Source organism: Cygnus olor, chromosome 1, assembly GCF_009769625.2.
Source record: "Cygnus olor isolate bCygOlo1 chromosome 1, bCygOlo1.pri.v2, whole genome shotgun sequence".
Classification (NCBI taxonomy): Eukaryota; Metazoa; Chordata; class Aves; order Anseriformes; family Anatidae; genus Cygnus; species Cygnus olor.
The window spans coordinates 57,859,417-58,003,595 of NC_049169.1; the positions used below are offsets into that span (position 1 = coordinate 57,859,417).

General features: G+C 40.7%; 2 protein-coding genes across 5 annotated transcripts in view; both read right to left on the bottom strand.

The window, feature by feature from the left end:
- Nucleotides 1–3,855: 3,855 nt before the first annotated feature.
- RFX4 (regulatory factor X4) lies at nt 3,856–97,612 on the bottom strand. 4 transcript variants are annotated; one of them, XM_040559862.1, is made up of 18 exons: nt 97,434–97,612; nt 80,288–80,374; nt 72,464–72,524; nt 66,797–66,920; nt 54,847–54,908; nt 50,539–50,752; nt 49,581–49,658; nt 47,377–47,540; nt 44,880–44,980; nt 43,023–43,081; nt 41,619–41,763; nt 38,501–38,595; nt 36,959–37,076; nt 31,728–31,847; nt 30,598–30,759; nt 23,838–24,000; nt 18,175–18,313; nt 3,856–5,401 (listed from the first exon to the last, which is right to left on the bottom strand). In XM_040559862.1, the coding sequence occupies exons 1-18, from the start codon at nt 97,474–97,476 to the stop codon at nt 5,129–5,131; spliced, it is 2,208 nt and encodes a 735-aa protein (XP_040415796.1). In that variant the 5' UTR covers nt 97,477–97,612; the 3' UTR covers nt 3,856–5,128. The 4 variants fall into 4 exon arrangements, with proteins under 4 accessions (XP_040415796.1, XP_040415803.1, XP_040415811.1 ...); XM_040559869.1 differs by lacking the exons at nt 80,288–80,374; nt 97,434–97,612 and adding an exon at nt 74,173–75,258 and having other exon boundaries at nt 66,797–66,949; XM_040559877.1 differs by lacking the exons at nt 80,288–80,374; nt 97,434–97,612 and adding an exon at nt 74,173–74,324.
- Nucleotides 97,613–106,825: 9,213 nt separating this feature from the next.
- Nucleotides 106,826–144,179, bottom strand: part of POLR3B (RNA polymerase III subunit B) — a 74,801-nt gene continuing 37,447 nt past the window's right edge. Inside the window, exons 18-28 of the mRNA XM_040559892.1 lie at nt 143,663–143,761; nt 140,491–140,618; nt 133,476–133,685; nt 131,443–131,601; nt 130,931–131,048; nt 129,884–130,026; nt 121,415–121,518; nt 120,359–120,525; nt 118,233–118,346; nt 112,227–112,400; nt 106,826–107,397 (exon numbers count right to left, since the gene is read on the bottom strand). Of these exons, the coding sequence (XP_040415826.1) occupies nt 107,268–107,397; nt 112,227–112,400; nt 118,233–118,346; nt 120,359–120,525; nt 121,415–121,518; nt 129,884–130,026; nt 130,931–131,048; nt 131,443–131,601; nt 133,476–133,685; nt 140,491–140,618; nt 143,663–143,761 (1,546 nt within the window). The 3' untranslated portion in view covers nt 106,826–107,267. The remainder of the gene's footprint in view (nt 107,398–112,226; nt 112,401–118,232; nt 118,347–120,358; nt 120,526–121,414; nt 121,519–129,883; nt 130,027–130,930; nt 131,049–131,442; nt 131,602–133,475; nt 133,686–140,490; nt 140,619–143,662; nt 143,762–144,179) is intronic.

Here is a 144,179-nt window from a genome sequence, read left to right on the forward strand (position 1 = left end):
TGATTGGCTCCATGGCTGAAAATACCACAGGGGCAGGGAGGTTTCATCTGCAGATGGATGGGTGACTCCATGAAGCAGAAGCAGTGCCTGTGGATGCCTGTGTGTGTTTAAGATGCAGACCTGAACTAGGAATTCAGACCTGAACTAGGAATGCAGACCTGAACTTACGAATTTTCTGGTTAGGGTTTCTTTCTGCAATGGGTCAACCTGAGATGTGATAACAGATCAACAGAGTCTTTGGACTACAAAGAGTAATGAAATCCAACCTGAAGTGCATAACTGTTTCTTCTGAGTCAGGACCATGTGTCTACTAATGCAGCTTTTGAAAGAAACTCAGTAAAAATAATCCTTTGCTTATTTGATTTACAGTTGTATTAGGAACTATAAGCCTGTTTAGATTTACTTCACAGCACAGCAAAACATTCATTTTACTTATACGTGGTCAATTAAAATCTTTTTTATTAAAAAAATAAAAAAATAAAAAAATAAAGACTAGAAAACTGTTACTGCCTTTTAAAGGCACATTGTTATTCATCATCAGTGCGTTTTAGTTTCCACTTTAGGTAGCATATGAAGGATTAGGATTTCAATGAAAGAAGGGGACAGAATAAATTGCATCCTCTACCAAAGAACTGCCAGACCTTTTGAGATGGACGCATACCATGAGCCCTTCCCATGTTAGTCAGCTTTATCTAAACTTTCCAAAGCAATGTCTGCCCCTGAATTTCATGGGTTTCAGGGTCAGTCACAACAGAATTGTGGGACTGGGGAGGTCAGAGGCCATTTTTGTCAAAGGGTAGTGACCTTAGCAGCAAGAGGTAGCCTGACAAAAACAGGATTCATGCTAGTGAATGGAGTTCTCACTGCTCTTCCCCCGCTGAGTCTTTTTTCTACCTGGTAATGAAAAATCTTGAAGAATTGTAATGGATTTTTACACGCATACGTACAGATATGTTTCCGTGTGTATACACACATATATAAATATAAAATACGTTCGTTATGCTATATGTTGCATGTTGCATGTTATATTTACTATATATAATATATAATATATATTATATATAGTAATTATATATTTTTATATTATTTATATTTATATTTATATTATTTATATATTTATATTATTTATATTTATATTTATATAAATATAATTTATATATATTTATATTTATATTTATATATATTTTATATTTATATATTTATATATAAATATATATATATATATAATATATAATATAATAATATATATTATAATATAATATATAATATATAATAATATATATAAATATATAAATATATATTATATATTTATATATTTATATTATTTATATATTTATATTATTTATATTATATTATATATTATATATTATATGTTGTTATATACTATATGTTATATACGATATGTTATATATGATATATGTTGTTATATATTATATATTATATATGTTGTATGTTTTAGAACATGAAAAAATAAAACAATACATTAAAACATTAATGAAATGTTTATTTGTTGTGAGAAGAGAGAAAGCTAGTGAGAAAGAAAGAAAAAATAAAAATGAAAAGAAAGAGAGGAAAGAAGAAAGCTGGAGAAAGAGAAAACATGATTATTTTGGCATGTGGTATCACAAGATCTTCAGAAAGATTTGTACAGTCACATATCTGCTCAATGTACACATAAATACATGGCTAGGCAAGAAACAGCAGTTTCAGTTACCATGGTCAAGGGAAAAGCTCAATGAATAGTCTCCAGGCTCTGACTCAGGAGGTTTGGCAATTTCTACTACAATGATTTAAGAAATTCCTGCCCTTAACCAACATTTCTGCTCAGAGGTTATCATCTTCTCTTGAGCCACTGCACTTCACAGCCTGCTATACACCCCTGTGACCCGAAAGCTGTGGCAGTTTATATTAATATGGTGGGCTTTGACCTGCAGTGGTTGAGGAGCAGGCCCGCTTTCCCTTGTAGCACTGCTGATGCAGATAGTGATGATGACCTCTGTAGAGCTGTGTTCAGCAATCTATATATTGATACACATGAATGTCCAGTTTAAATTTCAAAGCCCTCATCAGGAAGTGGTTCAAAGTTAACTGGAAGTGCACGATCAGACTCCTGTGGCATCTACATAAATTTCTAATTTATTTATTTATTTTTTTAATCTAAAGAAAGACTGTGGGGGTTCTTTTGCAGAAGACTTTCAAAATCCAAGCTCTATCTGGCAGATGATGAAATTAACTGTTCTATGGCTCTTTTTATGAATATAGAGCTTTCAGGTGCTGCTGCTAGTCAAAATTCCTGTTCCCAGCACTTTTCACGTGGTGTTGCAGTTCTCATAATGCCTGTATCATTTCTGTTGCTGACATGCGTCCAGTATCCATCCACCTTCCTGAACAATTTTCCTGGGTTCTTCAAGTCAGGGTAAGTGAGTTGTCCCCAAATACGTTGAAGGATATGGCACATTTGCATACTAACATATTCTCTCTTTCTTCTCTTTCAGTCAGCGCAGATTAGGCTTTATTTGGTTTAACAAGTTCTTGTAAAAAAAATAAAATAAAGGAAGTTCTTGACTTTCCTTGACTGGTGCTGGGTTTCGCCTCCATCACGATCCTTCCAAAGACCCAGCTCTTGAGTCTGTGATCAGTTCTGCCCACAGATGTCTCACCAATACATCTGGTCCTTGGAGAGATGATGGCAGGTCGTGGTCAGCAGTCCATCAGGTAAATGGAGATTAATCAGTGTTCCAGCAATAGGAAATGAGTGAAGGGGTCACTGTGGGCTCTTGGCAGATGTGACGCAATACAGATATTTGGAATTCCTTGGGGGAAGTGAACATGGATTTTTCTATTGTAGTGACACTGCCTTTTCCATATTCATTTCTCACAGTCCTGATGAGGCAGATATGTCTATGCTTGGCCAGAATCAATGGCCAATTAATTAATTAAGATGCTTTAAGCATCTTCAATAACAAAATGCAAAGTAAGACTTTGGTCTCAAACACATTAAAACTCTAGCTTCTAAAGACAGGCCATTATAAACTTCCCCACATGACTTACCTTCTTCATGTGTGGACAGTTTTGCCTGAAGGTAACTTGAATAAAAATAAAATAAATAATTTAGCCTAAGCATCATCTCCCCTATCCTGCCATCACTTAATAAAAATGAAGAGTAATTGTATATTTTATAACAACAGCTGACACAAGTAAAATTTCAAAAGGTCTGCACACTAACCCAGGAAACAAGATTTTCATCAGGTACCTAAAGGTGGAGATAGGCTCCTGCTTTGTTTCTGAAAACCCCACCAGGACCTTGGCTGAACGCTTAAGAGCCTGAACACTTTTTAAACCTGGTCTGGAACACCGTTCCTCCCTCAGTTCTTGCAGATTTCCAGTTCATTCCTGTAGTTACTTTATGGCTCAAATGCTCACTAAGCCCAAACTAGTGAATTTACTCACCAGGTAAATATAGAAGGTCTGAGTATTTTGCCACTTGCTCACCTAAGGAAAAACAATTTTTCCATTTCCAGTATTCCAGTGGTGATACGTTTGTTACAAGGTACAGTAAAGAAAATAGTGTCTTACCTGCCTCCTTGAATACCATGGTTTGGATGAGCACCAGTAGCAGGACTTAAACCAAACAATATAAAGTCATCAGTCCAGATGTAGCCTTGAGCAGTTTGCAGCTGAAAGCATAGGTGTAGGACTACTCGTTTGCTGCCAGTTATATAGATTCTCAAGTCCTTTGTTGGATAAAAACATACATTGTCACATTTAGGATTTTTTTGAATGTTTACAGCTTGTGGAAGCTTCTGTATTTAAGTAAATTTAAATGGTATCTATTCAATTTCAAGAACTTTATTTGAATGTGAAATTCCCTCATATATCTTGCACAACTGTACAAATAACACTTATGTCCATCTTAGGCATAAACATTGTTATTGTCACACTGGGTGCTATCAAAGATTTTATTTACAAAACAATTACTAAAATGTCTGATGTCATATTTCCATTTATTTATTTCTTACCCATAGGGTAATAGGTCCACCATAGTTGCTTGGTGCATTTTATAATACAGAAGAAAAAGCTATGTTAATAAAATCTAACAAAAACTCACAAATAGCTACAAATCTGACAGAAAATGTCTAAGAAAAATTCTCTCCAAAATACAATACATTTTTCCACACATACACAGTACAGAATAAGTTCAAAGGCACAGCTTTGAATTTTGCTTTTGTAGAAGTGTATAGAATTATCACCACATGAAGGAATTGAGAGAACATTGTCATACCTGTCAATAGGTAATTAAATGAATAATTGTGTTTGCATTGTCTTTTTTTTTTTTTTTTACATAATTGCTTCATATCATCATATTTAACATATGTGGCTCTGAATCCAAAATCTTCCCAGTCCCCAAGTCCCTTCTTAACCTTGTCATTACTGACCAGAGAAGTTAGATTTTTCCGGATTGTGCAAACTTAACACAAATACATATACAATAAGGACAATAGTCAAATTAAGGCAGTGTATAATTCAATGCTACATGTCTTTTCTTCTCTTTTGTAAAGATCAAACTTACTGGATCAACAGAAAGGTGCATCAATATACAAAGTTAGGTGTAAACTGAAATCTACACAACACGTCTTTTAAGGAGCCAGATGGAGGAACTGATACGAACAAGTGGATGACATGGCAGAATGGTTTTTAAGAAATGCATTAAAAGCTTAAAAGAACAGATGCCAGAGTTTTGCTGAGAGTGGGCTTCCTGTCTTTAACACAAATTATAAATAGATTCCATTCCAGTACTTTTTTTGTAAGACTCATTAACATTTGTCAATAAGAGAGGGGGGAAAATGGCTCACTGACATTGACATCACACAGGGTTGGCCCACATGCCCAAATTAAAAAAGGCACAGATTGGCCTAAAAAGTTGTCTAGAATAGCACATCAATCTTTTTCGGCTACAGGAATGTTCAGTCATACTGGTCTGCAATCTGCCCACGTTATGAACTACATTTATCCGCCCAGGATCTTTTCCATCTTCCCCTCCCTTCAGGAACATCCATGTAAAGTCCCACATAACATCAAGTTTTTATAACTCTTTTAAGTATATGGGCTTAACTGATACCAGTCGTTTTCATTTAGCCCAACCTGTGGTGGCTTCCCCATTGATGTAGGCAAAGCCGGGAAAGTGTTGCATGTGCTCATATTCAGAATTTCTGCGCGTAGTCAAGGGGGTGTACATGTCACTAGAATTTCCGTATCTCGTGGAGTGCATGGATGGGCTCGTGTAGCAGGAGTTCGCGGCCGGCACCTCTGGCCAGCGAGGAGTCACTGGTGTGGGATGCAGCCTCGGAGTACTGCTCATCAAACAGGGCTCCATCCTTGATGTTGGGCTGTTGAAAGGGTACTACAATAAAAGAGAAAAACAAATTAAGGAATTACGTACCATATACTGAATTGTAAAGTAAGGGCTGGTGGTATCACATTTCCTTGTTTCATATAAACAAAATCAGATGAGTGAACAGCCTTCCAAACCCTAGGTAACGTATTGAAGGTGGAGTATCAGATAACCAGTGCCTGCAGTCTAATTAAAGTGTCAGGGGGAGTCCTGTAAAGGAGTCATGACATTTAAATATCAAATGAACTTATCGAAGAGCTAGCTACTGGCAGGTATATCTGGCAGCAGAAAAATAAATTGAATTTGTCTAATCTTTTTCTCACAGCTTTTACTGGGAATCTTGCTATTCAGTAAAAAACAGAGCATAAAATATTCCGACTCCTGCTCACTCAGCTAGGTTTTGAGGGAGGAGAGCAAAAGGATCTTTATTACTGGAAAGGTGCCTTCCCTTTTAAATGTTCACAAGCCATCCTGCCAGTTTCTGCAGAAAAATTCTATGGTCTGGCCTCAGAGTGGGCAGCTAATTGGAGAACTTATAAGAAGAGTCAGGCAGAAGAAGAATCTCTCTATTCCCCAGCTGTTCACAGTGACAGTTGGAAACTAGACACCAAGTAAGTTTGACAACGGCCTCCCACTAAGGAGAAGATGTACTGAAGATAGGACAGGCAGGAAAACAGAGAACAGCATTTGTCCCATTGTAGCCACAAGCTGCCCAGCCACAGGAAGTAAACTGTGCTTATGAGTATTTGCTTACCATGTATTTATTTATTTATCGCCTGTCTTGCAGGAATAGATCATCTGCGTGTTCTGCTTAAGAAACAGCTTTCCTTGTTTTGCCCTCATATCACCCATCTGCATCTCAGATGGTGAGGATCCCTATTCCCCTTGACCTGCTGTGTATCTTCACATCTACATTTTACACGTTTTTGGCAAGATGGTTTCTAGCCACCACAGATGGTCACGGTGAGCATGGCAGAACTGGGGTAAATGGATCCATACACACAGGGGTGTACCTTTTATAAGAAAAATGCCATAATTTTAAATTTCATTATCTTGGGTTGTTTGCAACTGTGATACTTCCTTAACTAGAAGCTGCCTCCAGAGTAGGATGGCCACCTCTCCTGGATCTGCCCCTTACAAACCTTGCAAGCTGCATGCTAGAACTTTGTTCAGCTGAGGATGGTAAAAACCCTGCCCCATATTTTGGGGGGAGCATGGAGAGAAGAGCTGCTGTAGTTGTAGTTGTTCACAGGAGGGAGATGGTGGTGATTCCCAAGGGGCCTCATTACATTACTCCACTGCCGGATGGGGTGGCATTAATGGGTTGCATAAGCGGGTCCCCAAGGCAATTACTGCAATGTCTCCATGAGGAGTTTCTGCCGACACCCTTCAGACCACAACCAGGAAGGCAGCCCTGCCTTGGAAAACGTTTTTGAACAGTTCACAAGCCTCAGGCAGCTCAAAAGCCACATGCTGGCCACTCCTAATTAGAGAGGAGAAAGAGAAGACTATTTTTGACCAGTACATTGTAGTTAGTGATTTAGCATATTCCACCATGTCCTGCGGAGACAGGCCAGTTAGCAGATGAGAGGGAAGAGATCAAAGTTGTACCATGCATTATTTAGCATATACTCCTCATCTGCACAGAGACTGTGGATTTACCTACGCAATCAGCTGCTGAAAAAGGCTGGTAAATGGCAGCACCATACCAAAATGTCAGCACTACAGCGGGGACTGCTAACCCAGCTATCAGAATTAGGTGTGTTGGCAATGCTGGACACGTGTCTGTACAAAATCATCTAAGTTCCACCCAGTGAACTTCCAACCTCTCAGCCCAGTGAGAGGCTTTTCAGTAGGAAAACTCTGCAGAGCTTAGGCACCGACCACGGAAAGGTTTATGTTCCCTTCTAGAAGAATCAGTTATCAGACTAGTTGGCTTTCCAGAAGCTTTTGCTGAAGATAAGAGCTGTTGGTACCCAGCAACCACAAAACTCAAACTTTGAGGTTTTATATGAGGTGATCTGAATTTAGGATCATGGTTTTCTCCATTAACTCATTAATTAAGGACAGGGCACCCTGTCAAGAAACAACCAACTTGCAAGTATTCTAAGCAAACATAAGAGGTTCCAGAAAAAGTTGAGTATTTTTCATATTTTAACTTCCAGAAGACTAGTTAATAGAATGCAGCTTTCCTGGTGTGCACAGGCAATACACTGAAGACATTTTCAGTCTCATGCCTGCTGACTGCCTTCACCTGAACATCTTGGAGAACAAAACTCCTGCCCTAATGGATTCAGAAAAAAACTTGTCATGTGCTTTGCTATAGCTTCAGAGTGGAATTAATCTCACCTAACTTTAGTTGTCAAAAAGTCAGGCATCTAATAAAAGAGAATTATCTGTGCTCTTTCTACAGCCATGAGAAGAATTAATCAAACCTCAAATTATCAAACCTAAGTATTTAGGACAGAAGATGAGTGATCCTCAGAAGGTGGCTCTTTCCTTCATACTGCTGCCCATTGGTTAAGTTTACTCAGGTTAAATGAAGGTCCCTTTTCCATAGTTGTCAAATCCATGGCTGATCTCAGATGTTGCAGAAATGTTCCACTGTGTACAAAATGTTTTGAGATGGTAGGAGCCAGGACCAGAATGTATCATTGGGAAAAAAAAAAACAACACAAAAAACAAACACATCACACAAACAATGCATTTTAAACTGACCCTTTTCTGTATGTCATCTGTGGAGCTGCAAGATGCGGACGAAGCTCAAAACATACTGCTTTGACTTTAGTAGTGTTTTACTTGATAACAATTATCATGGCAGTTATCTTTGCCTTTACTACCCATTGATCTATACCTTAAATCACTGTAGATTCCTGTATTAATATACTTAGAAATACATTAATCTAGAGTTTTGCTATAAAATACCAATGATTCTCTCGTCTCTTTCCAATGCAGTATTTGATCTGCTCTGTTGTTAAGCATAACAGAATGTTCCGCTATCCTGAGCTGGTGCAATTTTCCCTTGAGGTCGTGACTTAGAACAGGGCAATTACTTGCCTTCATATATCTTACACATGGCAAGAGAAAGCCCGAGCTTCAGCCATGATAATTTGCTACATTATAATTTGCAGACTGCAAAAATTTCATATATGAGCAAAAGAAACAAAATGAACTTGGGGGATATTGTGCTGGATCTCCTGGTTGTGCATGGCATTATGTGGAAAAGCCACATAATGTCTTCTAGGCAGGTTGGCTGTACAAAAACAGTGCCATTTTGGGATTGAAACCTTGGCTCCCAAAATGAACTTCAGGATGCACTGAAAGGAAAGATAATCCCCCTCCTATTTGCAGTCAGGAGGCCACGCTAAGGCTTCTAAGAAGGCAGAGCTAATGGCTATGCATAAGGGGACAGGATACAGTGTGCTGCTTTTCCCCCGCATCAAGTGCACCCGATGCAGCTGTGTTTATGAATGTGTCATGAATGTAAAAAGAGTAATTGCTTGAAAATAACATGGACTCTAAATATCTAGTATTTTACAATAAATTCTGTTATGACTGAATGCAAGATGGAAAGTTTTGTAATGGTAGGTCAGCTAATCGCAAATGAGTCAGTGACTTCTTTTTCCCTACAGTGAAGAGACTATTGAAAGACAATATTTTTAAAGTACTCATTGGCCCCTGCCTGACTATTAACTCACCCAATGAAGCATCTATTCAGCCTTGTTGGAGTGTCCAAAGCATCGCCATCTGGGCGGATGCCTGCCCATGCTGCCTGAATCACCTTTCACACTCTACATCCGGTTTAATGAAGAGTGCTTAAGCATGCTGAACTCAAAACACTGGGGCCTAGTGATCTTTGCCAGATATAAAAGCGACATTTGTTGGAGGGCTCTTGACAGGAAATTACCATTTTCTGGGTTAACTCACACTTGTTGCTACTGCTGCCGTTAGACCTAGACAAGAAGCTCTTTAAGTCTGGGAGACTTTAAGCAGATTATTGTTAAACCCCAAAAATGTAAAATTAATTCAATTTCTTTTATTATTATTTTAGAAAATACTACGTTAAATATGCCCTACCAAGAAGTGAAGATTGAATTCCTGCAGTGTGAGGATGGCAAATAATCTCCTTATTCTTACCCTCAGCTCCCTGACTGATTATGCAGGGAGGTGAAAGGTGTCTCTGTCCAAACAGCAAAATATTTTCCTTATGAATGTGCCTCTGACTTTACAGTGCGTTAGCTCACACTGCTGCAGAATGCTGTGAGTTACTATTTGGTGTTAGCCACTACTTTAAGATTTACAAATAACTCACACCAGAAATTAGAGCAATTGTGAAGAACTGGCTATAAAGTAACTTTATAAAAATACGCTCAAAATCTCAAAATTGGTGTCAAAAATTGGAACTATTGATTGATTTCATCTTTATAACCCTTTATTTGAACCTTTTCTGCACATAATGAAGCTTATTAAGTCTAATTAAATAGATTGGGTGAAATTTTCAAGTCACTCTAAGTGACCTTGGTACTTTGGGAGTGGCATTTGGAGCCTTATGAAAATCCTATTTGTAATTATTTAAAAAGAAGACATCTGTTTCCTGTTGCATTCAATACACAATTACTTGAACTACATTTTAATAACTCAAGTTTGTTATGAAGCCATACAGTTAGGAACAATAATTCCTGTTGCATGGGTGGGATTTGGACGGATTTTTTTTCTTTCTGTCATTACTAGCTGTTAGATGACAGAATGGTTATTGGGAAGAGTGTATTATTCTTACTGCATTGGTATAGTCATAAGCTTATACTGTGTATGGTCTCGGTGGACAAGAACTTTTCCCCTTCATTTCTTCTCTTATCTATGGAGTAGGTGGGACAGAACAACATGAATGGGTGCTAAAGCACTGGTTCTGATTGGGAGATTTCTTCAGCTACTCCACTGGAAGGGAAAGAAGTTAATGCTTACTTCCAGAACTGCCCCTCATGTAAATCCTGCTGTAGAGGCTTATGGAGGTGAAGACGTGGTTGGGTAGAACTGTGGCATGCAACACTGCCCAGAAAAAACAAGTAGTGCTGCAACTCATTGGGCACTTCAAGGAAGCTGGGTGAGACCACTGTGGTCCTCAGAGCACTTTAGGATAGGCAGTGTACAAACACTGCTGAAAGCTCCTTAAACTATGGCCCTGATGCTGTGCCTCTGAGAGGTGCAGACCCAACCTACCGCTTGACAGCAGGTTGTACTACTGCAACATTTTTCAGACTGTTTTGTACAGATCATTTAAGTAAACTATGGATTGCAGAAGGTTCATGGTTGTTTCTCAGTGAGGGGGATGCAAGAGAAGGTTAGCCTCTTTTTCTGAGGAAAAGAATCTTATGAGGTAGCCCTGTGAATTTTTCCTATTTCTGTCCGGCAACTTTAGAAACAGTCAATTTCAGCTAAATTTGATAGTTCTTTCAGCGGAGGAAGGAAGTTGCAGGGAGTATGAAATACAACAGGGATTAGTTTCTGGAAACTGCTTCCACTGTTTGTATTGCCCAGTAATTAAAGGGACTGAATCAGGCTTTGAGTTGTATTGTGGCTGACACAGATATACATATGTCATAAAATAAAACCTCTGACCCAGAGTGCTTATAATTTTAGGGTTAAGCTCTCACCCTAAGGACATATAAAACATGCACAGCCTGCACAATGGTGCATCTAGATTACTGTTCTCCCAGGAAACAGTAGGAGACATCACCCAGGGAGAGCACACCAGCTTGGCCATGCTCTTCTCAATTCCAGCATCACAGTTGCATGATTATGGATATGCATCCCTAATCTCTGTTGCCCGTTAACTTGTATAATCATTTTTTGATCTTCATTATATTGTCTGTCTCTACACCCTGCTCTAGCAGCAGAATCCAGAAGTTCACTATCCACCATGTTAAAATATACATACTTTTTCTGTTGTATACCCATCTCCACTAATTTCAGTGAGTGCTGGTGGCTTCAATACTGTAGTGCATCTGCAGTTTGCCTCCCAGACCAGCCCTGCTCTGGAGATTCGTGCCTGCTGCAACCCTGTAACTGGCTTAGATCAATATCTTTTCCTTCCCAAACACATGCAAAAGCACGTATCATCCCCAGGGGAAGTTGTTTCCCTCTTCATTTTGCTACCATGATGAACTATGAAATCACCTTTTACTCAGCCATGTACACAGGGGAAAATGGCAAAAGAGAGGCATGCCTTTAAGAGAAGAGAGAAATGAGACATGACTGGAAGGGTAAGTCAAGTGGCTTCTCTGAAATTAAACCTCCAGGGGTGAGAATTCAAATGTCGTTATTAACCATCTCAGTGTGCTACCTCATAGACCAATGTCACTTTGGCTGTGCGGTTTTCTTTTGCATCACTTTATCGTTACTTTTCTTGCATTGAAACATTCACAGAGAAGAGCTTAGTTTTTGTTTCTTTCTTACCAGCCAAATACGTGAGACTTTTTAAAAATAAAAAATGAAAAAAATATTATTTTAATTGTCCGTAAATCTCTTTGTTTCTTGTCTAGGAGAATTTTAGCAGCATATAGGTCAATTCAGTGGTACTGCACAGAGGGGGGAGCCTCTCATAAAAATGTATCATCTCACATTGTATCTCATAAAATACTCTCCATGCAGAGACAGGAATCTGTAATAAATTAACATTTTATTACAGAATCACAGAATGGTTGAGGTCAGAATGGACCTCTGGGGGCCACCTGGTCCAACCCCCCTGCTCAAGCAGGGTCACCCAAAGCTGGTTGCCCAGGACCATGTCCAGGTGGCTTTTGAAGATCTCTAAGGAGGAAGACTCCACAGCCTCTCTGGGCAACCTGGGCCAGCGCTCAGTCACCTGCACAGTAATTCTTTAGCCGGAAGCACAGTGTTTCCTGATGTTTAGATACAACCTCCGGTGTTCCAGTTTTCACCCATTGCCTCTTGTCCTGGCACTGGGCACCACCTAGAAGAGCCTGGCTCCATCCTCTCTGCACCCTCCCTTCAAGTATTTGCACACATGAATGAGACCCCCTGAGCCTCCTCTTCTCCAGGCTGACCAGTCCAAGCTCTCTGTGCCTGTCCTCACAGCAGAGGTGCTCCTGTCCCTTGATCATCTTCCTGGCCCTGCGTTGGGCTCTTTCTAATATGTCCATGTCTCTCTTGTACTGGGGGGCTGGACCCAGCACTCCAGGTGCAGCCTCACTGATGCTGACGAGAGGGGAAGAATCACTACACTTGACCTGCTGGTGATACTTTGCCTAATGCAGCCAAGAATACCATTAGCCTTCTTAGTGGCAAGGGGACATTGCTGATTCATGTTCAACTTGGTGCCCACCACATCCTTTTCTGCAAAGCTGCTTTCCAGACAGGTAACCCCCACCATGTACTGGTGCCTGGGGTTGTTCCTCTCAACCTTATGCTTTATGCCTTGTTATAAACCCACTCTGACAAAACAACACAGCAGCACAAGCACTTGTTGATACAAATGTGCTACTCCGAGTCCCAGAAGTTGTTTAGCACCTCTTGAGAACAGAGTGCCAGCTCGGGAACAGCTGACATTGGCTATGCTCCTGAGTGCAACAGGAGATGGCTTTTGAAAACAGAAAACAAGTGCTTGACTTCAAGGTGGGGACTGCATCTCAAACAACTTAAAGGAAACACTGCTATGCCATTTCTGTGGCTCCCTGTTAAGTACCTCCATCTGAGATACTCCATTTGGAGGTGGTTACTCCATCTTGGCAAAGGAAGAAAAAGTAAAAGGCTAAGAAGGGCCTGTGTGCAGTATGGGATCTAGGAGTGCTTCCCAGATCCATATGGCTGATGGTGTGGCTTCCTGGCTGAGTCCCTCCTACTTTCTCTGAGATCACGTTTGCACAGAAAGGCTGGAGAGGAGCTGCAAGTTGAGAGAACAGGACGTCCATGTGCCCCTCAGAGTACACCTGCCCTGCAGTGCACATGCAGTCCTTAGATAATTGCTGAGTGTAGAGCATCTGTCATGAGAGAGTCTATGCAGATGATAACCCTTAAGACTGGTAAAGAAGTGGAGGAAGGAGGTGGGAGGAATAGGAGAGATCTACAATGTCTTGAATGGTGAGAGTAAACAAATAGGTAATGAGTACTCCCTATTCCTCATCACCCTCCTCCCCTAAAATAGGCCATCCGATGCAATTATGAGATAGCAGGTTTAAAATCAACAAGAGAATACATGCTTCAAGCAAACCATTCTTAAGGAGTACAAAAAAGCTCAAAGAGAGTAATGGAGAGTGAATTGCTAGAAAATACAACAGCCCAGCTGCTGCTTCCTACTCAGGACACCCCTAGGTCAGCTCTTACCAAGCACAGTGTGGCTATGCTGGTGAAAGGACCGTGCTCTACCTACCCTATTATTAATACTTTTCCTCCACACATTCACTTCTGGCCATTGCTGGATAAATGGACCTACAATATGATACACTATAGCCATGCATTATACTTCTTACATATACCATATGCTTGCTGTATATTGCACTGCATGAACAGCGATGCACATTTGTATGACATGCATCTTTATGTGTTACCAGATACATTAAAATATCAAAACATATGCTGCTGCAGATTTCTCTAACTACTCTTCCTACTAAGAGTGTTACCCTTGTGATTTACACAGAAAAATGACTGCAGCATGAATTACTTTGTGTCTAAGGAAGAGGTGGAATGCTATTAATTGAAACATTTATGGATAGCCTGAAAGAGGATCAAGACCTGTTCAGCCAGGGTGAAATCTGCAGACAAAAGCTGTGATCAAAAGCCAGCCAAATGCAGATTGTGCAGGCAGATTAGATGGTGACAATGTGAAGGGGTTACCTTTGAAGGGTGTACCTCTCTGCTACACTTGACATAAGTTGCTAGGAACACTCAGAAGTTTTTAGACAGAATTGTTGTCTATTTTCTGCCCTGGCATCTGGCGCACCTAAAACTAGAGTCAGAAAACTTACAAAACTGATTTTTAGTCAGTATGGATCTGTTTCTGTAAATGCATTACACACCCTCCTAAATGACGATAGAATTAGCCTTATATGATTGTATATACTTCAGCACTGTTGGTTAGAGAACTAGGTAGTACCAAATCAAGCTGTAGATAATTTTTTTTTTTTATTTGTGTGCCAGGCTCTTGGCCAGTAAGCCAAGTCAAGAAATGAGCAATCAAGCCCGGAGTTACAAGGAAGCAACTGTTCTGAGAAATATTCACAGATGCTGATGAAAGAAAAAAAAAAATCGGATTAAGACCAAGGTTTGAACAGACTGTCCCTGTCAACAAAAAAGACTCTTAGCCATCAGTGGGAATTAGTCAGCCTGTATCACCAGAAGGAGACTGTTTTAGGCTCCTGCTGGGTTAGTAGCTGCAGAAATTACTTCATCAGAACATTTACTCTGCTATAAAGATTTTTACAACTCATCTCCTCCACTGTTTTGCCTTCTTGTCCACCTGAAAGTCATTGATCTTTCTGAAACTATGGGCTACTTATCAAAATCTCCATTTAGCCAAAAGTAACAAGACACATCACATTGCTCTGTGAGCCAACCTAAGCTCCATGACTTTCTCAGAGGTGAGAGATAATAACATCCTCATGGGCTCTCAATAGTCAATTATGGGACAGGGTGTGAGGGATCATGATGCCCGCCACTGTTTCACTTCCTCTAAGACTAAGGGATCCAAATTATCCAGGAGCCTCTCCCTAACACGGACCTGCTACTAGTCAGGTGAGATAGGCTTGTCTTAGGACTCCTGCCTGCACTCTTCAAGAGCTGGATGTAATATAAGAGCTACAGCTGTGTGACTTCTTCACCAGCACAGCCCCACTGTAAGGATTTCAATGATAAAACTACAGCAGGCACCTAAAATTAACACAATGTAATTATCATATAAGTCTGTGTGTGAAGTTGGGATCAACATTCTACCTGTTGGCAAATACAATTTAAAAGATTTCTCATTCCCTTCTTTCCCAGCTGTTCAGTCCTCCCCACTTCCACTAAATAAAGTTATTCCCTCCATCCCTTCTGCACTAATTCCACTTTTTTTTTTTTTGATTGATGGTCTGTAAATCGTATCTGTGAAAGGACCCATCTTAAAGCTGTACCAAAGAAACAAACGAAAAATCAAACACAACTCTTTTTCTTTAGGAATATTGCTCTGGGCTGGAAAATAGCCCTAAAATAACTGACCTGATAAAACCCGGAATATGATGCTCTCTTGCACAGAAAGAGGTTGGACTGACATGGTGTTCTTTCAGACCAAAATAGTAATTTATAGCTGCAGACTAAAAGCCACCTCTATTACATCCTGTCTGTTTCAACTCAGGCCCCTTTCTGGGACAAGGGCTCCCTCTGATTCCATGTTTGTAGAGGAGAACTTACCCCCCACACAGATTTTTTTTCTTTGAGTTAATCCCCAGACACTATCCTAAAGAGCTAAAGCTGATCCAGAGTTCTATATTTGTACTGAATGTAGTTTACAACAAAGAATTCTTTTGAAGAGAGATGGTCAATGCCTCCACTTCTCGACTGATTACATTACCACAGCAATACATTGCATCTCCTCTGGTTTCAGTACAGCGGCAGCTGTTTATATATTCATTGCAAATTTGGCTCCCTGTATTTTGATTTTGCAACGTCATGAATCCTACCGCAATCCCTTACACCATATTCCACTTAGAAAGTCCAGTAGAAAAAATGTAGTTCCCTAAAATCCTGTTAAGCTTTGCAGGCAACAGTACATTATGTACTTCTGTTGGTTAAAAATAGATAAGAAAGCATTTTTCATCAGGGCAAGCACTTTACAGAAACTTGTTTGGTTTTAAAAACAATGTCAGCAAGTTCCAGATTAGAATCATTTAAGATTTTTCTTAAAGTAGTGTTTCAGTTTCTAGCTCCTTTCAATATGGAAAAATCACATTGATATGCGTTTGTTAGCTGCGTTTTGCCATGAGATTACATCTCAGTTTACAAGCAGCGTGAGAAAAAACATGCTAAATACGGGTTGAAAAAATTTTGCTCTTACATGTCATCATTAAAGCATAGCTATTTTTCATGTGTATCCAGGGCAGCTCACAGGCTATCAAGAGAGGAAAAAGTTATCTGACATCTGCACTTGTAGAGACAGCCTATTACAGAAGGAAAAACATTTTCGTGATTTTAATGTATGTTACTATTTCTATATGGCATATTAACCAGGACATGAGTAAGCTACAAACGTATTATCTCACTTTGTTTTATTCATTTCTTGCTTAACTTGTGTTAATGTCAATGTGGCAGACAGGATATAAAAGAAACTCCTTCTATGGTTAATGATAACATTTCTAAACAGTAAAAGCCTGATTCTCCAGATTCATGGCCTTAGAGGTCATTTCAGAACTCATGGATTTTCTCTGGTAAAGAATAAGGGAGTAAAGAAAATTGGTGAGCCAATACTAAGTCAAAAATGGATGCATCCTGGAAAAACAAACAAACAAACAAACAAACAAACAAACAAACAAAAACCGCAAACTTGAGATAACAGGGTATGTCCTGTGGTGAAAAAACAGTATATACAAACCTACCATAGGACACTGTACTTAAACATATACTCATTGTTCCTATTGAAGATACAGCAGCTGCAACAACTAGTTAAATCCTCACATCTCATGTATTCTTTCTGCTGGACCAGGTGCCACACAAATGGATGAGATGTTGTAGACTTAAATTTTCCATAAGCTAGAGAGCCATTACTAAACTGGTCCAAATGAACACATTTGAAGATTGTCCTATACAAATGCAGTATAGGACAATCTTCCCAGCTGATGGCAAAAAGCTTTAAGAGGCCTAAAGAAAGAATAACTTCTTTGAGATTGCCTGGTAAACTGATGCCAAAGACCAGACTGAGGTGCAGGTTTCATGTGTTCTAGTCCAAAGCACTATCAAATTCATATCTTTGCATCTGGTATGAAACTGTTTCAGTCCAGTGACTAAAGTCAAGCATGGTGGTTCCTAATATGCTTGCATACATTTCCAGTAGATAAAGCATAAGAGGCACCATGTTATGGAATACCCCAATGTCATTACCTCCTGCCTGTATCTGTCCCTTGCAAATCTTCCAGCAGAGGCCCCAGAGCCCTCTACGCTGGGGAAGCACCAGCTGTGCGATGTGCTCAAGCCCTCCTAGAGTGGCACTATTTTTGAACTGTTGCCAAATTCCATCATTGTTCTTAATCTGTGCTTTTTCCTACTGGCTTGGTTTTGTGAACTGAAATAGTCCTGAAATAGTTACTGACATTACTCCTTACCATATGGTAGGAGTCTATAGCATACATTCTAAACAGTGAAATGGGGTCCCAGAGTTATTCAAACTACATGCAAAACTCACATTTTTGGCAAATTCCTAACCATACATATTCTCAAAAGCAGGGGCACCAGAATTCCCTGTGGTTCCTACATCTTCTTTCAACATAATAAAACACTTTTATTGGTGTTTATTGGTGGAGGAATCTCCTCCTGTTCCCGTCTCCTAAGAAACATACAACTAATTATATTCATCTTTGTTTCAGCTATTCCTTAACACAGAAACACGTTCATGATCCATATTGCTGGATTTTAGAGTTTAGTACTCTCCACTAGAATAGAAAGATATGAAGGTAATATTAGAAAATAAAAAAATAGGGACCATCAATGACTGGAGATTATTCGAACAGCTAACAAATTTACAAGTAAAACTTTATTTAAAATGTTGTAGCAAGCATTTTCAAGAAATAAATCCAACTTACCTGTGAAGAGCTTCTGTGGTAAGCCGAGTAATGAAGTGGTCCAGAAATAGCAGTATCATGCGGTAAAGATGGATATTGACTCTGCATTGGATGGGGATGCTGGTTGCTATAGCTACCATAGTTGTAACTTCCTGTGTACCTAAAATTCATTAAAAAAAACACTATTTAGTATGCATAGTAATTATATTCCCGCTAATAATTCTGTAAGTTTTATCAGACATGCAGTTGTACTTTTTTTGCACAGGAGAATGATATCTTAACCTTTTTTTAAAAGATATTTCCCAGCTCAGCTGGCAAGCAGATGCGCCACTTAGTGAAACGTCGTGTTCAACACAAAAACAAATACAGGGACTCAGGATGTTTCCGTGACTAGTTGTAAATTGCAGACTCATTTTTGCACTTTCTAAGAATATTTTTCACTTTTATTATTATTTTATTGCCATGTTCTTAGTAAATTGCTATCCATGCTGAGGAAGTATGGCAATATTTAACTTAACTGCACCGTGGAGTTCAGCTGTCTCCTTGCACTGTGATCAGATGTTCCTTTTTTGGGGGAGGGAGAGAGATGTATTCATTTACATCTGAAGCATACGACATACAGCTTTAGCACAGCTGACTTCAGAATAGAACGGGATTTGAGGTTGGAGAACCTGCCCACTTTCTTTTTTTAATTCCAAACCTTTGTCTTAGTACAGTCAGGGGTAAAGGAGGGAGCAGTTTCCTTAGCTATAGGATCAGTGCTTGTTGGCCACCGTTATGTAGGTCATTCGGTAGCAAAAGATGAATGGACACTTTCTGCATCCTCCCCATCTCTGTGTAGCCATGTGAATGTTCAATATTAATTCAGCACAGAAATTTAAAGACTCTTAAAATATATGCTAGATTGAAATGAAACACAAAACATAATAAACAAAAAATGCAGAAAACTCGTGAGAGAGGGAAGACAGTTATTTGTATGGATTTTACCTTTTTTCTTTCTTTTTTTTTTTCAAAGTTCAATGTCATTTTTACACTGGGTAGAGTTTAAACTGCTTTGTTATTCCTTTGAACTTATAATGGTATTCTAGAAATACCATGTCAAGTCTTACACCAGGCAAACCAGACAGCTTCAAAATAAGACCAGAGCGCCCCATCTAAAAACTTTTTCAGGACTTAAGATCCTATGTCCATCTTCACTGTTCAACATTTAGCTCTTACACTTACATTGATTTGTGTTTATCTGTATATGTAAGTGGTTTCCAAAATTACCTCAGACAAACTGGTGTTCACATGACATGACTTTGATAGGCTCTCTGTGGAGAGTGGGGGAGAGAGAAATGGCTATGCCATGGAGTTGTAGCACAAGCACACTGTGGTAGGCAGACATCTTGTGTTTTAATTCCTTCAACACAACAGACTGATAAGCACAATTTGTAACAGATGTTTTTGGCACTCACAAGCCTGACATTTCACAGAGCAGCCTTCTCTGGTTGAAGAGACTTGTCTATCTTGTCCCTCCTGTAGTCCAGGAGGCCCTTGGATTCCCAGCTAAAGCCAAGTCCTGTGAAGCAGTGTCTGCACTTCATGCTCTCTCTAGTCATCGAGGATGCTCTGTCCTAGTTTGGAAGATACCAATCTATCTCCTTCATTCAAAACCTCATTGCTTTTTGGCTAAAATGCACAGTTAATTCACTTGAGCATTGAGTTACAAACTTTCTTATTCTGGTTTTTGTCTGGTACTTTTGGTCCAGGAATTTCCCTCTTTCTCTATTCAGCTGCAGGAGAGAATACTGAAGGACATGAGAAGGAGATGACCATACTCCTTCAAGACTAGTATTTTCCTGCCTATCTGAAACTGCTTGGCTGGGGAACTCTAATTCTCTCTAAGATGAAAGTGCACCTGAAAAATCCCCCAAAAATATTTCTGCCGATTACCAGGTCTTACAGTGACTTTTGAACAACATCTGCAGTCATTGAGTAATGGGGATAATAAACTGATGGGGTTTCTTAGGGGAAGTCCAGATGGGAACTGGCAGTTACTCTAGAGTCTAGCAGACCTAGATATGATCCAGAAAAAAATGGTCAGTTGATCATTTGTACAGTACAGGGAATAATGCAAAGTCCTGCATCTGGGATGGCATAACTCCTGCAGTGGTACAGGGTGGGGCCATTTGGAGATAAAGCAGCTTTGCTGAAAATTGCCTGCAAGTTCTGATGGACAAAAAGTTGAATGTGCGTCACCAGTATGCCCTGGCAATGAAGAAGGCCAAGTACATACTGGGCTGTATTATCAGGACTGTAGACAGCAAGCCTAAAAAGTGATTATTCCCCTCTAGCGCTTGAGAAGCCTGAGTACTGTGTCTTGTTTGGGGCTCTCCACTGTGAAAAGGACATTGACATACTGGAGCAAGTCCAGTGGAGGCCATCAAGACAGATAGGGGACTGGAGCACATGGTCTACAAGAAGAGAACTGTGTTTATCCAGTCTTAAGAAGAGAGGCAAAGGGATGATCTACGACTATCTAACAGGAAGGAATATAGCAACTAGAGACAGGCTCTTCTCAGAGGTGCACAGTGTGATAGGATGAAATGCAACGGACACAAGATGGAACAAGGGAAATCCCAGTTAAAGGACTTCTTTTTCCTATTAATACTATAGATCTTCCATTTATTGTCCTGATTTCCCATACGTGTGGAGAGTACCATTGTGGATTTAGAAGATCTGGCGTAAGCTAGAGTAGGTTATGAACTCTGTGTTCTTCCCTAATTTCACAAATATACACTAGTATTGCTTCTTATAGGTCTTGTTTTAATAATGGAAAACAGATCACATAGCCCTTTCTTCATTTCTGTTAATATGTAATTGGTCTTAATCAATTTTATTTTATTTTTTAATTTTACAGGGAACAGTTTTTATCATTGAATTTACATTTTATCTTGTACAACTGGCCAGAAGTACAGATAAAATATTTGTACAAATCAGTCCAACAGTCTATATTTATCTGTCTTGGGAGCTTGGAGGGCTTTACATTGTTCCAAGGCCTCAGTTCTTAAAATATCTTTACATTGTGGAATACCATCATACAAAGTGCTCTGATCTTTTAGGTATTCTCTTTCTATCTCAAGATGCTCTGGAGGCTATATATTTTAAATAGGATCACCTTTAGTGTGCAAGACTGGTAGGAACCCCTGCAGAACTGCTGTTAGAATGCTTTCAGGTATGCTGGGTGGCCAAGAATCTGCATTTGGTGTGAAATTCACCTGCAGCAGGCATGGCTCACGGCCTGCACACTGCATATGCTCTCTGCCTGCTCATCTACATGGGAGTGAGGTTCAGTCTTTGTGGCTATGACAGCTGCTCACTCTATTTATCTCTTCTCAAGAAACCTTGACATCTTACTGCAGACTTTGATCTTCTTTCTCTGTTTCTTTCCAGGGCAGCCAACTGAATGTTGCATACACGGTCTCTTATTTTTTTTCCCTTCTGTTTGAATCTGTGACTGTATCTTCCAAAAGAACCGTGCAGTTTTGGGCTTCCAAACACTATGGGTGAAGTTACTGCATCTCTGTGCAGGCCTTTCTTCAGGAACATATCTCTATTAGCATATCACATCAGACTTGAATCTTATAAAAACTAATATACCAATGTGCTGTTTTTGCTGCAGATCCAAAATAAGTATGTGTTGTAATTATTCAGAAAAATGTTAATAGTACTGCTATAAATAGAGCAAATAATACCAGGAAATCTTTGTGGTAGCTGCCATGTACACATCCATTAACAGAGAGGTCCTATTGCTACATTTAAAAAGACAGTTCCAGGCAAGAAGGCAGATACCACCAAAATGTTTCGAAGCATCACCAATATGTTTCTACACGTATCCCATGTAAATCCAAACTGCGAAAGAAGTCACATTATAGAAGTCTTTGTTGCCTTTCAGAAACATTGATTCACTCACATAGTTTCCTCAAATCACCTTCCAGAGGCAAGAGATTCCATTAGTAACAATGTATAGTCATGTGTGCATATATATATGTATTTATAGATATATTCACTGCCTTACCATGGTTTGTTCTAGTTATTGCATCCTGTCAGCTCACAAAACTCCCTGCTACTCTATTTCTGACTCCATGAAGCAGTCATATTGCTGGATATCCAGGTTTTTCTGGGAAAGGCTTAACAGTAACATTCAGGCAGAAATCCAAACCTTCTCTCCTTCCAAGAGAGAAGGAGATGGAAGGTTCAAATTAATCTCTACTATCCTTCCAAAGAGTAAGCAATTTTCCAATCTGAGAAAGCACTTCTGCAAGGGTAATGAGTATCAAATGAGACTGAGGAAATCAGGAACATCTTTTGAATGTCTTGCTTCATGTCAGCATCTGGGCTCCTGCTAATCTTGTTATGTTCCTGGAGCCCTTGTCCAGTGATGATTTTGTGATTGTTTCTCTTTAGATATGGTTATCTGTGAGTTATACATTCACTGAAATGAGACAGCACAGAAGTGCTGTGTAGTGAAAAGAGCAGAGAGACTTTTGTCTGAGTGTCTGAAGTTTGCCAAGATCAAATAATGTTAAACAAATTTCGGCTTGTAATTATTTTAATTCAGTGCCTCAAGCAAATTTTGGTGATGGAGATGAGATTAGAATGCTGTAGTGAAAATGTGGCTATTTTTCCAAACTTTGGACATTTTTGATTTGCAGATCAAACAGTAGTCATAGAATCATAAAGGCTGCAAGGGCCCTCTGGAGATCATCTAGTGTAAGCCCCCTGCTCAAAGCAGGGTCTGCTAGATCAGGCTGCCAAGGATTAGGACCAGATGGGTTTTGCATATCAGCAAGGATGGACACTCCATAGCCTATCTGGGCAACCTATTCCAGTGTTTGATCACATTTACATTAAAACGAGTTGTTTGTTGCTTGCATGTTGTTGTGTTGATTTGTTTGTTTGTTTTAGTTTAAACAGAATTTCTGGTATTTCAATTTATACCCATGCCTTTTGTCCTGTCACTTGGATACCACTGAGAAGAAGCTGTCTCCATTTTCTTTACATCCTTCATGACATGTTTATACACCGTGATAAGACCCTCCCTGAGCCTTCTCTTCTTGAGGCTAAACAACCCCAGCTCTCTTAGTCTCTGCTTCTCTCCTAGCTGTTCCACTTCCTTAATCATGTTAGTGGCCCTTTTCTGGACTCCTTATGGCCCTGTCTTTCTTACAGAGGGGAACCCAGAACTGGATCTACTGCTCCAGATGTGGTCTCAGCTGCGCTGTGCAGAGGAAAACAATCACTTCTCCTGAGACATGGTATAGAAAGGCTGTTCTTTGGACACATCTAGCCTTTGGGATAAAACAAGGCATGGGAAAACAGAAATCAGAGATAGGAAGAAATCTGCCAAAGCCTTCTCTTTTATGAAGTATTATCCAGGCCTACTGTGTTTTGAAATAGAATTTAATAAGATTATAAAACTGAGACGTAATATAACCATACAGCAAAAACAACAGCCAAAGAATAATGACACCAGCATCTTTGCAATACAGACATACTACATCAAGAAACAGATTTCATTGCATTTCCTATAAAAACCAAGCAACCACCACCACCAACAACAACAACAAAACCAAAACCAGCTAAGCTTAGGTTCATCCAAAACACACACCAAACAAACAAGACACTGGGAACTGACTTACCCATGTTCTTCTCGGTGGGGATAAACAGGTATCCGGTGTGTGACAGATGACGATGGTACGTGTGGACTTCGCATGCAGGGCAGCTGTTGGGTGTTTTCAGCAGGCGACCCAGCAGCTGTTGTCACAGTGTAGGTTAGTGACCACGTATAGGATTGCATAGCCCCTATAGACAAACAAGCATTAAAGGAACACAGCTAAAATAGGCTGTCGTTCATAGAGGTATTATGCTTTGAGACAGTTATTGGAAAACAACCTACTAAGCACTGATAATGGAAACAGCATCCAGCAAAGTGAACAAAATGCTCATGTCTGAGGCATAAATAAAAGCAGAAATTATCAGCTGCAGTGCACAAAGATCCAGAGGTAAGAAACATATCTTGAGTATCTCAGACTGAAATTTCAGTGTGGCATTATAACTCAAGGCTATCATCTCTCAGAAAAAACTGGGATGGGACTTAGTAATGGAGGAACACCAATTCTAATACTTCTTAGGCATGATGCACCAACCCCTGAGGTCCCTCTCACATGGAGTGGGCTGCTGGCCTGTTTAGCTCACAGGCTGATCAGGCCTGGAGCAAAGCAGAAATTATGACCAGAACAATGAAGGACTGGAAAAAGATGGGTGTTATGCAAGAAAATTTCTTGGATCCTTTTGCAGTTTGCCTCTCTATTCCACCCAACTAGGTACCAGCTTTTGTAGTGGAAACACAGCAGTAGATCTCTAATTATAAAAAAATATATATGGATAGCAATAGTCTAGCCATTTTCTTCCTGTCAATAATGTTTCTTTCGTCTTTAGATGCGGCAGGGACTGAAATTATTTTTTATGTAGAGCATTTGCGGGAAAAGCAAAGCAAAGAAGTGGGTTTTCCATTTTGCTTGAAAGGTGCTGAGTTTTTTAATCATCCTGATCCCTTCCAGGCAGGAACTCCAGATTCATGAGCCAGCTGCTGAGAAACCTTTGTCCTTTGCACACACCCCTTTCACTCAGGAGGCTGACAGATCCATTGTTCCAGTATAACACAGCTCTTGCTGGAGGTCATGACCATACTGGCTGAGATTACCCTGCAAATGAGGACCAGAACACTGAATTTAACCCAATCCGAACAGTAGTTTGGGGTCTCTGGACACTCTTGACTCTTTTTCAGTAGCTAAAAGGAATTACAGGAGGTGACTCGGTTTTTCAGTGTGGATTCTAGGGACTTCCTGTAGTATGAAAGGGCCTAAATCCAAGAGGGAAATGACTGTATTACTAGGTCCATGTCCACTTCATGGCTTTGTAGAATGAAAAACTATCTCAGATATGCATAATTTTCTCTGTGTGTGTGTGATTTTTATTTAGCAACATGAGATAAATAATTTTTTTGAAATGGGAAATGCTTAATTCTGAGTCTGACCAAAGCCATTCTGAGCTTCACAAGGCAAGATGTGATCTGGGGCTCCTGTAGTAGAGACATCCTTGTATGCGTTATGGCCAAGGATATTTGTGGTAGGCCTGTTTTCACATCTGCATTTTCTGTCACTGACTTCTGAATCTTCAGACCTTCACCTCTCCCCTTTTGAGCATGATGGAGACCCCTGAGACCAAAGTGGATCCATAACCAATTGAGCTAGTGCATCACTGCTACTGTGGCCATAAGCAGTCATGGTTCCTTGACCTGCGGAAAAGTGTTTAAGAAAGTCTGCCTTCAATAGAAAATACAGTTTATGTGGAGGGGGCCAAAACTTATGCAGTCACCAAATAGTTTCATTTGAAAACAAAGGAAGAACTGATTTGAAAATTTCAACAACATGTTGCAGGAAGTTTTGGTGAAACATTTCAATTTCAAAAGGTCAGCATATTTTCCTAGTGTTATTTTTCAAAAGAAATTTTGAAACTTTGTTTCAAAACAGGCCAAAATTCAAACAGAAATTAAGAAAAAAAAGAGAGAGAAAAGAAAGAAGGAAAAAAGATTGTGAAAAAAAATCAAATATTTATTTTTAGTTAAAATTCTGTTTTTCCTCTCACTTTTTAAATTCACCATAAAACAAAAGTTTTGCTTTGAACAATAAAAAATTGCCCATTGAGACAAAAAAAAACAACAACAACTACTCATTACCTCCCTAGCTCTAATAAGAAGCAGTAACAGGGCTGAAATATCTTCTACATTTTACTATATATGGTTAATTTGTCCGTCCCCAGCCATTGTGGCAGCCTCTTTTTCTTTTATTGAAAAATAGTTGTGATCTTATCTCAGTCTGACGAAAATGAGTTAGTCCAGGACAGCAAGTTGTTTCTTGTACTCTCTGTGGAAAGTCAGGCTCCTTGGTTGAAAGGACCTGGCCACTCCTGACATTGAAGTCTAACTGGCAGCTACCTCTGTTCAATTTTAAAATAAACGTTTAGCTTGTAGCATACGTTGTGCCTGTCCAGACAACACAGAAATAAAGAATAGGTCTCGCACTATGTGAGTATCTGTGTTTAATTCTCCTAACCAAGGATCATTCCAGGTACTATCAGATAGTACCTCACATGGCTGCTCTAGGAAATAATCACTTTCTTTTGGATGTTGTGGATTAGAAACAAACGTGTTGGGCTTTACCCTGGATTTACAGAGTGACAGAATGCTGTTCAAACAGTTTTCTTAGGACAGTCTTAGGGATCTACAGTCACCTCACTTCTCTGTCTTCGGAAGGCAAATGGAAGGGATGCCATTGTTTTCAGAGTGACCTAGTCATAGAGAGGGAGTGGAAGGCCAGAAGATGACAATAGATTCAGCGACTTCATGTATAGGTATGTATAGGTCAGCCAGGATACTGCCAACATTATGGTGGGTGGAAAAAAAGAAATAAGGTAAGTCACAGATTTTCTTAGTTAGCTTTCTAATACCCATATATGTCCCAGGCCTATATGATTAATTTTCTCAGCTGGCTGCAGAACTGAACTCCAGGAGATGAAGTCTCTGTTAGATATAACTGAACCCAACTGAACTGCATTCTGAAATAAGCAAAAACAATAGCGGTTGAGCAACATTTTGTTCTGCTTTTTGTTTTGAACATGCAGGGTTTGATTAAAATAGGGAAGTTCATTTATTATCACTCCTTTCTCTTTTCTCTTTTAAAGATAAATTTGATTTTCAGGATACTAACCAAGAAGCCATGTGACCTGTAGTAGAGCCAAGTGAAAATGGAACAGTCCAACAAGAGAGCTGGTGTCATTGGTGCCATACCAAAGCAAAAAGAATCAAAAGTTACTTTGTGATGCTGCATTTTGTATCTGCTGTATGCTGGAGAAAATGACCACCCAGATCCAAGAAAGATACTCACACCACTGTGTATTACATCTGATAGTATGCACCACTGTCAACCTCAAGTAACCAAAAATCATGAGTCAGACCCCCATGCTGGTTCAGCTATCACATTTAGAAAAATCCCCAAACCTTCCACTGGGAAGGGGAGAACCACCTTTTGAAACTGGAAGCTGACTTTTATGAGCAGTTATGAGAATTAAACTCTTATTCTTGAACAAGAGCTGATATTCTCATATACTCGTATGAGTCCAGGAGCTGGAACTTCACAAAAATACAGAATGTCATCGTACTCACACACATAAATATGAGAGATGGTAGCTCTGTGCAAGTATCTCCTATGGCAGATTCTCAAATTTTATTACCTAGCTGAGACCTGGAGAAACAGTGACCTTAAATGACCTGAAAATTTATTTCAGACATGCATTTATTGAAACTAAACAGTAAACTGCATAGATTAGTTAACTATTGTATTAGGAACTACTTACAATTCAGAGTCCATTTCAGGTTGTCCAAAAACCATTGCATTAGCAAATAAGTAATCAGCTTCAAAAGGGGCTTTAAAGGAGAATAGTATAGTCTGCCATATAGCTTTCACTTTTATTACAATATTGTTCCAGTTTGAACAATCATTAATCTGGCCATTGTGATTTAGAAAGGATAAAGACTAATTATCCTTTTAAATGTCTAGTAACTTAACAGAAAGTTTTAAATAAAATGTTAGCTGAGCCATGCCAGATGTTCTAACGCAGAATGCTATAAATAGGATTTACCTCTCTTTTGCTTAGTATCATGTAATTGCAACAGTTTAGTTTGCTGGTTTTGTGCTGACCATTGAGTGAAGGCAAAAAGCCTAAAATACAAGTTTAATAGTTAACTTTTATTGCTAATACCACAAGCAAAAAAAAGCTAATGATGCCTTAGATTAGGGAACTGAGAGCTAGTGATAACCAATGGGACTAGTTCTCAAGATTTGCAAAGCATTTTCAGAGTTTTGTATTTACCTCATAAAAGATGTTTAAGAAAATCAGTAGAGTCCTTTAAATGTCTCTCCAGAACAGACGTTCCTGTTCCAAAATATTCTATATATGAATTCCACAAATCTGTACATGGAATAGTTTAGTTATATAAAATACATCTTCAGCACTCCCATTTTTAAATGTGGCAATTTCCTATAGCTGAAACGTGGTTGCATTACTTTATGTGAATGAACTCTGTGTTCCATAGTGTAACGGTTAGAAAACTGAAAAGGTGATCAGTTCATCTATGTGATAAACATGGGAAATTAAAGTATTGCTAATTGCCCAAATTAAGACCAGAGAATATCCACACACTTATATATAACCTTAACCAGACCACTTCTGGCATTGATAAATTTGGCTTGTGCTAGGCAAAGTTGACTTTCACGTTGGCAAAAATGAGACTGCACCAGCCCTTAAGAATAAAATCCAATACAAGCAAACAAAGGTTTTTAAAACAACCTAAAACTGAGAAGCTGGAAAAAACTGAGACCTAAATTAATCAGAAATAGCTTTCTTGCCTAAGAAGTTCTGCTATGGGAACAACTACGTCAAGTTCTACTGCCTGTAATGTGGGAGTAAGTCCTTCAACCATTGCACCCAAGTGATCCTGTTTCTGGCTTGAGACTTCACACCAGCAGACCTTGGCCTTGCCAGGACAAACAAAATGAGAGAGAGAGAGAGAAAGAGAGAATAAAATAGACTATAATAAAGTAAGATACAACATGAAAACAAAAAGGAATTATTTTTGTAATGTTTATGCGAGTCCATTCCCTTGGATTACTGGTGGGATTCACGGAGGATTCACCTAAGATTCACGCAGTTCCCAGGTCTGCCCTGATCTGAACTTAAGTCAAGAATGCAAGCTGGAAGCTCAGACATCTGACAAGTAGGCTATTACTTAAGTATGGAATAAGATTTGGGTTAATAGTTCTGATAGCCACATAGAGTTACAGTCTCTGCAGCCTGAACAGAAGTCCTTCAAATCTCCATTCCTGTCACTGTCACTGGAGAGCACACAATTTCCAACTTTTCAATCTTTTACTTCTGGGTAAAGTTCCGCATCATTGTAAGTCTTGGTTACAACATCATGATGATCCCATAGGGCCACAATGGCCACAGGGCAAGTTACTCACAAAGTCATCATTTCAAGACTCAAACATACACACCGCCTCCAGCATTGCCTGATCCAAAGCAGTGAGCTCACCTGCCATGTCTAGGAATCATATGGCTCTATTGTCTATCCGTTCTGGGGTTAATATCATCCTTTTTCCTTCCTAAATGTACTATAGTCTCCAACAGTGAGAAAACCTTAAGTTTCCATGTAGAGATAAATGTTCTTAAATCACTTTCCACCACAACTATGCATTGTGATTCCCATGGTGCCTTTTAAAACAGGACAAACATTTGTCAGAAAGATTTATTAGTCTTTTGGCAACTGCCAGATTCTCCAGCGTGGTAAATCATCACTTTCTGACATTCTTTCAAGAAGGTTTTGTAACTTTTCTAATACGTCACAAAAGTGATAGCTTCCACATTCTGATTATACACCCATTTCACTAAGGAGCAGCAAAGCTGGAATTTTACTGCCTGGAATGCCTTTTGAAAGTCATTCACATTTCTGCCTTCCTTAACTCATTTTAATGAATTAAGAAAATGCAGCCGTTTGATCATACAGATGGACTGGCTTGCCCACATCCAAAAGGTGGAGCTTTACATTAGTGTACAGAGGATTGTATGTACCCCATACATACAGACCAATCAACAAACCATGTGTGGGCATGCTTTTGCATTTAGTGTTTTCTGGTAATCCTACCCACAAGTTGAATATCTTTAAGTATGCATTTTTAAATCTGTGGGCCCACCAGAATGGAACTGAAAACAGGCTTCAGGCATCCAGTTCCTAATCTCTGATGTTGAAAGTTACCAACAATGTGTAAAACATTCCCAAGAGAAACTTGTGCAGATATTTAAGAAATGTTAGGGTCTCAAATATGTCGAAAGATATCCAATTCCCCATTTTACCCACTGGGAATTATGTGGTTCAGAGATTGATTGCCCTTAAAGTCATTGAAGATGCTCAAAAGTGCTATATTCATAAATATTTTTTGTCAGGGCATTACTAGAAATATGATCAATTGAACTGATTTTAAAAAACATTTAGAAATACAGAGACAGGCCTGTTCTGAAGGCCTCACTAACAGAACTGATTCTGATCTGCTGAGGTCTGGGATCTCCTGTTAGGCCTTTGGACTCCAAGCATCAGATCCTCTTCCTGTAAAACTGCACACGATATTTGGACACAGTGAGAAAGTATAACTGATACTTTAAACAGATTTCTGCTTGGGAAGGCTTCTTATCTCTTGAAAGCCAGCACATTGTGTTGACTTAATTTCAGGTGACTGAGTGCAAAACCCATCTTCAAGCAGATTCAGCTGCCATAAGCCCGCCTACCTGTTGTAGCTGCTATGCCACCATACTCTGGGGACTGATTGCTGACAGGCGAGGGGGCAGAGGGCACTTCCACAGAGGTGACAGATTTAGCTGGGGAGAACGGCACGGGGGAGGGAGTTGGAGGAGCTGGTTCACTCAGAATAATTTCTTCTCGTATTTCTGCTGCAGGGTGAGAGAAAAATCACCAAACAAACACTGTTAAAAGTGAAGTCAAAGAACACTGAGGAACTAAAAAATTACGTGAGCAGTTAGTTTTTTCTTTCTTTCTTTTTTTTTTTAATGCTATATTTCATGAAATTCATTGCAGGACTAACACAGATCTTTGAAAGAAGTACTTCTATAACATTTAGCATTACCATCGTCAGTTTACCATCATAAGACCTCTTATAGGAATGTACAGGTAGGAAATTTGTGCACAGGCAGCTTAAGGTTTATATCCCTGTGACAAAGAGATTTAACTTGCCAAAAATAAGGGAAATGCAAGGAAGGAAGATGACTGAAGACTTCTCATTATCAGGGGCATCCCTGAGCAGAGAGACTAGAGGCAGACTCTGTTCTGGCAAGTCAGTGTAGAGTAAATAGAGCAGGGCTGGGAGTTTGCCTCTGTACAGGCACTCAGAACTTAAATGTATGAGAAATCAGGGCTTCTTTTTTTTTTCCCCATTTGCTCACTTCTCCCATCTCTCCCTTTTAAGTTTAGATTGGTACAAATCCACTGATATGAGTGAATTTATTTAGTGTGAAACTAGGGTGAGAGGGAGAGAATCAAGACTGGGTGATCATCTCACTGATGCGTGATGGTGCATTTCCTCTGAAATGTAAAACAGATTAACTGACGTAAAAGGTTTGGTACAAAAATCCCGTACTGAAACACCAAGTTTGTACTTAGGAATAGCATTTCAGACATCCAGAGTTACATCAAGAAGCATGCAGGCCTCTTTTAGAATGTATTAACTAGGGAGGATCCCCTCATAAATGACTTATTTCAAATCACGATGGAACCAAAAAACAACACTTTGGTCCTAGACAGACCTCACTGGGTTATACGAGGATAGAGAAATAACCTTACATAGAAAACAGTGAATACAGTGGAATAAAACAACAAAAGATGAATAAAAGAACAAACTCACCTGTGCTTCCTTCTCCTTTCATTGCCCTCATTAGCTCATTAGCTCTCTCCTGACAATGGAGTGATTCTAGCAGGTACAATACGTAGTCATCAAACATCAAGTGAATAAGGTGAAAAGACCCTGGTAGTAAAGTGAACAAACAAAAAAGCCATTGACTGTCTCAATACACTCATTAAACCAATGATTACCCTATTCAACACAAAAGGCACTGAGTAGGACTGCCTCAACATAGTACTGCCACTGAAATATGTCTCTTACTCAAGGTAAGAGAGGTCAAAGCATACCTGGGCGCTAACAGATTCTGTTCACTCCTGCGCTTATACAGACAGGCTTGTATGACCAACTATTGTAGTTTAGGGTGCAAGGAGGCTGTCTAACTGAGAGCTGGCACTTGATGGGGTCTTCTTTTCCAGCGTACGCATTGAACAATTTAGATGGTTATACTGCAAGTGGAATTATCTCAAGTGGCTGTCCTAGTCACACATTCTGATAAAAATTTTCTGCACCACCTGTGTCATTGGACAAAGAAATGAGAGACTAATCAATAGGAAGGTATAAACATCCTTCCAGATCTCCTGGTGGTATATCCAATGCATTGGCTGTACTGGATGAGACGCCCATTAACTGTTAAACACAGAGGCAGTAGAAGCAATTGTGGATATCTTAAAGGCAAAGACTTGTGCCAAAGGTTTGCTCTGTCATACTTCTCCTACTACATTATCTTTTCCTATTTGCTAGTTTGGATCGTATCAGCAGCATAACATTTGTCCTGTTTCTCTGCTTACCTCTGAATATGCCACGGATATTATCTTTCTTAACTGCCACAACAGGAATTTGAAAAAAAGAGACTAAAAAGAAGTATGGCCAAAACGAAATGTCGGGGATGGAGTCAAAGAACATTTAGAAAATTAATAGTAAAAATTCACTATGTTGGTAGTTATCTGCCACAAATCCTCAAGTAAGACTTGAGCATAGATGGAGAACTTGCTAAAGTTATTAGGAGGAAGGTACGGACTAGAGTAATAGGAATAAATTTTAATAGCACACCCTAAGAAGTTCTGTCCTTTGAGATTTATAGAAAAACTTTCTTAAGTTTCTCAGTTACAAATGTTTAAGGACAGAAGAAGTAGTTTGAAAGGCCCTATATCCCTATACAATTCTAGCTGGCAATTCAGCTTTCAAAGCAACTCTGAGCACATTCTTTTTCTTTGTGACCTGGATGGTCTTTGTGTTTCATTCTCTCACTCCACGCCTGCATGGCTTCTGTCGTCACTGATACGAGCAGAACACACACACTGGGAGGAGAACATGAGCCTTTGTGTTCTTGGACAAGGCAGCACAGAAAAAGGACATTCATGATTGCAACACCTTCGCTAGGAGGAGGAAATCTTTGACTGTTGGTGAACCTGAAGCATTCATTTTTTCATTAGTTTCACATACCTATGCAAATCAAAATGGTAACACGTTTCCCCAGCCTTACACGGATAAATATTGGAGATCCTCTCCTAACTATTGCAGAGATTTAGTTTTGGAAATCTTTTTGGCTAAAAGACTTGTTAAATAAAATCCTCTTTAATCTAGCAGTCCTATAAAGACAGCAGACCTGTCTGATCACCCCTCTGCCCTAGGATTTCCCCAGTGGAAAACCAGGCTATCAAAAATCTCCACAAAAAGCCTTTTCTGCCTTCAGTTTTTCAGTGGGAGGTCTCTATTGGCTTTAGTGCAGTTACTACTGGTAAGCATTTCCAAGGTAAGAAAATAAGGCCTATAGGCTGCCAAACTTCACATGGCAAGGCTTGGTGTATTTGATGTTTCTCATCAAACTCCTTGCTCATCTTTCATTTAAAAATGAAAGTAAAAGAAAGTTGCTTGTAGTTTCATAAAAACATCAGTGTAAGCTCTGAACACTAAAATGCTAGCAGGCAAATGACAAGAATTCCATGTTTGCTATTAAAAAAAGTCTTTGTTTTGCAGGGGGGTCTAATCTTCAAAGTCTAATTTGAAGACTTGGGGTTGGCAATACTGAATGCAGTATTTAAAAACAATCCAGTGCCCTTGTCACTCTTTTGAATTTCTCTCTTCCTCTCCTATTATTTCTTCCACTGTGTATTTTTAAACTCTGTATAGAGTTTTTGAGCCCAGAATTTGTGTGAAAGACACTAGACAAACAAGTTGTTGGTACTGCATGAATGCAATATTTTTACATTTTTAAATGAGTCAAATGTAATGTAAGCTATAGACCGAAACCAATATCAGGGCATGCATTTCAGCTACGCAGTGAATAGCTATTCAGCACGATGTACAATAATTTATTCTGTGTTTGCAAGATACCGTTATTCACATGAAACTGTTTAGCTCTTTCAAGTATATCTTTAAGCACTGAAAAGGATCCAGCTGTGGCTGGTAAAGCTCACACTGCTTTAGGAAGAGGTAAGAAGTCATTCAAGAGACTGCAGTTACAATAATAATAAATAGTGTTTGGCTCTAATTTTCAGAAGGAGTTAACTGAAATCATGGCAATGATTACCCAGTTAATATACAGTAACTATCAACATCTATTAACAGATACAGCAATTACGTGTAAGCAGCAAAAGACCAGTGAGATTTCCAGATCTAGAGAAAATCGTGGAGCTTCTATTACTAATTAGTTACTTTTACACACTGGATGCATTACCCAAACATTGCCACCAACTGTGCCTTTGATATTCATAGAGAGGGAGGAGAGGGAGAGGGAGGAGCTTCTTTCTGACACGGCGTGTTTCAACCTGCCTGTATCACCACGCTTAAAAGCTCTGCAGAATTAAATCTCTGTGCTAGCCAGTCCAGTGCCAGATATTCCTCTAATCAAATTTCCCTATAATTCAAAGATAAAAATATAGCATCCTGCATATATAAAGATCACAGTATGTAACACATTATTTTATTATTATTATAAATAACACTGTTAGCATCTATTTATTGAGGTGAGCATCTATAGTCTACTTATTGCCTTAAGTGGAAAAAATTCGTAAAAATCAGTTCTCTGAAACTGTTACATAGTAAAATGGTAAAGGTAGTAAATTTACAATATAGTGAAAATGCAAAACTTTTTATCTAAGAACAAAGGTATGTAGATATATATCTAAAAGAGTTCACCTGTGTCTTTGTTTCTCTCTGCAGAACTCACCTAAATTCATATGTTATAGAATGCTACGAGGAACTGTGTTACAATAAGCACAGCAGAGCTACTCTAGCTCTGAGCTGTTTACCTTCAGGGGCTATTCTTTTGGAACTTGCTGGACTCTCATTCGGGAACAATGAGTCAAATGGCCTCACAGTGAAAGTATAGCAGCATTAGTACTAATAAGTATAGTTTTATGTCTGTGGTTAAATAACATTTGGTTCATTTCTGGGGAAATAAGGTAGGGATAGCCCAGGCTTCTTCCTGATAGGATGAGGACATGATACTGGTAACAATCTCCCCTCTGAAAACCTGAAGGGTCAGAGCTCCTTCTGCCTCCACTGGAGTTGGATCTGAGCAGGGGATACACCACTCTGCAGAAATAAGGGTTAGAACAGGGACTGAGCTTGTCATGTCCCGTCACCTCCCAGGAGAGAACCCACCTAGCATGCTGCAGACCACTGTGGCTCAACAAATGGTTAAGTGGTTTGTAGGAAGCTTGTAGGTTTGTAGGAGTTTCAACAGGAAAGATTACAAAATCCTCCCACTGGACAAATCCTCTAGCCCTTTGCTTAGAAATCTTGCACTGGCAGTGATTAGCTCAAGACTCTGCTGAGGCAGGTAACAGTGGCCCCAAGCACTACAATATGGCAGATGCAGAAGAGTTCTCTTTGACTTTATTTTAAAATAAAAAAATAAAGTTTTTTTTTTTTTAAATCAATTATTATTTTTTTAAACTCTTGCTTTGGCTACCAAATTAAAGAGCTGTTATTGGCCCAGTTCTAATTGTAACACCAAATACCCATGAAAAACACATCAGTTAGGACCAGTACACTTTTTCCCTCCTGTGGTGACATATAAATGTATCAAATTAATGTTCAAAGATGTGTGTCCATATAAGGGGAATTGTGCATTTGTACACACAGTTACACTCACTGAAGCAAAAAGCACTATCAGCTACTTTTATGCCCATGAGAAAAGAAAGCCGCAGCGATTCAAGGAGAAAATGAGTCCTAGAAGAGGTTCAGAATAGATATGACCAGGATACCAGTGCTGAAAACACAATCGAGCAGATGGAAACTGTGATCATCCTGGGGATGCTCGCTAACCTTATGTGTAACAGTGACTGACCAATACCTGCTTAACAAGTTCTTTACAATGGAGAAACTAATGAAAGTAGTTTCAGATTAAAATATAAATACGGATTCTACTGTGAGTTCCTATTTGTGATGATATCTGAATACCATCTAATGACATAAAGGACATCAAAACTCATCTGGCAGAAAAAAAAGCTTGCAATTGTTCGGTACAGTGCCTTTATAAGTTAATTGATTATTAATCTTCTACTAACATATCCTGACAAATATACATTTATAAAAAATATCCCGCATACAAAACCTGGTCGCACATGACTGTAAAAGTTTTCACTCATAACACAACAGCCCATTTTCAATCCCTTCTGCTTTTAGTAAATTTTAAACTGTTTTTTATTATTATTATTTTTAAATGATGCTGTTGGTATCCCAGGATTCAAGGCAAAGCTTTGAAACTATATAGAAAATAGCCTTCATTTTCATTACAAAAGAAAAGTCTATCATCTTTCCATCCTAACTGAAATCCAGTAGAATGGAAGGCAGTCTGTCCAGGGGAAAGAAACATGATCAGCTGGCAAAATCTAGTTTAAGAAGCTTTTCAGCCACTTCAGCGCAAAGTCTTAGCATAACATGGTCACAGTGGTTTGAGTAACCTGGCTGACTTTGCACTGAAGTGCATTAAGGAATGCCCCCATAATTGACTTCTCCAGCTGACCTGTGACTGATATCTCCAGCTACTGGCTAACAATAAACAGAAGGAAGTAGTAGTGTTTTCAGCTCCTCTGGCTAGATCTCGAAGAAAGACATCCATCTGAGTATTATTTCCAAATGTCAGTAGCCCCGCCTCTTTTCGAATAGGGCTCTGGACAAGTGAAAACTGGTATGTTTTCACTTAAACTGTACATTAGAAGCCAGGATTTAGGATTTTTTTTTTTTTTTGTCTGTGACATGTAATTATTACAACAAAATGAAAGTACCAAAGCTGGGTGCACTGTGCAAAGTCATGTCCCGAATCACTCGAGTGCCAAAACAGGACCACATCAGGAGGAACTGCTGAGCTACTTTCTTCAAAGAGCCTTGTCTCTTGGCAGCTACCTACAAGAAAACAGATATATCTAACATGGAGAAACTTACTTCCATTACCTGATACAGCTGAGTGATGTATCTGTCTTTTTTTAAACTGAAACACTACTTACCAATACCTTCGCATTAAAATAAACACCAAAAAATCAAAAAACCACACACAGAAAGACAACTTGCAACTGTATATAACCTTCAGAAAGAGGAAAATACAAAGAATTATCCAACACAAGACAGAATTTACTTTATAAAATGAGGCAAGGACTGCCAAAAAATTGCCCCAATCTTCATCTTAACCTAATTACTTACATGATCATTCATAGTCAAGGAAGCAATGTATAATCAAAGTGCTTGGTCTATGCTGAAAACATATATTAAAGTTTACTATTAAATTTTTTTTTTGTTCCTTCTTATTTTTATTTTTGTGAATACACATAATCATTTTACTAGCAAAAATAATTCCCAGAAAGCACACTTCAGGCATCAGCTCCTCAAAGTTTACTTCATAGAGTCACATGCAAGCTAAAGAATTAGTTTTATCCCGTGAGTTAATGAAATTCATGCCAAATTCTTCATGAAATTCAGAATTATAGTCAGAATTTCAAATTGCATTCCACTAATTAAAGAAAAATATTCCCAAACTATCAAAATATTTCAAGTAATCTGGGAAAGTGTCTGTTGTGTATAGTATGATATTTTTCAGCACGGGGAGAGGCAACACATTTAAACATGGATTTTTATTTATTAGTTCTAACAGCGAAATCTGGAATGAAGAGTGTAATTGTAATGGAACATGCTAATACAGACAATAGTTAGCGACAGAAGTTGAAATAGTTGGTAGTATAGTTACATACTCTATGAAACTCTATGATGATGCATGATCACTTTTGAAAATATTCTTAAAAGATTTGTTAGTAGTTTTTTTCATCCAGTTAAGTTAAAATGTATAGCCCAAATCAACTCAAAAAGCAATACAAATACGTTCTTGAATGATAATGTAGACATTCCTCTTTACTTTTGAGTGCACATAAATGAATTAGTTGGCCTAAATATTCTTTTCAGTAAGACCTTAAAAGGACAAGCTAGATTATCATTTCCATTTGTACCACGTAGTTAGAATGGCTCTGAACTCATCTCTCCCTACCCTTGAAATATTGATTTGATTGGAAAGCTTGGCCCTATTCCATTCTTGAATACCGTCTTTTGGGTTGGATAGACAAGCACAATGAACCAAAATCCTGAATGTGAAAAGTTCTCATATTCAGCATGAACACTGGTAAGATTTTATCCACTGCTGCTTTACTACTGCATATTACAGTGCTTGGCTTTCTCTTTTTCTTTTTTTTTTTTTTTTTTTTTTTTTTTTTTTTCTAATAATCTATGACCTGAATAGAGCTCATAAAGTACATCACTGACTCAGGTCCTTACTCCTTACCAACCTTTACAACACATCTGTCCACCATGGAATCCAGCCACTCAATGTACGACTCAATGGGGGACTGCTCCTCCAGAAGGTGATCAAACTCCTGATACACTGGCAGACAAAGAAAAAAACAGCCCACTTCAGTACTTGGATTCCATTTAGAACAAAAGAAAAACAAAATACAAAAAGCTGCCAATAACAACACTTTTTTAAATATATATATATATATATATATTTAATGGATTGCTTAGCTGTAACACATATATCTTCCTTGGTGCTGACCCAGTAATCTTTCTAGATCTCCATCTTGCTTCTGCTGAAAATGATAGTCATTAGAAGCGGTATTTAAGTGTGAGCAAATCAGGACCTATTGTTTAAAATTCTTCTTTTGATTTCAGCTTCAGCTGTCTGTGGTGCCCGGAAGTGAAACAGTTATGGTGTTTGCTATGAAGAGTGTGAAGCTAGGCCTTGACCCTGGTGATGAAAAAAGGTCATGCATGAAATTGATTTAGAAATGCATAAAGAATCTTCTAAGCATCAAGTGGATGAGTATTGTTGATAGTGCTCTCATCTGTATAAAGCTTTAGTTGCAAAAACATGATTTAACTGCTGCAAATCATCTATTTGCAATGCCAGACACACACACAAAGAAGTGCCATAAACTTCTACTTCTTCAAAACAAATTGCTACCAATGCACAAATGCTATCAAGAAGAGTTTAAAAAAGCAACCTGAATACTTTTTAACCTCTATCAAGTACACATATTCATATTTTAATACAGAAAGTGAAAAACAATCGAGTCATTCAACTGCAGCTCTTAAAACCGCAAGCCTCTAGTTTATTTATGAGAATCAATGACTAGAAGACAAAGAATCACGTGCTCTGACACCTTAAGAAACTTCTTCAACTCAGCTAAAATAAAAGGCCCAGTAAATCAAGAAGAAAGATACTTTCTACCTGCTGTGTCACAGGATGATCTCAATGTGCTATGCATTTCCATTTATGCTTAATTATAAATAACAGGAGGGAGGAATTTCCCACCATAGGAAGCAGATGGGGGGAGGTGGAGGAGACAAAGTTTAAAGGTGATAACTAGAGAACTGAGCCAGAGAGACTGAGATTAATGCAAAGAACAAGCTCCCTGGTCTAAAGGGAGAAATAGCATCCCAAGATGAATTAGCAAGATGAGCAGGAAAGCAGTTGCTTTTCAGCTGATTAAAAACTTTGTTTAACTTTGTGTTGCAAAGGCTGGATGGTCAGAAACGTTAGTCATGGAAGAAGGGAAACAGTGATGTTTGGGCCACCTTTATCTTGTTTTGTTGTTTTATTGAACAGGCAGCCTCTCTTTTTCAGGATAAGATCTCAGAGAAATTCAGATGTTGTCTTCTTACCTGAGTGTTTGCCTGGACAAAAACTGCCTGATACAACAGATGAAGTAATTCATATGCTGTGCAAAGAGGGGAGCAAGAGTGGAAAATGCGGGAGCATTGCAACCATGGAGCAATGCAACTGTGTACATTGACCTGTTTGAGAGAAGTAACTGTTTCAGCCTTTAGTGATTGTTAAAAATACTTCGTCAGGATCTGAGAAAGGGGGAAATAAAGGAGAAGCCATGTCAGAGACATCTACTGTAGCTGAGTAGGGAAGAGCTTATCTTCTACTCAATTATTTTTCTCTGTTTCTCTCTAACTTTACTTATAGGCTTATGAACATTTTTTTTCCAGTTGTAGTAGCTGGAAATTGTACTTTCTTGGTTATTAATACCATGAACATGAAAACAGGCCTTATTCCATGTCATCAGTCACATAAAGCGCAACCTTTGAGAAGATATTTGGCCAAGTAGAATATACATCAAAGATGGGGGGGAAATCAAGATTTAGAATAAGCTCTATACATATCTGCACATCCCAGTGGAATCCCAACTCATGTTGAACATGCATATTTAGGTTACCATTTCTGGGAGCTTCTTACTTTGCTTACTGGAATATGTGGACCTAAAATATGGAAAAACACATGTTCAAATCCATTTGCATTCTGGAAAATTCCATTTGATTTGATGACACAAGTTCATATTTAAATATTCAGCACATATATAAAAAGCTTTCCTAAACAATGAGGATTTTTTGAATGAGAGACAGGACTGTTGCTGCTACTAGGGATTATAACTTTGAGAATTTATTATTTTTTGGTCGGTGGGCAGATGTTGGGTAGATACTGAGCATATAACAGATGACAGAAGGATGCAGCAAGCTTCTGGACTCCGGTCTTGCTGTGTGTTACCTCCCCTGTTGCCATGTCAAGTTTCTGTCTGCTAAGAAGGGAAGAGGACCATGTGAGGAGGTGAATTGAGGGTTAAGAAGGACAGGTAAGAGTACCAAGCACATCTCACTAGAAAACTAGCAAAGAATGCAAGGCCAATCCCTAAACTGGAGAGAAGACTTTTAGTGATAGCATTGAAAGACGAGAGGGGTGTGGGAGAAGAGCCAATGTCAACCTTGCAGTGCCCAGTGTACAAAATAAGATCTTTGAAATCAATTTGCCAACATCTCCAAAGTCACTTTTCAGTTCATGCCCTTCACTATATTAAGCAGAATCTAAATTTGCCAATGAGCTTGCTCAATACAGGACTTCTATTTATTCATAAAAGTTCAGGAAGAAAGCTTCACCCCATTAAATTATCTTGTTTATGAAAATATTGTGTAAAATGGAGCTGTTTATAAATAAAAGTTTACGAGGGACCCAAATACACAGCCACTTTGGTGTCAAAGGCTTTCAAAAGACAACTCTCCCAAAATTTTACAGCAGGGAAGACTGACTTCATCAGATCCCATGGTTAATGCATAGAAATACTTTGCTCAAGTCCATGGGAAAAAAAACTGAATTTTTGTGCATGTCCTGTGTCACTGGTTGTTACAGATGGTAGAAAGAAACTTTGTAATGGAGGATTGCACAGATCTATGCCTTGAAATATAAGATCTTGACAGGGCTTTGCCTTATATTTTGTTAAATGCCTCCTTATTTATCCTAAGACTTCAAGCAAACCAATGGGTGCAGAAACAACATTACTTCCACTGAGCTTTTTTAGCAACAGGAAACTAAGTTCACCTGGCTTTATTTGAGGGTTTGGCTCTTACATTGTATGATGAGTTTTCTGTGTTCCTCCCGTGAGTCTTCCATAGTATAGAGGGTTTGTTTGGTAATGCTGTTCAGATCCACGTTCCTCCAGTCTTCCAGCATTTGAAACGTGATGTCTGCACTGTGGATCACTGTTCTTGATGCCTGTAATCCAATCCAATCTATTCATTATTTCATGGTTTATTAGATTAAAAAATAAGTGTTACCCCCTTTTACACCTCCTTGGCTAGGTTTGCTAAATTGATTCTCCTCGCAGACCCCCATCCACCAGATTGATATCTTATGGCTGTTACAGGGTCCTCTTACCACAGAGAACTCCCAAGTCATTCTGCCTGTTTTAATCAACTGCAACTATTTTGCTCTCATCCACCACAAACCCAAAAAAGCAACCCTCACCTGGACTCCTCAATCTACAACAGCTCTGTTGGTTTCTTAACCAGCTTCAGTTCAAAACCAACAGGAAAAATCAAGCCAAAACCAAACAAACCCCATACAGTTTTGCAACCTGCCCCCTCCCAGACTATGAAGACTCCCATTCTTCCCTCAGCCACAAGAAAAGGCTGAAGATCGTTTGCCCCTGCATCAGATCCACCTTTTGTCTGGTTGAGACAGGGTTCTGCTGCTGATAATGGGGAGGATGGGATGGATGATAGGAAAGGAAGTGACACAGAATGCAGAAGCATCTTCCTGTGGGCTTTTTGACTCTCAGAGTTAACTTGGGGTGTTGGATATACCTTTCAAATGTGGATCTTTAAATGTGATAGGGTAAGCAAACTGTCTGCTTCAATACATGTATGAAACCTCAACGAACTCAATGCATCCTCCACCCATTTTATACCACACAGAATTTGGCCTCAAGATTTTTTGACAGGTAATTGTAATCTAAACTGACTGGTGAAAAGCAAACACTTCAGGGTATTTTCTTATGTTCACGTGCTATGGTTGCAAGAATATTTCTGTTTAAAATTTCAGTGATTTATTTATTTATTTATTTATTTTACTACTTTCCATCAGATTTATATTATACAACTAGACTTTGAAGTTTTTGTCAGGCATATAGAAATTTTTTTGCTTTGTTAATAGGCCTAACCCAAGCCCTGATGAGACCAATGAAACATCTCTCATTTAATTCATGGTAATGAACCAACTCTTCAAACCAAATTCTAAATTTGTTTCTTAAGATTTTTCTGCTGAATTTAATGATCAGAGGTTGCCAGTTGTCTAGCAAAACATTTTTGCTGATTATATTTTGATTCTGTAGAGATGGTCATAATAAATGTTGGAGACAAACTGCTAACATGATCTCTCCCTCTTCGGGTAAAGTTCAGACTGTCAATTTATTAAATTATTTAAAAAGTCAGTAAAAATGTCATTCAGCAAACTCAACTAACTGAAATATTTACTTGGCAGAGATGATTTAGTGACGTCTGTCGCCGGAGTATTTGTGAGAATCTTCTGGACACTATGGGAAAGAAAATATACATATTTACATACTGTGCTAAATAAAGAAAAACATTTCTGAAAATACTGAATTAAAATCAGAACAAAAAAATATATCCAGTTTCTTACATACAATTGTGGCAGTATGTATCCAGTTTTAACTTAGCTTAAACCTTGACCTAAAACCTTAAATCTGGATACTAAATCAATTTTACAGAGGCATATTACAAGTGATGATTTATAGATGCTGTGAATAATGAGATGACAAGAGAAATGTAGAGGACAATGGAAGAGCTTCACTTGTTCAGCATAACAAATTTTCTCTTGAAACACAAAGGAACTGAAAACCAGAAAGACAGAACTATTTAACAGGAAGAAAAATGTTGGTGCAAGAATGAGTGGGCATAAGGTAACGATAGTGACATTATATTTGAAAATTGGAAAAGTTTAAGTCTTACTGCAAACAGGTTTTGGGGAAGTCTTCTGACTGGATCAGTAGGAGCTAAAATCTTTAAAAGTTTCAGGTAAAGTTTGATCAAAGCTTTTGAAAGAGATTACATGATGACTAACATGCTATGGCAAAAGAGGGCCCAGGAGGTACTTGCCAGTTCTCCACTCTTATTTTAGCCTTTTCCAAGGGGATATGGACCTTGTATTAAGATACTTCCACTACTTGGAAACTGGGCTTTTAAAATGTTTTATTGAGTATCTTTTGTCTAAAGCCTGTGACTTAAGAGCTGCAAATATGACCAAGGCTTGCAGTTACTTCTGTCAGTACTTCTATTGGCTATATACACTTTCACAGATTCTGATCAGGAGATTGAATTAGATGATCTGACTGCAGAAGTGACAAAGTCTCATGTATATACTAGGATGCACTCAGGTTTTTCCTAATGATACAATCACAGAAGGCCTGCAAATCTATCCAAACAGGCCTTAGATGTAGCGACAGAGTAGGTGCTCTTTCTGTACTGTACATAGATGCACTTAAAGAGTACAGTTCAAGAACGACTGGAAAATGTATCGTCTCTCTCTCTCCCTACAGGACTAGAAAAGATTTTTACTGTTGCAGATTCTTGATATTTTTGAACTAACAAAGATAAGATAAGGCATATTCGCAGCTCTGACTTTCTGTAACTTTTAAAATGAATTAATGAACAACACTCAACAAACTAGAATGAGTTATGCTAATTTACATTCTGAGTGTTCTCAGTAAAATATAATTCTAATTTTCCGTGCTGATCAAAATAGTTAATCCTTCTCCTAAATTAGTTTTTTTTTTTTTCCCTTTAACTTTGTGGTGTGGAATTTAGTGCTCATGAAAGGCAAAGAATTGAGAGCCGTGAAATAAAGCAGGCTTTATCAATAGGTGATGTGCACTGCAGGCATCTACAAAGCACATCTGAATAGGACTAGTGCCCTTTCCTGTGGTGACAGGGTAATTTGATCTCCTTCATTTTTAACTCTGGCACTTTTTTGAGCAAGGGCCTCAAGCTGTATTCAAATTGTGCTAGCCTAAAGGTTTGTTTAATAATTTTCTTTGCCTAATATCATCCCTAATGTTTGCTTACTATCAACAAAATTAATTTCTTATCGAAACCCACAAGAAAGGAAAAGCAATTCTTCTCACTTTGAGCAGTGCCTCATTTCACTAAATGAAACTGGTTTTCAGGACCAAGTGATGATTGTAAGTGAATGCAAGATTTTTACGCTGTCAGTTTTTAATTCTTAAAAGAACACTAGTTGTACTTCCAATTAATTTGTCATCAATAAACATTACATATTTCTCAGATTAACAGGAGAGATTTGTCAATACATACATTCAAATTTGATATTTCGTAGGTTTTCTGGCAAGTCATGAAGAGCTACTTTCAGCCACTCATCCAGTTGCTTTGCAAACTTTCGGATCACCTGCGTCAAACTGAAAAGAGAAATCACTACATCAAAGCACTTACTCTGTGCTTTATACTATAAAATCTGAAAACATGTAAAGACTATGGGTCAGTTATTGACACCTCACTCTTTTGCAGAGTTGCTGAACATATTGTTGTCTGTAGGCATGAAGAAAGGCTTCTGAAAATATTTCAAGGAAAAGTTAAACATAACAGCACATTGAAAAGCTCACAAAGCATCAAAGTCTCTGTACTGCACTATATTGGTACTTATAAATGGTATTTTTAGCTTGAAATAAAAAATAATTCCCACTGTACAAACAAAACCATAAAATCACAATTCTTTAAAGAAGACAATAGAACAAGCTTTGGATTTCAGGTCAGCTGTGCCCATATTTATAAGAATGGACACAGGGACACGTAAGTGAAGCTGTAACCAGCTATGCTGCAGGCTGAAGGCAGTGAGTGGGTGGCAGTGATGGGCAGGAATTTCTAGACCAAGCATGGGGGTGATGCAGGACCTGCCTGCTTAGCTCTACAGAGGACAGAAAATTTCCCAGACAGATGAGATTTCCGTCTTCTTCTTTATAACTTTTTTCCTGGATGGCCCCATCGTTTCCTTCTAAACTTGGAGGCAAGTTCATTCTGCCCTTCTTCTTGTAAATTGATCAGTATAAAATGACAGTTTCCAGAAAAAGTTCAGGGTATGATGGAGGGGAACCCAACAGTTGTTTCTGCCAGTCTGAGCAGCACTGCGTCTAGCAATGCTCAAGATACATAAACAACGGAAAGATGCAAGGAGCTTTCCTTCTTTCTGCCAGGTAGCTTTTTCTGTTTGTACTCCTAACACGTTGCACTGAAGACATAGGTGGTAAAATAACTGTGGCCATAGGCCTTGTCGGCTCCATACAGACACCTAACAGGACAGGGGATGGATGACAACTGCTGCACCCACTAAAAAGTGTTGTGTTTTTTTTTTTTTTGTACAGCCAACATTCATTCCCAGGAAGTCCCTCAGGATTCTGGCTGAGTCAGCAAGATTTCCTTCAGGAGCTTCCATTGCAATGAGACCCTTCTTCACCCCCTCCAGTGCAGGCTATGGCTTAATAGCCACAATCTGGCCCTTTATATGCATTACAAAAGTCTATATTCACACTCAAGTCTCTCCTTATTTGCTATGAAAGAACTAAGCAGCTTGAGAAAAGGACTGCTGTTCTGTTTAATCCTTCCAATGAAATAGATTTTTAGGGGGGTGAGGGGCAAAGCCTGTAAAAACGTACATGTCTTATCAAGGAAAGCCCATGCTTATAACAGGTTTCTCATGGAAAAAATACTTTGCCAGTACTTTAGCAGTCATAGAGTATGAATGAAGCTCACCAGTTTAGGAGAGCAGAATGATATCTTAAATATATTTGCTGTAACTAGAGCTGTGTCAAAATCTTGAAGGCCAAATATACAACACCAATAATAAACTCTTAGAGCAATAAACTTAACAAATTACTCAACCTCTAAAAATCATCAGTCAAACAACGCTAAAGGTGAATAGAGACATTTAGAAAAAGAAAGTTTCCTGATGCTTATATTAGGAAAATCAAAGAGGTGAACATGTCTGCACTCAGTGCAGCTGCACTTTGCAGTGATTACACTTTTTGCTGTGAAATGTTGATCTTTGTTCTGCTTTATCTATATAATTAAGACTTCCTGGACTCAGGTGAGCTCCTGGTAGGGAGAGAACAGATGAGATCTACCATGCGGATTTGAAAAGAAAAGTGAGTTTTGAAACAAAGGGCTCAAATACTTGTTAATATTAATAAAGTGATCCTAAAATAAGCATGCAACTGTTCATCATAGCATAGCATTTAAATTAATCGAGGATGTCTGAGACTTCACAAGTACGATCTTCATATTTTCTGCTCTTGGCAAGCAGAGTAACAATTGGGTTCCAGGAGTGTAAACAGAGACAAATGCTTAGGTTGCAGTGCTGGAATATGCATGGGAGTATTTACAAACAGAGCAGCCAGGCCAGCTCCTCTTGTCACTATTATTCAGCGTCCTGTTATGTTGCTATACCAGACTAGCAGAAAAGAGTCTGAAACTTTCAGAAAACAGGAATGTGGCATTCTGCAGCCTGCAGGCTTCTGATATTCCCTGAAAGTTGGGACATGACTATCATCTTGATGTTAATAAACAAAGAAAGTGTTATCCTTCATCACACAAAATGTCACACTTTTCGCAATACAAGTGTTGGTAAAATATAAACATTTCTTCACAAATGTGCCAGCTGTTCAGCTCTGTTGAATTGACACTGTGATTTAAACAGGAAACAGGTGGCAACAAGCAGCTTTCTGAGAACTGGTGTCATTTGTAAGGAAAAGACATAAAGACAGCTGAGCTGGAAGTGGTCGGTGTTGCCAATTATACTGACCTGTCGGGTAATGCTTGCAGTACCGTTGGCATCAAAACCCCAGAAATTGCTTTGTACAGAATCGAGTCACAAACTCCCACTATATTCACTACAGTTGAAGAACCCAATACAGGCAGCATATGAGGAGGCATCCCTTGCCAAAAGTGCAGAAGAAAACTTTGAACCTGCAATCATGAGAAGAAGCAGGGACGTTTAAGTGAAAACAACAAAAGGCCACAAATACACTTCTTAAATGACCCTGTTTATATAGAGCTTGTTTCAGCCCCACAGCTAGACTGATGGTATACAACACAGGCAAGGCATGTTCCTTAACTAGATAGGTGTATAGTATAACCTGGCACAGAATGGAATAATGAGCCAAAGGGCAAGGAGGCATTCGGAGTTGGTAAGGGGGTACCTTTTGGTTACTACAGTTGAGAGGCCCACAGGTACCATATTTTTACATTCCATCAATGACTAGTGAATGTAACTGTTTGCTTCCACATATCAAGCCTTTTTCTCTCTTTGCTCTCCACTCCTTTATACTAAGGAATGTCATCTAGGGCTTAGTGTGAGGAGGGAGAGGAGGATAGCACGTGGCTTACAGGGATTAATATACCATATCCTGCCTTAATTTTGGAAAGAAACGCTATACTTTGGAGTTCTTAAAAACTGTTGTTGTGCTGACTAAAGAAAAGCCATAACGATTTCTTATTTCTCTCTTCTGCTATGAAGAAAAGTGGAGAAAAAATGGAGAAAGGCAAAAAAAGAAAATGAGATTTCAGAAACAGCAAAATATGCCTCTGAAAATTTTAATTTAGGAAATAAAGGCATTACTCAGTGAATGATATAGTCAGTTCTACAGGGGTCAGAACACCAGCATTCATAAGTTAAAACCTTTCGCACACAATCTGTCTTGAAATACATAACTGCACTACGTGCGGTAAGAAATATTTGCCATTTACATATTTTTGCTTCTCAGCCCCTTCCCCATCGTTGATCTTGACAAACGGATTCCCTAGCAAAATATAATATCCTACTCTTAAGAAAGTGTTCAGAGACTGATCTAGTAAAACTTCCTGTATATGTGAATGAATCAATTGGCTTGGAGTGAAGGGAAGGGAGATTTGTTTGGTTTTCCCTAAGCCGTATGTCAGATTTAATTATTATATTAAAGTTCTGGGTTCCCATTTAAACATGGCTAGGACCAAATCTGGGAGACACATTAGAAAATGTGAAAAGATGTAAAATAATACTAAAAAAAAATAGTTCTCTCGAATGGAAACACCTAGCCTGGGTGCAATGACTTAAAAGAGCTGCAGATTTAAATCCAAATAGTGTGAAAATTAAGCAGTGAGATGGGGAAAAGGAGGGAATTCCTTGCCATTGTTTAGAAGGCAGTCAAAAGACCCATTTCCTTTGACTTTTTCCAGAAGCTGAGTGTTATATTTGAATCAGGCCCTCAGCACCTCTACAGTCAGATTTGCTTTCCCAAAAAAGAGGCCTTCTGCACATGTGATACAAAACTTCTTGCATTCCAGTAATGTTTGATGTTCGTAGCCATTCTGCTCTAATTACATGGCTGTATGCATGCACTGCCGGAAAACCCTCAGATTCAGTCAGGTACCCAGCAGGAACAAATCTTATCCATCTCTAATGGATCGTATCAACTGCTGAGCAGTGTGTGTTCCTAGCTGTACTACATTACAACTGAGGAATTGGAAATTTAAGCTACAGGCTTACTGGGGTGTCCAGGGAGCTTTAGGTCCCCCAACTCCTTTCCCATTGTTAAAAGACCAGTAGAGACCTTTTGCTACCATTTTGGCTGCGGCACCTGCCCTGGGTTTGTGCTGAACACTCGGAAGAATTTCTTCAGACAGAGCTCAGTTCAAACACAAAGCTTAGAAAAGTGGTGATGGACACACTTTTTGAGTTGTAAGAATTGGATTGTCCAACATCTTGTAAAGCGATATTGCTACCTTAATCCTGATGGAGAGACAAAAACATTCCCACTGCTTTCATTCCTCTAACTCGCACAGTGTTATAAGTGAGATTTAATGCTATCACTGACATATTATGTACTCAAGTATAGCTATTGTTCATTATTCATGAAAAGGATTAGCCACCATAAAACCATAAGGTTGTAATATCATATTCAAAATAAGCTCTCAGATCCATTAATACCTCATGTATCATTAAACTACAACTGCAGTTTCTAACCATACCTCATCAAAGTTTGCTCTTATTACAGTGTCTAGTATCCTCTGACAGTGAGTTCTATACATCATAATAAAGGTAGAAACCTGAAAAAGAATGAGAGGGAGACACACAAAAGATCATTCTACTTTAAGAAATCCGCTTTTAAAACTATAAGAATATAGAACACAAAAAAGTAAGATTTTTCTTATCTTACCTAAGCACAATTGCAAAAATAATGAAATCAGAGTATAGTTAGATTAGCTTTAAGATGAGTTTTCTTCTTAAAAGTAAATTCTCCCTTTGAATTCATGGATTTTTCTATGTCAATGGGGATTCTTCAAATGTAAGAGGAGCAAAAAGCCTCAGTGAGATCAAAGACGAGAATGTGGCCCTAATTAGGACATAAAGAACTATAAAACCCTATTCTTTTGTCCACTTTACATTGATACTACACATGTGAATAGCATCAGAAAACTAGCAAGCTCAGCCAAGAGCAGTCAGAGCACTTTTGTCATATGTGCAGATAGGATTCTCTTAATTTCCAGCCTAGAAGGATACAAAATGCATTAAGTCCCTCTCCCCTCAAGAAAGCATCAGAAATCTTTCTCAGTTTGCCAACAAATGGGTTCAGAAATTAAGGAACTATAACATACTGCAAAAACAGAAATCTGGGGTCTAGTAATTAGTGATTTATCCGGTTACCCTCAGACCTTTCCAGCTGAATGCAATATAACTTTAAAAGAAGACTGTGCGTAGGCTTTAGACGTTGTACAGCTGATAGAGTCAGCTGCCTATGCTAAGGAAAATATTTCTTACTATTATAAGAAGCAATTAAGCCCCTCATAAATAAAGTCAGAGCGTTATTAAACTCAATCTAATTTAAAGTCTTTATATATTAGATAAAGCTTTCATCCAGAGCAGAGGGAAAAATCCAACAACAACAAAAAAACAAGACAGGCCGAGAAAATATTTCCAAAGTGTTACCTTCTCCTCTGGCAGACTGGCTGGCAGATTTAGATCTTTGACATTTGGAAACTCTGGCAGTAATGTTCCCAGTTTGGATCGTGGTGAATACGCCACTGTCTGTTTGGTCACTTCTTTTTTTCCCGTTTCGTTGACCCAGGCTGCTCCTTTTTTAGAATACATCACATCATAATACTGGGAGTTTTCTTTCACTGCAATTCCATAATAGTGGTACCTGATACATAGAGATGTACATTTTAAAAAGTGGATTGTTTGAAAGTACAAAAAAATAAAAAGATACGGGGGTAAGAGAAACTGACAATGCTAATAATTTCTACAGCAAAACGGACTTTGTGATAGTTTATTATTCACAAGCATTGATTCAGTAGCAGAACATTGTGGTAATACATTAATTGGGTTTTCAAATTTATTTTCTTGTGGTAAGAGGAGCTTTCTTCAGAGTCAATAAAGCTGACTGTTGCAGGGCAGGACAATAACAGACTTCTATTTTTTTCTTATTATTAAAAAAAGCATCCTAAAGCTACTTGTTGGCAGGGCTGTGCTGTGCAGCTGCTCTTTTAGTTTAGCAATAAGCAGAGGTACAGACCCTCTGGACAAGCCCTTCTGTTGTTTCAGCTCCCTGATTCTCAGACTGTTTTGATCCCTGAGTAGCACAAGTCTTCACTGCAAATGAGCTTATCAGAAATGTTTGAAAAATTGAAAACACGTTGGGGTGGGGGAAGCTTGTGCTTGAAAGCAATGAACACTAGGAAATGTACAGTTTGAAATTATTTGCTTAATAACTTAGCATCATCATTGGTCTTAGATCAGCAGAGGATACTACACAGCACTGTAACTCTGCCTGAGCAGAGCACAGTGGGAGTCGCATGGTGTGGCTGTGCTACAAGAATGGATTGGTGGCCTTATGGCACAAGTTTGTGCTATGGCTTAGCTTTATTATGGGTGTTAATGAGAGCACTGATTATCCTGTCTAACCCTTGCATCGAAGCAGCAAATATAATCTTATTCACTCCATAATTTTGCTAATATTTACTTCATTTTCTCAGCTGTAAGTACGACCAACACAACAGTTAAATTTTTAATTGTTAGAAAAGGCATCATAAAACTGTCTCGCTCTTGTACCTTTGATTGACCCTACTTTCCTAAAGGGGGTTTTCAATGACCTCCCAGTTCTCTCCTTACAGCCTATCAGACCACAGTGAAACTCTCACTTCTGGACCCAGCTATGATGGTAGGAGAGGTTACCATCTCCAGGTGTTTGTCATCCTCTCCAGACAGTTGCTGGGGAGTGATTTCAGAGTGCCACCAGCACATCAGTTCACTTGAATGGGCCCTAGTTTGCTTTAGGTAAAATCATCCAGCTTTAATAAAGTCATTAATTAAAACAGTGAAAGAGCAGTATCTAAATGATGGCAGCTTAAACTAAGGTGATTTTTTTTTTCCTATAGCAGATTCACTCAGTCATTCACCCGCAAATCAGCACATGCCATTATCTCCAACCGAAAGTAGTGGCAAATAGCTGGAAGCCCTAATCTTGTCTACCAGCACAGATGGGCTGAGAGGCGGCCTGGGGAGTTGCAGGAACCTTCCTGTATGTTGCTCCCTTACCATGCCCGCTTGGGATGTTCCTTATCATCCATTAAAAATAAAAGCTATCTTAAGCTCAATATTGAATAATCCAGGTGAGATTTATTTAAAAAAAATAAAAAAAAGCTGACACGATATGAATGGGATTTCCTATCTTTAGTACCTCAGAAAGCCACACTATCTGCTCCAAATCTGCCTGTCAGGGCTTAGACCAAAATGCATATTCCACACCAGAAGCCAGGCTCCAGATCAGTCCTACCCTGTTACAGGTAGACGACAAGACTCTCTTTCTGCCAAGCTACATGGAATATAAAAGGCTATAACACCAGATGTAGAAGTTTGGCCTTTTAGCTTGACTAGTAACAAGTCCAGGTTGCAGCTCAAGTCCCCACTTTGGTCTCTAGCAGCTGTCATACACGCACTGTGTGTAACAGCCATAAAGCCTACCTACATCTGCCCTGCGAGCCTCAGCAGTATGTCTAGGGCTGGGGAAGAGGAAAGGAAATGCTACTGGGAGCTACCACCACAAGTTACTGAGGGAAAGGGAAGAAGGAAAAGGTCACAGCAGGCAGGACAGCAGAAGTTCTAGGGAGACCAAGACGTTTGTGCAACTTCAACAGGGGTCAGTCTCTTACATCAAGTTTCCCCCTAAATCAATTCAAGAAAGAAAAATAAGACTGAAAGACTCAGAAACGTAATAGAATGTCACTATGCATTATTCCCTGTCCAGTATATTTCACTTGGTAGTACACTACATAAAATAGTTTTCCAGTTAGTTTTGAAATCATGCAGACAGCAACAGCTAAATTAACACAGAATTTTTTCCAGACTGCTTCCTCCTTAAGTAATTGTAACATCCTAAAAGGCAAAAATTCATTAGTGCAGTTCACAAAGATTATTTCTTGAACACGTCTCTGTATTCCTAACAGAAAACAAACAAACAAACAAAAACCACCACAACAACAAGAAAACACCCCTTAATACAATAAGCAGGGCTTGAAAGTTTGATCTGTAAGAGAGCAACACACAAGCCATGCAATCATTCTTTTAGTAAACAGCTGAATAGTTTTTCGTTTCATGGATCCAGTACCTGCAGCACTCCTTTAAAGAAAGAATAAAATTCCCTTCACACCATATAGTTTCCATCAGCTTAAGTAACTTCTTGTGTATGTATAATTGGAGACTTTCAAGCTGCAGGACAGAAAGAAATCAACTTTTATGTTTAGATGCTTTCTCATGCTCACCTGTGGTGGAACTGTTTTTAAGCTCAGTGTGATAGAGACCATCTGCATGCTTACAGCAATAAACCCAGCTGCAAAAGAGAAAGCCTCACAACTGATGACCAAGAGTATAGTGCCACTGGAGCTCTGAACTTTGCAATGTTACAAGGCAGCAGTGCTATAAAAAGACTGAAGGCAGAACAGTATGAAATCAGATGATCTTAACCACTTCTATGGCCAAATTTCCTTGGCAGTAGAAATGAAGGGGAATGAAAATCTTTGACTGGCAGCAATTGGTCAGCACAGTTGGTGATAAAGGGACTGAAGTGTTAAAGCATAAAGTAATAATGTTTAACTGGAATGCATCAGATGTTTATGAAAACAAAACCAGAGCTCAGTTGTAGCTGTGCTGGGTCTAGCAAGGAGTGTATTTATTGTAAAGAAGTACACTATGCAGGTAATGCTGTGGATGTGTTTATACCTCTCCTCTTCAATGGATCAAATGATTCCTTTGTATGCCATAATAATTGGAGTGTTAACTACTGATGTAGTTATCATCTTTTGGACCAGAAGAATTCAATTTTATACCTACTGAGGCTGTGAAATATGAATGACTATGTATGATCTCCCTCACAGGGGCGAGCAGGGACTATCAGGGACCAAGGATTTTGCAGAGCAGTTCACAGAAACTCCTTACTTGCTAGATAGGAATCAGAACTACTGCAAAGATGGCATGAGAAGAGTATGTGACCTGAAAGCCCCTCTGATAGGCATGCAGGTTAGGGGAAAAAATGCACGAGCTGTTAAGTCTCACTGATTTTTAGCCTCATTGAGAGCAAAGAGACGTTGCTTTTACAGACACAAGTCACCTTCTGTCAGTTGATCAAAGGTATCTTGCCCCTCTGAGAGACTCCTAGAGCTGCAGGAGGAGTGAATCTGAATCTATTTCTCCTTCTGGAATTACGATGAACTGTTTTCAGAGGTATCATCTTTTGGATAAGGTAATAAACTTATTCTTTGATCACTTAAAGATACTTTGGATTTCATTACACAGCAAAAAATGGTCATTAAATCCAGGTTTATGGTCAATTTCAGTTTAGAACAATGTATAAGTCTACCTAAAACCCACATAGCATTCTGCCACTTATCCACTAAACTGAAACATTATGTTAACCAGCTGTCATTTCCCAGCCTCCAACAGTAGCTCTACTAGTGCTAGGTGTGAATGCCCTTTATGTTGTGTAAAGTGAGTTGAGAAGAAGAATTATAGAAACAACATGGAAAATATTGGCAATGAAATCAGTAAAAGATCTCCATTAGACTACCTACACAGGACTATCACTGCTGAATCAATAAGACAATGTAAAAACTGCAATGGAACCTCCATCAAAGTTAGTTTTTAATTCCCCAATTGGACAAATCATTCCCTGATGTTCAGTAGAGTAAAGCCAGGGCCAGATGGGGCCCTGTACAAGATGATAGTATACCATACACTGCTTACTTTGATTGGCCTCTGGTTCCAAGTCTCCTTGTCGTTAGCTGTGGAAACTGTTGCCTTATTATCTGCAAATGAATAGAACTGATATTAGAAAAAATTGAAAAGCACATTTGGTAAGAATTTATTACAGACTGTAAAGACAAAAAAAAAAAAAAGTACTATGTCACCAAAATACATGGAAGGGGAAATCAGAAGAAAGCTTTTCATTTTTTTCATTACTGAAAAAAAGAGAAATAAGCTTTTAAATTCAGTATAATTCTATTAACTACCACCAGTTTAAATAAAGACTTTCTGAAATTACTGGAGCAGAACATAGTTCCTTAAAATCTAAGATCAGTTCTACCTCTAAAATTACAAGGATTGTACTTAGAATTGGCTGGGTATTTATTTATGTCAGTTGCAGGATCAATAAACTTGTTTTTGCTGCAACTAGAGGAAACTTTCCTTTTGAGAGTTTTGGAGGCAACAGTTCTTTAAAGTCCTTCCCTGCCATTAAAGACTCCCTTTTCTAAAAGATGATTCTGTGAAAAGATTTTGCTATTTGACAGGGGCACTACTTACACCAGCAAAGACTCACTGTTGCATTTGTAAAGATAGCTCATAATCAATTTATTCTCTATGGAAAACAAGTGCATCTCAGAAACAGCAGGATATTGTCAAGAATCTGGACTCTACTCTGTCAGCTGAGATTAAAAGAACACTGCTACCGTAAAACAAAACTTCTTTAGCACCAGATACATTTAAGGAAATAGATTGACTCATGTAGATCGTGCCTTCAGTAGCCAGATCCTACGTCAACCAGGCTACTGCTGATGAAAATGCTCTGCTCGAGTTGCTGGGAAGGTAGCTCTCAGCACCTTGCAGGATTGAACCTGATTCTCAGTGTGGTCTGCAGCAGTAGCAAATTCATCTGGCGGAACAGTCATGCAAAAAAGACCACAGTAAGCCTTGAAGATTCACTTATGAGAGAAATTTCTTCCTTTTCTAATTTGTAACCTATTTTAATTGTGTTTGCATGATATAAATTGCTAAATGTTTCCTATTTTGGGGGGAAAAACAAGTAGCATTAAAAGAAAGCAGACATACGAGATGGAATACAACTGTTCAACCAGAAGAAAATGTCAATTAAGTTTGATTAAATGATATAGATTTTTTCCCCGTGAGCCATTTTGCCACAGTGGTAAATATTTAATCCTGATTGATGACTGAAAGCTCTAGAACGTGTATTTGGATCAAAAGGTACTATATAAATAAAGACATTACAATGTCACATATTTGACTGTTCCTTTGGTAATATTTTTTATCAAACATACAATCAGCTTTCTTTCATATCATGTAAAAATTGACCTGCATTGGTTTCCAAGAGCTTTGCACAACATGGCTTCTGTCAAAAACACAGCATAGACTCGGACTCACTAGGTTGTTCAGCTTTAATTTCTGGAGCAAAACTTCAGCAAACAGTAAAACACTTTTGTGGAGCTGTGAAAGTTCAGCCTAGCTGTTTGATAAATGAGCAGACAGGCAAGCAGCCCTTCTTTCTTTTTTTGTATGGATTCAATGAAGCCTGCCTAAAGAACACCACATGCTGTTCCAGCTACTGATCTAACATTCCGCAACATCTCAGCCTTCCAAATTCCCTTTAATTACACATTAATCCCACCCCTCTCTCTTTCATTTTCTGCAGACAGGGTTGGGGGCTCCACAAGGCTGTGGGAAAAAAGGCAGTGTTGAAGAACTACTTTCTGAGGATGGCTTTTTGGGTTAGGGGATTTTTTTTTTTTTTGGTAGCAGTTGTCATTCAGAAAATTCCATTCCTCTCCTAAAGTCGATTTTACTGCAGTAGACTCACAAGTAAATCTTAATATTAGATTTACTTTTACCTTAATTTTTCTTTTTGGAACAATATGAACACGTATTACTTTCAAAGTGTGTCTAGTAGTGATGAAGTGTTACAATGCACACTGTAAATGCTACTTTATGAACCATATGCCGTGGGAGTTCCTGGGATTTAAATAAATCAGCCAATTTCTACATACCAGGGCAGAGGTGATCAGGAAAGGAGAATAACAGAGCAGTCGATCAGATGATCCTTCTTCTTTTCTTTTGTTTCTTTTTTAAATCCAACATGTTTAAACAATGAGGTACACCTTTCGGGATACAGCCAAAATTCTGCGTCTCTTAAAATATTCTTTACCAGTAATTTACAAAAGAAAATCTAGCAAACCTCTGAAAGAAAACATCAGGATTCTTTGATCTAATGCAGCATGCATAAGCTATGTATAGCACGGCGTACTCATGCTTGGGTGCCTGTACATATGAGCATCAGTGTTTGTGTTTGTGTTTGGAATGAAACAAGTCAAGTAAGGAATGAACTAGCTGTTAAATATAAATGTTTATATTTGTCTACACTTACGTGAATCCCTATGCAATGATATTGCCAAAGGCAATGAGATTTCCCTGAAAGGAAAGAGGAAGTCGGAGCAGGAAGGACAAAGTGGAGTTCATTGTACACTGAAATAAGTGGGAAAAGAAGAGTCCAAAAAGTTGATTTTACATCGTGTTTTCTGCCTGAAAAGTCTCCCTGTAAAAAACACCATATTTTGGTTGTGTCTTTATTGACTACAGAGAAAATGAGTTAATTTTACATCTGAAAGGAGATGGGAGGAGAGCATTCCTAGATATCAGACATAAAAATTCAGGTTAGATCTGAAAACCAAGTTGGATTCTTTTCCTTTCATCACTGCAGTGGGGTTGCATAAGCAGAAATGAAGCAAGGCCTGACCATGCAGTTCAGACCTCCCTCTGAATGGAGTCCTGTCCCTGTTCTCACAGCAGTGCTGGCTTCTCAACAGAAGCAGCGGTAAAAAGATCTCATGGGTGGTGTCCAAGGGAATTTTGGAGTGGACGGGACTTTTATGATTGTCCCTCAATGGAACTGAAATTTCATCCCACTCTTCTCCAAATTTACCACTAATCCAGCTGCCTATGAAATATGCTGAGTAAAGGGATGCAGGCTTTATATTTTCCAAGTAATATTCCATCAAAATTATGTGGCAATTTTGACTTCTATGCACTACTTTATGCTACTTCGCTTTTTGTTTTTGAGACAGATGCAGACCAGGAGTTTCACATGCAAATATTTCTGCCCCTACTATATTAGCCTCAGCAACCAATGCTCCTTCAATTTCTTTCTCAGTTACTAAACTTCAGTTCTTTTCTCCCTTTCTTTCCTCTGTGCCCTGCTTAAGACCCTTTCTCACCTTCTGCCTATAGAAGATCTTGCATGATTTTCTTGGTTAAATATATATACATATATATTAAGAACTGCTTTATCTTCTTTCAACTCCATGGTTCTCTTGGCGATTGCCTGCCATATAGATAAGAGCCAGACAGAACTCATTACATTATAAAACACCGCATGTATAGTTTTCACCTTTCCAGTGGACTCGTAGGTCCAGGTCTGCATTTGTTTAACCCTTTTGCAGATAATCCTGATGCATGGCACAGGAAGAACACAAGGGATCCTTTTTTTCTGACAGGCAGTACCTGTTCCACTCTGAATGTATGTGGCAGCCAAAGTGAATGCAGGGAAGAGTCGCCTCATATCCTTCTCTCACACTGAGATTACAGTGCTGGTAGTACAACATTCAACATATATTGCACTGAACTCGGAGCTAACAGGATTTTTACCCCATTTTGGCCTTTGAAACATAGGTGTCTAAATAAACTTGAATGAAATATCTATTTCCTTGTATTTTTGGTCATTCTTAAAATAGTGGAATAAAAGTGAAATAAATTACTTAAGCACCCACGTGAAACAGAGAGAATGCTTTATCAGTAACAACTAGAAAAATGCACTTCCTCTGTAAAGGTCTATATCGTAGCCCACACAACCTATGAACCCTAGCCATGGCTAAATGCAGGAGCTGTCCTGTTACCAGCAAACGGCTGCACAGGCGCATTCCTTCATCCTGGTTACTGCCAGCTGTAATTTCTGCCATCGCACCTATCCTCATAACTCTAGCACTGGGATTCAAACACAAGTAGACAGCCTCAGCTTTAAAATGAGAAGTGCATTGTCTATTACACCTTCATTCCTAAATTATGACCCATCATTCCTTATTCGATTCACTACCAAACTGTGAACTTTGTTTTCTATTTTTTTTTTATTACTATTGTTTTTATTTTTCATGAGATGACATCCCAAAACAAAACAGAGGGGGAAAAAAAAGCATCTCATGCATTTGTCTTCATGCTAACAAATAAGTATGTAAGAGACCAGCGATATCAGGAAACTTTTGAAATCTTTTTTTTCCTCTTTCCCTATGTCAAAATGTTAAATTTTCCTCTGGGGGCAATAGACAGAGGAAGACTTTATGCTCATTTTGTTTGTGCATCTGATCTAGAGGGACATTATTCTTCATGACTCTTGTCCCTTTCTGTTTGAAATAATTCTAGCCATGCTTCTAGAACTTCCCAGGGTAATGAAATAAAATCAAATTAAGTTGCATCACAGCATTTGAACACTGCCAGAATGAGAAACTGATTCCAGGCTCCAGGACCTGGAACTCTGAGAAGTTCTAGAGAGATTCCAAATACAGCAAAATAATTTATCTTTCCTCTGATAACAACTCCTTATAACAAGGCCTGGCTCTATTTACCTCAACACAGGTTTCCAATCCCACATCTAGAGGGCATGCATTGCTTCTGTGAAGTCAGGGACAGAAGATCTGGGTTTATTTATCCACATTTATTGTAGTTTTTCAGACTTAAACTTCTTTGCCATGGCAGGACGAAAGTAAGAAGTGATGACAAATGTAATTATACTCCCACACAGCTACGCTTTCCTTATTTTCAGCGCTGTCAAACAAAAACAACCCTGATGTCCTCAATCTTATATAATAAATGTAAAATTTTCAGGGTCATTCATCTCTGACCTGTTACTGCTCTGGCCCGGATCTTTCTGGGGTTTCCCCATCTGCTCCAGTGCTTTTAAAAACCCTGTCCTGAGATATCTGCTATTATTAAGACTTGTGCTAACAGGCACCTTTTGGATCAAAGGGCTTGGTGCTGGCTTGACAGCACACTATCTTGCGTAAAAGGTCAGGTAAGGTTTTGTCCCTCTGATAGGAAAGTGCACGATCAAACCAGTCCATTACAAAATATCATTCCTGTTCCCCAAATCCACCAAACTGTGTGAAGAAAAGGGGAAGCAGCATGACTGTGTCTATACCCTACTCCTTTCTCACTTACTTGCATAACCCCTAGAAGGAAGAGCATAGTGTACAGATTTAGTATGCTTCACCCTGCATCTCTGGTCGGTTTAGATTCAATAACCTTCCCATTTCTTTACACTCGCTTTCATCATTTTATGGAATGAATCATGGCCTAGCTGTAGGATAAGATCTTACTTTAGCACTGATACATCTCAACTGATATTGCAACGCAAGTCAGGCAAGCCTGTTGGCACTTTCTTTAATGCCCATGCCCAATTCTGCCTGCTGTGGAGATTAGACTCCACGAGGAACTCCATCTGAACTGGATCCTTTAGCGAAGCTTGTGAGACCTCAGCTCAAATTCATCCACATCCAACAATATCCTCCTTCAGCATTTCCCCCAGCCAGATGGAATTCAGCCTAAGGCATGATCAAACGGCTTTCTGCATTCCAACAAAGCTGCGAACACCGAATGCTCTGACTCAGACGCCGAACTGAGCCACAGCCACTTTCTGTGCTGGTTTGCTGAAGCCAAGCAGACCTAAAACCCTGCACAACTCCCCCTGCTCTTTCCTGGTGCCAGCGTGCTTCCTGCCATCACACCCAGCGTATCTGTGGGAAAAGGCTGAGCGCCAGCATCCCTGCACTCTGGCAGACCCTGTGCTGTACGAACTGCCTCTGGGACGTGCTGACAAGGCATGAGGTAAAGCAGCCCAGAGGCCACTCTGCTTCATGCCCAAGGTCTGAGTGGAAGCCAGATGCTTCAAGTGGCAAAGCCTGTAAAAATGCCTTTGCTAGAGGGCAAATCTTCGCGAAAGAGAAAGTCTCTCTAGAGAAATGGAGGGGTCCTTGCTGGTTTTCTTACTCCCCAAACTCAAGGAGAAAAAGGCAATAGACAGCAAGCTGCAGGAATAACAAGGGATCTGTAAAGCAGAACCAGGGGGACAAAGCTTTCTGAGTACCCTGTAGGACCACCCTTCCCCATGCCAGTATGACCACTTGCTTCCGTGGTTATTATGGACTTCTCCGAGGAGGCTGACCTGGAAGATTCGGAATCAGGGAGAAATGTCATACTGGTATGAACTGTCCTTCAGTCAGCAACATTAGCTGTTAAGAAGAGATGAAGGAAAAGCAGAGACTGCTCAGATGGCGCTGACAGACTGATATGGTCCTTCAATGCAATAACAGAAACCACATCCTCAGCTTTAGATTGATTTTTACCAAGCTCCATTTTTCTTTTCTATATTAACTTGAAAAAGTCTAAAAATTCCATACGTAGTAATTGTCCATAATAAAGCACTTGCTATTTTAGACTAACAGAAGAGAGCACTAAAGTAAATTTGGCATTGCTATACACTTACCATTGAGGCTACTAGGAAGCAAATTGAGAGTACAGGGGAAATAATACGTCTGCAGGAGATTTATCTCCTCTGCACAGCAGGCAATTTCCAGGTGTGTGCAGTACAGAATGCAATCACATTGCAGTGTCATTATCAAAGAGGTTTCAATGATGCTAACTTGTCTGTCCTTTTTAAAAGTCAACGTATACTATGCTAGCATGAAACTGTAAATCCAATCTGTGTTAATCATGCTTTGAGGAACAGTCCTGCTGGCAAAACTTTTCGGCATAGAGACATAGTGATAAAAGAAGGCTCTGGCTGGTGCAGCTCAAAGCGCCCTGGAGCAAAGCAAACTATATTGGAATCGAACTTTTTTTCCTAGTATAACCATGTCTCCGACCATTTTATTTTTTTGGCAGCGTGGAAATATTATTCAAAAATGTAAAAGATCTTTCCTAGCCAATATCGCAGATCTTTTGTATGTCTTTCCCTTCTTTATTTATTGAAATAAATTTATTTTGAACCAATTTTCACTTAGAGCAAAGCCACTCAGGGAGCAATCAAGAGGCTCTGAAATTTGTGTAAGCATACAACTCATGTTAAATCTCTTTATGCTGCCATAGTTTTGTAAAGGGAACTCAGGCTGAGGAAGAACCAGCCTGCAAAGTGTCAACATTTTCTTTTTCCTTTTCAAATACTTCTTTACTACTGCTTGTCAAAAGACATGGCAAGAAAGCAAAAAAGAAAGCAAGAAAGCAAGCAAAGAAAGGAAAAGAAAGCAAGAAAGCGAGAGAGAAAGTGAGAGAGAAAGCGAGAGAAAGCGAGAAAGAAAGAAAGCGAGAAAGAAAGAAAGCGAGAAAGAAAGCGAGAAAGAAAGAAAGCGAGAAAGAAAGAAAGAAAGAAAGAAAGAAAGAAAGAAAGAAAGAAAGAAAAAGAAAGAAAGAAAGAAAGAAAAGAGGAAAGTATTTAACCTCCAGGGGGCATATGGGAGTTGTGGGAAGAACTCTATCAGGATGCAAAGAGTTTGCATCATGAGAAAACTAAGTGTTCCTAAGTGCTCTGTATGTTCTAAGTGCTCTGTATGAGAAATTAGCAGGGTACGGGAGGTACTGGAGATGACAGCACTACACAGTAAATGCAAATTGGTCAACTAAGGACTTAGAGGACAGGGGAAACAGGTGTGGAAGAGGCTTCAAAAGGCTCAACTGGAAAAAATAGGAGGGGGTCATACAGGGTCACAAAAGAAACAAAAACCATTGTTGGCTGAGGAGATAAAAGAGAAGCCTAAGGACCTACCAGCCCCGTGACTTGGTTCAGCTAGGACAGAACCACCAAGCCTTACTCAACCAATCCACATGCAACAGTTACTGGATAGCTCCTAGCCCAGTGTGTTAACTGTCACTAATATTTTATTAAAAACAAAACACACACCTGCTCAGCTCTCCCTGCTACAGGCAGTGGAGAACTTCCATTGGAAACATCCTAAGCTCCTCTCTCTGAGGCCACTGAGAGCAGAGCCGGAGGCATCTGTGGGATACGCCTGAAGGCTGCTGTCGTTTTTAAGCAGCATTAGGGCTTTCACTTCTTCTGCCTGAAGACTAATTCACAACGTAAATACATTCACTGTGGGAAAGCTTTTCTCGTATGCAACATTCTACTGTAAGAACTCCATGTCATGCCCGTCCTTCCTCCCTTTACTTCCCTGTCTTCTCACTGGCCTCATGGAGCAGTTTTACTTTACTTTACTCTGGGGTGAGGTCAAGGTCCTGTTGAATACATTTTGCCACTGCCTACAGTAACAGCAGAAGTTTAGCACTGGAGTCTTCACTAAGTGCCAAATTGTAATCAGCAAACTAGTACAGGGCCCTTCCTAGTCACTGTTCAGTTAAAGCATGTGGGTAAAAGTGTGCTTGGTCCTGTATTTTCCAGGCAATAAAAAGCTCTGCAATAATAAACTAGGTTACGTAGCTGTTAGCAGACTGGGAAATGGTAGTATATACAAAACTGCCTGTAATTTTCGCACATTATTTGGCTGAGTAAAGAACTAAAAACGTGGCTAATGTGCTAAAGCTACAGCTGCCTTTGCCATATAAGAATGTATCACATCAATAGCCATTACTCTTCCTTATTTTATATGTACTTTAAGGGACTTAGGAGCGTAGCTTGCTTTCTTAAAGGTGTTTATTTACAAAGTAATTCTGTTCTTTCGTTTTCTTATTACTTTTCTTGCTATTAGCCTGGTTTCCTCAGGAAACAGTCTGTGAGATATTGCTGTCTGTCTGCTAATCTTTCCACCGTGCCGTTCCCCAGGGCAATTTTTGTTTCACTAATCCAATACTACCAAACGCCTGTGGTCCAGTCCATGTCTTAGAGGTTTAACAGAAAACACTGGCCAGATAGCAGGGAGAGCATACTGATATGAAGGCTGAAGACAAGACAGGGAATAAAGCTGTGCCTTTAGGTGAGCCACTTGGCACTGCCTTACTGGACAGTCACGAGTATAAGGTAACAAGTCACCACTTCTATTGCTCTCAGCCAGCCACCCCATGTGCTGCTTTCTTGCCCAGCTGTCTGGGCATGGGGAGGAAAGACAGGAACACAGACAGGCTTGAGGGAATCTAAAAATAATGTAGAAAGAAGGTGCAGCACATACAGTGATTGGGACCTGGAAATAACTGAAAGCACTGTGGGGAAACATGGAGATATTAGAGAAGGTTTAGGTACGGCTATGGATTTAGGGAACATAGGCAATGGTAGGAAACAAGGTCCATTAGTTCAGCTGTTCACGAACAATTTGTCTGTTCTCTCTTCTGTGCTTTGTTGTGGGTATATTTCACTTACATCAGGGTTAAGCAGTAGACAGGGGCAGAAGCACCGTCTACAAACCTTAATCTGGAGAAATAATTTCCAGGCAAGCTTCTTGTCTCAAGTGGTATCTTTAAAAGTGAAATTAACGCTCGTGTTAATTCAGAGGTAGCTGACAAGTAACAATGCATTAGGATGTTACTTATTATGGATTGTCTTAATGTGCTGAACTCCATGTCTGTTTCTGAAAACTACCAGTCTGTTGAAGAAAAAGCCTAAATGTTTAACATTGCCCACAGAGCTAAAGTTCAAAGATGAATCATAAATTTAATCTGGTCCATTGAAAGGCGAACTGTCTACAATTTCACAGAACAACTAACCCCTTTCTCTGGAGAAGATGACAGCTGCAGGGCTCTTGATGATTCCCAATGAAGACAAACATGTCTGGGGTCTCTGTTTCGGCAGCTAAGCGCGGAAGCCCTCAAATAGCACCTATTTCACTGCACTGCCTCCAAGGCATTTGTGCATGACACATTGCCAATATGTTATTTAAGTCATGTGATAACAACTCGGTTGGCTAAAACTTCTTTTGTGTACCTACTCCTAAGGAGAATCTGACTGCAAGTTACCGACTGAACGGTGGGTGTGTACCTTGGAGACCTTCATGACTGTGCAGGACATTTTTCTTAGCAATAACAAGTCTGACAGAATCACTGGGGTCTGCTCTGAGCTCTGCACATGTAGAAGCCCGTTCTGCTTCAAAATTCACGTCAGTGTTGTCTGAGGTTCCTGGACACACCTATACAGAAGCCTCAGTTTTCATGTCCAAAAGTAATGGCCACACAAAACACTATTTTAGGACAGTACTGGGAAGTTTCTGTATGGGTTCATCTCCACAAAAAGGAGAAAACAAACTTCATGGATCACTGTGTCAGAACTAACTTTATTGCAACCGAGTGGAAAACACTTGTAACACATGAAAAAAAAAAAAGGAATACCATGATTTTGGATGGAAGACACTGTATCTGTCCTGCTAGGCTGAGACAACCCTACTGATGAACAGGTATATGTGCAAAAGGGCAGGCAAAAAGGAGGATGGTGTAATATACACTATACCAAGACTGCTGCATATTGAAAACTCATGAAGTCCCTGGTGAAATTATGTTTTGCTGAAGTAATTCCAGAGTATTTATTCCTAACAATTTGTAGAAGTTTTCAGTAGCAGCAAAAGTAACATTGCGTAAATTTTACCCACGTCCCAATGTGTTAGTTTGCATGAAATCTGTTTCTTGTTCTCACTCTTCCAAAACTACATATTGCCACTGTACTTAGCCACTTGGTAGCAATAATATATAAAATGAACACTTTCATACACATGCAGTATATTTAAACAGAAACCTAACACAGAATCAATTGAGCTATGGTCTTTATGGCATGACAAACATTGTGATGTTAAAACATGGTGCATTTTACTTGCCTTACTAAACCGCCTACATAAAGATGCACTAGAGAAAATGACACCTCATTAAGTACATTCTTCTCCTTCACCTAATCTTTACACAGGCACTTACCCTAGGAATATTTTTCCCCTCTTTGAATACCCAGCAGTTCTATAGAATAAATGTTGCAAACGTGAGAAGAGAATAGCTTATAGGACAATCAGCTTCAGATTTACACTTGCAAGCATTTCAAATACAGTGGCAAACTCTACATTTTGTTGTTTTTTTTTTCACAGCATACAAGTTTTGTAGACCTGTGACAAATTCTAGAGTAGAAATTTAGCTTTAAATAAAACTTTCAAAAATATCATCCTATTTTTCACTGAGAGGAAAACACCATCTGATCAAAAATTCCAAAATAACAGGTGTAACACCTTAGCCACCCACTAATATCTGGTAGCATAAACCTTTACTGCTCACATCTGGATAATGCACGGCTGCATCTGTTGAAAGAGTGTGTCTCCACTGTAAGTCTGGAAATAACCACAGTGGCTATTACTACAGCCGGCCTGGAAAGTGGAAGCACAAGGAACCGCAAAGATAATTGGGCAGCCTGCATTTGCAGTGCCACACAAACACTACTGGATGCTTTCTGGACCTGCACATCTGGAGGGATTGTACCCCAATGTGGATTTGCCAGTGTGTGCTGACATCCTTAACTCAAGGGTCTCCATGCCATGCTTACAAGAATGCCACAGGCAGGCCCAGAACTAAATGATTGATATTTGACACTTTTGTTTTTAAAAAATATATATTTATTAAAGCACTACAGGTCACAATGCTTACACTGGCTTGTGTTTGACTTCCAAGCTACCGATATTGTATAGTATGTCACTGTGAGACAGGCTGACAACAGCAACACTGAAATGATGAAAAAATTTAGTGTGCTCTGCAGCTTAGTCATGATGAGAAATGATTCCAACCTTCTAAATGCTTAAAATCTTAGCCTTTTTCTTAAAACCTGAATACATAAGATGTTCCATTCATATACCTCTATCTCTAGCAGTAAATGCTGATTTAATTTTTTTTCAATAATCCAACCTCACCTGAACCAGATGAGAGCTCAAGGCACCGTACTGCCAATTAGACTCACCTTCCCAAAGCTGGCGGCATTAACAGGTTGCGTGTCATTTTTCTCACAGAAGTCCAAGTAATGCATGTAGAGAGCACTTCGAGGAATGCAAACACCTTCTGCAATCTCATAGTTCTCCTCCAGCCTTAAAAAGCAAATATCAAACAGAGAAAACTGCAAGTATGTTGGATGTACAGTTAATGGTGTGCAAAGCTGTATCTCTAAGACCAAACTCTACAGCTTCTGCTCATCTACTAAATTTTCACTACTCTGTTCTTAAGTGTTCCTTCCAATTCACTTCCATAAAGCTTGCTTGCTTAATTCGGCTGGTGCTTGCTATCAAATATGTAGATTGTGAGTTCTCAGAGGCAACTGAAGATTAACACAACAGGATATTGGACTGTAACCATGCCCCAACGCGCTATTTTCTGGAAAAAATAAACTAGCAATCTGTTATATCCTAAAAGCATCTAGCAATAAGCAAATATAAGTACAACTATTGAACAACAACAAACATTCACTGAGGGGCAGCATTCTCTCATCTTTACAGGACAGGTCACCATTGGTTCGTGACACTTTTCACTCATGTCCAGCTGCCAAAATCCTTACCTGGAGGAAGCATACATGGCTAAAGAAAGTTACTTGTAAATAGTGAAGAAGGTGCACAAAATTGTGTCTCTACAATGTTTTATCACTATCGCTGATTAACTAAGTTAGAAAAATCAAGAGTCTTTTATCTGCTGAATGCAGTAGTGAAATAACATCCTCGTCTGCCTTGGAGAAATGGTTATCATTCATTCCCACATGCAAACACACAGCTACAATTTTTTTAATTATGCGTCAAATACATGAATAGGTATATGCTTCATGTTTAAAATTTGAAATTACACTCTTCATAACTCTATAGATTACAAGAATTCCTTTGAAATTATATTTTTCTGATTGCTGACCCAAACAATTTCTAGAGCTATTTATGGACACACCTAACTTCAAAACCATAATCTTGTCACCCATGGTATCACTCGTGCTTTTAAGTTACAAGTGTGCTCATCTGCCTTACTGTCTGGGAGAAGAAGGTGTGTGCAACCTCCTCTTAAACATCTTAGAAAAGTAATATATTCTCAGAAAACTCCAATTTTTACAGTAAATAGTCCCCTTGGATTTGATAACTGTACAATACCTTTCCAAATATCTAGTTTTTCTCTTTCTTTGCCTTTCCCAAGACCTACCCTTCCTCCATTTCAGTTATCATGATCATTCGTGACTGCAAACTATTTTAATAAGATATCCGGCTAGATGAATGGAATCAGTTTGTATGGGCAACATCTATTCTTCCTTGGTTTCTACAGGAATATCATCACGGCATCTTTCCTCAAATTCATAGTGCTTTAACAAAACCTTCTTTCAAAACCTGGAGAGTTCGTTTGTATACTATAGCTGCTAATTGGAATGTCAGCTTCCGTGACCAAGACAGGACAGAAAGAAAAGCAGTTAATTATTTCTGTTCATATCTGATGAATTTTTCTCTTTTTCTCCTCTCTTTCACAGAGAGTCATTAGTCTGACACTGAACAATGCTCCATTATACCTGAACTTTTTTTAATGATCAAAAAAACCATCTTGCTCCACTTCTTTTATTTTTCTGTCTTTTATTTAACAACTTTATCATGTTTTGAATTCAGCTTCATTCTACAGTGCTGTAGAAAGATAATGAACTCAATCCTCTACCTAACAAATCACTATCAGAAATAATGTATATATAACATTTTAAATATCCTAATAAAGCCATGTGAAATCCAGTAGTTCAAAATGAGACCTTTTGTACCACTACAGTATAGCAATAAAACCCTAATCCTTCTACAGGAATGACGATTTCATCTGTCCCCATTACTGTTTCCCCCTTTATACTTATATACTACTAGATTAAATGAGATTATTCTATAGCAGAGTCATATCCATGGTGTTAATTGTTAGACTTATTTTTAGATATGAAGGCAACAGAACAACTGTGATGTTACCAATGCTAATTACATAAAGGATTCTAGAACAGATTCATTTTGATGCACTATAATTATTTCTGTGAAACTACTTATCTTGGGAGAATCCATTAACCAGCAGTGGTTTACTTTTCTGTTTTTTACTTCATTTTAGGCATGTTGAAGAAAAAAAAGTTTTGTTGACTTCATCTTCACAACACTGTTACTATTCAGAGCACCTATACTGTAAGCCACCACACTGCATGGACTTAGGGTCTCTGCTTTGAATAATACTGTGTTGAGAGAATCAGACGTATGCACACACATACACATACAAACACTCACCCTAAAATGAGGTAAAATAAAGTTTCACACTTACAGTTTCATCAACCAGCTCACCCGAGAAATAATCACAAACATTTTAGAGCCAAGTGTTTAGCAAGCTGTAGCTTTACAGATAATAATGAACACAGGAATAAGGGATAAGCACAGGATACTAGGTATTTCTATATTCACACCTTAACAGTTAAATTCAGGCTGGTGTAGGTTCCCTAATTATTATGTATTTTGCAATAATGCTATGTTTACCTGGCCTTTCCATTCATTTTTTTGTCATCAATGAAACTAAATAAAAAACAAAACAAACAAAAAAAACACCCAACCATCATTCCTAATTCCAGGCAAAGGATATTAGCCAGGCTGACCAGTCATCCAGGCACACTTCTGGCATCTTCAGCTACTCCTCATTTAAGGTATTCAATGTACCTTCTCCTTTGAAGAGGCATAGGCATCAAGGATAGACCCCACGGGACTGGTGTTGTTCACTTTTTTCAGTAAGATGTCAGACAAGAAATAACTAATAGAAGCAATGGCAATATGGACCACGTGACCAAAAAATTACATTTTTCCCTTATGTCTTGCTTCACTTTCCCTGCTATTTTCTTCCTCTTCTTTTTCTTTGCTACTGACATTTCCTCTGTTTGTGTTCTCCACTGCTCCTTGCATTCATTTTCCTACAAATGATAGTAGCATCTCACAATAAAAATGTAACAACCTTTAATTTGGCAGACTCCAGACAAAGGAGACAAATGTCATGCTTCCATTTGCCAGAAAAAGGCAAATTCTGTACCTTACCCTGAAATCTGGTCAATAATTTACCTCACCACTTCTATCACTTGAATCTTGCCAAGAGATTCCTGAAAGAGGGTGGGACACCCAAGGCATATTCAAGTAAATTTCATCTTTCGTCTGTCTTGACTGTGCAAAAACTTGGTCAGGGTCCTGAACAGGCAAAACTGTCAAACAAGTAAAGCCAAATCTACAGAAAGCACTCAGTGCAGCTTTTGTACAGTGCTGACCACAATAATTTACCAACTCATGGGTTGCTAGGTGCTACCACTGTACAAATAACCTGATGCTAATGTGTCTGGTTTTCCAGAAGAGTGGAAACTCGACATCTTCACACAAAGCAAGCTTCCTACTTTATAGCACTTTGATCACAATGTTTGAGCTTCTGATTTTATTTAGTGTATCAAGTGCAATAGCACAGTTTCTCCAGGCAACACCAATTCAAAGCTGCAGTATGGAGGTAGAAAACCATATAGAAACCATGAGAAAACTGTTCTGTGGTACAGCTACTAAGCTGGCAAACTATTACCTGTAGGTCTACTAATAAATGAGCAAATCATATAATTCAGTTTAACACCAGCTAAAGAAATTAAACTTAAAAACGCTTTCATTGCTTTCTGTTTTATTTTTGGATGGAAAATTGAATGAGAGAAATTGCAGATGCTCCAGAAGACTCAAAAGGGAAAAGGTCTAAACCTAAAGGGGTAAGAAACAACACAACACACAGGTAGTAAGCCAATCCACTGGTAAGGGGAAAGAGAAGATGATGTAAGCAGCCTTTTTTCCCCCCCAAAAAATCTAGTATTCTATTGCAAACACCACTGAATGAGTACTAGCGTGCACGCTGCATTCCAGCAGGGCTCAATATCCCAGGAGTTTAGGGATTTACTAACCTTTATGACTGAGGAAGCTTGAAAGTATTTGGCAAAAGCCTGTTTACAGTATTTGCATGTTTTCTTTTGGGAACAGAATCACTGGCATGTTCTAATTAACTGACTTCTTGGCTACTATGCTATTTGCTCCCGTGGAAAAGACTCTTAACTGACTCTACTGCAAAATAAACACTGTTCTGAATTTGGGCCTGGAAAGCCCTGCCTGCTATTTCATTTTAGCTAGATTGATCTTTCTTATCTTGTTTGAACTGTATTGGAGTTGTTTGGGTGAATAATAAAAAATAATAAAATACACTTATGACACTTGGCTATTATTTTAATACATTTTTTCTCAGTAGTCACTCCCCTCCTCTATTCACATTTCTTGAACTTCTGAAAAATAGTACTTTGGTGATATAAAAATGTACAAAGAAGCAATGGCTCAGAACTAAGTTCTTTTATTTATATTTGCATATCTCAGTATTTGTACTGAAAGCATCTAAAAGTTTAGCACAAAGGAACACTGAATACTTGCAACAACATATTCTCAATCCTACAGATTTTTTTTTAATCTAAAACTTAACCGATCAACTTTAAAGAGAAGATACATTAAGTTATTTGAATATCCTTAACTGAATGGATTATTCTTTCATGTTTATTCACTTAGGTTTCCCAAGGGGCTGACAGAAGCTAAAAAAAACCATTTTGCTAACATTGTCTTTAAAATAATAATAAGAAGAAAAGCAAACTTTTTTTTTTGCCCAAAATATTTTTTTTTAATCAAAAAAAAACCACCAACAACAAACTAAGAGAACTACTTACAGGTGAAGCAAAGGCTTTTATTTAAAAGACTCAAAGCAAGCTAAAGAGTATGGGGCTTCACATAGCATGCTCTGAGGCTTGGCAGATTTCTCTGTAACAGAGCTCCGTTCTGCCAGATACAAGGAACCTCCTAGAAGATGTTTAATCACTTGCAATACTAAGAAAGCTAAAGCAGAATTAAAACCCTAAACAAAGTGAAAAGTCACCAAAAGTTTAAGAGATGATCTATGGAAAAAGATGTCAGAACTATGTGCAATGTTACAGATTGTACAACTAAAAATACTTCTGTAAATTCCAGCAAAGAGCATGTGTTCATTTTCCATAGCATAGTAGATTGAGTTACAAACTTTCCTCCCCTAATATTCCCCCTCTCCTTCTCTCTTCCTAATCACCCATCTTTTTAAATAAGTAAATTTGTAAAAGGATTTTGACAAATGAATAAAACCTCAAACTCTCTTCTTTTGTCATCTTCGACATTAAATTTCAGAGATTTCATTTTATTAAAACAGTCAGTAAAGGTGGCTTCATCACACTGAATCAATCATTTCTTGAACAAAATTCTCAGAATTAGTCTTCTTTTTTTGGAATAAGTATAACAAAAATGACAAACCACAAATTACCAGCTGGCAAGGTGGCAAACAAATATATCAACTTGGTTTTCTAAACTGTATCAGCGTTTCCCTAAGTTCAATCAAATCTCATATAAGTAAGAAAGACATTTGTTGAGAAATGTTATATAGGATTCTAATAAGCAGTTTATATACATACAGTGAACATATCTTTAGAACTCTCTAAGATGTCCGAGATCTCTATTCACTTCTGATGGAAAAAAGGGTAAGGAAAAACGCTAACAGGTTGTCTTGATTTTTTTTTTTTTTAAAGGCATCTTACCATTGCAGGGTAGCTGGAGTTGAGTGTGGTTTCGATGCTCTATTATTTTCTTTTTCCTCATCTGTTAAGAAACAAAAGAATACTATGTAATTTCAGTAAGAATCGCTTGGGCATTTGTGAACTGGTAAGGGATTATCTGACCACAAATTTTCTCAAGTGTCAAAGCTTTCCCAAAATATTGGCTAAAGCGTGGAAATGTAAACAATGATGCTCCCTAAGCTAGTATCTGCAAATACTGCTTAAGGCAATAAAGCTTGCAAACACCACTGACAGCAAGAGCACAGTGGTGCAAAGGAATGATGACATTGGAAAGCATAAGTTTATATGAAAGAGCGAGGATCTTGGACCTCTAGCAACATGTCAGAATAAAAAATTATAATAATAATAATTAAAAAAAAAAATCTTTCACCTGCTTTTCACAGAGAACAGCTGCCTTATCCAAGCTGCCTTTTCCTTACATTTACATTAGGTATGGCATTTAACTTAACAGGGTTCATCTGCTGTTGTGATCTTATTGCATGACATACACTAAGTGTTTGTAAATTTACAAAGCTTAATAAAAAACAAAGTTAAAAGCATTCTATAACAGTTTATTTCATTTCAGATATTTTTTTCTGATATTATTGCCCATTAGCTGTTTCCCAGTGTAACTCTTTGATTTGCTGACTTTCCAAAAAGCTTAATAAAAGCTTAATAAAGAGAATGAAAATAAAACTGCTTTAAAATACTGGACTTCTGCTGGTTCATATTAGTTCTTTTGAAAAATTTAAAAATACGTATAGAATAATTCCTATTAAACTATGGTTTGCAAAGCATATAAAACATTCCTAAATGTAAGCTGAGAGTCTGAAGCACAATCCGTTTCTTCAGAAAGTAATTCTATAGAAAACACTGTTGTTTTAAGCAGTTGGCTATTTTTACAACTTTGTCTCCAGTTAAAGCACTAAGGGTTTGATACTAAAGCACTAAGTTTTGATACCTAAACGAGGTAAACCACTGCATCTGTACACCATGCTGCAAGACTCATTTCTTCATGCTGTTAATTTTTAGAAGTAGCTTAAGTCAGCCTTTAGGACGCTGAATCTTAAGGCAGGCAGAGTATCTCCTCAGACTACCAGAGCCCTCTGGGAGGCCTTTTGTGCAGTCCCAAGAACTGGCACGCAGAAATAAAACCCGGCTTCAGAAAACGCTGTCTCCAGCCCTCACGCCACAATACTTCTTCCATTACATACAGGGCAACTTGTGTTAACTGAACGTCCTTTAGCCTGTGAGGCCGGGCCCTGAATGTCAGGAAAATCCAGATTTACAGTTATCCACAGACACTGGGGCAGCCCCTCTTCTCCATCTGCATGACAATAGGCCTCTAATTATTGGACCGCACACTCCTTCCCTGCCTTTCAGGGGCCCCGCTTTTATTCAGCCCAAAGGACCAACATACACATTTCAAATCACTTTTAAATTGTGTTTTTCATTTGTTTTTCCTAAACAAATGGTCTGCGTGCAACAAACCTTCGGCACACAGGGCTTGAATGCCGAGTGGCCACGGCTGCCGCAGGCTGCTTGAAAACAGCCCCCGGCCTCGCCGGCAGCAGGACAAACGCCTTCTCCTAGTGGGAGACACAGCTGCGCAGCACAGATTGAAACCACTGGGTGGATAAAATAATCGGGGCCATCCCTTCGCCCAACACCTACTGTTTTGATCTTCTCACCCTTAACTGACAGCACAAACACCCTAAGGAAGAGCGTGCCTTCCCTGAGGGGTGGCTTGGGGAGGAGGGGGTGGCCATGTCTGCCCTGCTCTGTGGTGGGAAGTGCTTTCGTGGTTGCATTCAGGGTTTTCCAGAAAGCAGGGGTTGAGGGAGCCCTGCGTGGGCTATCTCCCACCCATCAGGGAGGGTGAGCTCCCATGGCTGGTGGGGAAAGCTCCATGGGGCTGATGGGAGGCAGGAGGCCTGCCCAGAGTGCGGCACAGCCCTGCATCACTCTGCTTGCTGCAGCCTCCCCACCTAAAATAGGGCTAAAACAGGCAGCAGGGCTGGGAGGGATGCAGAGGAGCCATGGCAGCTCCACAGGCATGGAGGCTGCAGCAGCTTCACCCACAGGCCAGGCCTGCCAAGGCCCTGTGGTTCTTCCAACTGGTCCCGAGGTAAAAGTGAAAGGGAACTACTTAGGAAAGTTTTGTCTCAGCAAAGTGTTGTGGGCAGTAAAATGCTGGCTGGATGGGAGAGTTCCCCCTGCTTTAGTAATGAAAATTACAGCTGGCAGCTGTGGTAGTGGGCAGGCCTGGCAAATAGGGACAGGGACGGGTCTGTGATGGCGGGAAGTCACCAGGCTGCTGCTGGTTCCCCTAAGAGAAGGCACTGCAGCAGACTTGCCACAGGCCATAGCATTTTCTGGCCTGTGACATTACAGGAGGGGGATGTCACAGGGATATACAACAGCTGAAGCTGCTGACTATGTGTCAGCAGTGTGTGGGGGGCCCTCTCCTCATCCTGGGTGGGGAAACTGCTAGGGAGACACAGATCAAAAGGGCTGGGCACCACTGATCTAAACAAGGTGAGGCCATCCTAAACTGCCTCTGGCTTGTGAAACCAGGAGGCACTACTGCCCCCCTTCCCCACCTGGAATAAAACTTTGATTACCTTTCTTGATTTAAAGGGGCTAGCATGCAAATGTACATTATTAAATGGCTTTCATCTACACTAACTAGATTTAATCTTCTCCTGCATATATGAAACTCTGTCAGACATCAAATCAATACCCAAATTATATGATGTTAGAATCTCTACACGTCTTCTGTCCTTCCCTGTTATTTTTTGCTCACATTAAGACCTGTGAGCACGTGTTTTACCTAAACACCTGTCAGACACCATAAGCTATCCATACTCAGCTCCTTACATGTAAGTATTTGCTTTAACCAGAAAAATTAACAATAAGATTATAAACTACCATTTAACCCCGCTCCTCAGGTATGTCTTTTTCATGGGGATCCTTCTTTAAGACTCTTCAGCAAACTCCAATAATTGTCCTACGATATACCAAGTAGGAGAACAATGGACTTCGAAATTTTTCAAAAAAAGTTCTTTGAGCATATTTTCCATGAAAATATTTACCCAGTGAGCAACTGGATTTTCAATACAACTCAAATGTTCACAGTTAATGCACATCTCCCCCAGAATCAAGCCTTTGTAAAAGAATACAGAACTTTTTTGTTTTAAGGCAATGGGTCATCTGTTAGACAGATTGTTTCTCATTTTCACTAGGTTTTGGCTAAAATATTTATTTTTAGAAAACCTTCACTGTTTTATTAAATATATGGAAAGAATTGTACATGGCATTAGAATGGAAAGGACCTAGAAATACAAACTTTTAGTACCACATATAAAAGCATTTTATTCTGCCTTATATAGTTTAAACATATAATCTCATCAGATAATTGACTAGTAATAAACAATAAATATCCCCATTCCTTGTATTTTAGGTGAAAGCAGGGCAACTAATGGTTTCCCTACTGAGCAGGAAATGTTTTGTGTAACTCTTGACTCAGGTCTGATTCCAGATCTATTTGTACAACATGAAAGAGAATGAATGCTGTTTTCTCTTACTTTTTTTTTTTTTTTTGTCATTTTATCAGAACCCTTCGCAGCAACACTGTAGATTAAAATGAAACAATTGCCTTTAAAATTCAGTGCATCTAAAACCAGACCTATTTGGTAAAGAAAAGAAAAAATGACACTGAAAAGAAGTCTTGCTTCAGGACACTGTCAAAGACAGTATCTTGAATAGAGCTAACAATTCTTCTGTGACAAATGCAAAAGGACGTGAAGTCATCAGGAAAAATCCAGGTCCTCATGCACAACTGTAGGTATTCACACATATAGTAGCTGCACAGACACAAATCCAAAGGAGCTGTACTCAGCACCTCTTAAGCATGCTGCTTTAAACACAGCAAGTGGAACATCCACAAAGTGAAGACCCTGCATTAGTACACATTTTTCTCAAATGTTGATATTAGTCTCTGTCATAACTAAAGTGGAATTAAACCTCTGCATTCCACTGTGGGGATAATAAAAGTGTCCTGTACTTTCCAGTGCTGTTTGTATAAGTCTCAGAGAACCTCTGAGGAGCTAATACAGTATTCGTAGCTTTATCTAGATAAAATACTTCAATAAGTTCAGGTAGTTCCACATCTTTTAGATGAATAGTCCCTTCCTCTGTAGCCCCTGCAAACCAGCTTCTGACTGTTCTCAAGAGTGATTTGTCCCTTGCCAAAATGAATTAAGTGATAGTAAGAAGCTGCCTTACCTCTTACTTTCAGGCTCATTAGCATGTATTCTATGCTTCAGAAATAGTGTTGCGCCTTTTTTTTTTTTTAACCCCCCTGAGAAGCATGTGAGCATAGTTATAATTGAGTAGGTATGATTGGGAAATAAAGAATTTTCCACAAGGACAATTTCAACAAAATCAATTAGTTTTTTGTTTTGTTTAATATATTTTTTTTTCCAATGGGGGGAAAAAAACAGGTTTAGTTCAAACACAAAAAAGAAACTATTGGATAAACATTCTGTTTCAACCAGTTTGAACACTGATTTTAAACTCTCCTTTTGAAGCGCAAAAAGTAGTATGAATCTTTTTTTTTTCTCTTATGAATTGTCTATACATTTACATTTCTAAATGTGCAAAAAATTTGGACAAGCAGCCCTTCCACTTCATCATGTAAAATCATGACTCCTCCCACAGAAAACTGAAGTTGAAACTCATAATCCTTGAATCACATTCTTTCACACTCTTGTTTCATTTTTGGAGAATCTTGCTCAACACAGTATACAGAAAAAGTTTTTTTTCTTTTAAATATTACATATGAGGTTGTACTATGCCCTTTTCCTGTTGGTGTTTTTAATAACATGTAGAGTGTAGAAGTGGTAGAAGGAGAAATATTTAGAAAACTGGAAACTGAAATGAAATTATTGTAGAATTTTTATACTGGAATGAAATGCTGTTTTAGGACAGGGCATAAAAGGTCCCAGGAGGGTAAGAAGTGTCCCAAAAAGCAGCAAGACAATGGGAATCCACAGCAACAAGTCATTACTTCACAACGTAGTGCAGGTTCAATAGGCCTGGAGGTCAGGAGGAGCATGGAAGAAGGACCTCTGCAGCCCAATGTTTGGATGGTTCTATACTCCACATGTAGAAAAGGAGGCCAGCAAAACTATCGCTCATCCTAAAACCCTATGAACTGTAAAAATATCTAGGAGAGTAAGTATGATACTGTGTAAGAAATCAGTGGATATCCTCATAGTCTTCCTTAATGGATGCATGCCCCCTCCACCCCTACAAAACAAAGAAACAACAACAACAAACAAAACAAAACAAAACAAAATCCATATTTTCTCTGATAGAGTCCATCCAATAAGTACCTAGTGTATTTAGAGGAAAAGAGAAAACAAACAAACAGAAACTAAGAGTTCAAGAGAAAGATGGATGATCCCTTCTTTTGGCTGCAGACAAAAACTGGAACTCCCTTGACAACAGTAATTTTGACCACTGTTCTGAGGAATTCAAAGGGTCACATAGGTTTTCTCAAAACATTTTGCCTCTTGCTGCTTAAAAGTGTATGACAGAGGCTGGACAAAGACTGACATGGAGGTTTGGAAACTTCCTGGTTGGTGTGTGGGCACTGTTAGAGAAATGTTAGAAAGAACTCAAGGACTGGAAACCACATAACACGATGCTTCCCGAGGCAAAGTAGATGCTGCTACTTTGTTCTGGATTTCACAGATTACTGTGATAATTTCACAGATTCTTGCTGTTGGGTAAATGGCTTAGTTTTCTTTCCTCTTTCTTCTCTGCCTCTTCCCCCTCACTCCCAAAAATAAGGATGACATTTCAGGTAGATTAATTCTCTGATCCGCACCGCAAAAATGCTGCTATCAGTGCGAAGGAAGCAGTTGAAAGAGCTGGATATAAGAAGGAAGCTAGATTAAATCAACTCTCTCATTTGGGCTTCAATGATATAACGTGATAGTTCATTTGTCACACAAATTGTGGGATAATTCGTTTATGTATTTGTTTTGTCAGCTCTACGTTTGCTGCCTTTCATTATATTCACTCGCCCCGTAATTTTAGTGACATGAGACAGAAAGAACAGCCATCCTGTTTTCTCAGTACTGCCTACTGAAATACCTTCTCTTAGTCACACTTGCTGAGCCACACAGGACCAATTCTTACTGTCCTTCAGGATGTGAAAGTTTTTCCATGCATGCACTCAAAACTATAAACATATATAACAAACTGCCACTAGTTTTGATACAACCTGTTTGGGGTAACAGATCTAGAACAAAACACAGATGTGGACTTACAGAATGAAATCATATGTGTTGTTGCATTTTTTGTTTGTTTGTTTTTAGTTAGTTTGGTTAATATAGCTAATGGTGCTAAATAACTGCAATGATAATACTGTCTTGAACTGAGTCTAAGGAAAAGCTCACTAAGATCAGTAGGATCAAATCCTGAATTCAGATTCCATTAAGAACCTGAAGTCACATCTCATTCATTACAGATTATTTCTGTCACATTCTTAGTAGCATGAAACAGGGTAAAATGAATTTAATGTCTCACAGGTTCTCATAAAATGCAACTTAACAAGTGTGTGCTATTTGATTTTCACTACAATCTGCTGATTCCTTACTTTTTAAAATCAAAAAAGAACACCACAAAAAAACAAACCTGTCAAATTTTATTGTCTTTGAGGATGCTTTTCTGCCATTCTTAGCTTGGGAGTCATGAAAAAATATCATACTTTTAACACTTTCTTTCTTTGCAGAAGAAATATTTTTTCAAAAGAGACCCCTGGACAAAAAAAAGAGTAGGATCCCAACACGGAAAATTCTGTGATCTAAAACTTTATACTGCAAGGCATGTAATTTTATAGTGACGTCAAAATAAAGTAGTTAAAATGCCAGAGAATGTAAAAAGGGACATTAGACATTTAAGATGTGATTACAAATATGTTTTATAAACTTATGTGCTTGTATGTTATAAATATAGATATCTTTCTGAATTAAAATTCATTCTGCATTAATATCTTGTGACAAAGTAACATAGGAAGTATGGAGATGAAAACTAACATTGCTTTAGTCAAATTAAATAAAATAGAAATTGAATAAAAGTAAAATTAAAAGGTAAACTAAAAACTGCATTACAATTTTAAAAAGAAACAATTTGGTTATTTAAATGTATTTGAAGATATCTTTAATTACCTGTACTTAAAAAATCAAGATCTAAAGTTATTATAACTAGAAGAATGAGAAAAAACAGCTATTGTAAAAACAGCTAGATTTAGAATTGTTTCTTCTCAATAACTAAAGAGAAAGCAACATCAGGATTCATTTATTTATTTTTAATCTGATTGTTTAATTCTTAATTTAAAGATTTTATATGCGTGATTCAATATAGTAGCATTGAACAAGAGCACAATTCTTCCTGTATTTCAGCCTCACGGTGTTCGCTAGAGAAAAGCGAAACAGATGGGTTTACTCCTGAGCTAATACTAACAGCATATTTTAGAGGTCATCCAAACTTTATTCAGGGACACTCAAATTCTTCTGGATGTTTTAACTAATAGATAGCATTGCTTCCTTGTAAATAATGGGAAGTAACCGATATTCCAGCAAAAACATTCATAAAACTACTGGATGTGTCAGTGAGTTGACTCTTCAAACTACCTAATAACAAAAATATTACGAGGATGTGGCAGCATATATAGCAGGAAATTAGCACTCGGATACTTTTACATGCACTTTAAATTAATGAAAAGCTACTTACTTTCATCGTTAGAAACATTCCCCAGAGAGGTGTGACTGGAATAACGTTTGTTTTCACTTTCATTGAGACATCGTTCAATCCAACTCTCTGGAAAACAACAAAATTACTCTTTTTTTGTGTTTCCTTTGCATCGGAAATAAACTTCCAATACACAAAACTAAATAGAGCACTGGTTTTCAACAGATGGTCTTGTGTAGCATTTCTGTTTAAACATGTTCAGTCAGAGGTTCTTTAGCAGGAAAATCCTTTCTTGCTTTCAGACTCAGATGTTCCTCTTTTTTTTGTGTGTGTGTATTTTCTGTTTCTTTTCTTTTTTTCTTTTAAACAGAGGCTGAAATGCTTCCATGCACATAACAAAATTCTTTAGGATATCCGCTCTACTCCCATCACATGCCGCATTAAAAAAATAATTATTTCATGTGGGAAACTGAAATGCACAAACTACATTAACTTCTAAGTCTTAGTCTGGCAAAGACATATGTACCTGAGTATTTCCACTGCTTTTGCAAGGATGGTTCGCATGTGTAAAATCAATCATTCATGTGAATTTTTGTTACAGTAGAGCTCAAACTGTGCTTGCTGAAGCCCAGTCTGAGACTCTACCGAGATCTTTTCCAGGTTGGTACGAGCCCCAGGTACCGTTCCAGGAGCCATCAAACTACTTGAGTGCTTGTCATTGCTCAGTAAGTGCTCAACTGCTCCTTTCCTCCCTCTTTTCTCATTTCCTATTTATTACACACACACACACACACAGAGTCAGATGAGGCACAGTATTAAATTGATTCGACTCTGCCGTTCCTCTTCTGGAAGCTATAACACGCATCCCCTGATAGTTTTAGAGGATGCACCAGGCTCAATGGAATTTACTGTTACAGGTCTTCAGGGCAAAAGTCACACCTTCCTAGGTGTCGCCTTGGACAACATATGAAATATGAGTCCTTGGGTTTGCCTGGAATCCCTGGATAATGCTACGATAAACTGATCCCCCTCGTAAGATTATTGTTCAAGGGCAGACACACGGGCAGAGGTAGGCTTATATTCACAGGGCTCACTGTGGTCAAAGCAAGAAAAGGAAGGGATAGGTAGAAAGGCTGCAAGGTAACCCCACAACTTACAACAGGAAACAACCCCACAGAGCAAAGAAACACACAAGAAGTAAGGGGAAACATGCCTCACTGTCAGCAAACTGCTAGAGGCAGAGATACCTTCAAAGGGATAGAAATGGATGCAGACTGCTTTCCATAGGCATGTCAGGCTACCTGCACAGAGCAGGCAGGCCATGAGAAAGCCCACGGCAGCAGCAGGTGTGAAGAGACAGCAAAAGCACAATCTCTTGCAGAAGCTGTCTGTGCAGTTTATAGAAGGTAGCAGTGGGTACCACATCATTTCAGCAGTAGATACCAATAAATTAATACACGGACAGTCAAGGCTGAACATGTCATGTAAACAAAAATGCTTTTTGTACCCCCAGACAGTCGCACAAACGTGTGTATTCCCCTTTGCACACACTGTGCTGCCACACAAACAAAAAGGCATCGTGTCTGAGCAGGAATTCAGAAAGGGCCTGGTGAGAGCACTTGGGTGCGGTTTTCCAGGCCGGGCCTTCAGGCCCAAGTACAGCTGCTCTGTGTGTTCCTGGTGTCCAAGCTGCACAAGAGAGGCCATGGCAGCTCCAGGCCATTCCCTGCCCCTGTTTGTTGGTCCACATGCCCTCAGTGGGAGCACATCTTCCTCAGCTCGCCATCAAACCTCCCTGTGCCAACAGAGCCTCACGACCACACTGCCTCCTCCCCATAGCCTGGCCCTTTGAGGTGCGGCAGATATCCTGCACTTCCCTGATGATCAGACAGAATAACTCTGGTTGTCCATGGATTTGTCAGGATATTTCTTTTCCCATTGAATTCAACATGGCCTTGTATAAAAATCACTTTTGCTGACACTGCAACTTAAAACTTACCAGGAAAGCCTATGCTGTCTAACCTGCTCCTGCATAGCTATTAACCCCCAAGCCTGCTGGAAATCCAGCGCTGAGGTTTTCCCTCCTCACACTGCTCAGCTGCTTTGGCTGGGGTTGTACCACCCCCTTGTCCAAGGGCCAACACGACAACACAGCCGCTCCGTGCCAGATTTCCTTTACTGCCCTAAAAGCGAACTAATAGCATCTCTCCACCCCTGTTTTAGTACCATAAGCTAGAGGGCAGGATCTTGGATCTTCACACATCGCTATGAGGTGAAGAGAAACCTGCTGCAGAGAATAACACCAGAGAGCGGTGCAAGAAGCCTTGAGAAAGGTTACCCTACCTCCTCCTCCTCCTTTCAGCGCACAGCCATGGCCGTACATAATTCCCTTGGCTCTGAGCCCAGCTGCAGGGAGCACAAGCAAAGGCGGCTGCCATTAGCGCCAAGGAGAGACCGATGCCCAGCTCTGCCCTTTTTTTTCCTCCCGGCACCAAGAGCTGGGAAGCTGGGACTCATCCTCTTCCCTTGGCAGCAGGGAACTGGCAGCAGCCATCTTTAGTCACGTTCCCTGCCTAAGTAGTAGAAACAAAGTTTTTAGGCGTTGTTTACAGCGCTTTTCTGGTCACCATCCTTGTTCACATGCTGTCTCCGATAACTGCATATACACCCCTTTTCGTCGGTAAGGAAGGGAGTTTACACTGCAAGCTATAATGCCTCTGGAGTAGGGCACGGTTACAGTTTAATTATGTGCTGCAACTACTTTGGTCCTGAATCACCCCAGTTCAGCTCGCTGCAGCCTGAGTCTGGCTTTGTCTTTGTGGCCTTGCATTTAAATAGCTGATAGAAATTCTTCAGGCCTGAAAAGATACATGACCTGTCTGGCAGCAAAGAATGAAGAAAACTAACTCTTTTGAGTGAAAATGTCAGGGAGTTTATGGCAAATTTGTCAAATTATTTGGCAGATGACAAAATGTGACAACGCCAACTAGCTCTTTAAAGGCTGTATTCTCATAAACCAAGTGATGTAAGTATAAGTAAACAAGTATTCTAAGAAATTCCTTCATTAAATAAGTAGATATTTTTTACTGCTTGTATAAAAAGAAAAGTTTTTACAAAGCTTTTAACTCCCAATATTAATAAGAATGCCCTCAGACATTAAAAGAAAATATAACCGGTTTTGTTGAAATTGAAAATATTCCCTTCAGGAGCCCACAGATGCCAGATATGGTAGCACCTCACCTAAAAAAAAAAAAAAAGACTCAGAGCAAATAAAATATAAAGCCAACATTGTCTGATTTTTAGAAGTTCTTTCAGAGCTAATAACATTGCCACAGCATAATGAAGCCACTGGGTAGAGCCCCGTGCACACCAAGCACTCTTGTCGTCACCACTCAGGTGCACAACCTGACTGCAGAGTCAGAGCTACCCGTAGCATCTATAGACTGAGGTTTCATTACTTGCTGCTAAGGAATGGTTACATGGTATGGAAGTTTTTATACGATTAGAGCCCAAATTATCGCTTTTAGTCCCTCCAGCTTCTCATAGATAGGATTTCACATCGGGAACAGTCACAGAGTCATAGAGTAGGGTTCAGACAGTGATTAAGCAGAAGTGCATTATCAGACTTGGTAACAATGATGGGTCATTAAAACAACATGAAGAAAACCCAAATATCTTGTGGGTAGTGCCTGTGGAGCAGAAGAGAGCCCTGTGCCTCACAGGGCATATTTTCCCTCACCGTGCTTTCAGTGTATCACATCCTATGGCATTTCTCCTCCCTGCTCCCTGGGACTCCTTCCCACCCTGAGCCCCAGCATACTGTACCCTCAGTCATACCAGCACAATGGTTTGAGCCAGGATCAGCACTAGCTAAAAAACATCTGGGCAAAAGTAATTAATTAATTAATATACAGTAATAAAATGTAGTGTAGTCATACACTGACAACTCTGTACTGTTATGCTGTATGGAGACTATTACAATCTTATTAGCAAAGAATGCAAATTAGGTGTATTTAATGGCATTTTGAAGATAGACCTTTAAATACTATAACAACTATTTAATTTTGCAAGGATCAAAAGTGAATCATAATGAAGCACACAACTATGTCCCTCAGCCACTGAATGAAAATAAATTATATCTTTTGCAGGGTTCCAACATGAAGGAAAAGAGAAGATTATTCAAATTTTTCCAGTGTCAATTTTCTTACAAAATAGTTTGAGAATAATCATGACACAAACAAAAAAAATAAATTGCTCACAATGAGCTGGTAAAGAATGGATTTTTAAAAAAGCTTGTGGAACTATTTCTGGTCCTCCTTTGCCCTCTTCTCTTTTTGGTCCTAATCTTCCCAAGCCTGACAAATCCACTGAGCCTCAGGCATGAGAATATTTCCATTAAATGTGTCCACCAATACTTTTAACTACGAAAGTTTAAACTTGACCTGTTTTTAGGAGCTGGCAGAGCAAAAGCCTGCACGACATTTCCTCATCCCCACCGGTTACCAAGGCTCTTCTCTTCATCCTGACAAACATATTTGTATTTAGATGGTGCTTCAACACTGAACTGGAATGGAAGGCCTGGGGACGCCCCAGAATCGAAGCAAGCATGAGAGCTTCTCAAGGGCAGGAGCTTCCATGAACTATCAGGAAAGAGAAGCAAGAACTTCTTTTTTTTTTTTTTTAAATTAGATCTTCGACAAATTGGTTGGACAAATGATCTCCTTCAGAAAAAGGACTTTGTTCCTGGAAGACACCTCTGAAAGGCCTTCTCCCTACAGAGCTTCATTTGAGGGGAGAGAATACAGCAGTGAGGCCTGCATATTGACTGTTTAATGAGATAATTACTCCGTCTTGTTTGTATAATGATTATTGGCTTAAGATATCTGCAGCCCAGAGTAGAAAAAAAAGCCACAAGCATTATGTCTCCCATGTATGCCTGGCCATAGCAAGAGCAGCACGAAGGCCACCTGGGTGCTACGATGCAGTGGGGAAGAGGAGCTGGGCCTGGTGGCAGCCAGTGATGATTTCTGCAGCTGCTGTGCTGTACTGCCAGGAGAGCTGAGTGTTTCTGCAGCATGAGTGTCCCTCATGCTAATCACAGCCCCTCCTGGCCTTTGAGAGCCACCACGTCCTGCTCAGCCCCGAGCAGGATGGCAGAAGCAGCTGGAGGAGCTGTGTGGCGCAGCTGGGAGGTGAGCGCATGCCCTGCACCAAAGCCAATGGATGCAGCCTGGCAGGCGGGCGTGTGTGCATCTTGAAGGCAGGTTAAGAGATTTTATGGAGTAAATGAAACTCTGCAGTCATCAAATTTGAGCTGCATTTCACCTCACCTCTTAGCGCTACATAGCTACATGAATAGCTATTTTTTACTGAAATTGTACTAGATGAAAATACCTATGTTCTAGAAAGATAGACAAGGCTTCTGGTAATCACAGTTATCATAGTTTGCACAGTCACCAAGCACTTATTTCACCATGGCCCCAACAAGTTGCACAGGCATCCCTCTCATAAGCCTTCAGCTCTAGATCAGCTCCCATATTCCAGATATTAAAGCAGTTTGCCAACAAGCATGACAGTTTACTTTGTGCTCTGCACAGGGACCAGGATTTCTTCTACAAAAGTTCACTTGTCACTGAAAAAGAACTACCTTTGGAATAAGAAATAGAGATTTGCCAGGACCCAGACTACTACCCAAGCCATGTACCAACTTGGGTGGCACAGCTGTGAGTCAGACTCCTTATTTTTATTCATGGCTACTGCTGTCATTTTCCCCCCAGTTTCTTAAGGCAGATATGGGAAAAAAAAAAAGAAACTGTGAGCAAAGTTATACAAAAATATATGCAATGCAATCACAAAGGGACCACAAAGTTTTTGTGGATTTACAGGAGATCTTTTTGGGAAAATGAATACTCAGATGTGATGACAGAATTTTACAGCTCCTCTGACAGAGGAGAAACTCCTGTCATGCATACAGAGACTCAGCACCTCCCCGAGTTACTTGTTTGTTGCTCTCCGAGGGAAGAGTTACTCATCTCTTCCTGCAGCATCTCTTTGCCAAGCATCTTAGTACTGAGCTGGCCAGCAATGCTGCTTAGCTGCTCATCTGACATGGTAGGCCAAAGGGAAGGATTGCAAAGAGCAGATTTAGCAGGTGAAAGCTATACCTGAGATAGTTCAAGGGTCTGACTGAAGGTCATTGAACCTCCCATTTCTAGTGTGCAGTTAATGAGATGATATTCTGTCCTTTTTAGGAAAACCCCCACCACCCTGACAGCTTTTTCTATTGTCTGTCTCCAAATAAATGCTGAGGCCTGCATGATATGTCAAGGCTTTCTTCTGTAGAGGTTATCTTGCTGAATATGGTCTGAAACACACCACCACCCGACAAACCCTTCACTCTTGCTGTCTGTATTGCACCATTGCTGTGGACAGAAAACTTCCAACCTCTACAGCTGTTGAATTCAGTACCATCAGAACAGTCTGTCTGCTTTGACCAGCCCTCAGAGTGCTGCAAATCTAATCTCTAACCAGGTCTCTAAATACTATTGCTGTATGAATTATAGTAAAGCAGAAAAATGAACCAATACCTACATATTTTCTCTGATGCAAATGAAACCTACACCTAATAATTCTTTAGCGTCTTGGATCAATTGGTCATATCAACTTGGAAGACAAATCACGAGTTTAAAACAGTCTCTTGAAAGCAAAAGAGAGTAGCCCTTTTTGTCAGGGGTAATGATTAAGAGGTAAAACAGAAGTCTGACCTTCACAGGATTGAAAGCCCGCTCTAGTACCTGCTGCACATGACACCTGCTCTGACAAGAAGCAGGATTCATGCTCCGAATCTCCCTACAACTTACAGTGCAGCACTGCTGGTCATTCGTACGTCTGCCAGCCGAGAAATGTAACTGCTGGTGTGGTGTGAGGGGGGTGTGAGGGCAGCGTGTTCAAAGCGTTTAAAGAACCTGCTTGAAAGAAAGCAAAGAAAGATCACCTTTTCTCTGAAACCTCAGACCACTGTAAAACCAAGACCTGAGAAAGATCTCCTACGCTAGCCCCTGCACAATGTTATAAGCAACTGAACACCAGTAACATGACAGGGCTTGGCAGCCACTGGCTCCCATGGAGGGTGTTAAACTCACCAAAATCGGCTAAAATTAAGCAGAACAAGCTATTAAGGACAGCTAATCAAACACACTGGGATTTTCTAAGCTTTAGGCTTTAGTAGATGATGTAACCTCTCTCCTCTCCACTGGCAAATGAAAGGTTTGTAAGACCAAGAGGGCTGTCTTCCAAACACTGTTCCCGCTCATTTCTCCATCGCTTAGACACTGCTGTTCACAGAACAGCTCCTCTTTGACTGCCGAGGTAGACCTGCCACACAGAGCCTCGATTTTCTCCTCGGTGCCTCTTTTTTTGCTGTCGGCTGGCAGGGCATGTATCCTTCAGTCAGTGAGCACGAGCTGTCAGGAGCATCTTCAAACTCCACAGGAGTGGAGTCCTCAGTGTCCTCCTTGGTCCTACATAGCCATCTCCTGTCCTTCCAAGAGACCTGCTCCTCAGGGACGACAGTGACACATGGCCTTGGTGCAGATGGTAGAGCCGCTACCCTGACAAGCTGCCAGATACCTTGGCGTTTTGTTTGCTAATCTAACTTTATTTCGCTTCCAACAGGGCAAAATGTCGGGTGCTCTTGTTGCAGTCATTCCTTTTGTTCTCATTTCTTGGCATGCAGTTCTCTTGGAACTATTTCAGGGTTAATGGACATTGGTCCAGGGCACTTACTAGACGTTGGCAGGGATGGTTTAGTTCTTTTTCTTGGAGTCATGATTCTGATGAAGCATCGTGAGATATGCCATGATATCTTAAGAACGCAAAGAATGATTTTCTTGAATCTCTGGGAGCTCTTCTGTTTTGTTTTGCCTGGTGTATGCTTCTTGTTCTGATCTTCCCGCTAACCCATTTGGTAAGGTACATTAAAAAAATTGGCATTCTCTGTTTAAAGTGATAAACAGAAAGCACCACAGTTCATCTTTTAACCCATCTAGAAAACATGGATATGAAAACTGCAATTTATGAAACGTTGCTTTCTTCTTATGCTGTGTACTATGCAGAAGTTCAGCTAAATGTGATCCATTCATTTAAGTACTACATCAACAGGACATAATATTCCTCATTAAGAAGATGCATCCTTAACGTAGATCAAGACAGTTATGAATCCTAGAATATGAGATTTCTCCGCACATCGATACTGGATCAGGCAGGACTTCTGAAGAGCTACGTATTCCCTTCGTTGGGACCACATGTCATATTGCTACCAACTGAGTATGCATGTTAATTGGGAGTAGCCTTTTCTCTCTCCTGGTCAAACACGCATGCTGTCTATCATCATTCTTTGAAAAGTGATTTTCACCAGACCAGTAGTTAGCACTTGTTTTTTGCTTTGTCAGGGTCATTCCTCATTTAACAGGGAAGAGACCTCACCCAAACCAATTTCAGTCCAGTGACATTTCCTCACTTTCACTTGAGGTCATTTAAGCTAATGACACCAGTACCTGACCAGTTCAGCTTTTCCAGGGCACATAGTTCACATGGCCGTGCAACATATAGCAGATCTTATCATCAGTAGGATGATCACACATACTGTGAGCTTTCCAAGCACTGATTCTGTTTACAGCAAAGCATACTTCATGCTTCCTCAGCACGATGAGTTGTAGAGCTTCAGTCCTTCGAGGTCTGCTGCATGAAGCAATATCAATGCTATCGTTGTCTCCAATTTACCCACAATGTTTCCTTCCAAGAAAACCCAGACGTGCCTCTTGGCTGCTTCCAGTCCTATTCTCTTCCAAAAAGAAGTACAGGGCTTCTTGATGCCCTTTTTGCCCCAGATTTCACCGAGTTCTTATGCTATGCAATTAATGTGAGGCACATTAGAGAGCTCATCAGAGGAGGGCCGTCACTTCTGCGTAACTAACTCAATGTCCCTGATCCTCCTACCCTACAATGGGAGCTGGCCTCTGCTCGCTAGCTGTCTGGGTTAAGCATTCCCTGTTGCTACCATGGTCCCTCAGCTTACCAGCATGCATGAGAAGACATGGAGTCCTCAAACCCTTAGTTCAGCTCTGCTTCACCAGTGCAGGGGGTTGGTCATTTGGCTCAACAGGGGAACCTGGGACTCGGCAGGAAACGGGATCTGCATCAGGTACTCGAGAAATGCTTCCCTCTGCCACAGGGGCTGATGGACAAGCCAACGTGGCACAGAAGTGGTAGTACATCAGTAAGACAGGCCCACAAAGGTGACAAAACAACAAGACGTGAGACATGGGTGGGAGATACAGGAGTTATTGCCTGTGGGGCTCCAGGGTGTGAGAGAAGGGGGAAAAGGATGGTTGTTGGAGAGGAGGTGAAAAAGAAAAGGAAGCAAAAGAATGAATAGCAAAGAAAAGGACGTGGTCGAAAATAAAGGGAGGGAGGAAAGAAAGTAACTATAGAGAAGAGAGTTTTAGAAAATGGGGAGCAAAGAGGTCACACACCAAAGGAATAGGACTACAGTAAATATTTCTTATCAGAAATGGAGTCCAGTCGGGAAGATTAAAAGAGCAGGAGAAAAAGACAGACAGATACACATGTGCAGAGAAAACCCACAGCAGTAAGAAAGAGACAAGCACTTGACTGAAGAAGTGAGTAAATCAAGGGAAAGAGATACTATTTTCAGAAGTTGAGGGCACTTTTCCCTGCTTTATGCACATCTATTCCAAATCTAGCAGCCGCTCACTACTGCCAAAGGATGCAGCCATTACATTGCTCACAACCATTTTGTGAGTAGATACAGCTCTAACCAGGGAGAAACAAATAATGAGCACTGTTTCTTTCAGCTCTCAAAGTGCACCCAGAGAATATCTGCATGCCAAAATTAGCAGAGATGGGTACCTTACAGAACTAACCTGTGTATATAGAGCAAGCATTTGGGGCTATTAAGTTTGCAGCCCAGATAAGCTCAGAAAGTCTTCGCTCCGTCCCAAAGCGCCTAGACTTACAGTTAAACCTTGTATGAATTTAGCTCCTTTGACACTGTTTCTTCCCTCCCCTTAGAAAGTGCTACGAAACTAGACCAGCGCTTTTAAAACCAGGAGCCTGGCTTTTCTGAGAAGCCTCCAGTCTCCTCTGAACAATATGCAAAGCAAACTCAGGGAGGGAACATGAGAAAAAAGAGAAGTCTTCTTTCCTCCTCCTTTTTTTTTGCCTAAGACTCACCAAAACAAGAGTCTAGTATTGAATATTCAGCACTGAATACTAACTGCTCAATAGATGGTCTGTTTGCAGAGCTCAAAGTGGAAATGACCCAGCAAGGAGGAGAGGTGAACACACTGCTCCATCCATGTGATTAAAATGCTCTGCAAATGCAATCCTCCCCAGTTCTCCCCACCTCTTTTCAATGGAGGCCATTTGCTGCCCCTACCACAACTCATTTAAAAAAATGTTTGCATTAGAGGGGCCCCTGCACAAGTATTGTCCGTGTGGCTCTGCGCTTAGGAGAGGAATGTTAGCTCCAACGTTGGGAAACCTGCGCTAGGCGGCACATCCAACCAGCGGGACCTGCTACTGCCAACACTTGGAAGAAAGGGGAAGCAGAGGAACAGAGCAGCCTGCACGAGGGCGTCACTGTTCTCAGCCTGCATGAGGCACGGAGCAAATCTCACCTCGCTCCACAGTGGACCTTGGAGGTCTCTTTTCAGCACTCCTCCTCTGAGCCAGTGCCCATTGCCACCCCTGATGCTGAAGCCCAGAAGCAGCCACCTTTAATGGACACCAGATGCGTGTTGCAGACCTGACGTACTCTGTGCGGGAGCTCCTGCTTCGGCTCTCGTGTCATGCTTGCACCCTGTGGGGCAAAGCCCCTTTCTTTTAGCCACAGCGTGAGCCAATGGACCTGGGAAAAACCCACTGCATGAGCTGGCACATCTTGTCACGGGGCTGCACGCCACTGCTGTGCCCAGACTTACAGCAGAACTCCGTGTCCACATTTGTTTGCACCACTTTTTGATGGTGTCTGTTAGGCCACTGAAACTTGAGGAGCAGACAGGATTTTGTTTCCCCATGCTGCTTAGGTTCTGTATGGGGTAGAGAGACATTCTACTTTCCTCTGAGCATTGGAGATGGTAACAGCTAGAGCAGAGTACCTGCAAGCTATGCTACAAAAAGCTAACAACATTAAACATTCATTTGCTTAAACAGGACATCCTGACACGTGTTTAGGGTTAAATCACACAAGTCAGGTTGTTGAGGATCTTTTTTTCCTCTGAAGGTAAGATTGGGTCTACTTCCTCTGACCATCCAGGAATTTTATTCAACAAATGACCTGTTTCTGCAAGATCCTAGCATATCAGCAAAACACACAGCCTTTCTTGCCTGTCCTCTGACGCAGGGTAGCTTTTAGTCTTCTGCAACCGGTTGTGCCTTCGTTACAGGGTACTGGAAAACATCATGGTTTGTGGAAAGGATGTTCTGTGGAGCCTTTTGAAATAGGTTTGCATTGCTGTCACCATGGGGGACCAGAGTCCAGGACACAGGTGGTCTCCCCCAGCACTGGATGCCCAGCTCGTGAGACCCCCCTGGTGAAACAGGCTCCCTCTCCACACCGCCCTTCCTCAGCTGCTGCTGAGGTTGTTCCAGCTCCTCCGAAATAGTTCAGCAAGTAACAGCGTTGTAAGGAAAGCAAGCAAGCAACAACAACAATACACATTACTCCTTTATCATTGCATTTAGTGGTGTCCATATTTGCATTTGGCTTTTTCCACTGCTAAATCCCCTTGCCACTGCACTTTTTTTTTTTTTGTACTACTTTACAAGTTTAGCGCAAGCCAGAACTGAATTTACAGATCTATAGAAGAATGTGAAGCTCATACCTGTTACAGAGAAAATGGTAATTGCACTGTTTGGTTGACTTGGGGGTCTCATTTGCAAACGTACATGCAGGTAAGATGTTTTTATACAATGAGTTCAGTGTAACGCATCTACAAGTCTTGCCCCAAGTAGCCAAGCCAGTGAAAACAGCTGCACTGAAGAAAATAGGATGAAGGAAGCCTGACAGCATTACTCTAACCAGGAAAAGTTTAAGAAGAGAAGAAAACGAAGGTGAGCACAAGTAGTTTTATGTCTACTGCCTGTGTGCCTGGGGAAGCCAGCCTGCTGCTCTGAACTTAACGCCCCTCTCTCCCCGCGCTGCACGTTTCAGCGAATCGCTCTTTCGCAGGCTGCTCCAGCTATCCGAAATGTATTGTTTCCCATTACCATAATATTTGGGGTCCTGCACAAAAATGCTCAGGATAAGCCACTAATTAATTGCGAGCCTGTCACTCATAGCTGCAAGTTGACTGCTCGGTTGCTGTAACAAATTCAATTTAGAGAAATTAAGTTCACTTACCAATAAAAGGCAACAAAGTGCATAACTGCAGCTGAAGTGAAGGAAACGAGACGGTGCTGAGCCCTGCGTTTCAGTCTTGAGGCAATTTAAGCTGCAAACGAGCTTTTTCTTCATTACTGGGTGCAGCAAGAGCCAGGGCTCTATTTAACCCTCTCCACCTTTCTGATTTCAAGTTTATCAGACGGCCCAGGATATATAACCCAACCTGTTATTTATACACAGGGAATGAAAGCGGGGCTCTTGCAGCAAGCCTGTGCCACTCAGCCCCGCTTCTGACACCGGTTAGTATTTCACCTCTGATAAACCGCTCCTGGGGCTAGCCTCCTGGGAGAAAACAAGTGGGAATAAAGGCAGGACAGGGCTGCTGGTTACGCCTGGGAAATAGAGGCAATTAGGTTATTGCACACTCATGGCCGTAAGCAGGGATCATTACAGCTAACCCCGTGCACCTGCCCTTCCCGAGGCACACACTTCAACAGGTGCTTCCCTCCCTCGTGGGGAAGAAGTCGCGGGATTGGGAGCCATCTCCAACAGCAAACTGTTTTAAACACCCACAAAAATTCTCCTGCACATGTGCACAATTCTGTAGGAACTAACAGATGTGTGTAAACATCATTTTAATACAGAAACAACAACAAAAAATCACGGCGGAGGCCTCCACTGCCTTCATCGTCACCGTGTACTCTTCCTTCCTGCTCTTGCTATCTATGGGATCGCTCAGCCATCAAATATCCTTTATGCTATCCATCTCCCTAACCCGAGTGTTAGCAATGCAATCCCCTCGGCCGCTGAGCCGCTGGGCTCCAGCAGGGCCAGACCGTGCGGGGCATTCATTTTCAGACACAATGAAACAAACGGAAAATCCAGCACAGACGCAGGGAAACGGACAAGTGGGTGAACTCAGAAAATTCACAAACCTCGGGGCTGGCGGGATTGTGAGCTAATTATTTGGACTTTAATGTCCCATCAAGTATCCCCCAAAGGACTGACCTTATATTTGTGTTAGTTACATGACAGCCCGCCGCTGCTCTCGAGGCATTGTTACGGGGCACCAAGCCCTGGCTGTGTTTAAGGCCGCCTCTTCAAAAGTCTGCCCCTGAAGAGGCACTAATGTTTCACCACCCCGTGGATTTCAGTGCTCCCGCGATGTCATCTGTCTCGCTGGGGCGAAATCCTACGTACTGAAATGGTGTCCCAGGGGATGCCCCCCCTTCTGCCCGCTCCAACTCGCAAAACGCTCGCAAATCAAGCTTGAAAAACGCAGAGGTGCTTCCATTTGGAGACGTTGGGGATTTTAAGGCTATGTTAACCTCCTTCCTTGCCTGCACGCTCGCCGTCGGCACAAGAGCAGCCCAACAAGTGCCGGTGGGAGCACCGCGCTCCATCTCAGGGCGCTGCAGCGGCGACTTTCTGCGGGACAGCTGTGACTGCCAGCACGGGGGGCTCAGCACAAAGTGGGCTCCTTCCACCGCTCCCAGGAGTGCTCTGCGGACCCTTTGCTCGGTGGTGGCCGCAGGAGACGTGCGGCCGTGGCCGGCCACCGAGGCTGCGGGGCTCTTTACAGTCCCACAGGCAAAAGTCTGCCTGAATCTGGAGCCCCTTCTTTAATCAGGGTTTTACCCGTGTAAAATCTTGAGGACTGCAAACCCTAAACCGGGACTTAAATAAACAAAATAATTTCCTGCCGTTGTTTAGCTATTCTTATGTAAAATCCTGTTTTAGTTCTTTTCCCTTTCCATCCCTTTAAAGAGCTTTCCTTCGCCGCAGGTAAATAGCAGACGGCAGAGCAGTGAAAAGTCCCGCAATTCACCCTCCCCAAGTATTTTAGGATTAATTCAGTTGCAGACTAATAAATCATAAAACCATTATTTTCTCCGTGCCAAACTTAGGGCGAACTTCTTAGCTCATGAGAATTTTGGCCAACTTACAAACCTCTTTGTAAAAAAAACCCACAGATTTTACAAACTTCCAAAAAACCCCTTGTGAGGAAGGGACCTAAGGGATCTGATCCAGTGCTGGGACTTGCTGGGAGCCCCACGTCTGTCCCGCTGGGGACAGCAAGCTCTGCTGCCGAGGATCGGGCCCTGCCACGCAAACACCGGCTGCAGGAACGCCACAGCCAGCAGGCAACGAGACAGTTTTGTTGGCTTTTCTGTTCCCTTTCTTCCATGTGTGAAATCATATAAGGTACGTGGTCACATAAGGCGAATAGCCAGGTCCGATTGTATAAGGAACCAGTGGTGTCGCGTGTTCGTATTGCATCAAATTTAGGATTCGGAAGTATCCTAGGATCATCTTAACTGCTCAGCATATAAGAGCCTTTATAAACACAATTCTTGGAGCAGTAAAAATATATGTATTTTAATTTCCTGGAGCAAAAATAAATCACAGTTTTCTCGCCTATTAGCTAGGGAGAAAACGAAAACAATAGCAACTTCATCTGTTAGCAAACTGTGCTGCAGTAAGCGCAGCAAACAATTTGCAGCAGCGAAATCAACCGCTCGTTTGGATCAAAAATTATATCTGTAAAAAAAATCCGGACCTCGGCGTTCACTCCTGAGTGTTAGGCGGGTGCTCTCAAATGTCACCCCTGCTTTGGCTCGTAGCGTCCAGCGATTTATTGTCAATATCGGCGATTTCATTAATTACAGAGGGATATGAAAGCCATTAATTCTCCGCAGCCGGCGCTCGCCCGCCAGATGCTCTTTAAATGGCAAAGCTGATGGGAAAGGTCGCAGGATCGGACCCGGCCCCGAGCCGGGCGCGGAAAGGCTTCGTGCCGCCTTTATGGGGTTTTGGACGGGCTCCGAAACCCTAAATCGCGTCCCCAGGACCTGCGGCGCTCCCAGCCCGGCGGCGTTTCTGCCGTCAAAAGCGGGGGGCGAGGCGGCGGGTCCCGTCGAGGCCGCTCTCCGAGGAAGAGCCTCCTCTTCCTCGGGCCTTCCTCCTGCCCTCCGGCGGCGGGGCACGGCCTCGGGACCCCCGCGTGTCCCCCCCCCGTCCCCGTCCCGTCCCGTCCCCGTCCCCCGTCCCGTGTCACTAGGGGGGGCTGCGGCCGTGCACGGCGCGGGGCAGGAGAGGGGGGGGTCCCGGCTCGGCGCGGGGCGGGTGGGGGGCTCTGGGGCTGCAGCACCCCAAAAGCCCCCCCCAGCACCCCCAAAGCGCCCCCCGGTGCCCCGCAGCCGCTGCCGGGCCGGGCCGGGCCGGGGGAGCCGCGGGTGATGGCTTTGAGCCCGCTGGGGGGATGTGGGGGTCGGGGGGCGAGGCAAACCCGTTAAGGAGAAATTAAACCACGAGCGAACTTTTTTCCCCGACGAAGCCATGTTTCCCCGCACCGCCAAAGGCTCTTCTAACAAGCGAAACTCGGGAGAAAAGCTAATTGGATTAAGCCCCCTGAAAGGGGGGTGAAGGTGCCTGAATGAGACAACGGCGCAGCCCCACTTTTTGGCCATCTGCTCCGCACGGCCGAAGGGGTGGCGCATTAGCAGCGCCCTATAATCGCCCCTAAATCTCTGCCGGCACCGTGGGACGAGGGCTCTGCCCGCCGACGGGCGCATTGCGAGGGCAGCGCCGGGACTCCCGGAGCTGCTTCTGGAGCAGGGCCGGGAAAAAAAGAAAAAAAGAAAAAAAGAAAAAAAAAAAAGAAAAGAAAAAAAAAGGAGCTGTTTTGGGGCGGGCAGGGGCCTTTGGGGTCCCCGCGGGGACAGCCCCCGCCGGTGGCAGCGCCCCAAAACCGGGCCCCTCTCCCCGGCGTCCCGCAGGGGCAGCGAGCAGCCGCGCAGGGCAGCGCGGCGCGGGCAGCCTCCCCGCTTTTCGTCTCTTCCTTTTTTTATTAATTACTCTTCTTGCTTTCGACTCGCTAAATCATTTCGCAAAACGCCCTTTTGGGGCCGACGGTTGGGAAAGCCCGGGGAGGAGGGGAGCGGAGCGGAGCAGAGAGGGTCGTGCCCCGCCGACCCCCGGCGGCCCCGTTACAGCGGCTTGGGGCCGGCCCGGAGCTCGGGGGGCTGCGGGAGGGCTTTGGGGGGCTGTGGGGGGCTGCCGGGGGGCTGCCGTCGGGGGAACCCCGGCCCCGCTCTCCGGGCGCCCCCTCGGAGGCTGTGCCCGGGCAGGAGGGATGGATGGAGGGATGGAGGGAGGGGGAGAGGGAGGGAAGGAGGGCGGGAGGGGGCTGACAAAATAAACTCGGATCGCCAAGGTTGGTTTGGCGGCTGGCTCCGGGCCTGCTGGTGCCCCCGCTCCGGAGGGCTTGGGCCGGTGGGGAAGGGAGCAGCGGGCTCCGAGCGATGCGGAGGGGCTGGGGCCGGCCCGGGGCCGGCAGCCGCTGTGGGGTCGCCACGGGGCCGGGCCCGGCCCGGGGACAGGACCCCAGCACGGCCCGGCGGGAGGCAGAGGCGGCCGTCGGGGCTCGGCCCTCGGGGGAGCGGCTCCCCCCGTGTCCCCGTGTCCCCGTGTCCCCCCACCCCGGGCGGGACGAGGCGAGCCCGGAGCTGGGCTCCCCAGCAAAGCCCCGCTGCCCTCTGAGGGGCTCCGCTCGAGCCTAAGCGGGCGCCTAGAAGTGGAAGCGGGGAGGGATTAGTTTGCCGAAGGAAAAGAAGAAAAAGGGAATAAAAGGGGGGAGAGGGGGAAAGAAAGGAAAAAGCCCCTCTGCTGCGTCGCTTCTGGCCGGCTCAGCCCGCACCCTGCGGCCGCTGGCTCCCCGGCGCCACTGTCAAGTTGCGAAGTGCTCCCCGGCGGGCGAGGGGAGCGGAGGGGGGCACTTACCTGTGGAGTCCATATCGGGTTCCTCCAGCAACCCACAATGCATGCTCTTCCCATGGACGGGACGGGAGCCCCAAGGTCCCGGGGTGCGGAGAGCCCCAGCTCAGGGGTGCGCGGAGCCAGGCGAGGGGCAGGGAGCGGGGTGGGGAGGGAGGGCAGAGGCAGATCGTGGGGGGGGGGGGTGGGGGGGAGGAAAGCGGGAGAGGGGGACACTCCGTAATCCAGCAGGGCAAAGCCAGACCCGTCAAAATGTTTGCGGATGTTTCATGGGAAAAAGCATCATTTTATAGAAGCCCTGATGGGAGAAATGTCATTGATAGGCCAGCCAGCCTGATGAATGGCTGCTACTCAGATGGGGATGTGGCAAGGCTCAATGTGAAGCCCATTGTGATGCTGTTTTGAATAAGAAAAGCTTTCCTCCAAAAAGGGGGGCCTTAGATCTACGCAATCCCAACACTTCGACTTCCCTCTTCTATTAGAGCATTAGAAACGTTTTTCTTATTTAAAGTTCCAGCGGCCTTTCCACTCCTCCCTTCCCCCCCGGCCCCCACCCAACGCCTTTGGCTCATTACAGCCCCGGATCAAAATTGGCTTAGATCTTCAAACGGGCAGGAGGCGCGGGGCTGCGCTCCTTGGGGCCGCGGCCGTCCTCCTCCTCCTCCTCCTCCTTCCTCCTCCTCCTCCTCTTCCTCCTCCTCCTCCTCCTCCTCCTCCTTCCTCCTCCTCCTCCTGCGCGGGCACATGGCGTTAGAGCCGCACAGCTTCCCAAACGTCTTGCGACCGTAGTTTATCGGGAAAGGAGGAAAGAAATAAAAAAAAGGGGGCGACGTGTGTGGGTACGGAAGGAGCAGAGACGGGGGGGTGTGAGGGGAGAAGCTGCCAGCGCCCGGCGAGCGGTGCCGGTGCCTGGCCCCGGGGCTGGCGGCTTCGTGTCTTGGGGGAGCGGAGGGGACCCTAACAGACCCTAACAAACCCTAATAGACCCTAACAAACCCTAACGGATCCTAACAGACCCTAATAAACCCTAACGGACCCTAAAGGACCCTAACAGACCCTAACGGACCCTAACCCGAGGATGCCGGTTTTAGGGTCAGGGCGTCGCGGGGGGAGAGGGGGGCAGGAGCCAGGCTGGGAAAAGTTGCTTATTCTGCGTGCGGTTGTATGTGCTGGAAGTGGAAGTAAAAGTGCAAAGCTGGGGCTGCGATAAAAGTGGCTGGTTTAGGGAAGGAAAAGCTGTGATTAGAATATGAATAGGGCTCCAGGAGAGGAAGAGAAAGGGGGATTATAGCTGAATTACTTTGACCATGGACAGAGCCAACGTTTTCCACTCTTCTCCCCCCTCCCCTCCCAACACCCAGACTGCCCCCCCTCCGGGGGGAAAAAAAAAAAAAAAAGAAAAAAAAAACAAAAAAAAAAAACACAGCAAAACAAGCGGCGAGGCTGCCGAGCAGGAAGCCCGGCGGGTCGCGGTGCCCTCAGACCCTGAGGCGGGCAGGGCCGGCGGGGCTAGCGGCACCTAGCCGGGACACGGTGTGGGGACACGGTGTGGGGACACGGTGTGGGGACACGGTGTGGGGATATGCTGTGGGGACACTGTGTGGGGACACGGCCCCGGGCCCTGCAGACCCCCGGCCTGCCCCTGCCCCTGCCTGCCCACCGCCATTAGTGCCCAGTCAGGGGCAGCCCTGTCAGGGAGGGCGCCGAGGTTGTTTTTGGCTGCAGCTGCCAAGCCGAGGTCATTCCAGCGCCCACTCCCCGTTTCTAAGCCCCCAACCCCGTTTTTAAGCCCTCAACCCCATTTCTAAACTGTTTTTGTTACTGGTGTTTTCCTCTCACCTCGTTCCCCGAGGGGAGCCTGTGAGGCGCAGGGCCCAAGCCTGCTGTCGGGACACCTCAGGGGCAGTTTAGGCCTTAAGCAGGGGTTGTCCCCAAAAGGATTTAGAAATCAGCGTTAACTGTAAAATATAGAAAACTCCAACTGTGCCATGGGGAGCGGCCTACAGAGAGGTTACCAGCTGCCAGAAGAGTTGGCAGCAGGTGGGGGACACCTACGGTGATGCTGGTGGGAAGTCTGCTCTACCTGCTCAAAGCTTCAGGGAGCGGCTTCTGCGTGGTTGTTGTCCCGCTGATCAGTAAAATCACACTACAGGATGCGTGAGCACGGGGATACGCTCCTTCTAGGGTGGTGAGGATAGGATTCAACTGGGATTTTGCAGAGGCTGGAGGCTTGGTCTGTTCTTTGACAACGCAAAGTTATGTGGTGTCTGTATGGGACGGTGCATGGGCAGCACCATCAGCAGCGCTTCTGTCAGACCAGGGGTGCTTGTTGCGGTCTGCTTACTCCCCACTTCTCCAGATTAGTGCCTATCCTCACGTTCTTGTGGAATATGTCAATGCTGGCATCTTCCCATTTTCCTAATCCCCTCCTCGGTGTGTCAGATCACTCTGGTGTCCTTCCACGGCTCATTGTTACTTGTTTGGGTTTCGCTTACATTTTTATAAAAACATCTCGTGCTTCTGGATATCCCACGTGACTCTTAATAAAGGAGATCATTCTTCTGAAAGTGCGGGGCATCTCCTCCTGTGAAAATCTGGTTAACTTAATGTGCAGCAAGTTGGAAGTTTACAGATGGAACGACTGCATGGCACTAGCCTTTCTTTCAAAAATGTCAGCTGCAGGATTTGATTTGATACAGAGTAAAGGGCAGGTCTTGGCAAGGATGCAAAAACTATACAATCGGGAATTTTCACTCCAGATTCTTGTCTACGCAGAACATCTACAAACCATAAAATAAACAGGATAACTCTACAGTGCATCAGATGAGGTATTTGCAGGGGAGAGAGGCTCTGATGCTATTGTGAAAGGAAAACCTTTGTTAAAGAAGAATACGAACTTGCGCAGGTGCTTGGAGAGAAGGACAGGGTCATCAAGGGATCAGAAAGCCTTTCCTAGAGGCTGTTGGTTTCGCAAAGCAGACACAGAGTGGAGATATGACAGTTCACATCAACTTATAGCCCAGATAACTTTAGCTATTTCAAAAACAGGTTTCCATGACTGTCCTCCATTCTACAGTTGATTGCACCAACAGGCTCCGGCTACACAAATTTGTTTTGCCATAAGAAGCTCCTTACACTGGTACTAGACTCTAAACATCAATTTTAGACTCTAACATAAATATTTTGGGGGTAAATACCAAGGAGTAAGAGCTATTTCAACAAAACAACACTGTTGGAATAGGAACAAAAGGGTATAAACAGTTATCTGTTAACAGTAGGCTGAAGTCCTACAGAAGTTTTCTCTTGGATTAGCAGGGATGAGAACCTGCATTAATTTTAGTAACGTGTGTGAGGGGCTTGTGAAGAGTCATATGATGTGGTCATCTGCAATACCAGGGATCTGGGGTCGATGGCTATGGGGATCTTTTTGGATCCCGAGTATCTCAGCACAGACTGTAGGATTGCTGGCAGCAGCCACATGCACAGTGAGACTATTCATTATTTTAGCAGTGACTGCAGTCTGTGAGCGGTTCCATATTTTCTTACTTGCCTAAGCCTGCAGCCTCTCAGAATGAACAAACACTTCTTGCTGCCCTCTTTCCCAGTTCTATTACTCTGTTTCTTCTCTCTTCACTTACCGGGCAAATACTATGGAAGAAAAAAGAGAAGAGAAGGATTTTTTTTTTTTGTAATGGATTACCTTTCCCACTTACCTTTATTATCAGAACAGGAAATGTTAACTTTACTTTACATATATTAACACCCCCTAGGAAGCTGTACACATAGGTGAAGGACAGGATATGGAGAAAGATGACAGAAGACTTCCGGAATCAACTCCATGTATGTGCTTGGGAGTGTGATGCTGACAGCTGCAGGAACTGGAAGAAGAAGATCAAAAGGCTGCCTAGGTAAACATGTGCACTGATTCCTTCAAAAGGCTTGAATTGACACAAGCACTGAGAGAAAGTGGCTAGGGCAGGCACATATGCAGGTATCTGGGAGAAAACGAGCAGAGGAGCTGAGGCATGCAAATGATGGATTGCACATGCACCGGGCAGGGGGTACCTTCTTTTTAGCCTGAAAGAAAAGTAACATTAATTGCAGCTGCCTTGATGTAACTCTAGAGATGTCTGAAGCCAAGTTTTGTCAAAGATGAGTGTAGGTCAACCTTAAGTGATATTTTATGAATGCCTGTGAAAGGAATTTTGCTCAGCTCCAGTTCTCGGGGTTGTGGAGAACTGCAGTGCCAGCATTGCCAGAAGGGACCAGAGAAAACCTCTTGCTCACGCTGGTCAGCTTCAACCTGCCTGGAGGAAGGGAATTCACACGTCTGGTCCCACAGGTCCACGCAGTATCTGTGGCCATAGGAGCGTTCAGGCAGTATCAGTGTCCATAGGAGCCCAGAACCCCCACATCTGGGGCTGCTGCCCAGAAGACTCAGCATGGGAGTCTCTTGCTGACTTTAGTATGAGAAAAGTGCAAGGAGTCATCGATTCCTGAGCTTACACCAGATTTAGCTGGCTTTTGTTGTGTGTGGCTGGTACTAGTTACCAGAGGATTTGTACTGTGTGTTGGAAGAAGAGCCAGCCCTAAAAGCTATTATAGACAACAGACACAGAAAAGAACCATTCCAGACTGCCGAACAACTGGATGTGAAGCTGTCATATCCTCTTAGATGACTGGCTGATAATGAGTTTCTTTTGATCCGCCTGGAGCATGCAGCATTACCTTCAGTGCCTGCCTGGGACTGGCTGGGTGAGGCTTGAACGCAAAGTTCAGTTTTCAATTCACCCTGAGTTAAAGGTAAAACTATTTCCATTCTTAGAAAACAGTTTTAGCAAGAAACTAGGACTTTACTGTTTAGCACATTAATTTACTTTCTTCTTAGTGGTTACTTTTCTGCCCGTAATGTTTTGCTGTTTGTTAAGTCTGAGTGGACAGTACCTACCACACACCATATGCATAGGTAAAGCAGCTCCCCAAAACTGATGGCAATAAAAGACAAAGTCGCCACTGCTGTTAGCAGCAGGGAGTTGCTTTCAATTTGGACCTAACATTCTGTTTATGTACTGACTGTGAGGAGAGGACAAAGACATGCAAAATGAAGCTATTAGAAAAAATACTTGGTCATTGCAAACACCTCAGAGGTACCTGCCTCGGGAAATAAATGAATAAAAGAGAAACTGTAATTAGGAGAAATATAGAGCTGTTTTTCTTCCCCCAGCAGCAAGATGCAAAGAGCAATGGTCTGCTCACAAGCCTGGAAGGATTTTTCTGAAGATGGAACGGAGACCCCAATCCACTGGCGGGGTGGCCGTGTGAGTTACTAGATGATCTTTAAGGTCCCTTCCAACCCAAGCCATTCTCAGCCAGCAGGAATCTTTGCTGTTGACTTCTTAGAGACAGGAATGAAGCCATATAAAAATTCCAGCTGCAAAAAATCTCTGTATTGGCTCTGACCTGGGTTTGGAGAGAGTTTAAGAGTTCTGGTGTTCCTAGGGACGTACACTCATACGTGTCTGTGGCAAAGAGGCTGTGCTTGTCTCCTGAGTCCTCACAGTGAGATCTTTAATGATTGCTGAGAGGCAAAGCTGTTCCACTGGCTGATTCCAGCAGTCTTTGCTACTCCAAAGAGTGGAGTCCGACCAAGTCCATGGACACAGGCCAGAGTAAGGTTGACGAAGTGGCCAGTCCTGACTCCTGTGCCCCTCTACCCCTTCCCAAAGAATGAACTTCCCTGCTGAAACTGGCGGGTCCAGGCTGAGGTGGACACTTTTCATGAGAAAGATGGACCAAAGTCAGAACTTGGGTTCAGACACGCTCAAGCTTCTAGCAGCACTTAGGTCTAAAACCTGGATCCATTTTCTGGGCTTCTGAGCCTTAGACACAGAAACTGGAATCCAGATCTTCACTGTGCCTTGCACACATTAAGCCTCCCAGCACTGGTCCAGATAATAGCAAAGAATCACCATCTGGCTGGATTTTACGGTTTGATGAAGTGCTCAGTTTTAAGGCAAGCACGTGTCTGGCACCTGGGGACTGCAGAGTCCTGATCCCAGTTCTGGCACAGTCTTTCTGTGGCCCTGGGCAAGTCACGTCCTCTTCGGAGGAGGGAATTCATCAAGTGCCCCGTGGCCCCGCTGAAGCAGCAGCGGGCTGTAAAACAATCCTCGGCTCCAAGAGAGGCTGGAGGGGCCCCTCAGCAGCGCGGGGCCAGCTCCGTGCCGCGGCCCAGAGCTGCTGGTGCGGGGACACAGCCGAGGAGAGCCCGCGTGGCTCCTGCGGGACGCTGCGCGAGGGCTGCGAGCTCAGGTAGGTTGTTCTGGGGCTTGGAAGCACAGGTAAGCTTTGAGCCCTTCTAGTCTGGTTTTGCAGCTGCACAATGGCATTTATACTTATTATCAGACTCTACAGGTGTGCTCTGAGAGGGGTTTACAGACCGATTTTCAGAGGTACAGCACTACTTGCTTGCCCCTTGTTATCACTAAACAATGATATAAAAGCCTAGAAAGACTGAAGATTAACTGTGACTTACTCCCATATTACTATAAGCCACAGATACCTGCTATTTATGAGCAAGAAACCCTGAGAAGTGACATAACGGTAATTTCTCATCATCATGGGTCCACATTTTTCACTAATTTTCCTCCTTTTTTAAATAGCACGTAACTAGGGAGTCCAAGGAATTCAAAGCCCTCTTTGCTGCACACTGCAGCTTCTTTGTAAGCAAAACTCTTAACGAGATATGGACATTAAAACCAAAACGAACGGTGCTTAGTAGTAGCCCTTTTATTTTCTACATCTTAAAATTATTAAATCCCAGTATGCCCATATTTCATATTATAACCTCTTTGAATCCCCAAACGGGCCAGTCTGTTTTCATTTTTCTTTATAGTTTTCTTTTCTTGTTTCCATGTTTGGAAACATTTACCTTAAAAAAAAAAAGTCAAAAGCTTTTAAATGTAAATGACTAAGTGAGGCTGTTCTTCTGCATTCTGAACAAGTGATCTACCTTACCCACAGCTCCAGAAACAGCTAAAAGACCTGGGTTTTGTTCTGCCCCGTTGCATTCTTGCAGCCCATCCCTGGCTTGATTCTGCTTCTCGCAAAGAACAGTACAGTTAGACATGGATGGTGTTTGAAGGCTTTTCATTAACATCTGTGTTTTGCAGTGAAATAATAGACTTAATTACCGAATTCTAGGCCTGAAACTACTTCTACTATTTAATAGCATCAGATTCTTTATCTGCAAAGTGAAAGGTAACCTACAGTATATGGAGTTAGATATCTCTTCCAGCAGAAGCACATACCTCAGGCTTATCTGAGAAAGTGGGTTGTGTTCTGCATTTCAGCTGGGACCACTGCTAGTGATCTTCATGTCGAATAGCAATTTTGGTAGAAAGCCTGTCCTGGGCACTGACTAGCAAGATAAAGAAGTTGCAATGGAACAAAAACTTTATGGTGGTTTTCTACTCCCAGCTCCTTGTGCTAACACCTTAGGATTTAGTTAATTTTTTCCGAATACTCTCTCTCTTTCAGCTAATCTCTCTTTCATGGCAGGGTAGATCTGGGGAAGTCTAGTTACGGCAGTACAGCCCTTAGCTGGCATGAGACCTCTTTGTGAAGGCATTCACTGTATAAAAAGGGGGGGAGGGGAGGGTGGCTAGGAAGATAATTGAAAGGATTGCAAAGATGAGGCTCACCAGCGGAAAGCTGTGTGACAGCTGTGGGGTTCTGAGGATGTATTTTACTCCATTAGTCCCTGCGTCACAGCTTTTCCTGGCTGCAGTAGGATTCCTTCCTTGAATCGCCACTTTGATCACCATATTCCAGGAATCCGTAGCTGTTTGTTCAGTTTTTGCTGCCGATTTTGTAATGCTTATTCCACTGCCAAGAGGTTACTTGCAAGTGTCTTGTGAAGGGACACAGACAGCCTCTTCAAGATAGGCAAGAAGTAAAAATTAGAATTTCAGCTCAAACCTGGATGCGTATAAGCCTCCTGTGTATTCACAGGCTTATGTAAGACAGCGATAACATGTAAGTGAAACTAATTCAGGCATCACCAGAAAAATTCATAGCGAATGACCCTCACTCACCCCCAGGCATGTCTAGTTTCTAAGTTCTGCTGGACCCACCACTGCTAAAGTTGCCCCTTTCTTCCTAAACTTCAAGTACCACAGAGGATTTCCTTCACCCTCACAAAATCTACCCCAAAAACTATTCCCAAGCTGCTTTCACCAGCTTGAGATAAAACATCTGCAGGGTTACCCACTTCAGGGCTGCGCATAGACCTGGTCTCTCAACAGGGTTACAAAGTGGCCACGCTCCTTTGCTCCTCCTCTTTATCTCTTGTTAAATTTCTGCAGGTGGAGTTGTGCACGCTGCTCATTCTTTAATGCCCTCTAGCTCAGACCATCTAACCGAGGACACCGCCTAAGCGAGGATGAGCCAGCAAGAACACCACATCCTCAGAGCAGTTTCCTTGATCCAGGTCAAAACTTCCCCCACCAGCAGGCTGAAGCCTGTGAGGCTCACTCCCTCTGGTGGTGCACCCAAGCCTCAGTTTGGCAGTCTCAGGGAGCAAAGCAGTTTGTTAATTTGGTTGGGGCTTTTGGTTAATCTCTTCCTCCAGTAGTTTGCAAAGGGCTGTTCTGTGTGTGTATCATTCTGTTCTCTCTCTCTGTAAATAACCATGAGCTGTTCAGATCTTGGTAGAGGTGCTTCAAGAGCTTTTCCAGTCCAATGTGCTGTGTTGTCTTTTGTCTTGCTGAGAAAAAATGGAGAGTAAAATCTACCCTTTCAGATTTGGTTTGTGACCCAATAAACAAAACTACTAGTTTAAGCATTCTGTCAGCAGCTTAGAAAGCAAGTCTTTCAGCCTGATGCTCATCTGTGCTTCTTATCCAGCTAAGAGAACAGCAGCAACATGACTGCAACAGTAGCTTCAGGATCAGCACACACAAGGCAAAGAGCATCTCAGCACTTTGAGAACAAAAGCAGTGTTCTGCCCCCTCTCTGACCTGGAGTGCTGCATTTTGCTGAAGCACCTGAACATGCACACACTTCATCCTGACATCAGGGGGACTACTCCTGTACTTAAGTTAACCCTGTGCTTTGCTGGGTAGGGGCTTATGGGAGGTTAGGGTTGTTCTGAGTGAACTCTTGGTTCATCCCCTGCTTTAGCTTCAGCCCTTAGATCTTATAAAGGAAAGTTCAGCTGAAATCCTGCTCAAAATGACAAATTTCAAGTTCTTGAAGAAGTGTTCTTTCATTTCTCTAAGCCTGTCAGTACTTACAACTTAATGCTTTAACAAAATGCTTTAGGAATAGCAAAATGATTTAGACGTTATAAGAAGGCGTTACCATCCTCACACAACCATCAACACAAATCCAGGCACTATTATTTAAAACATTTATTAGCCTTTCATATTCCACTGGTCTGGAAAACATATTTTTAACCTCTCCGAATGAGATGTACACTTAGGCAAGCTCGTGCCCTGGTCCTACAAAGCATTTTTCAAAACCAGGCATACTGTTGTTACATCTTTGAAAGGGATACACGTGCTGTGCTGGATCAGTGCCTTATTCCACTGTTCCCACATGTTCTGGTCACTCAGACTAATCAAGGCTTTCACAACTGCTCCTAGAGTATTCTACTGACAGCGTGTCCTGTCAGCTTAAAACAGGTAGAATACACAAGAAAGATTTCCTACAACTGTCTTCCACCACCTTCTGCCCACTCAGGTTTTACAGTTATTCCCGTTCACCAAAAAATCTTCCAGTTATATATGCTGAATTTCAATTTATGTAAAGTACTTTTTTTTCCCATCTTTTTCTTGTTCATTCATTGTACTTAGCTAGTTTTAGCCTAGGTATGATATTCATTGACTGCAGTTCTTGGAATAAGAGTTTACAGGCATAAGGTATCCGCAGAGAAGACACGTGACACGATGACTTGCAGTAGTGGCACCTATGGAAACAAACACACAAAGTCAGAGTTTGTGCATAATTGAAGCTCTACAGAAAAGAACAGTTGCCAATGTCCACAATTTTCTTTGTCCACCTGCATTTAGACACTGGGATCAGTCCTAGAAGGAGTTGAGAGCTTGAGACACGTGTTAGCACTTACTGAGTCACAACTTGAAAGCACAAGGAGGATGTGGAGCTGTTAGAGCGGTTCCAGAGGAGGACCACGAGGTTGATCAGAGGGCTGGAGCACCCCTCCTACGGAGAAAGGCTTAGAGAGCTGGCATAACATCCAGCCTGAAGAAGAGAAGGCTCCAGGGTGACCTCACTGCAGCTTTTCAATACTTAAAGGGGGCTTATAAAGAAGATAGAGAACAACTTTTTGCTCGAGCAGATAATGACAGGACAAGGAGGAACGGTTTTAAACTAAAAGAGGGGAGATTTAGATCAGAGGTTAGGAGGAAATTCTTCACTCAGAGGGTGGTGAGGCGCTGGCACAGGTTGCCCAGAGAAGCTGTGGATGCCCCATCCCCTGAGGTGTTCAAGACCAGGTTGGATGGGGCCCTGAGCAACCTGATCTCATGGGTGGCATCCCTGCTCATGGCAGGGGGACTGGAACCAGATGGTGTTTAGGGTCCCTTCCGACCCAAACTGTTCTACGATTCCATGAACTTTAGGCCCTTAAATAATCTGACTGAGGTCAATAGAGGCTTAAGGTTAAACCTGCACTTTTCTTGGAGAAGAATCATAGTGCCTAGTATCCTACGGGACTCACTTCTACTTCTTCACCACTCACACGACTGCCAACAAAAATTTCAGCATTGCGTAATGAGGGAAAGGAGGTGTACAGAACAAAGTATTTCTGAAAATATGATTAATGGTCCAGTTTCCATCTTATATACAACTCAAAAAAAGAGGCAGGAAGAAAGGAAGGTCACAGTTAGTGGTTGTTTTTTTTTTTTTTTTTTTTTTAACTCCTTATTCACAGTTTCACTGTAAAATGCCTCAAACCAGTTCATATTGCTAACTCAGAAAAGGGCTGTCTCTCCTTATGTCCATCTCCATGAACAGCCAAAGAGCTTTTGTTGAGATAGAAAACCACTAAAACTGCTTTAACATATGTTCTTTGCTCTCTTTACTCAAATAATGATCTTAAAACTCTGGGGGAGAGTTTTTTTCTTTTTTTGTTCTGTCATGCAGATACAACTTTGACCATATCAGGAAAAGACATGCCAGTCACTCATCCATCTTTCCAGCACTGGGACTCAAATTCATTGATGTTAACAGATCCTTCAATGATTTGATTTCTTATTCCATGTACACACAAAGGAAGTAAAATATCTTTCATCTAAATATCAGTTTCCCCCCCTCTCTGTTTCCTCATTCTCTTACATATTCCACCTTCTGGCTGTGGAGAGTTGAGAAAGCCAGGCATTTGGGAACACAGAGTGACTCTGCACTTCCCTGATGGTCTGGCAAAGCTCTTCTGCTCGTATGTTTCATATCTATATTCCTGGCATGAAGTCATGACGGTCTGAAGTTCCAATTACAGCAGCATTAGCAAAATTCTTACATGCTTCTGTGGTACAGAATGACGCTAAGAATCAACATCTACAATAAAGCCAATGCTTACTCACTTGTTTCTGTTACTAGTGAACTTGACCTTGAGCCTGTCAAAGTCAGTGTGGCCAGGTCCAAGAAGGCTGGTTCACGTTAAACAAGGTTCTTGGTTAAGAGACTCACTGTTAGTCTTCCACAGCTACTTTTCCCAGACTCCACTACTTCTCTTTCATGGGCGTACTTAAAGACCATGTCCAAAAGCGGCTCATTTTCTTGGAAAACTGACTGCCCTGACCTCCACATGCTCCATACTTGGCGTATTTCATTTTTTTTCCTCTTGAAAACCAAGTAAGCTTTCACAACCAATGGTACAGAAGCCTTAAAATTGCACTTCTCCAGTTCACGATCAGGATGAAGCTTTGCTTGCTCCCAGTAACTGGTTTGGCTTTGCCTAGGCCTGATTATAGACAGCAAGAGGTTAGCAGGCCGAGCTAGGTGTTTCCCTGAGACATTCTTGTCCTCTACACTGTTACAAAGGAGGAACATTACAGCTGGAGTGCCTTTAAATCAGAAGAGACCTCAATTACAGGTCTGTAACTATTACCTTAGTCCAAGTTGATAGTGATAGCTATGTTTTTATGGAGGGTAAAAGTGACCTAAACAGAAGCCATTTTTGATGATAACATAGCAAACAATTGCACTCAATAGAGGAAGCCTTGCAAGCCCTAGAAGCTTGATGATTGCAACTTTTCTGTTTATGAGCAGAGGTCTGGCTTTTGCTTACAGCTGCTAAGGGCTGAGGAGCAGGAACTACTCACTACACCAAGTCTTGAAGCTAGACCCTTCTGGACCTGCTTTGTACTTGGACAGGGATCACCCAGAAAGGTTACAAGGTACCATATGCACAAACCAGAAGTTACTGTCAAACAGAAACCACAGAATTTGAAGTATTTGAAAGACCATTTGGTCCTAGAATTGATACTATGCTGGACAGGAAAAGGCAACAGTGACAAAGTTGAATCTGGATCAGAAATAAAGATTTTCTACATGTAGATTTTAAAATGTTCAGACTCTGGGGAAAAGCATAACGTTCCATCATCAAAAAAAAAAAAAAAGACGAAATTCAGCTCATGGCATTCAGTGAAGTCCTGCCCGAGCGCTCTGTACCACAGCAAAATTGGAAGGATTTGCAATAAACTGGTATTGTCACAGTGGGGCTCTACTGTATCTTTATGGGGTCAAATTCTGTCACAGCAACAACAGCCCCCTTCCCCTGCTCAGGCTCCAACACTGATGTGTTGTTACTATCCCGCAGAAAAACATACCCAGCTGCTACTTATTGTCTGGGAGGAAGGGCTTATCTTCCTGAAGACAAGTGCCCTTAAGCTAGCCACCAAACAATACATTTCTACAAGGTTTCTCACAGCAATGTCTTATTAATGGCAGAATCACTGAAAAGGCCATTTTGGAAGTCCTGAGTTTCTCTTAATGACTTGGCTTCTAATGTGATGCTCATTATAGGGCCACTTGCTTTGGCTACTGGCAGGTTTGGTGTATCACTTAGCAGAACCTATCTTTTATTGATTTACTCTCACACATCAGTTTTTCACAGACCTAGAATGCAAGAATGTCTCACTCCGAGAGAGCAGTTTTTTCCACTGTTATCTTAAGAAGTTATTAAACTTTGTTACAAACTTGAAAATAGGGAATGCTTTGATTAACAATACCTTAAAAATAAAATGTAACTCTATTTCTAGTGATTAAATTCCCAATTTTCCTCAAGGTGCCTTCATTTCATCTGGTCTCTGAAAATCTTCAAGGCCTGCTCTAAAAGCCAAGATCTTGTAAGAAAAATTGAGCTACATTTGCATAACAGTTTTTTTTTTTAAGGCAGTGGTATACACAGTTAGAAGTGGTCATTTGTTTGACTTATGGCATGCCCTCCCTTTCAGACAACTTCCTTCAACTGCTTCTTGTGCTGCTCCAGTAGCTCTAAAAGTCCTGGATCAGAAAGAGGGCTCACTTGTTACACAGTGTGTACACACTCAAGAAAAACAAGTGTCTAAAAATATTTCTTGCACAAAAGCCAGAAGGATATTGTCCAACTAAATATCGCCAAGCATGTACAGAGTAGGCTTTGTTTCTCCTCTACATTTCACATGTTTGCCTACCTCTGCACTTCCATAAGGAGCAGAACTGCTACTGGTATCAGCAAACAAGCATGGTGCTTTCTTTCTGGCCAGACACACTTTAGAAGAAAGATTTGACCAAGGCAAGAAAGGGTAGTTGTCACTTCTACATCTATAAACTAAAACATGCCTTACTCGCCTACTTCATTATATCACTCTCCAAAAACCAAAGTAAATAAAGCCCATTATCCTGCCTCTCCTCTGCCTAATCCTATTATGATCCTAATATGTCCTTGGATATCGATATCCAAGATGCTGCAAGTTTCCAATAATGTTATTTTGAGGTATTTAGGAAATCAGTTTCCCTCCTCTTCCCCCAGCATAAATACTGAAGTAACTTGAACACAGACTTATTTTCCTCCCTTAGTCATGGGACTCCTGGTTACCTGTTTTCACAGAGCTTGCCCCACTTAATTCAAGCCTGGGCATTCCTTACTACTGGCACAGCTGGGCAATGCAGGGAAGGTTGTGTGTCCCAGCTGTTGCTCATCACCTCATTTTGATGAGGTTACACCCCCTCTGAACTGCTGGTGGAGCAGTTTGCACCTGCAAAATCACCACGGTGACTTGAGCAGCTCAGATGGACACAACTCACCCCACCAGGCACAGGTTAGGGAGTACTAACTACAAGCAGCACCAGCAATCTACTCCAGGGGTTTGCTAATCTGCTGCAGAGGGGGGAAGGAGGGCAGCTCACAGGGTGAAGGTAACCTTCCCCGCAAGCACAGATGGCTGCTGAAGAGAATACCAATGCTCCACAAGAGAGACCCCTATCCCACTGACGACAAACTCACTTTTGTCCTAAATTCAATCAGACCATAAAAAAAGAACTGTTTCCTGTCATCGATTCTCCAATATCGTTTTGCATTTTGACATTGGTTTGGATTAAGGTGCACAAGATTGTTAACCAGTGCCTGTGAGCACTTTAAAAGTATGAAGCACCGTAGCCAAGGGCAAAGTTCTGTTACAGAGAGGCGTGTTGAGGACTTTCTTGAAAGTGTGAACACATATGAAGCATCACATATGCACGAAGCGAGGAAGGGACGCTGTGATTTGCAAAAGGCACTGCAGTTAGACAACTTACCAGCCAGAGTATCCCAGCAAGCCACATTGCCCACAAACATCCACTTCAAAGGCATCACTTGAAATCATCAGTCTCTCCAGTAAGAGCATGCTGGCTCCATAACCTATCAAACAATCCCGTTCCATCTCTCCAAGACGTAAACCACCATCACGGGATCGACCTTCAGTGGGTTGCCTTTGAAATAAATATTTGAAAAATGCGGTAAGTATTCCAGAACACACATTCTGCCACTCTAGGAATACCTGTCCTCTTACTGTAGGAACAATATAGTATCAACAGACAACAACGCTGTACAAACTAGAGCTGCTGATCTCACAGATGCTACTCAGATTAAAGTGATTCATCTTTGCTCCTCCACTGCCGATACGTCATCGTTCCGTGAGTGACAACTGCAGTGTCAGGCCACAATGCTCTATGACACAGGATGCAGCTGAGCAAGCAAAAACTTGAGACCGAATGGTATCCAAGAAGACAACTGGATCTGGCAACCATATACCTGGACTCAGATTTGGTATTTTTTTTTTTTCGATTAATCATTCCTTATATTTTGTAGCTATCTAAATGAAACAGTATTCAGCAGCTAATGAATGACTCAACAAGCTAATGTTTCAGTTGAACTACAGCTAAGTAAGACTACATTGTAAAATAAGACTATTTTTGATCTTGGAGAGAGTACCAAAACTAAGCAGCATGATCAACTACTCCCTTCTGCAGGGTGCACATTACTAATTCAATATTAAAACCCTACTTTTGTTTGTTTGTTTGTTTTTGGAGTTAACACTTAACTACTTTTTTTTTTTTTTTCATGTCTGATGGATAACAAACTAATTTCCATGTTGTATAGGTTCCTGGTTCTCTAGCTCCTCAACACAAAGCAAAGTCACGTTTCTTGTCTGGAAAGTCTTCTCATCCTTTTGGTGCTAGAGGGAAGTTTTAATAAATCAACATAAATAGACACTGAAAAATTTTAGATAAAAAGGCAATGTAAAATCTTTTATTTAACAATATTGTTTCTACTGTTTAAACCAACTTTTTTTTTTTCGGTTGGACATGGTTGGAACTTTCAATGTTTGTCTGTCACACTGAAATTTAGCTCAGCATTAGTTCTACTCCCGTGCTAGCACAATGCAGTAGTATGTAGGTTGCACATATTAGAGTGTACTATGAAGCAAAAACAATCTTAAATTCCTGAAGCACTAATATATTGCATACATTTTATTAAATACTTCAATCTTAGTATATTCTCTGAAGCATGACAGCAAATAAATGGAATAAAAATTGTTATTGGCAATCGTAAGAGGCTTCACTAGTCAGTGAAACCCAACGTTTGTGTGCTGTTTCTGGTAGCTGGAGCAGTGTAAATCATACAAAATATACCATGACAGATCTGGACCATAACTTTTGGAGGATATATAGTTTATGTTATTTCAATCTACCAAATTTGTTAAGCATACTACATATATTGAAAGTAAGTTTTTGCCAACATAATGCAAACTCAGGGAAAAGGATTTATAAAAGCCTTCAACATCTAACAATTCTTTGTAACAACAACAACAACAAAAAGCTAATTACCAGTCCAAACTGATCTTCTGAAGATGCCAGTTGTATTTGTTTTTTAGGGGAAGTAGTTTCCTTTACTCTGACCACAGTGGAACTTTAAAACTAATCTGCTTGTAATTCAAATCATCCTTTTCATGCATGTAACCTTCCATTTTTCCCCACTGCTGGGAGACTGGATAGAAGTTGTTTACATCCTGATTAAACTCCCTAACCCCCCCCTCCCCACTCGGGTGATGGCAGCATCACTGTTTAGATGCTGTTTTAAAGGACTAACCCTGTGGTGACCACAGTTTTCTCTTGTGAAGTGCTCAGAGGCAGACTTTAAAAGCAGTCGAGGTGTCCAAAGGCACAGACATTTGCTGCAGTGTTAGAGTGCCTGTGTTTCTTCTACCAGCTGACTTCTACAGTAGGAGTTAAATGCATACCTTCAAAATTTTCATCAGGTGCTGTTCCACAGCATAAAATGCCAACAGAGCTTTATAAATGTGACCCCTCCAATAAAGTTGCAATCCAATTAAAGGATGATAAAACCTCTTGAGAAACTATGGGGCTTTGCTTCCAGCCCTTTAAGAGTTGATAACGCTATGGGGTCTTCCAACACATATAGGGTGAAGATTTTTAGGGCGGCTGAAATCCCACTAAAACACACACACGCAAACAAAATATCCAACCTGAATCTTAAGCTCTTGAAGTGTTTAACTCCCACTGAATGTCAAAATTATCTCATTAAAAAAAACTCCCCAAAAAGTAGTTTTCCAAAGTACCAAAAATTTCAATATTGAGATTGGGCCTTTGAAAAGAGGCCATCTTAGGCTCTGTAAGTCTATTGGATTTTTCTTCCCGCTCACTTAAGTTTGAAAATTCCTCACACCAAAGGTTGTTTAAAATGTTAAAACAGTATTTGTAGAGCAGTTCTGTTTCCCCTTCCCCTCTACACATGCACTCTGCAGCTGTTGCCCTGGGCAACTGCTTCCATTCTTTATTCTGAATATAACATTCTGAAGACAAAGCAGACTCTTGAAGATAAGATTGGGAATATCATAGAAAAAGGTATTTTTCATATTTAAAAATAATAAAAAGATCTTAAAACTCCTAAATCCTAAGTAAAATGAACTGATTCTTTAAATAAATAATAAAAAAAATAATCAGGTGAATTGGTCTTCATAATATTTAACTGTTCCATTTAGAAAAAACATAAGACAATTAACTTCCGTGTTTTTAAGCACATTAAGGATTTATTGGTGCTAATTCTGTATTTTCTGGAAGAACAGTGGGTTCAGCTTTATGGCCCTATTCCTTGTTTCAGTGGCCAGTGGAGGGAAATGTAGTCTACCCTCACGAATAAGAGCACGCCTTGTAGGTCTCAGCAGAACTGTTACAGAAAACCAAACACAGTAATTGGCAGAAAGGCTGATGTCCAAAAAGCGGGATATTACCTAGAAAAACACTGCCCAACAGGAGGAGGGAATACCATGCTCCCACAGCCCCACAGAGGAACCCCGACCAGTAGGACCACATTACTGCCTCACAGTACAACAGGAACTGGCTTATCTGATAAGTTCAAAGGACATGCAGGTGGCAGCTCTGACAACGTCCATCAAGACAACTACGCCTGGAAAAGGCTTATATTGATCAGAAAACTGAAAGCAGTTTATCTGGTAAAGTGATTTTGAAGGACTGGGCATCTGGGCAACACCACATACAGAACTGTTTTAAATTCACTTTTAACTATGCATGGGAAAAAATTAAGCCTTGCATTTCATTTAGCAAACACCAATTCAGAGGGCAAAATCTTGGCATTTTTTGACTGTTGACAGAGTGCTGCAATTCTACTAAGTCTTGTTTTAATCACAGCAATATTCAGAATGAGTGATGTTCAAGGAACTCAAGTCTTCTGCCTTATTCCAGATGGAAATGTAGCTCTGCTCTGTCAGTAAAGGTGCGCTCATTATATAATAAAATGCATTTCAAGACAATCACTGCCAAATTCCACGTTGGAAAATGTTACAGGATTACTTTTAAAAGCAAAAAAACCCAACCAAACAAAAACAATGTTAGAGGCAATCTACTCTCCAGGAAGTGGAACGGATGATAAAACAATAGTGAATATGAAAGCTGGCAGAGCAGACTCTCTCAGCAGAGGCGATGGCAATAACAAAAGTTTAATTAGTTGAGGAGAAAAAAGAAAATTCCTAAAAGACTAGTCAAGAGGCAGTATAAATTGAACATCCACTAGCTTTCCTCAAAGTCAAATAAAGAGCTTTAGCTACATAGTATGATGCTACTGACTGGAACAAAGAATTCAAAGAAAGTAAGGGGTGGGGGAAAAATCACACCACACCACCTTCATCTTTACATGCAAGTATTACCTTGACTTGGGATTTAGGTTTCATTTAAATTCAGTATCTCTAAACAGCTGAGAAGTTGGGGACACAATATGAAGGCTGATCAAGGGATTTGAGTGAGCTAGGAGCTCCAATAAAACAACTGTGTGCACTGTTAGCTGAGACAGTGAGTTTTTATTTTCATAGGAAGGGCCAATACCATGACTAAGGCATCAAAGTACAGAAAATGGGGCAGACAGCCCCGCAGTTGGGAATATCACTTAGGTTCATATTGGCAAGCAGCTGCGATAGGGAAATGATGGTTGTGCTATACCTGCTCTTATTAATGTGGTTGGTGGAAAGCTTAGACAAGAATTAAAAGCTTTTCGTCATTTCTCTCCCATTTCAATCATTGGTAGTTACTTCTGTGGGAAGTGTGCAATAGCAGAGATGATCTCTGGAGGTCCCTTCCAAGTTCAACCATCCTGTGATTCTGTGTAACTTCATTTTGTCCCAGAGTAAGCATGAGGTTGGAGAGCCTAAAGGCGTAGGGAATACACAACGAAAAGCAAGAAAGATACTTCTTTATCAGCTACAGCAGAGAGCAGCGTCTCCACTCTGTAACAGTGCGTCAACAGGTGGAAGCTGCACCTGTTAGGAGGACTGACTTGATAACTTGGTGTGCAGGCAGGCAGGGTAAGAGAACTGCATCAGGGCACTAAGAGGCATAAAAAATAAATTAAGAATTAAATAAAAGGCTATAAATCATGCTTATTACAGGGAAGCCTTAAAGCAGGATAGACATGACTTTGTGCTTACATCTCAAACACAGTACAAAAGGGACTGATCATAAATTTACACGATTTACAACTCAAAAAGAAGAGTACCGCCATGGAACTGGTGAGGTATGTGTATTTGGTGTACATGACGGTCCAAAAAGACTGGCAAAGGAAATTTAGAATAATCTTTGCTAGAATATTCAAGACTACCTGGCAATTAGCTGTCTGGCAAGATTTAGCTAATAGTTCTACTGTGATGGAGAGAGGTGAACTAAGCCATCCACTAGAAGCCTCCTCAAAGCAAAGACTGTGCCACTGAACTATTTCTTGTGAGCCAGGAATGGGAGCAATTTAGAACATGAGTGCAGTCTGCCTTAGAGCTAAAGAGCCAAAAAGCTGGCCTGCCTTTAAGGAGAAAAGGTAAGTAACACCAATGAAAGCAGAATGCTTCAAATTCCCCAAAGCTACAGACAGAGTAAGCCCACCTCCGGGAGCTTATATTATGTATTACCCAGAGTACATCCGCTTGACCTCAAAATTTACACAAGAGGACACTGACATGGTCATCAACCTTTTTGTTAGAGAGAAAACCAAGTTCAGGCTCAGTGCAGTCATCATGACTCCAAAGGAACTGAGGATATATTTAAACTGGGCAAATAAAAATGGAGATCTATTGTTGGCGTCTCTGTAAATTTTGCAATTTATTAGTGTGAAAGTGCTGTTCTCCTTCACAGTATTGTATTAGAACTGTGGACCAGCACACACAACTCTAAATTAAGTTTCAGAGTTAAATGGAAGTTTTGCAAGGCAAAGTGCAGTGTACCAGGGACGCACGTTATGCTAATGCCTGTTTGTGTGGCACTAGGGCCAATGCTTTGCCTTGACAGGTAAAGATATGGGCCACCTGCTTGGTACCAAAGGATGTTGAAATATTAAAATTCATTTCTTCCTTCTACTCATACCTGATTTTGTAAAAGTACAACTGTTAAAGAAAAGAAAGTCCTCCTGAAATACCTGTGATACGAACAAGCTGACAGGACAGGGCCAGAATACGCACTGTGAATCAGCAGACAGTTTTTTTTTTGTTTTTTTTTTACCACCAACTGTTAACAGGAGTCAGAGAAGCAAATTCAGTTTTGTACCACACAGAGCACACTGGCTATTCAAAACAACCTTCTACCACAGTCAGCTGTGAGAACTTTTACTCCGTAACAAGGTATTAACAGGTAATAGCATTTTTTTCAAGTATCAGGAGGTAAACAAATTTTGTTTTACACCCATCAGTCAGCTGGGCACACTTCCGATTGCAGGCTAAGAATTCCCCACTTAGCCTGTAACCATACCTGGTGAGCACTGCTCTGGGTCCTCGAGCTCTTGCATGCATTTTATCCAACACCATGTGCTTTAGTTTCTGGTAATACACGGGGCCAAAATAGATATATGCTTCCAAAGGCTCCCTGAAGGAATTAAAAAAAAAAAAAAAAAGAACAACATTCACAGTTAGCACACGTTTACCTTAAGAGAGAGAGAGAAGTGTGTCCTGAGCAAGTAGAATTTGAAACAATCTGGGAATCATGAGTCCTTGAAAAACGCATTTGGGCTTCCACGACAATTGGTCTGAAAACCCTACAGGTAACCTTTCTGAACAGAAGAGCAGTACCCAGCCAGCACCATGTACCGCTGTATCGAGGAACAAGTGAGGAACAAGCTCCTGAACTCGCCCCTTGCTGCACAGACACGCTGCTGTACCTGCAGGTACCTGTTTCAGCTGGATGCCTGAGCTCCCTGACTGTGCAGGAGTGTGTCGATAGCGTCACCAACAACCGCTGAAGACTGCAAATGTGCAAGACTCCAAAGAGTGATTTAAGACACAGCCTGCAGCAGCGTGCTCAGCAGCCATACCTATGGGACAAAAATCTCTGCCCAGGCTGGCACCGGGGACTGAGATGAGCAGGGTAAAAGGGCTCTTCAGAACTGCGTTTAAGCACCTGCGTCAACTTGGGAACATCTGTAAGCAGCACAGAGGGTGTTACTCATTTCTATGAGCTGGATTAATGGCTAAAGACTTCTGTCATTAAAATACCCCCAACTGTAAGAGCAGCATCAGCATCTGAAGATCAGAAAGCAAACAGCTGAAAGCACTCAGTCACTTCCCAGCTACCACCTTCAGCACTCCCTAAGAACAACTAGATTTAACAGAGAAACTCAGCACTGCCACTGATTTATTTTTAGAAATATATGCGCAATGTAAAAACAAGCAGGAGACAACCTCCCATTTAGTCATTACTGACACGACGCAGTGCTATTCCAAAAGCTGCCCATCTAGGCAAATAATAAAATATAATTAGACATTTGGAATTTGCACACATATTTGGAACTTGCATGCGCATTTACCTTCAAGTTTCATAAAAAACAGATGAAGTATGTGAAATTTGCCTGGAAGAATACAAGTATCTAAAGCAAAGTCTCTAAATAAAGTAGTACAAAGTTTAAAGTTCAGGGGCAGGGGATTTTTACAGCAAGATTTTATTCTTCCCAGGAAACAAGATTAGACAGATTTGTTTAAAAAACGTTCATGATATATTAACAAAAAACATTTGAAATGCTGGAATATGTCATAAAGAATTTATGAAATATGGAGTGGGTAAGGTGAATAAAATCTGTCTGAAACAAAAGGCAAACATACGGAATAATTTGGTAGGAAAAACTAAAATAAAGAGCGTTAAAAATAAAACAACAGAAACCCCAACAACTTACAACAGAGACCAAAACTTATTCCTTGAGAAGAAGGGGACTGTGAGAATAATAAAAATAGCAGGAAGGTAGGATTAAGATGCATTTTGGAAGGGCAGGCATGTGGAGCCATATGGCCTTTTCCTGTTCCTAAACTATCTTACGTTCTTTGAACTGTGTCTCAGAAGCTGGTCTGATCAGCACAGCAGGAAGTTTGCAGATTAGAGTATTATGCCAGACTGAATCATTGTGTAATCGAAAGAGGAAAAAAAAGAAAAAAGAGCGCACACAAAATATTCCCAAGTAACAGACACCTGCTTCCAAATCCATATTTTACAGTACTATTAAAGACAATATGAAAATGCTAATCTGATTCCAAGCATATACAAGAATTGCTGCCAACAAAACTTGAAATTTCTTTCAATCTCTCAGAAGGAAAACCTTGATTTTACTTTTCTTGTCACGCAGAAGAAGTTGGGAGATTTTCACGTCTACTACAATAGCCATTCACATTAGAGCCATGCAAATACTAATAATTCTTAAAGTGTGGAGCCACAGAATGCTTATAAGAAAAAAGAAGTGCCCCATTCTTCAGCCTCTTGCTTCCATCTCACAGAGCAGTTTGTCAATAACAGAAAGTTCCTGAGCTCTGAGACATAAGCAGCTTTTTCAGATGTGCCTCAACAGGATTTCCCCGCTCCCCTGAAACATCTAAACCTATGCAGCAGATTCTTACCCGGTGATACCAGATGTTACGTAGTCCTTCCCTAGGTAGTTATAACCATGGCGAATAAGATCTTCACACACATCCTTAACTTTACTGCCTCCAAAAGCTGTTCCATAGTGAAACCTGCCATCTAGGACCCCAGCCTTTCCAGCCAGGAGTTCAATTAACTTTCCTACCTGTGCAAGGAAAAGCAGAGTTAACAGCGGGCTCTCCAGTACGGGCTAGAACATCTCTGGGTCAGTCACAGCGTTAGTTAGCCACACAAAGCGTCTGAGATGGCAACCTGAGTTACTGCACACAGTGTAAGGAGTGGAAGAAACCCAAGGAGGTCAGGAATTATTCCTGTGTGAAGGGGTGAAAACCAGACGGGGTATGGGAACCCTTGAAGGCCCAGAGTCAGGCAGCCCCACTTTTTCCACTTGTCTGAAAAGTGAGCAGGCTCCAGCATGGCCTTCTGCACTGGGAGTCAGCCTCAGAGACTAACACGCTACAGTGCAGCAGGGGAAACAGAAGAAGCTAACAAAGACAAAAAGACCAGAGGCTGTACCAAGTAACCAGTGGAGGTCCCATATAAAAGGCCAGGCTGTGATTTATCTAGCGAGGCTCTGCAACACAGGTACGAGCCTTGCCTGAATTCCAGAGAGGTGCGTGTAATGTAAGGAGTTACATAGGTCGGGAACTATGGCTGAAACTCCTCTGCACCCTTCCCCTCCCAGTCTGCCCCCAGTTGGCTTAGTGAGCATAGCCAACCGGGAAGGAGAGCAAGAAATTTCCAAAGGGAAAAGGTGCAGCTGAGGTACCTGGTTGCTTTTCTATTAGTTTGATGCTGAACAAAATGAGTATGATGCACAAAACAGCCCGCATCCCTACTTTTTTACAGCAGGATGTTTCAAAATACGCAAAACAGATGGTTGAATACTCATAAGAGAGCAAGCACGTGGCATGATGACTGCAGAATATTCTCAGTGCAACCGTGTGTTTCAAATTTTTTGTTTCTTCTGGCTAATCCACTTTACTGTCTTTATTGGGGAACACTGCCTCTTTAATCACAACATAGCCACTAACCGTCATACGCGATGGGAAGCCATGAGGGTTCATTATGATATCTGGACAGATTCCTGTATCGCAGAATGGCATGTCCTCTTGAGGAACAATCAGTCCGCACACCCCTGCAGAAGAGAAAACATTTCAATTCACAAACAGCAAACCACCAGCAGGGCTGACGCTCATCACCAGATTTTCTTTAGTGTTTTCCTCCTCCTCTCTTTCTCATGGATCACTTTTTACCCAGATTCATTACCATGACCAGTGCTCACAACCTGCAGGCTAGAAGAGAGCCCTTGTGACAGGACTGGCAAAATTAGCATACCCTTACATAATGCTCCCAGTGATTTGTGAGCTAGCAAATTAGGGAAGAAAGCTTTAGATACAGTTTTCAGAGGCAACCAGAAACTTCTGACCAATCAGTCTGGAATATCTCAAAGGAGACACAGTTTTTAGAGCTAATACTGTAAGTTCCTGGGGGAAAAAAAAAAAAAAAAAGGAAAGAAAGCAGGTCTCTACTTTCTCTATTATCAGTTTGAAATCTCTTTAACATATTCTTTATTAATACTTAATCTCTTTATTAATACTTAATAAAAATAAATTAAGTCAGGATTTGACAGCAACTGAGGGGAGATTAGGGGAAAATACTAAAAACAAAAACAAAACAAAAACCATTTTTTCAGGTAGCTCTCATTTGCTGAGCAAAGACTGCTCTCGATAAATTACCAAGTACAGTCCACTCCTCAGACTGCTTGTGTTTTGTCAGCCGACGAACACAAATTGTACCTTCTGGAAAAAAATCAAAGTTTTTTCAGTCTCGCCAGATTACTGGAAGCAAAACAAACAAACAAAAAGCCAAACTCTAAAACTACTTGTGCCACGTTAAACAGAAGCACAAAAACTCATTTAAAATAGTCTGTCATACATCAGGAAATTTTCCTTCCTCGCCCTTAAAACTGTGAATTCTGCAGATTAAAATACTGCAGCTCGAAATGACCGAGAGATCTAACACACAAATTCAGGTGCTAAAATGCAGCTGCTTAAGCCTGCACTCCTTTGAAGCAAAGCTACTGTTTCAGCTGGACAATTTCTTCCAGAAGCCCTCAGAACTGAAAAAGCCTGCAAGCTATTTGAGATCAGCCTGCTGCAACTGCCAGAGCACGTTTTGGGAACAGCCTTGGAGCGGAGGGGGCTCCTGGATGACTGAGGGTGCTGGTTACATCCCTAAAAAGGCATCCCCCGACCAGCCACTTCACAGGGGGATATCGGCGTCTGCTCAGGAGGGAGCTCCTCTTCCACTGTCCGAGCAAGACAGGGATAGGTGTACGGGACAGTAGTTAATAGAATGAGAATGGTAAGCATGGGGGAAGGGGGTAGGAAAAAAAAAAAGGATTGGAGTGTCTGGGCATGGGGGTCATATTTAGTTTTTGAACCTATTGAAATTAATTTTCATTGTTCCATTATGATAAATCAATAACATCCTTTTAACCCTCCCCACCAAGCAGCAATCGTTTGCTGAAAACGAAAAAAAAAACAAAACCAACACACCACCTCTTGTGTGCACAGCTTTTTTATCCTAAAATTATATACATAAATACTTTATTATGTAGACATTATGGCACGTATATTGTGCCTTATTCCCGTTTACTTCTAAGAAAGCATTAGGATGCATCTGGACTTCAGGGCACCTGTAAGCCAAAAATTAAATCTTAGCTAACTTAAAATTACTTTAGGCTCTGAAAACCTTTTATATGCCAAGCCGGTTCCCATAGCAGACAGCCACTGTGTTGTTTGTTTTGTGTGAAAGTGAATGATAAAAGATCCATGAAATCGACACAGAAAGGCAGAACAGCAGAAAGAACTGAGGGCTCTCCATCATAGCGGCTTCTACCCTCCGCTGACTTGTATAACAATGGGACCTACACACCCAACTGCAGATCTAACACAGCTGTGCATTTCATTAGATGAAGAGCACTAGTGACACAAGTAAATAATTAACTTATTCTGGTCCGCTGACTGTGGTTATGAGACCAGTCATAGCTGACAGATTTTAATACAAGTTAACACAAAGACAGCATAATGAGCTTAGAAGTTAAAAACAAAATATTTAGACAGAATCCAGCAATGTGAAGCTTGCTAGGCCATTTATAAGTTTCTATTTTAGTAAGAAAAAAAAAAAAAGAAAAAAGAGAAAGCTATAAAACCTCAGTTCTAAGCTTCTGTATTTTAAGAAGGTGCTGAGTTTAGGTAACAGATCTCTATACAGCATGTCCATCTGTATTTAGGGAACAGAACAGAGAGCAGATTCCTCCCCCCATGTTTTAAGAAAGTTCATTCTTTCTCATGGAGAGCTATTAAAAAAGCTGAAGACACCCTTCCTGTACACAACATTACTTCTAAAAGCAAGTAACTGCAACTCGCTTCAAATGTAAACTTGATTTCCTTTTGCAGTCACTTTCCTTCAGAAGCTCTTCAGAGATTAGCTAATACTTGCAAGTCTGCTCTGTAAGCTCCTGAATTTGCCACTCTTTTTCATCCCCGATTGTTGAGCCAGGGTTTGCAGCAGGGCAGTAAAAGGCAAGCCTGCCAGTTCTGCATTGCCGAGCAGCTGCAAAAAAAGCGATCAAGTGAATTAATCCGTTATAAGTGGAATTATCACTTGAAACTGGCCAATAAAACAGTAAAGGAGAAAAGAAGAGGCAGGATTTAAGACAGCCTCAAGTTCCAAATGTTGCCCTGTGCAAGTATGAACTGTATTTCACAACTCAGCTGCCCAATATTCCCAATATAATATTCATAAGCAGGACACAAACTAGTAGGAAACTTTGCTCTGTGGCTCTTCCTACAGGTTTTTAAGATTTTCCTGACTGTTACTGATTTAGATGCCATAGGAAAATTGCTCCCCAGCTTTCACACAAGACATACAAACTAATTTGGTTTCATTCCTTCTCCTTCCCCTGCACACATTTTTACATGCTGCACCCAGAATTCAGCAATACAGCTGTAGACTAAATGCTGTATGATGACGGACCAGAATCTGCTCTCACTCATACAATCTGAAGTTCTTGTCTAGGGCCAGAATCAAACATTAACAACCAGAAAAGGCTGCAATTACTCTTCTAGATAAAACAGAATACAAAGACTTTTTTTTGGGTGTGGACTAAGTAAGTTTGAGCAAGAAAACATCCAGCAGCTTGCTACCTCTCATTCCTTCTCAATTGAAAAACAACTGGAATTTAGAAAAAAAGACATTCTATGTCAATTTCCTAATGTCACCTTAGAGGGAAAATCAGCAACAATGCTGGCAAATTCTTTTAAGATAGCCCTCTCCCTCTCCACCAAAAAAAAAACCAAAACCATTGTTTAATAAACATGGCAGCTCATTGCAAGGATAACAGTTTAAATTAGAATAAACTTAAATTAGATGTCCACAATGGTTTAACATGCAAGTATAAAACAGCCGTGGGCAGTGTTTTTCCACTGCTATTGAATGGCAGCCAGTAAGTGACAGCCCTCTGACCAGGCACGATGGCTCTGTCCTCACAGCTATCTGCACCAGCACCTCAACACCCATGCACCTCCACCAGGCCCTACAGGAACACAAAGGTCCCCTCACCCCTTCACTTTGGTCCTTTAAGAGTTTCTTTTCCTAATCAGGAGAAATTCACGTTTCCAGGATTTGTGCCCTTTGTACGGTTGCCTTTACGGTTTGCTGACAAACACCTCCCCAGACAGACTTGTAAAACAGCACGGAGGGGGCCGGGGGGCGGCGGGGAGGGGGCAGGGAGAAAACAACACTATGGGAAAGTTTTTCACCAGCTATGGTAAGATGCCTTCTATACACACACATGCCAAACGAAAAAAACATAATCAAATAAGTCAAAACAAGCTAATATAGAAAACTAATTACTACCAGCAGGAGGGACATTAGAGAGCAAAGGAGACCAAGTGAATAGAAGCAGCCGTAATACGGGTTCCTATCAGCAAGACAAAAAGCAGCACATTACCAAACGTCCCTGTTTGTTTATTCTAATGATAGAGTGGTAAAAGAGCGAAAACTAACTCAAAGGTGTCTATTTGAGATTTACCGGATTTGACAGAATTTGGAAATACTCCCGAGAAATAGGACTACGTCACATGATGAAGAAGAGGTGTACCTCTAACACAGCACCGCGTACTGTGGGCAAGTAACAAGCTGATTGTCAAATATTAATAAGGTTAAACAAAAATGTAGATCTGCCTCAAAACTCTCTAATTGCATACTGCGTTGGCTAAGTAAGCATAAAACAACTTCAGAAGAAAAAAGTGCTGCATCACATAAGCTTTGTTCAATATTGAATCATTCACTGATCTATCATATCACTTGCTACATCCCATTTGACATAAGAGGTAAAGAACAGAATTAAAATTAACAGATAAATAATGCATAAGTAAACTTGATTAGTTTTCTTATTAAAAACATCACTCTAAATGAGAGGAGGTGCTAGAAGACAATACAGTTTGTACACTGCTTTCCCATGAGCTGCTGAATGGTCTGATGTGATAAATTTGCATAGTCTGAAGCACACAAAGAGCTGATTAATTGAAACCCTTACAATGCTTCTGGAAGCAGCTATTGTAAAACAATAACCATAGGAACTTTACAAAATACACATGGCTGAATGAGTCAAGAGCTTAATAAAATGTGTCTTCAGGATACACTATTTGGAAACAGAATTAGAGATTTTTATTCTGTGCCATAAAATGCTAAATCACCCTAATTTCAGAGGTTCAGTTGAGGATTTACTGAAAAGGTCAGAAGGTTACCTGTTTGCTGCTTGAGATTAAAAAAAAAAAAAAGCTGTCTTCTTCTTAAGACAGCACACTGAGCAGCAGTTTTGTCAAAAATAAATGGAAAATCTGTGAGAGAAGTTTTAATGACATTCTGACATCTCATTTCCTCATATTCAACTTTTGAAGATGAAAATACGGTAAGAAATTCCTACCTTTCCTGATGCCTAATCAATACTAATCATCTCACATTCCTGCAGTCAATAACAGCAAATTCTTTTTAATACCGCTTCAACCATTTAATTCCTACAAACCCACCGATGTTTTACTAGAGATAAAGCACCAGGTCTGACTTGTAAGGTGGGAGAACGACACAAGTAACAATTTAAAACGAACATCTTAGTTTACATGCTCTGCTTACGTGCACTGTACAAGTGCCACTGAAAGGACAAAGTTGTTCTCAACTATAAATTCAGGCAAGCACAAGGCAGATGCTCAAACTAGCAAAAATTATAGAAAGTAAGTGAGATCAGACTTTGGTAGAGAAACGGTATTGTAATGAAGTTTATGTTGTTGACAATGCTGTGAATGGATTTTGTTTTGATACTAGAGAACATGGTTCATTTAGGAAAACAAAGACCATCTTTCATGAATTTAAACTCGCTTCCTTGTCTTTAGAGTTGTTTAAGTGCAGATACTTCAGAAAGGTTTAATCCTTTATCTTAGATCTTCAGCTATTAAAAAGCTTCTGTTTGCCAGTTCAAACAATCTCTTGCTTAAATACAGTTTTTCCACTCCTCAGGAATACTGTTCAGTATTGCTGCTTAGTTCTGTGATCTACAGGACCTTTGTTGGAGGTGTTAATCCTTTTTCACATGAGAGACTGAGAAATGTTCTTTCAGAGAAGTGATATATTGCTTTTTTTCACATCAAAGGAGCCCAACTTTTTCCTCATTGTGACTTGTAGCAAAGCAAGAGGAAATCTGGAAATATAATAATTTAGTTTGTATGGAACTCAGATGAGGCTTCTTTAGCTTAACAATCCTCTAGCCTTCTGTGCTTTGAAAAGTGTATTTGCTCGATGAATGCTAGATTTAAAAAAACAAAATAACAAACCAAAAAAGTTTCTTTATCCTTCTAGAAAATATATGATGCAATATAGTTAAAACAAAGACCTGCAGCTTAAGATATGTTCTCTCTGGTAGGTATATGTTTATTCCTGAGACATTAGAAGCTTAAGGGCTTTATAGACTAAAGGAACAGTCCCAGTCCCAGAGATCTTACTGCAGCATCCTGGTTGAAGATGAATATTGAGATAGAGCAAAACATCTGCTGGTGAGTCTCAGAACACAACGTGATGGCCTAACTTTCCTCCTCCCCACATGCTTTGTCGACAGGTCTTGAACTGAAAGCTTTAGAGGTAGTTTGGAAGAAATGTACTTAAAACACAGACTTGCATGAAAAGAGGGTGCAGTGGACAGGCCAGGAAGTGTGACCCTTGCTGATACAGTGTTGACACGGGAGAGGACACAAAGAAGGTAGCAAATACAGATGCAGTGGCATAGATCTAAATTATTACAGAGGCCTACAAAATCTACATGCCTGTTTAGCAAAAGGCTCTTCTGTAACAAAAGAGCAAAGCTGGTTTGTGAGATTTAATCTGTTGTATCTCAGCCACTTTCCAATTCTGTTACTCCACTTCCTTCTGCCCCAGTGACAGAGTATACCTTTAGAATACAAATCAATTTGGAATATGTGAAAAAGCCCATGAAAAGAACTTGAGAACTGTGGTTCGTGCAACCTTGTATTTTGCACATATTTAATTGCTTTAAAACTATCCTACAATTTCATGAAATCAAATCTCATCTTCACACGTTCCTTCTAAAAAATAAAAATACTTCACAGAAAAGACTGACAACACAGGAAGGAGAGAAAAATGCTTGCTTTCCTTCTTACTAAACCAAGGTACTTGTCAGTTTAAGCTCGTCATAGGTTTAAATGGCTCTGTGATGGGCTTAAAACTAACATTCACAAATTAAACTTGAAGTGGTAATTAGCTGCATTCGGAAGATGAGAGAATTCAAGGCTAATTAAAAATTCTCTCAATAGAAAATGTTAAACTGTTAGTATTATGACTTGTGTCACTTTTGCCTATGTTCTTCAGACACAACTGATCCTTCATCGATTTGGTGTCAGAGAAAGATGATACTAGCTATATTTTTAAATAGCTAACAAATGAAATTTTCCCTTTCCTTTTGATGGCTTTTGTCCAGTTCTGTCATTGCCTGCAATATTTCACATCCTCATTGTGTCTCAGATTTAAAAATTATTTGGGTGACATTCCACAGGAAATCTTCCTGAAGGAGAAGGAAGGAATGGGGCAGTTGAACCACCCCAACTGCTCAACTCTTTGTTTACCTCTTAAGCTAATGATCTTCCCCCTATTTTACAGAAACTATACTATATGTTTGTTGTGCGAGAACATGACTGGATTTTAAGTCAAGAATGTACTGTTTCTTCTTTATTTTTTTGAAGCCTTCCACTGGTATTGGTTTCCCAATTGCATGGGGAATCATTGGTAATTACTTCCTATTTTTAGATCAAAAGCCATCTTGAAAATATAATCAGGAAAAACGTTCCAGTGTTTATCAGAAGAGTTTCTATTTCTTAACAACAGCAGAAAAAACGGCAGGATTTCTTTAGAAGAGAGTTTCAAGAGCCGTAGAGAGTTTCAAGAACAGGTCTATGGGAAAATACCTGCACCACTGGAAAAGTCTTGGAGAGAGCTGGATGTACCTGAGAAAGCCTGTGTTCTGTACTTCATTGAAAATACAAAGAATTTGAGGCAATGTAACAGCATACATTATGATCAAATATTGCCTTTTGTACCCATTGAACATCTTTTGATTGACAGGTTTGCTCTATGCAGATGTCCTGATCACCAAACCAAGAGGCTACAGACATGAGGATGACAGTGGTTAGCCTGTCATCTCATGACAGGGGTGCAGTCTTCCACTTCAGTTACGCCTGGCCATCTCATTCCCACTGCTGCTTACGTACTTCCACAGCTTCAGAAATCCAGAAAGGACTTAAAGCTTGACTTCAGGCTACACATGTGAATAAAGAAGTGAACAGCAGGCATGGAGCACTTCAGACATGAATTCTCATTTGCGCCTGGGGTCCATCTATAACCAGCTACTCTTCATACCCCCTCCAATCACACATGCACTGAATATGCTGGAGATGATTCTAGTTTTAAGCTTCATTTAAGAGAGCTGGATACTGCCTGTGTACTGGTGACATTTGTCGCAGTTCCATTTCATTGCACTGGTTCAGATCTTCATACAGATTTTGTGCAAGGACCAACTCTCTGCTGCCCGACCAGGGCATATTTGCCCATAGAGTTCCGTGGTTCTGCTCCAAGAACACAGTGTGAATCAACACAACATGCTCAAAGCCACCATGAGCCTGGGACTAGAGCACAACCAGTGGTAAATAAAGGGCACACAGTGCTGGAGGGAATACTTACAGGGAGCTCCTCCTAACCTAAAGCACTGTCTTCTATGTTTCTCTTGACAAAGAGAACACTGCTCATGGAAGGACAGTTTGTTTGCAGGATGACTGTAGTCAGTCATAAAAGATCTGAACCAATCAATGGAAACATGCACGATAATATGTATAGTAGGAATACCCAACATTTTTATTAAATATGTAGCTTACCTTTCTGCCCATGACGACTGCTAAATTTATCTCCAATTTCCGGACGTCTAGTTTGCCTCAACAACATTTTGATCAAGAAAGCATCCTCTGCATTTGACGAAATCATTACTTTTTCAATATAAGAATCAGTTGCACCTTTATAGCTAACGAAAAAAGACAGAACATGAGTTTTACATTTATGAGCCAAACACAAGTTACAAACCTACGTATTGCTAAGTTTCTGGCTAAAACGTAGCTTTCACGGAACCAAACAGAGAGTTACAGCTGAAGGAGGGAGCCTAAGGAATAGACTAAAAAAATTTAAGAACAAAATAAAGGCATAATATCCTGCCGTAATATCATGTGCAGTTGAAGAAATGAACCACAGGCAGAACACAGTATGGGGTACAAAAAGAGGTGAGGTCTAGAGAGTCCTTTTGCAGGAATTACCTGAGTTTATGTGGTAGGATATACAGAGACTTTGGGAGGAAAGTTAAAAAAAATAAAAATAAATGGTATCAGCTTTTTGGCATCATCTTTTTTGCCTACATATTGCAGAATGAGGGTATATCAGATTTCAATAACTTATTTAGGAGATTATTTTGTCTGTTGTTCCAGTAACTATGACACCTAAACTCAGAGCTCTGGGTCCATGTCCTTGTCAGGCAGGACTACTACTTTTCTCTCTTGACTCCCTTGGAATGGCCAGAATGAGCTGACCATTAGTCTCTGAGATAGGAAGGCCTCTATCTTCTGGCCTCCTGCCTGGCAAAGAAAGGGCTGAGCATTTGCCTTTTTCAGTGAGAGCCAGGATGGAGGAGATGCACACCCTCACTAACCACACACGTTCTCTACCCTCCCACTCATCCTGCTTCTCTCCTGTTTCTCTATTGGTTCATCCATATGTGACTCCTCTCCCTGCTCCACTGTCTTCACTCTTTCCTTGGTTTCTCCCTGGAAACAACTCAATGATTCCTCTCCATATATATACAATTAGGGCGGTTCCTTGTAAAGGGGTATCTTTCCTAGACATCACCTTCCCAAATATAAAGGTATGATGCAACATACGTCACTGGCACATCTTTGTACTGTGGCTGCTGAGGCACACTGCTTCCTTCCAGAGGTGTCTGAGTCACAGTTGGCATAGACTTGTTCACAAGGACTTGCTTGTTTTCTACTTTTTCACCTACAACAGACAGGAAAGAAAACACCATTAAAATATATCTGGCCACCTATGTTAGAAATACACTCTAGGCTTTAAAATAAGGTATGCTAGAAGACAAACTGCAAGGAACATGTCCAGGAAGTATGCCATGTTATATTATTAAATATTGTAAGGAAATCACTAGGTTCATACAGCAACAACGCCACAAAAGACTGGCATCATGCTGCCGTCGGAAAGTAACATTTTTTAATTTTCTATTATTTTTCTATACTTTAATTTTCTATTCAAACGTTGTCCACTTCAAGAAAAAAAATTACACTAAGTATAAAATGAGGTGTACACCACACACTAACCGAATGTTAATTTCTACTTCAGACTTTGTACATGCCACAACTAAACATGCAGTTCGACATACCAGGAGAGCAGATACCATCAGCATCTAAAATTTCGTGACGCCAGATTGGTTTACGGGTAGCTGCATCCAACATCGGACCCATTACTTTATCAAACGTCTGATTTGTGTAACGCTTCAGTGTACACTTCGCATTCTTGTATACGAGACACCTGCCAAAACCTAAAATATAACACAAACTCATCTGCCTAGGAATTCAAAAATTTTTTACAACATGTTATCACAACAAAGCAAGAATGCTAAAACACTTGCGGAGCTACAGAATATAACATCTTTTGTAATAGTCAGATTATTCATCATCTTGAACATGCAAAGCATTGTACAAAGATACCTAGTAGCTCACAACACATCATGCATGCTGTCTTTTTTAGGACACTGGACTATGGTCCAATTCTGAAGTTGAACTAATGCCTTTCTATACCTCTGCACACACATGCACACATCATTTTTCTTATCTTTGGTGGTCCGCACCATAGAAGAGATTTTAACAGGATGAGATCAGCACCTCTTCCCTTCTGTGGTTCTAAGAAACCTGAACTTTCACTCATATTTGTCGTTGACACAGGCTAGCTTACCAGGAATGTGCCCCTTGAAGGTTTCATATAATCACTCCATTACTAACTTTTTTTTTTTGGTGTTTGAAAGAAGTCTAAATTACATATAATTCATACGCATACACATATATACACATATATATGATTACATATAAATAGGGTTGGTTTGTTTAAATCAGAAAAGTAGCATCTCTGGAAATTTCTCTCCTGGTGCAGCAACTAGCTACAATACCTAACACTTTCATCACATTTAGAATTACAGGCAGATAAAAGCAGGGCTTTCTAATGACCCTACATTATCTTAGTTTATTTGAAAGATAGTTGTGGCCACATACAGTACATCTATATCTTTAGAATATGCCAAGTAAGTCCTGACAATCACCGCAGCTCTCCCTGTAAATGTTACCAGTCTACCAGAAAAGAAAACGTTTAGTTTTAAATCATGCCTGTTGTTGTTTTCAGAAAAGGAGGCATAAATTAAATGCAGCAGACATTAATGCCAAAGATACATGTCTAGGAATACTAGTATTGCTGCCTAGCAACTAGGAGGAAGGGAGTATGGGGGGGAACAAAGTCAGGGAAGAATCTGATTTTGGCCACCCGAAACTCCAACCAATTTGATCTCACTGCATTACGTCTTCTCTCAAGGGATTTTATTAGGGGGAGGGAGAGAGAAAGGGAGAGACACTAAAGTTTTCAGGCAACTCTCCTCTAACCCCCTGCAGCATTTACATAAAGCGCTGAAGATCTGTGGAGACAGTGACACAGGCCAGAGCGGCACAAACATGGATTTCACTTAGTTACTTCCAGCCGGTGCTTAGGCACTTTTACTTAAAATACACTGCACAGTTTTTTTGGTTTTGAACTTCTCTCTGAATAAATACTACATGATTTTGTTTTGGGCAATACTATTATTTTCGCTTAGAAAGCGAGCAATACTGTTACTGTGCCCTCAGAGCATCACGATCACCATGGCACAAAATACCACATGTTCCATTCCTTTCCTGAATGCATTCAGAAATCTCGTTTCATCTATTGCTTTCATTACTGATGATAATGACGAGACGCCTGTTAGTAATGAAGAAAGGCTCAGGTAACCATCTAAAAATCAAGCACCACAGAACATTTTATCCGATACCTTGTATTTTTCATAAGCTAAACATTTTCAAAAAGGGATCGTTTATCCTTTCTGACTTGAAGTCAAAAGCTAGCCATTTGTTCTTTTAATACCCATACTCAAGAGTTTTTTCACGTGTTGGCAACTTCACCCCACTGTTGCAACCATGGAATTACAATCACTATTCATGCAGAAAACAAACAAAAGCACCCAAAGCAGTTTTGGAATTCAACTTCTTAATTGGAGATGCACTGTTTGTAACAGCAATAAAATTTATTGTATGATAACACCATGAGACAACAAAATGATTAAAGCACGCAGTAGAGCACACAGTAGAGAAGTAGGAAAGAATTGGTGGTTCTTACCTCTGTCCAAAGAGGCCTTGTTTAAGACGAGAGCATCTTCAATATCGTAACCACTGTAGCTCATGACAGCAACTGTGGCATTCTGTCCAGCAGGCAATTTCTCAAAATCTATCAGTTCAATTGTTTTTGTTTTTACCATTGGCTTTTGGGGATAGGCTAGAAGATACATAAGAGTATCTATCCTGTTTCTTTGATTGTATCCAATAGTACCTGTATGTAAAGGAAAAACAACAGTCTGAACATCAGTGAGTCTCCTAGAAATACTTTAGCTGAAAAATTATCAAAGTGCAAATGAACCAAACCACAAACTGAGGAATTTCATCTAATAATACAAATGCTTCATGAAAAAAGGGGAAAATTCATACAAGAGACTGAAGCAAAACAACTTTGCATTATTAAACTTAAATAAAGCTATAAGCGGCTTCTTATTTTAAGCGTCCACAAAGATCTTCTTTTCAGCGAAAACCTGAGCATCAAGACAAAAAGAACAAGAAAAGAAATCAAACTAATGTCCTCTATGACCGAATGGAAATAAGATTTTTTTAAAATCATGACACTGGATAACAGTGTAAACATGAAGGTTGTTGTTACTATTCTAATAATCAGTGTTTTGTTTTGTTTTTTTATGAGAGATGAAATGGTGTTCCAATTCCAATCAGTGTTCTGATACAAAATTTCATCAGAATCAACAGAAAGACTCCCATTGAGTTCAAGAGGAGCTCTGGATCAAGCTCTGTGTCTTCCACGTAGCATTTGCTTCCTTTTTCTGGGCAATAATTAGTTCAACTGCAGCCTGTGTTAAGAGTGTCACAAAGCATGAACAAAGCATACAGTTAGCAGCAGCCAAGACTGATTTACTTTCTGCAATTAGAGGCATCATTGCTAGAAAGACTACAGTAGAAGTTCACCCACAATATATTTGTCTTTCTACATGAAATTAATTTTAAATTTACGGTTCAGAATTCAATCCTTTGTATAGACCTCCCAGCTTGAGACTGCAATTTTTGGCCCTGTCCCATCAGACTGCCAAAGTGTCTTCTGAAATCTGAGGAAAAAATAATTAACACCCAGCAGGGAAACATAAACTGTTGTGTAGCAGAACAAAAGTTAAGGCAATCATATGTTATTAGAGTTTGCTGTACCAGGACTATGCTATGTCTCAAAGCAATTAAGAAATTATAGCCTGAAAAGTTAAAGTTTTAAAGTTTTAAGTACTAAATATTCTGCAGTACTTGTGCTTAGGAGGTAAGTCTTTTAAAACCTTTCCAATTTCTCCTGCAATTTCAAAGGATGGCTATTATCAAGGAAAGGTCAAGCAGCCTGACTATAATGAAGACTTCACATGGCCAGAATATAACACAGCTGAACACAAATCTGCTCTTAGGGAAGGCCAGCTTCATGTTTTACATACAGATACTTGCAATTTCCAAATGCCTGCATTTAAATAAAATGCCTAGAAAACATCTAAAGTATATTTGATGTATCTAAAACCAGGCAGCATCACAGGCAGTTCCAAAGACCTACCCTGTCGTTGTTGCTAAGCTCTCTCCCCTAAACTAGCTGGACTCAACCCTTCCCAAGGACAAGAACAGGGAGATAGCTCAACAGATAGTGTCCAAAAATAAACTGTTATAAACCATTCTTGCATGCTCAGACTTTCCTTGGTTCTACGAAGTGGACTTGAAGCCATGGGCACAGCATTTTTAAACACTGAGGACGACTTGGTGCAGTTGACAGGCTCCACTCCTTGCTTATAAGCAGTTGCTTTCCTGTCTTTTTCTTGGAGAAGGAAATAAATTAATCCCAGAGCAGTATTGTCTGTCCACAAGAAGCAAGCTTGTAGGGCCTGGATTCAACACTGAAGACTCTCCCAGACATCCCCCATCAAGACCCAACAACTGAAGGTACTCTTACTTATGGTGTTCCCCTAGCCTAAGCATAAGGCATTGTTTCACTGTACTCTGATAAACAAACTGTTTTTCCCACCATACAGCAAGGGAAATCTGCCAAACGAAAAAGAGTTTTACACCACTCTTTCCTTCCTCTGCACCTAGAATGAATAATCCGCATGCTTTCAGGACAGGCTGTCTGCTGTACAGCTCATCTTAAAAGTTTTAGACAGGTACATTTCCCTAGTGGTAAGGGAAATCTCCTGAGCATGCCACACCAACTTTCTCTTTTGAAATGCTTGTGATTTTTTCCTCCTCTGGGATGCTTATACATGCTATGGTTAGGGATGCTAAGACAGGATGAAATCTGGAGTGTCTCATCCTAGCAAAACTTGTCCTTTTATACCCTCGTAGCAATCTGAGAAGTCCCTTATTTGTCACATATTACAGATAATAAACGTTTTGTGTAAATTTTCTATAATTTAATTCTGTAGCATATCAAATGGAAAACGTACACATATAGACCAATGGTGGATATGCTAGCAGGAAAGAAACTTACCAGAGGATGATTCAAGAGCAGAAATGAAATAAATTATCCCCAAAGCATGCCATACATCAGCAACATTTGTCCTAATTGCTAGGATTTAATGGTTATATATATATATATATATATATATATATATGTTTAATGCTTATATAATGGTTATATCTATTCTGATCTAACAAACCACAGTCTAAAAAAATGCAATCTGCTTATTTAAAATTAAGAAACAGCTTTCTTCTTTTGAGGACTGGTGTGTAGGGACGAGACCTCTGTGTGGGTGTTGAAATGAAGCAAGTCACTTTAGCAAGTCAGCTTTATTTCTGTTTTCTCTCTGAAAGAACAGAGCCCTTGTTTGCTTCAGCCAAAGAGCCGAGCAAAAGTAAAGTATAATTAAACGTCACCACAACAAACCCTGCTCACAATGACCCACATTTAAAATTATCACAACAGCAAGAACAATTTTTTTTCATTGGTAATTAGCCCTGTTTAAAACATAACACACACAAGGTTGACCTGGATACAACAAAGATCATTTTCTTGCTTTTTTTCAGCACTTGGTATATTGTGGATGCACGTGTGCATTCTTTCCTTTTTTTTCCCCACTTCCTAACCACTTTTTTTTCCTTCTAAAGCATCATTTGATCATTCTTCATTGTAAAGGAATAATATAGAAATACAATCTACTGCAATTTAGCATAAACAGGACAGCGTTATTCTGATGCAGAAAGTTCCCACAACTCACCAGAACAACCAGCCAGCTACAAGCAGCATTTATCCAATTCTGTTGTATTACTTACATTTCACAACAAAAATTAACATGGATACCGAAATATCTACTTAATATACAATCCAAAAGACCTATCACTGCACATGTCAAGAGAAGAATTGCTGTACTTCTGCATTTCCCCCAACTTCACCACAGATTTTCTACCATTCTGTCCTTTTATTTGAGCACAAACCAACAGAGAAAGAAGCATTGGTTTTGAAGACTGCACTGAACCTTGCAGCTGGGCTCCAACTCAGCCCACAGAGATTTTCCCATTACACGTGTTAATCGATCTGGACATTCAGCATTTGAAATACTCTCTTCACCACAGAGAGATTAAGAAGTCAGTTAAAAAGATTATGGGGAAGTCTGACTCATTTCTGCCCCAGCACTCCTGTGCCTGCTGCTGGGGAGAGAAGAGCTGGCGAAAAGGGACCGTGCCATAGAGCACAAATGCTGCTCTTCAAAGGCGAGCGGCAGAACTGAGCCCTGGCCACAAAGCACCCAGGTCCAGCTGTGAAGACCAGCACCAACCAGTTTTGTTCTGACCTTTGTTTCAGTTCCCTGCCAATAGGCTAGCCGTACAAAATTTGGGAGCGCTTCAGCTCCCAGCCCACTGACGAGGCCTTTCACGACTGTCAGGAAGCAGCCACCCCCAGCACTCGGCTCCTCGAGGCACATTTGTCTTCTCAACTCAATTTTAACACATTCAACTGGCTATAGCACGAGGAAAAGCAGTATACCAAAAGCTCTGCTATCTCACAGAAGCAAAGAATGTAAAACCTACAGCATTTTTTTTTAATATCAGAGAAGTTGCTTCAACACAGGCATTCTGCAACGAAGTTCTTGCTCACCCGCCGCCTTGCCTCAAATATTCCCTGCTCTTTCACAGGCTGAAGTGAAAATTAACATCCAAAACCTCCTTCCCTTACTCAGACTTGCGTTATGGCATTTGGGTTGAAAGCACAGCGCGCAGTTGGGCTATGACAGCGTACAGCTTGCTTTGTGTGCCCACACAGCCGCTCTCCCAGACGGGTGTGTGCCTGTGCAACGTGGTGGGTTCCTGGCAGGAAAACGGGTGCTTTCATGTCAAACAGGCTCTTGTACAACGCCTCACAGTCACGGAGCTACAGTATGTAAAACTGACCCATTTCTGTAAGTTCATGTGATTGAAAAGCTCCATTTAAAATTATGTCTCTAATCACAGGCAACATTGATCGTTTTAAACATTATTGGAGCAACACATGGAATTCAAACAATACAGCCTCTTGTATTTTAATCTTAAATATTTCTCAGATTTTAAGCTTCTACTGTTACTTTTGCACTGAAATGTCAACCTTCAACTGAGAGCCTTGCAGCTGCTCTTGTATTTGCCACCTAACCCTACCTTTCCTTCAGTCTCATTGTACAACCAGCAAAATATGGTAAATTACTTATGTCAAAACAAAGTGATTGCATTTCAATTTCATTTCACTGAAATCCAGTTTGCTAACTAAACTAAGCATAGCTCTAGTCCTCCAACAAGATGACCTATTCTGCCCATGAAAGGGAGCTATTTTTCAGTAATATTTAATATTATCCCGCAGAAACACTCGTATTTTAATACTTAACACTTGTCAAGGATACTGGATTACAGACCTCATTGCAATCTGTGATGGCTACCCTTCATTTATACGTCCTTTCATACCTTTCCCTACACTTGGTAACACTAAAACCAAGCCAAGCCTGTCCAAAGCTGTGGGCACTGCTCTGTGAGGTGGTCAGAGCGGGGTCTGCGCTGAGTAGCACAAGGGCCTCCTCTCTGAGCCAGAGCCCAGGGACTTGCTCTGTGCCCCTGGGTTTTGACAGCTGAGGAGTGACACAGTGGACTTGGACATGAGTCTTTCCATGTAGCCATGTGGGACCTGGAGCTGGTCTGCAATTTTGGAGTGGGAAAAGAAAGAGAGAAGTGTGAATAGTTACATAAAAGCTTGGCATTGGAAGCACTGTGTCACATCTTTCATAAATAAAATCAGAAAGAAGTATCTGTAACCTGTTTCAGGATTATCTTCTAGGTCTCGTTTGATCTCTAGGTGTAGAGAAAAAACTTTTCTGCCCATACATATTGCCACTTAGGGTGTCTTTTTAAAAGCAGTTATTACAAAAAAAGGTTCAGGTGCTTGAAGATACTTGAGGCACAGCAAAATATAACTCGGGTCATGTGCCAACTTTTCTAATATACTTTTATCTAGCTGCTTATTCTTTGAGTCAGGTGTTTTGTCATAACAAACTGAAACAAAGACTTTTTTTTATTGCTCAAGATATTCAATGGCTTTTGTGTTCCTAGCGTCAGCAGGAACGTCAGAGGATTGTATCCAAGGAGCTAAATGTGCAAGACCTAGGGTCAAAGCAGCTGAATACACCAACCTCAGAAAACACAGACAATGAATTGCAAATGACACTCAAAACAAAATGGGAAAAAAACCTTCACACAGAAAACTACAAAAGAACTCCACAGATACTGAATTGGCTTTCTGTACACACTGATCCTGCTTAACTGTGTGTGGTAACCAACCAAACCTTCTGAGACTAATAGTCATAAAATAGAGACTTGGGGGTGGGAGGAAAGATAATGGGATGGGGGAGAACTGTAAGGAGAAAGATTGCATTGCCCCTCTTTTTTTTTTTTTTTTTTTTAAATTTAAAAGGGGGACATGCATCTGTTGCTATTTTCTGCTATTTTGATGTGCTGACCATGACAGTTCAGCACAAGGCAGTTACTTTGTTATTAATTCTGCTGGAGAAGCCTCACGAAAGGTGCAGTGTTTCAGTTTCAGACAGACAGCACAAAACAAATGATTTAGTAAACCTAAAAGAGGTGGCAGTTTTTTCTACTGTAACTCACAGCTTCCACGCCAGCCATCGACGCAAGACCTTAAACCAGCATGTACAGCACAAGTCTGAATACAGCTGTCTGAACTGACGTACTGCTGGTCAGGTTCTTTCTGGGACTCACTCTGGCTTGATCATGGGCTTTATGACTTTGATGCTTTAATGTTAGTTTAGCTATGTGGTAAAGGAAGGATTAGAACTTACTTTGTGTTAATTACCCACCACAGCACATTTATAAAGCGGTTGTTTTTTTTAATGACCAGCTACCACATTGTAAAAAGAATGAAGTGATCAGAAATTAATTTTGTTTCAGTCATTCTGCTGAGAGGCCATTACTACTTGCCTTCTTTATCCAAAACAAAACAAAACAAAAAGCCCAAAACCTAAACTGCTGCTGTGGGAAGTGGTCAAGTAACTAAGACATTCTATAAAGTCAATATTAAATTTTTATTATTATTTTTTTTTTAAGGACAACTACTCAACTAATCAAGGCAAAGTCTCTTCTCTTTGCACTCCGTCTCTCATTGTGAGAACACTTTTTTACTCTTTTTATCTGGAAACCCATAGCACACTGCAGCATAAAGAGAAAGGAAAACCACACTGCCAATCCTCCAGTTATGTTGAAAACTTCAAAGTCATGATGATTATAAAACAAACAACAACCAAAAAACACCAAGAAAAAAGCTACAGTGCCCTATTTTCTCCAAATTTTAAGCATTAGGACCTGCAGATATGGTCTTCATTCAGGAAAACTTTTTTTTTTTTTTAATTGTTTTTTCTAGCATTTTAGAGGTAACTTTTCATTACTTCATCTAAGCTAAGAGGTGTTCTCTTCCTGGCAAAGCTTTTGTGTTAACTAGGAAAGAATTTCTCTGTTTTGTCTCTTTCTCTACATAGCATCAAAAAACTATGTAACACTCCAAAACAGAATTAAAAACATCTTACCCATTGCTTGTTTCCCCATGGCACACTGGTAGGTGTTTCTCGGGGACTGGTTGTGGTGAGGATACGGAATCAGACCAGCGCAGACACCAAGAAGCGTGAAAGGTTCAATCTCCAAATGTGTTGTATCTCTTAAAAGAAAGAGCACCAATTATAGCAGGCTTGTGAACAAACATTGTAACTATCATTTATTTATTTTAGCAGTAGATCATAATTCTTCCATTCAATTCTGCTCAGGAAAATATAAGCCATTAAGACCTCAAAATATGGATTCACTATCCAATTTTTTTCTCTTTATACTTTGTTTTCATTTTAAGTGTTTCCACATGAAAAGAAATGAAGGAGAACAAATTTCCATCAGGGAGAGAAAAAGCCTCTAGGTAACAACAACCTGAAGGAGCTCAGCAAGACAATAAAACTTCAGTTTATACAGTAAGTCCTAAAATGCCTTAAGGAATGTCATCTCGTGTAACAAGAGTCTTCTGCATCATTACCAATCTAGAGATCTAGAAATCCACAGGAGACATGGAAGAAGGAGGAGCAAGACAGATTCAGGTATTGAAAAAAAATAAAAGCATAGTTTCAGTTTTCCAAGGTCAGTTATATAATATCAGTTAGAGAGAAAACATCTGTGTCCAAACCAGATCCAGTGCCACGAGAGATATGCCATAATAAAACACTATTTGAAATGCTCTGCAAATATTTGGGAAGTAATTATGTTGTTAAAAGGCACTACTGATGAGAAATAAAAAGACATGGACAAGAAATAAAGACTGAGAGATAAGAAAACAAAATCCATTCTACCTGGCAGGAGCTTCAGAGGAGAAAGCCCATGCTCAATAAAGACAATTAAATCATAGTGTGCACTAGGATGCAAGTGGAGTGACTAATAACTAAGGATGGAGTGTACAATAAAGCTTGGCTGGAGCAGGTCTGTTTTTTAAATCAAGATAAGCAACAAGGAAATACGAAATTTTGAAATGAAGCTAATTGTGACTAAACTTAGCAGCCACTATTTTTCTCCACTTGATAAAAAGCAGCCATGTTCACTGAAGCCTGCCTTAAGAAAACAGAAATGGCAGAATCCCAATGGCAGTTAAGTAATTCCAAAATGGTCTCAGGAGCCAGTAGTAATCTTAAAGCATAGACTGCTCTCCCATTCTGCAAAATTTTGCAGAACTACTGACACTTCTCAAACAATAAAACAAGAGGCTTAAGAACGTACTGACAGGGAATTTACCAAATTTCTTCAGAAAGTACCAGTGCATAGAATTACACATATGTTTTCAAATGGAGTAAAATTCAACAGAAATGTTTTTCCGTGGAGATCAACCTTATTTCATCCAAAGAAGATGCTAGATCCTAGTATCTTAGGATGCACTTCACATTGCTAATGAGAGGACTTCAAAGTTTACAGAGCAGTTCAGTTTCTGCAAGTCAAAATGCCACTGCCAGAAATGGAACCAAGAAAGGAAGGCAACCTTATGAGTTTGAAAATAAGAGTTACAAATGGGTTAGGAAGAAATTGAATGCATTAAATAGAGTCAAATCCTCCAAAGAAAAAAACCTTAATTGGATTGGAAAGGCAAAGAGAGGATACCGTAGCTAAAAGAAGCCTACATTACAAAAGCAGGAATGTTAATGGGATACTTCACAATAGCGGATTGTATCAGTTGTATTAACAGAACAAGTTGTACCAACATGGTTGCGCCATTTAAAATGCAAGATGACCAGCTGGGGGGAAGGGGGTACAGAAATCAGCTACTCAAGATGCAGGAAATATTAATACTAAACACAAGGAACAATATGCTCCTATGGTGTGAGCTCAGATACTTACGGTGCTATTAACTACAAGCACTTAAGCTAAACTCAAAGCAAGTTGACAGACAACACAAGAATCTCCCAAACTTTAGCAGGTATCATGGAGTCATTTCCTCACACTGGATTTTCTCCTGTCTCCTCCTATTTCTGAGTAAACAGTGATTTCAGGCGATGCACTCCCATTAATCTTTCTAGCTGCATTAGGTGTCTGATAACTTAAATTTTTCAGCTCTGATGCTTTATGGAAGTTGCTTAATTTTGGCACAAATGACAGCAGTTGCGTGTGCTCTTATTTGCTCATATATACAGAAGCCAGACAAGAGCATGCAAAAGTGATAAAGTCTTCCAAGGCCTGGGCAGGAGCAAGTCAAAATGAATTAACTCTGCTAATTATGTTACCTGGCAAAGGTTAAAGATAACTGAAGGTCTCAGCTCCACTGAAATCAATGATGTATTTCTACTAGCTCCCATGAGTACTTGACCAGGAGAACATTTAGAAAATGCATTTTCTGCGTAAATCTACTTATCAAACATGTCATGGAGGTAACTTCTGACCTCTTACACACAAACTTCAGTTGAGAGGATATAGTCAGAGCAATACTAAAATAAAGGTAGGGAGATAGGAGGACTTAAATATCCTTCCTTTAATGTGGGATCTTTAATCACAGTCAGAAGCTAAAGGAAAAAGAATAAAAACAAACCCAAAACACCAGTTCATATATGCACAAAACACAGAAAAATCTGAGAATCTTCCTAAATGGAAAATACATGCTGGGAATGGGTTTAACAGGTGGTGAAGAATACACAAAATGATACAGACATTTTTATCAAGGCCTATTACACATCCAAAAGTCAAAGGTAAGGTCTCATTACAACAACTCAGGCATTTAATGTAAGCTTGTTGTCTAGGATCCCCATACATCAAGAGAGAGAAATTTTTCCAAAGGACAATCATGACATCCCAAGAACATAATTTAAAAGGGGAAATCATTTCCCTCTAAATTCAAATTGTATAAAATTACTTACAATGAGCAGTCCCATGATTAGAAGAAAAACAAAAAAGCCACATCCAGAGAAGCAAATGATACACCTTTAAGTATTTCCTATTATTGAGAGTCAGAAAGAGATTTCCCCAAAAAATAAAAACGCAAACCACTTTTTGTAACTCTCCTATGGATAATTTAGGCTGTGTGTAAACAGATTTCTTTATCTTTTATCTGGCATTGTTTCAATCATTAGCAAGGGAACCAAGTGTATGTGTGAAAATAGTGACATCATTAATACACCTGCATTTTGAAAAGTTGCCCCCTAAAGGTTTTTCCAGTACCAGTGTTTAGTCTGAATGCATACTTACTTATTAATTGTATGTTCATATAGTGCAATGTTACAGTCATTTTCTTCATTCACATCCAAATATTCAACAAGACCTTCATGCAAAAAGTCTTCAAAATTCCTATAGTTACATTAAAAAATTACAGTGAAAGGATGGTCTTTTCTTATGTTTCTGCAAAAAATGAACTACAAAATACATATATTGAAGAAATGTCATGTGTAGAATGTAAACTAGAAAAACACATTTACATGAAAGGTTCTGTGCATTTTACATATTTAAAGAAAATAGTATTTTTTTAATTAATCCCCTTGTCCATTCACTGCTTCACATAGACTGACTGACTGATGATACTTAATTGAACAACAAAGTAAAATAGCCTGTATGTAACCATCATCACCACAAAGGCAGGCGACTAAGTGTAATCCAGCAAGTTTTTGTGACATTTTTACAAAAGCTAAATTTAATTGCTTTTCTGCAAATACATTTTTTTTTAAATACACAAACTAAGAATTTGCAAGTAGTTTCAAAACTAATTCTG

Excerpts from the sequence above, each read along its gene's own strand:
- RFX4 (XM_040559862.1), bottom strand. The coding sequence starts at position 97,476 with ATGCATTGTGGGTTGCTGGAGGAACCCGATATGGACTCCACAG. Across the intron at positions 66,921-72,463 it reads ACTCCAGCTACCCTGCAATG|GCTGGAGGAGAACTATGAGA; the intron begins GTAAGATGCCTT and ends TTGCTTTTTAAG. Across the intron at positions 41,764-43,022 it reads CACTAAATCATCTCTGCCAA|GCATCAAGAACAGTGATCCA; the intron begins GTAAATATTTCA and ends ATTGGATTACAG.